The sequence below is a fragment of the Aythya ferina genome, assembly GCF_964211825.1.
Source record: "Aythya ferina genome assembly, chromosome: 2".
NCBI lineage: Eukaryota > Metazoa > Chordata > Aves > Anseriformes > Anatidae > Aythya > Aythya ferina.
In genome coordinates, this window is record NC_140297.1 from 118,288,259 (window position 1) to 118,432,437 (window position 144,179).

Here is a 144,179-nt window from a genome sequence, read left to right on the forward strand (position 1 = left end):
ATATTCAGATTTTAATTTATTGAGACTATTTTAGTAGAAGGGTCAAAATATTGGAAAAAAAAAAAAAAAAAAAAAGTCCAGTGGTTGAAATTTTCAGGGAATTATGGTTTTGTAGATTGAGTCATTTACTAGAAATATTATTGGTTTCACTTGACTTCATTTTTATGATAGAGACAGCGTAAGTGGTAGAAAATAAAACTAGATGCTTTATTATTTTTTGTCTCCAAAAAATCAGTTTGGCCACTCCTGTTGCTGTTTGAGAGAAAACTTTCATTGTTATCACTGTAGAGTGACTTCACTGTGCTTTGTTCAGAGCTAGTGTATAATGAATATATGTTCAGCATGGTGAACAAAAAGAGTATGTACAGTGAAACAAGGTTAATTTTTCATATATATTGCAAAAGCCAACGCAATATTACTCTTTTAACTCAGGCAGTGATATTCCCTAAGCATTTCATTGTTAATATGTATAAAAATCAGTGGCTCTGACGTGTTTTTATTTTGCAACACTCACAATTTGTTATGACTATAAAATGTATAGTCAACAAATATTGTTAAAAAATAAATAAATAACTTCAGTTGAAGAGTTAAAAAACAGTAGATTTACAGTTGCTTAGGCAACTTTAATTTTGCTTCCTTCCAAGTCTGTCAGTGAATTGAATGTAGTGGGGAATCCTTTTGAAAAGGTAGGAGAAATTGGTCCCCTCTATTTTGGAGACAGTCTGCAGGGCATATAGTGAAAACTACTGTACATGCACTGCAACATGCATACCAGCCAATGGCAGGTGGAAATGGGATTATTGCAATGGGTGCTGGTTACGCATGCTGCATTCAGGTGAAACCTGTAAAAAAAACTCTTCCTTTCCCATTCCCTAGGGAACCTGGAGTGTTCTGCCTTGGACATTAGGAAAGAAAAACAAAACAAAACAAAACAAAAACAAAGCAAAAACAAACAAACAAACAAACAAACAAAAACATAAAAATTAAGTAAAGAGGCTCAGAATTCCTTGTAATGATAGAGACCAGTGCTGCTTCTGCTCCGTGTTGCCTGCTCCAGACAGAGGTATGGGCAATAGAAGCCTTGTTTTGGTTTCAGGAGATGAGCAACTCGAGGTTCAACTTATCTAACAGTTGCCGGGTGATTACTGCATAGTGATAGATGCCACATCAGCGTTAGTGTAAACACACAATATTTATGTGTTTCTTTATTCTTCTGACATGCAGTCAAAACGTGAAGAATAAAAATGTATATATATTTTAAGATGATGGATGTCTTTGCAAATTCAAAATCATTTTTTTTTTTCAGGCACCAGAATTCAATTCCTGTGTGTCACTCTTTGTCATGAGGAGCCGATCAAAGTCATAGAGTTCAGAGAGCCTTTTGAGGAACAGTTGCGTCTGGAGACCTAAAGAAAGATCATACCCTAAATGTGTTGTATCCTGTAAATAAACATTGCAAGTTATAGTTCACCTACTATGGACTGAAGAAACACGGTGGAGAAAAACTAATATTATTATCCTCATGCAAACTTAGAGAGTTGAAATACAGGTAATGACTGAATGTCTTGCCTCAAGTCACAGCAGAGCTAGAAATTAAGCTTCAGTGTCCTCAGTCTCCTTTCTGTCTCTTAAATATCCTGTCTTGCAGCAACATCATCCACTTACTTCTGCAGTAGTGATCAAAATTGACACACAGGGCCTGACAGGTCTACCTTCCTGAGGACTGATATTGTGCTGGTATACACAGGAGGAAAGATGGAACAGGTCGCTGACGTTCTGGGTGCTGAGAAAAGAGCTCAGTTTGAAAGCTTCAAAGGGGCTGTGAGGTGAAGAAAAACAGGAAAGTTTATACTCAGTAGCAGGAAGGGGGAGGAAACTTGGTTGATAAATACAAATTTAAGACATATTTAGAAGCTGGGTATGCAAGCTGAACTTTCCCTGGGGCTAATTGCCGTAATGGCATGTTAAATAAATCCTTTCTAAACTTGGCTGTAGCACAGGAATGTTGTTTAATAATGAAGTACTCATGGACAAATTCTCCAAAGTATTAGGCAGAAGCAGGCTTTTATTTAACATGAATTGTACTATATGCTTTTTTTCCTATCTACTTAGTGTGGCCATCACAAATCAGATCATTTTTTTTCTGTTAATCTCAGAGCTGCCTTCTCCTTATGCTGTCTTGGTTAACCATAAATATAACACCTGTTTTTTGTTTTGTTTTGTTTTGTTTTTGTATAGCTCCCTGACAGATACAGAAATGTTCTTTGTTTTTTTTTTTTTGTTTTTTTTTTTTTTTTTACTGAGCAGTTGGTAACTTGGGCCTTTCCTTTTCCATTATGCATGTGCTCGAGACAAGGCAAAGCTGCTGGGAAATGGAAAATATTTATGAAAGAGTAGTCTCTGTGGACAAGCCTCTTGAACAAGGGTATTCAGCTGATGAGTTAGAACAGCCTGTTCTAACGCTTAAATAGGAACGATAGCATTTCATACTGAGTAAATTTGAAAAAGGAAAAGAAAAAGAGAAGAAAAAGGAAAAGGAAAAGGAAAAGGAAAAGGAAAAGGAAAAGGAAAAGGAAAAGGAAAAGGAAAAGGAAAAGGAAAAGGAAAAGGAAAAGGAAAAGGAAAAGGAAAAGAATACATGTACAATACAACAACAATACAACAACAGAGGAGTAAAGTGTATTTCTAAAATTTAAAATGTTTAAGCCTGAGAGTTTCTCTCAGTCTATGTATATAGAAATAGCTAAATACAGTCATAGATTTCCTGTCACGCTTAGCATATGGGCAAGTGACTCTGAGAAGTAGTCCAAAGGTTCAAATGGTTGACTGCACTTGGAAAAATATTCCAGAATGTCAGCGAGGGGGTTAACACTTCAAGGAAAGGGATTTTCCCACTCTTCTCTGTGCTAATGTGGCCTCACCTTGAGTCCTGTGTGTAGTTTTGGGCACCACAACATAAGAAGGACATAAAACCATCCAAAGATGGTGAAGAGTCTGGAGGGGAAGAGCAGCTGAGGTCCCTTGGTTTGTCCAGCCCACACAGAGCAGCCTGAGGGGAGACCTCATGGTGGCCTGCAGCTCCCTCACGAGGGGAGTGGTTGGGCAGGTGCTGAGCTCTGCTCTCTGGGGACTGTGACAGGACCCTGGGACCCGAGGGAAAGGCATTGGAGCTGGGACAAGGAAGGGTCAGGCTGGGGGTTAGGGAAAGGTTCTGCACCAAGAGGGTGGTTGGTCACTGTAGCAGGCTGCCCAGGGCAGTGGTCATGGCACCGAGCCTGCCGGAGTTCAAGAAATATTTAGAAAATGCTCTCAGACACATGGCCTGATTTTTGGGTGGTCCTGTGAGGAACCAGGAGCTGCACTCAATGATCTTTGTGGGTCCCTTCCTACTCAGGATATTCTATGGTTCTTTGATTCTATGATTGACAGTTTCTGCACCAAGATAGGCTGGAAACATGTCAGTGTCATTCTTCTGGGGTATTTGGGGCATTTCTGCTTCTCATCCCATTAACAGGGACAAATAGATGACTGGAAGAATAGTAATAAAATTCTGGAATCTTTGAAAATGTTTCAGTTTTGAAGGAAATTAAAGGATTGATTGACTTAATGAGAAATCCATAGGTATGAGTTACAAAAACACTGTAGTGAAAGGAGGTTCTTCATACCCGATTAATCCCTATTCCCCATCTCTACTATAGCAAGTGTGCTGGTGTAAATTAATGGAGTCACTGTTTTGAATGGGTAGCACCTTTGTAGACTTTATAGGATTTAAGAAGGAAATCTGCTTTTGAAATGTAGCTTCACAACTACACATGATGTAATCACAGTGGCATAACCTTGCAAACCCATGTCTTTTTGTGTTCAGAGACTCCTTTTCTTCAAGTAAATATAAAGTAAAATTAGGAACATATATGTCCACTATCTGAAAAGATGTTTTATGTGTTTGATAGCTTTTCCCAAAAAGCATACACACCATTTTATTTTATTTTATTTTATTTTATTTTATTTTATTTTATTTTATTTTATTTTATTTTATTTTATTATTTTGATGAAACATTTCCTTCAAGTGTTTTCAAGAGAGAACAGAAATAAAAGTATATGATTCTTCTACGTCTTAGAATAATGTGCTTACATATTAGGGAATCTATTTGGTAGAAATCAATATCTTTTCATTTCATCTGGGGAAGAATAATATTAGACACTTGTTGGTTCTTGGCATTCTTAACACTCTGTTTGCAAAGGGAAACAAAAAATTTTACAGCTGCTTCCAAGAGAGCATATTATTAGATCTTAGTACTTAACTGCATTTCCTCACAAACATTGATTTGCTGTTGTTATTGTTATGACTGCATCCAGGTGGTCATATAGTTTGAAAGAAATATGCAATTAAATTGATATCACAAAATTATACTTGCTTTATTTATATCTGTCTAGGTCCTGGACTCAGTAGTAAGTCATTTGATTTTTCTTCAGAAATGGAAAACTCAATTTCCTCTTATGAACTCCTCTACTGTTAGAAACCATTGAGAGTGACAAAGCCTGAAACTTCTTCTAACCTAACGTCTTCACAGAGGGTGGCTCTTCTGGGTTTTCATCAGCTGCCCACAGCATGGGAGACATCCTATATTAAATTCCCTTGCATATCCCAGAAAAGTGCCGTAATCACCAGGCTTCGTTCGGAGTGGATTGGAGGACAAGAAGGAAGCACAAAGCACTGTCCCAGTCTAAATGTTCCTGTCAAACTGATTCACAATATAGCCCAGGAGTCTGGGCACCCCTCTGTGAGCTGGAGCCTTGGGTCCCTTGATGAGATGAGGTACAGCGAGGACTTAAGTCTTCCTACTCCCTGCCAGCAGGGGTTGTAGACAGGGGATAATTGTTTGTACATGTATTCTGACCAGAAATTCTTTCCACATTGAAACTGTATATACACTATTTTTGAGGGCTTTCTTTCACAAACTGATTTTTCTATTTTAAAAATGAATCCCTTTAAACATTCCCGGCCAGCTCCACAGTGTATCTGCTGAAGACATGACTACATACACATTTTTACTTCAATATTATTGTCTTTTTGTTGTTGTTGTTCTGTTGATGTTTTTTCTGTCTGATCCAATGTCACAATTAAAAAGACCATGTGATGCGAGTATTACAGTGTCTTACCTCATACATATATAGAGTGTGATTTTCAGAACATCACGTCCATGGTTTCACAGCTTCAGGCATGTGCAGAATTTTTGTTGTCCAGTTGAGTTTTTGTACAATTAGTCACTCCATACTTTTTTTACAGCTGTTACAGCAAGGGCATGAATCTTACTTTTCTCTAAATAATATCATGGATTTTAATTCAACAGTGGCAAGAATGTGACATTCCTTCTGCAAAATTTGTTCTTGCACATTAAAACTGATCACAGTCAGCAGAAAATAAGTCTGTTTTTCCAAGAAATAATCATTTAAGCCAGGTCTTAGCTATGTCATATTGGAATGACAACAGCCTACTCAGGTATATGTTTACTGCATGTTGTCTTGCCTGCTAATACAGGACATCTCCATTAACACTGAGGGGCAGTGGAAGCCCTTGCAGAATGAAACTCTATGTGAACTTATTTATTTCGTTCTTGCTGTGGGGATATCGCCTACTGATTGACTGTACCCTGTAGTGCCATGGCTGGACACCTGTCCATGAGTAGGGATAGGTTATACAGAACAGCTGGATTGGTCAAATCTTCAACCAGATGGGCAGTAAGTTTGATCACTGCTGCTTACTGGTCTGGGATCAAACTTGCAGGTAGCTGGAGTATGTCATGCTGCCTGGCAGGGCTTTAACTTGCAGATTTAACTTTACTCAGGAGAAAACTATGCCAGATTCTGGCCTTTGAAGATTTCGGTAAACTTCTTTTTCAGGAAAAAAAAAAAAAAAAAAAAAAAAAGGTTTCCAACTGGGATTTTTCATGAGTTGTCTGCTTTTCAAAGATCTTTATGAAAGGGGCTTAGTTAAGGGCATTGCTGGGGGAAACTAATTATAATTTTCAAATATGTTAGACTTAAATAAACATTTAATTAAAGTGAGACCAGCTCTTTCAGCCATTGCCTGTCTTCTCGTTTTTGTAGAGTTGAGGAGTTCTGGGGAATTCCTGATACTACATTTTTTTGACAGTGTCAGCAAATTCTTCAAACTAACCTTCAGTACTTCCTTTCTTTTCTCTTCCCTCCCTCCCAACTCCTTTTCTCAGAGACTTTAGCCTACTTTTTGTATCTTAATTTTCCATTTTTCCTCTAATTCTTGCAACCTCCAGTCTCCTTCTGACCTTTCCCTCCTTGCCCATTACTCCCTGATCCTTTCCCTACGCTTTTCTTTCCTAGTCTCTCTTTCCCCAGACCATCTGAAACTCACCCACAAGCAGGGTTATATCCCCAGTAGCCTCTCCCTAGAGAATGCCCTGAAACATTAGCTCTCAGCAGCTGGGAGCATATTCTTTCATCTCCTCCTTAATTTGCATCATCCTTCTCTAAATGTCTATCTGCTCTTGGTGGCAACAGACACTGTATCTGGGCTGGCAAGAAGCAGAATGAACAAGGAAGATGATTTTGTCACTTGTTGAACAGCTCTACATGGCTGTCAGGCAGCCAAAGGACATGGGGTAATAGAGGACCAGACCAGGCCCTTGGTTGGGGGGGTACCTCCTATGTGATGTGAAGCATAGAAAGATGTGTTCCTACTAAGATATCATAATGCTGTTTTTATGGAATTATCAGCATTATAACCATGATGAACCATGCAAGACTAGATGCTGAGTGTGAGTCTTTCAGTTATTAAAAAGTATATGTATCTTCAATAAAAACAAAGAGAAAATAGTCACACAAGGTTTTTCTTTCAAAAATCATCCAACTGATCCTAGTTTGCCCCAGGTTTAAAGTTCCCTCACCCTCCAATATAATTTAATTTCACATTGCCTTGCTTTTTCTTTGCCTTTTTTTTTTTTTTTTTTTTCCTCAAGGACTTCCAATGCTTAAGTGTGCTTTCTTGGTAAGACATGATTAAGGAGTATGATACTGCACTGAGATAAAATAAATGTAAACAGTATTTTCATCCCCATTTTGCAAAGGAACAAAGAAGGTATTGTGCAGTAGCCTGTGACACTGGCTGATATTGAACATGCATTAATACACTAAATTGTCACTATTTATGTATTTTTTATGTCTGCAACAATACAAGCAAACATAGCTGAGCAGATGTGTGCAGCAACTACACACACTTGCTAACTACAAACAAATAAACAAGGCATAACTTTAGCCATTCCTGTAGTTTTGTTAGAGTTATAGAATTACTGACAAAATAAAAAAATAATAATTAATAATTAAATAATAATTAAATCTGTGTAAAAAGCTCCAATTCTGTTCAAAAGACTGTGACCAAATTCTTATACACAACTCCCATGCAGGCTTTTGTTCAGACTTGTTCTTTTTCTCCATGATAAACATAAAACATGATTTCTCTTTTCTACTTTAAAATATAGGTGTTGACAATAAACTATTGTAAACTTTGCCTATCAACCTTAACTTTCTAACCTTTAAATATTGGATCTCATAAATGTAGTTTACCATTAATCTCAACATTCTCTGTTCTTTTACTGTAATCAAAGTCTTGGAGATACTTTGCTTTCAATCTGCAGGTGTTTTGTGAAGACCTATCACTTTGTCCACCTGTTGATTCATTCTCAAAAGCAGAAGGTCTTTTTAAATTTTCATAATGTAGAAAAGTTACTCCAGGAAGATTCAGCAGTCTGAGGATTCAGTGACAGTCTAAATTAATTTGGATCAAGCAAGGAAGTGTTTTCTGAGCACATCATGATAGCCAGCCTGCTTATAAATTCTGTTTCAGCTGGGAGCAGATTTTTAGTCTAGAGGCATTTCAACAGAAAAACAAAAAATAGATCCCACTGAAGGTAAACAATTTCTAGGCTTTAAGAAAAAAATGTAAAAACACATTCAAAGTAACAAGTTCCTCTATAGGTTACAGTTCTTGAACAGAACTGGAAAGATAAGCCCTGGTGAGATTACATTCAATGTCTTTTATGAAATGGATTTGATAACAATGCTCTGAATTTTGAAAAGTAAAGAGTTGCTTGATTGGAGGGTTGGCCACAAGCACCTTCATCTTCATTTCCATACAGGCACAAAGACTCTTTAAAAAATGATTTGGTGATAATATTTTAGCATATATATGATTATCTATAATAAAGAAAAACAAAACATAATACTCTTCATGAATCTTCTTCACATCATGAGACAACTATCACCTTGTATCACTCCTGTCCCTCAGATGAAGATTAAATTCTGCCATCTGTTAAAATACAAAATGTAATGTGGTTTAAAAAAACTCTTAAAGAACAAGGCATGGAGCTTAATTCGTGTTTTTCAGTTTCAAAGGTAAATTGATCTATAATCAATGTGGGGCTTTTAGTCACATTCACAGCTTGTCAATTGAATGAAAGCAATCATTTCAATTTTCTCTGCTATCTAGACATCATTATAACACAGATTCAGTGTTCTGTAAATGGAATCAAATCATTTATTATACCTATTAATAGACATATGATTTACCTTGAATTGCACATATTGGTTATTATGTAGTATAAATGAATCACTAAATATATAGTATATTGTATTACTTTTCCACTGATAGAAAATAACCTAATACCTGACATTTACCAAACTACAGAAATATGACAGAGTAAGCATGTGTGGAAGCATCTCCCCTGTCTGATCAAATCACTAAATTAAGGATGCAATCATGTAAAACATCTTCTAGTTAAAATTTTCATCATATTCTAATAGATATTTTATATGCCTTGACCATCATTTAGAGAGGATAATTTCCATCCAGGCCATGAAAAATAAATAAATAAATAAATAAACATATGTCCTGTATTTAGTAATAGAGGTCTTTATCTCACATAATCTACTTCTTGCTATTAGGAATTCATGCATATGAGTACAGAGTAGCAACCTTAAAGTATTTTTAAACTCTAAATGTCTTCCCCAAAGTAAGGAATTAATAACTAATGGGATTTGCTATATCTTAAAATATGAATATAGATGCAGGGCTTTTTCTGTGGAATTAGATCTTGTAAGCCATGTGTTTCTCTGATTTTTATATCTTTCATTTTTGTCATAAAAGTTCAGAGAATATTATACCTACCTCTGAGGACGTTTTGTTTAGTTCTTAAATGTCTATATTCATATTTCACTTGTAGAGCTTTTGAAAAATATTGCCTTCAGCTATCTGAAAGCTGAAGTTTTCTTTGCAGCTGCAGCAGAGTGGTGGCAACAACAGCAGTAATGGAACTTTGCTTTGACTACTCCACAACTGCATTTCAGTCAGCCGTCAGGAAATATCATGCGCCACAGCCCCCATCCCACATCTCAATGTTGATTTGTCTTGCAAAGCTGTTAATGACACTATTATTTGTGAGAAGGAGGTTTTAGACTGTGAACACAGTGTGTTTTTACAAACAATTTTTATCTAATAACACCTTCAGTAGCTGACAATCTGCACTAAATTTGCCCTGGGTTCTGATGGCTGGCAGCAAAGAATCAGAGGCTCAGATTCATGTGACTCTAAGATTTTCTACTTAGAAGAAAAGGTAATGTCTAAGTTTTGTCTTAGGGATGCGTGGCAGTGGCAGATGTTCTTGGCAATTGTTAAATGGGCTCCAGATGGCAGCTTAGAAGTTTGACCTTAAACATTTTCTAACCTTCAGCAGTAATTTTTATATGAAGAGATGTGTAGATGCATGGCTTGTTCAGTTTTTCTCGTGAATTCAGACTGAAGATAAGATACTGAGAGGTTCATCAAGAAGACGGATGATGATATTATCTTGTCTTGAATTCATTGCATGTGAAGTTTGAAGGAATCCTATTTTCACCACTATCTAAAAAAAGAAAAAAAAAAAAAAAAAAAAAGACAAAAAGAATTTAAGAGGAAAGAAATAGTCCAGTAATTTTTTTTTTTTCACGTAGAAACTCAAGTAAAGCAAGTTTCTGTTTGAATCTTTTATTCATAGTCTGATAAAATTTCATCTATTTATGCAGATTGTTCTCTTTTAGGCAGAGTAAACCCTATCTTGATGTGTTTATCCTAACAGTGAACAAAGCACTCAGCTTTCAGGTTTAAATAACTCTTTTAATTTGATTTCTCCTTCAAAAGATGATGTATATATATTTAGATCATTTACTACTCTCAGCAGAATAATCACAAGCCAGTTTGCCAGAGACTGCAAGGAAATTTGTCTCTATGGAAAGCTTTATAATTTAAAAAACAACATCTAAAATCACCTAACTTTCTTGTCTACTGGAACTGTTCTCTGGAAATGCAAAGATAAAGGAGGATAACTCATGGTTCATTTCCTCTTTAGAAAAGAAAACCTGTTGTTGCAGCAAAACCTGCATGCCACTTTCAGAATGGATATATGTATTAAGCAGATGGTTTTAAATGTAGAAGGTACAGGTACCTTCTTGGGGTGGGCCATGTGCCTTTGCATCACGGTTCAAGGACAGAGCAGTGGGAGCACATCACAGCTGGGTTCTGCACCCCCTGGTTCCCTTGCATGGAAATGATGATGTTGGGAGAGGACAGGACCATGGTTGTGTCTCACCCTGACAAGGGCTTGAAACACAGGAGAGACGTATCCCTTAACAGGCTACTACTGTGTCCAGTAATTTAGAAATAGTCATAATAATAAAAGCATCAGATATGACCTGGACCTGTAGAAACTCTGTCACTTCAATCAAATTTAGCACCAGAACTGCTGCACTCAAAATATCAAATTTTAGAGGGAAGAAAATGAAGCCTAAAGAAGGCCTGTATGTTCTAAAACACTTGTAAGCCCTTTCGAATGAAAAGATCTTTGAAAATATTGACATGGAAATATTTAAAATCTGCCATTGATCATATCTTTGATCTATAGGTAATTCAAGAAAATAAGGCCTGATAACATATCTTATAAAAGCTGATGAACATAATCAGCAGCTTTCAGCCTGACTGGATATTGAATGCTCCTTTATATAGCAATAACTCAAAAGAGTAGGAAGCCATTGCCCAAAATAAATGGAAATAAAACCATGAGGCCAAACAGGATTCCCTAAAGCTAATTGTAAGCTAGTCAGGCTTCGGCATTGATTTATGCAAATGCATATGTTTGTATGAGGGAGAAAGGAAGACAAATATTTGTGAGAGCAACCCTGGGAACAGGCAGAGAGGCTCAACAACAGCCTTGGGTTTTCACATAGGGCATCACAGCTGTGTAAAGTATCACTGGAAATGAACTGTCTGCTTGTTGGTGAGGTATTTTGCTCCATTTTGGTGGTTTACATAGCCAGCACCAATATGACTTGCCTATCCTTGGCATGTATTACATGGAGAGGGCAGATGCAGGATTTTCTTGACTTTGGTATAATACACAGAAGTGATTGAATTTTTGTTTTAAAATACTAACTTGGGTAATGGATTTTATCACAGCTGGCTACAGACATGCTCATCATGGGGTTTAAATGAACAAAATCAACTGTACTTTTCTGCCTGTCCTCCACAGAGATGCCATGAAGTGGAGCCCAAGGCCAGCTGCTGCTCTGAGTGAGTGCAATATGAACTGAGGGCAAGCACAGCTTGTGCAGTAGAAACGAAAAACAATTTCTATCTATTTCAAGATGCTGTAGGATGGAAGTTTTTATATCGATAGTCATGATGGATTCATTAAATGTAATTTGAAACCAGCCTGGTACAAAATTGTCCAGAAGTCTGTTAAAATCAATGTAATTATGGAGTGAGTAATTAGAATTCAATCAGCAGGGAAAGCTGCTGATTCCTAAAAGAGAGAAATCAATATATAGTTTGGCAGAAATCATAAATTGTAATGGCTACATTCTGTAAAATTAGAAGGCAACTTGTTTTATTCCTTTAAGATTATCAATTAATTACATCTTTCATTCACACTCCCTCTTTGGGTCTCTACCCAGCACACACAGCTCTTTAATTGTGTTTTTTACATGAATCATGGAAATTTAGCTCATGATAAGCAATTTTTATGTTCTGATCAATTTTGGGAAAATGTCAGTTTAAAACAAAGATGCAGAGATAGAGACAGATTTCTTCATGCAAAGTGAAAATTCACTCAGGCAGATTGCTCTAATACTTATATTAATCATTAAGGTAAATACAAAGATTTAGTCATCTCACAAAACTTGTTCTGTTGGTATTTCAGGAACTTGGAGCCTGGTCTACACTAAAACTTCATAAGGTGATATAATGGGCATAGTGGTGTGGAGTACCTAAAATGGTTAGCACCTCATGGTAGAAACTTCAGTGTTTTGAAAGAAAAAGATTAGTATGTAAGTACGAAGTATGCAACTTCCAAAACTGTTAAAATGGCCTTCTGAGATTTCAGGGAGAACAAGTTGAGAACCAGATGTCACTGTGCAGATCTGACACAAAATTTTTGTCCTTTTTTTTAAAAAAAAAAATACAAATTCCCATTAAAAGCAGCAGAAAAATGTGAAATTATGTGCAAGCATATTGTACTACCTGCCTTGAGCCACTTCTTCAAAGATGAGTATTAACAATTGTAATAAAAACACAGGAAAAGAAAATCATATGGAAAAAAATTGTGCTACATATCTTTAGCCATCTCATCAAAGATGTAAAGATGTGCATTAATAATTTTAGGAGGCTTTCTTAGCAAGCCCCACCAATTTGAGTTGCTGAAATTCAGCTCTGGAGCATGAGAGAAAAGCAAGCAAACAACTTTCTGGAAAAAAAAAAAAAAAAAAAAAAAAGCAGGAAAGAGAGGAGAGTGATCTAAAAAATTATAAATAATAGATTTTATTTCTGTGATCTGTAGGTGATCCTCAGTTCATCTGCACGCAGTCTTGGTTACAGCGCAAAATATCAATTTCTCAGTCCTGCAAACTGAGCTTAGCAGCTAGTCCATCTGTTGAGCTATAGTAACAGGCAGAGGCTGTACTGTACTGCTGGGTGTTACTTGTATCCTGGGTACAGTGTAAGGTTATAATTGCAAGCAGTGACCTCCTTTTCAGCTGCCTGCATGGGGATTTGTAGCAGGCATATCCTAACACAAAGTGAGACATTTTGTAGCTGGGGACTGCCATCATTCATTTGCTCCCTAGGGACAGGGGAAAACAAGCAGTGGGTTACAAGTGGGCCCTGTGTTTCTGTCCTGGGCTGGTCTCTCCTGCTTTTCTTTAGGCTAGAGTATTGACCATCACTTCTTTGCAGCTCATCAGGCTCCAATTCAGGTCAGCTGCGTGCCTAGATGCTGGTCTGTGGAATCATGGGAAGGTATTGCTGATCCCAGGATACCCTGATTTGGCATTAAGAGTAAAGCATTTTAATAATCTAGTGTGAATCTCAGACTTGTGCATGTCTTCAGCTTCATCCTGCAGAGAAGCTCTTTAAGTCCTTATGAGTCTCTGCCATTTAATATTATGCTAGATAGGCTCAGGTTGCAAAAAGGAAGGTACATTGGCACCAGACTCTCTTTTTTTATCACTGCTAAATATCAGGCTGACAAGACTGATAATCTTCCCTGATTACTTCCTTCATGTTTTATTAGAACATGTTCCTGCATTCATTCAAATATTTAATTTCGCTATTGATGGCTGCTTCCTAAAACATAAACAATTCTGTCCTGGTTTGAAAAAAAGGTTTATATGATATCCAATAATTGCCTTAAGTGACAGCAACCACTGTTACTAGCTCAATGCATTCTCCAAGGTTACTGGACTCAAGAGCATTTTAAACTACTAATTGTTTTTCTGCATGCTTCTTTGTTTTTCCCCTGGTCTGATAATTAATTTCTTCATTCCTTCCTCAGGTTTTCATGTTCGCACACTAATTTTCTTCCTCAAGCTCCTGAAATGCTTTTGTGTTCCTTGGCCTTTTGATAGAACCACCATCCTCCTGAGCATACACCAGTTTCTTAGGCGGGACTCTGCTAAGTACGGTGACCCTATAGCTGCCCCATCAGCTTTAGCAGAGTCCCTGCAGATATATGCAAGCGTGGCTAGATGTGGGGTTGGCCCCCTAGCTATTTACAAATAAAATACCCTTTCCCTTGCAGTTCCTCCAACTATGTAGTACTCGACTGGGGTCAGCTAATGTGTAATGGGAGGCTCTAGATTCTTTACTCTGGCTTCCTGGTCAGGTACTGTTCCTTAGAGAGAGGCTTTTTGCTGCTCGATCAAGGGACTGACAACATCTGGAGGGTATTTCTAAATAATCATAGCATCACCAGGACTTATACTTTCCCTGAGAAACAGTCATGGAAGAAATAGATAAAGATCTAGACAGGCCTGAAGTGGAGAAAGCAGTGGCTGTCAGACTCTGTGGAAATAATGTGACTCAGCCTCTATGAATATGGACGAGGGTGTTGGCTGGGATAGTGAGAGTGAGCCACAGCCACCAATACCTTCATGACTCTCAATCCAAAGTTTTTGGCAGCATTAACATGAGAGTTGCTCACACTAATGCAGGAGAGCCTATACATGCCAGAACAAAGTACATTACCAGTGCCCATTAGCAGCTGTTAGTTGGTAAGAGGATTTCACTCTCCCATGACATGTGTTCCCTATGTTTTGCAGTAGCTGTATACTTGCAAATATTTACACTGATTTACAATGGAAATCAGAAATGTGAAATTTGTTGACCCACTCTGGTATGTGATTAACATCTCAAATTCAAATGTGCATATCGGTTTTCCTGGAATACAGTTTATTACCTATCTCATTTAGAGGAAAATTTCACATTATGAAGCATCAGTCTTTGTTGGCCTGTTGACTAGCAGAAAGCAATCCTGCCTGAATACCCATACACCCAGAGGTACTGTACATGAAAAGGATGGAGAACTCATTTTATCTGTACACTTCAAGATATTAAATTGCCTGTAGTTGTTGCAGCTTTTCCTGTCAAATTATCCCATCTTTTGGTGGTGGTGATGGTAGAAGTAATGGTGGCAATTCTGGGTTTCTAATGCTAAGATTGGGAAAAAGAAAAAAGGAAAAAAAAAAAGAAAGAAAGAAAGAAAGAAAGAAAGAAAGGAAGGAAGGAAGGAAGGAAGGAAGGAAGGAAGGAAGGAAGGAAGGAAGGAAGGAAGGAAGGAAGGAAGGAAGGAAGGAAGGAAGGAAGGAAGGAAGGAAGGAAGGAAGGAAGGAAGGAAGGAAGGAAGGAAGGAAGGAAGGAAGGAAGAAAGAAGAAACACCAAAAAAACAGAAGCAGAAAGTGTGATTGTAACAATGCAGAAATGAAAAAGGATGCTCAGGGGCAAGTGTAATACCTGAAAGGTGTTGTAACTCATTTATTGAAAATGACCAGGTTTCATACTACCATCATCTTCGTAAAAGATTGCATTCAGCCCTCTTTGACAGCTTAGAGGTCTCTTTTTTTATATAACGTAATCTTTACAGGCAGCTGCCAGAGAATGCCCCGTAATGAAGGCAGGAGCTGAATACAAGATACGTTTATGTCATAAGGTGAATTTCATACATGTTTTTGAAGTTGATCCATCCATTGCAAACCACAATCTGATATAGCTAAATGAGAGGCCCCATTTTGCTGGTAGCATGGCATAAAGGAAACTTAATCTGTAGCTTGCAACCCCAGAATAGCATTGCTGCACAGCACATATGCTTGCTGGGGACAAGACCTCCAACCTTCTATAGGAGATATCTTACCTTATAGTCAAAAAGCATATACTAAAAGTATATTTGTAGGCTGTCAGAAAGAAAAGATGATCTGAAGACAAACTGCCCCGTCTCATTTACTAACAATCACTTAATTCCTTTAACAAAGTATCTGTCCCTTACCACCACCACCCACACAAACTGGGAGTTGGTGCTAGTGAGGCTGGTGATTCAGTGGGAGTCTGAACCGTTCTCTCTTGTTAGTTCCTGGTGATGGTTTTGGGGGAATCCTCTGTTGTTTTACAGCTGGCAGCTAGCAGCGGGCTAGTTGTCCCACCTGGAAGAAAAAATGTGGCAGTAATTTTCCACAAGTCCTAAGCTGCGAGAGGAGTAGTCACAGGTGCAAACTCTAGAGTGGTCCAGGCTGCAGACACAATAGGAGCCAAGTTCCATGTTGTGGAGTTGTGGACTATCAGATTAATAAATACAAACTACAAAACAGAACGTATTTGGCTCTGTGTAGTGCATGGACACTCTGACAACAAGGTACCAATGGGATTTGCTAATAATGGTTTTGTTTTGTTTTTCATTTTTTTCTGTGATCTACCAATCATATGGGATTTTTTTTTTTTAACAGCTGACATTATGAAAATCCTAACTATTTCCATTTGTTTGTTTTTGAACACTCAGCTTGGCAGTCAGTCCTATTACATTGACACAAACAACAGGTGAGTACCTAACATGAATCTGATGACAGTGAAACAGATTAAAGAAAATAAACAAAAATTCCTGATACTTTAATTCACTCCTGGAAGTTTAAATTGGTGTTGTAATCTCAGTTCCTTTGGGTTGACCTGCAAATTCAAAACAAATGAACAAATACAAATAAGTCAAAAGAGTATACAACAGCATGTATGTGTGTGGACAAACATGTTGGTCTTAATATATACGACAAAAATAGATTTAAGATGGATGTAGTTGGAAAATGTGGCCAATACTGACCCAAATATTCAGTTGAGGATCCTAAGTGTGTACAGTGACCACATTTCTTGTGGTTTCTTCTCATCTAACATGCAAGTCAAAAATCTTCAATCTCTGCTGACCAAGAACTTTGCAGTTTATAAACAATACAATAAATAATGGTATCTGTGTTCTAGTTCTACAAGTACTGTCAAATAGTTGCCACAATGGTTGTAAAGGTTTCCTAAACAGTATATTTTGTACCTAAGCATTTAGCTTTAAAGGGATAATTATGATGCAGAACATTTATTTGTAAAACACATAGAATAACCTGTTTTGTTTATTCTTTAGCTGTTTCCTCATAGTAATTATTATAATCCTGAAAATTACAAAACAACAAAAACATTTAAGCTCTTCCATTTCCAAAATCAAGAAAGTTCCCAAGCACATTTAAATTAATAATAATAAAGCCAAGCTAAAATAAATAAAAACAATCTTTCAATTTCAGATCTGGTGTGTACTAGGAAAGTCACCCAAGAATATGCTATAGTTCCAATGATAGTTAGCAAGTGTTTAATTGTGCACATGGGTATTTCTCCAATATGAAGATGAATGCTAAAATTGTTTTAGATTCTCTCATGAATGGGATATTAGATCATATTTCCCTTTCCAGACAAGGAATAGTCTAGCAAAAGAAACACTGCATGAGTGCACTTGTGGAAGGTTATAATTTGTCCCAAGTTAATTATCATGTATTCTTAAATTTAATTCCAAGGATGGCGAGATGGAAAACTGTGATACTGTCTGGAAAAGTTCAGCAGTCAAAATTCTGAAGAAAGAACTGACAAGGGGAGTGGGTCATTAAATTTTCTTTGAGGAAACCACATTTGTTCTATAGGTAATAGTGAGGTAAAGAAAGAACATTGCTTACACTGGAATCACGAATAAGAGAAACTCATTGAAGAATTCAAAGTTTAATTCAAAGTTTCCTTAGTAGGAAGCAATGTTTCACCATATAATAGGTTACCATAAAGAAGGTAGGGAGTTATTCTGTGTCCTTTCTGGGGAAGAAAAGGGCATGAAATCAGTAAGGGGAAAATTCAGACTTGGTTGCAAGAAGTTTCCTAAAAATAAAGAAAAACCTTTCTGAGGAACCTAATTAGTAGAGAGAAAATAAGCTAAATCCTGGAGAGCATGATTTATTGAACTGAGCTGAGCCAAGGGAAATTACCAGGAAACCTGTGAGATTTGCTAAGACTTTATGATCCTGGGGCATCACCGTGGTGTTCACTTGCGCTTTTTCTGCAGCATTTTGCAATAGTGGAGCCTGAAGGCAGGAAATATGGCTGTGTGTGTGTGACAGGATGGAAATCCCTTAGGTTAGAAAACTCTCTGCAATCACTCATGCTTCCAGAATAGCTCCAAGCTTAGTTCCCAGTCTGAGCTGAAACAGCTCTTTCCAAATCTCTGCTTCAAATACTCCAAGATTAGAGGCACATTTAGTTTTCCTTGGCTACTGTTCTTTTTAGTACATAAAGTAATGGAAGTCTTGATTAAACTGTTATGAAGATACAGAGTTTAATTGTCCATGCATGCTGTTGACCCTCCTATCCATCCAGTCTCCCAGTCCTGAGGTTTTAATATGTGAGGGTGTTCACAGAACCAGGAGCACACATAATTCTAAACAATGATCTCGCTAGGAGGAGGGATAAGAGCATGAGACATGCAGCTTTATTCAGCACCACATGATGGTCAATTCCATCAAATATTGCCAACAGAACTAGCAACATTAGCATAGTAATTAGTCTAAAAGTTTATAGCTAAAAGAAGATGGCCCACCAGAGCAATCACCATTGTTTCAGTGTAATATCTCCATCTAAAAACCCAGCTGTGAGAATATTTCTTTGGCAGAATTCAGGCAATAATAGGCCCCTCTTGGTTATGCCCCCTCAAAACCATTTTTTTTCTTTGTTTTATATATATCCCAACTTCTAGCTAAAGGGAAGTGTGTGATAAGTAATGAAATTGCTTCCAAATCTTAGGCTAACTAGCATCCATCCTACATCCAGTATGGTGTACTTGCCTTAGTTTTGCTTAGATAATTTCCTCTGTAATAATACCTTGAGGAGGTGCAAAGGCATAGTACGGTACTGACACTTGGCCACATATGAATCATTACACAATGACCAAACATTTCAGACTAATATCACATTAGATTAAAATAAATAAATACATACATACATAAATAATGTAGTTTGCTTTTGATCTCTCTCCTATACAGTGTCTGGATGTCGATCTGCCTAGTCTTTATTTTATTTTCCACCCTCCTTTGCCCTAAAATTACTCAGTGACTTTTTTTCCTGACATATATGAATACTGTAATGTCATAGTTTGCTCAGTGTTTGAATCCAGGCTGTCAGAATGGGTTCAAATTCCATTGGTCCTAATAAGAAATGCAAACATTCAACATGTAGTACAGTGCTGACTCTGGTAAATATAACTGTGTAGTGTTTCATTTCATTCAATTGTCCTTTATCTGTGCTTCAGCTGCCAGATTGTCATGTCACCATATTTCTGCTCTTTATTTCAGGTATTTTAGGATGGAAGAGGAACCATAACACCGGAATGACATATTTAATGTTATGGTGTCTTGTTTCAACAGATTGTGAATCACTTTGGAGGCACACTCAGTTGCATGTATCAGTTTGTTTCTCTGTCGATTTATATAGACAGCTTGTCAACAGATGTTGAATCAGTGCAGAACTTTCTTCTATCAAAACAGCTGTTGTGAGAAAGGGGATTTTGTTTGTATCACATTTAGGGGATGTGTAGTGACCAAAGCATAATAGTCAGATTTTTCTTCTCTGACTTTAAGTAATTATATAAAAGAAAATAAAATTGCTCTATGACATTTTTAAAAACTGTATAACGTCTAAGAGCAATCAGTTGTAGCTGAGAAATACAGATTTTATAGTGAAGATAATGACTATTTGTTAATGTTCTATCAGTAAAAGGAAAAATAATAAAAAAGATTAAAACAAAACAAAACATAGAATACATCCTTTAAGATGTTTAAAAAGGCATTAAAATCAAACAGTTATGAAATTCCCAATTAATTTTTTGTGAACACCACAATACCCATAACTGAAACACCAAAGAGACTGTCTCCCAGTTAGGCACTCTAACAATAAGCTATTATTCTCTAGGAGGTACCATAATCAAGCATTATTTCAGAGAACAAAGATAAACACCCCCTTTTTTCTAGAAGTAGGCAGAATAGAAATTATCAAGCTACATAGCTTTTACAGTCCCTGTTCAAAAGCCCTGGAAAAACAATTCTTTCTTGGAATTTTCTCATGAAAATGATGAAGGCTTCCAGAGGAATGTCCTTCTTTCACAAACCTCATTTCAATAGAAAACCAGTCTTCTGATGCTTGGTAAGGACCTCATTCATTCATTGATTGATTCTGTGATTCAGGACTAGGTTAGCAATCATCAGAGTGAGAGAACTAATATTTGGTGAAACTGTGACCTCCAGGTTTTCAGATGGTCTGTCCAGGAAGACTGCACTCAAGTAGGATGGTAGTACAGGAGGCCTGTAATCCAACCTCCAGCACAAGGCTATGGGATCAGGCCATGTTGCTCAGGGTTTTATTTAGTCTTGTGTTGAAAACCTCCAAGGATGGAGACTACAAAACCGATATGTTTGATCTAAATTGTTGTGGTGGTTTTACCATGCTAGGCAGCTAAACACCACAACCTCTCTCTCACTTTTGTACACAATTGTCTCACAATTGTACATGTATCATATAATGATACATGAGAATATAGAAAATACCATGCTCACCAGTGCTAGCACAAGGGGATTAAAAGAACAGGAGATACTCTTAACCTTCCTGGACACACCTGTGTCTGGAAGACTTCGCCATTCTTTTAAATACAGAATGGATTCCCCTTTTTCAAAAAAATCAATTTTCAGGACATCCTGAGGCATTTTCCAGCAGTGCAGTTGACATGATAGTAGCTGCCATTTGAAGAACATTTTAGAAATAGGGTAAGATAACACACTAGCCTTCAGTAAAAAGATGGCAACTACTGTTCTCTTTTGGCCTTCCTTTGAGACCGGAGCCCATTAAATAGCTTCCCAGTTAACCCACTGAAGTATTTAAGTCAAGTTGTGGACTTCTTGTTTTGTTTTGTTTTCTTTTCTTTTCTTTTTAAGATACTTCTTAAAAAACAAAACTTTTTAATAGCCGAAGAACAGGCAATTTGAATTGCCTAATATTTTTGAATGAGCACACAACTTGCTTTGAAAGGCTTTGTTAATTACCCCAGCATAGCAGTTACTGAGCAAATGAATTTTATACCAAGCTTGTGCAGGCTTTTTTTTTTTTTTCTCTTCATTTTAAATAAACAAGCAAATGCCCCATAGCAATGCTTACTAGAGGCAAATTTTAGCCTCCGAACTGAGAAAAGGAGAATGTTGTAGGTGGTGTATTTCTAGCTAATTAGCTGAAAATTAAAAAAGCTCAAGGAATTAAAATAGAACTACTTGCTGAATGGTTTATGCCCTCGAGTAAAAGACACCTTCATTATGATAAAATGCTTTTAATCACCAAAGGCTTCTATAATCGGATCTCTATCAATATACAGCACACACCACTGAAACATGCAATAGTGGTGTGGCCCATGCTGAAATTTAGTGAGGTAAATGATAGTGGCACTTGGAATGAATTTGCCTAAACTAGAAATATCTGAAGGTCTAATCCTTCCCCTTTGGAAAATGATCAGGCCAAACGCACAGCTTTTTCACATCTGATACCTGAGTCATGCATTTTATATTAAAGTTTTCTTAAAAATAAAAATCTGTGACTTCTGATTCTTTAAAATTTGTATACATGTGTAGATGGCTGAGCTAGCCTTGCTAAAAACTGAAAAATGTCAGCTGGAAACTTGACATTTGAGCTGCATGGAAAGTTAAGTTAGAGCAAGGGATTTCCTGGCAGTTCACAACAATGGCACACATGGTTTCTGTCTCACATCTTATGGGGAAATGATCTGAACACCCACGGGGGATATAGGGGGCTAACACAGTGTGCACCAGCAGCTTACAGAGAACTAGCGAATGTGGGTAACTCCGACCTGATCCCACACCAAACTTTCCTCCATGGCTGTCACTATTGAGCACTATGTTTTCTATGAAAACATAGAAGACGGTTTAAGCCCTCAAGTAAAAGACACCTTTGTTATGATAAAATGCTAATCACCTTCATTATGATAAAATGCTTATTTTTTTGAAAACATAGAAAACATGCTTAAAGAGTCTACTTGGTTTTACTGTAAGGTTGTATTTATTTCAACAACATGAACTGTAATTTTGGGCAGGTTTCATTTTCAGTTCACAACCTGTTATCTTTCTTCTGTAACTGCAATGACTACACATATTACTGTGAGTAGCATCACCACCATCACCACTATCCCACTCCCATTAGATGATTATTTCGTTACTTTAACCATTGAGCTGCTGTCTGCAGGAAACACATATAGAAGAAACATGCAGAAACCTGAGTAGTATAGGTTTTCTGAAGCAGTCACTAGCTCTGTAGCAGTCCAGCTGACTCAGACAGACTGACGCCACCCTTTTGTAATTCATTTCTTTTTTTCTATGTGTCAGGCTTCAGAAGGTGCTGATTACATTTATGCAGTTAATAAGCTTCCTAATTCAGTGTCTAATTTCACCTGCATGTTGCATTTCTAATCTTGTAAAGGTTCTTAAATACATCGTTGGAATATGTCCTCTGCACTGGAAGAACCTGTAGTGGAACAAGTATTATATAAACTAAAAGTACTTCTTTTTTTATTGAATTGTAAAATGAGACTTGGATTTATCCCAAAGCAGTTAATTTATTCCTTTAACTGAACAAAAAAAATCAAGACATCTGATCTTTTCAGTGTTATATATAACTTTAATCAGTTGATGGGTACAGCCCGTGAGTAGATCAATCTGAAGAAATACGCTTGCAGCATGCACTTATTGAGTGAAATTAAATCTACAATACTCCTAAGGTTAATCTGTATTGCCTTATTAGAAGCTTCAATGACCTTCATTACAATTTTCAGAGCATAATACCTCAGGAAAATAAAATTCAGGAGACATGTTTTTCTCTAAAATCGCACTGGCCATGAGTGACTAACAGGTATAGAATTTAAAAGTGAGGATGCATTTTTTGTTAGGGCAGATGGTTATCATAACGTTGTACACCTGTCAGGTTGCCTAAAAGGGGAAACATGCTCAACTCTTGTGAAGTAGCAAAAAATTGGCATATTCTGCTATTAAACCAATTTCCATCCCTCCTCCCCCTGTTTATTTGTACCAGGGAGCCAGACAAGCTGCACGTGTGGAAGTGCAAGGGACTGCTTTTACTTACCAGAACTTTAAAAGTGGATCGATGGCTGGCTTTAGAGAATAAGAATGAAACATCTTTGCTCTCTGGATTTGCTCTCAGCTGCTAGCCTCTATAATGATCTGTGACTAGGGAGGTCCTTGAGTGAGATAAGAGATAAAATTTACAGTACTGTGGGTGAGGCAATATGTACTCACACAACTCAGACTAAGCAGGAGCAGACTGGCTTAATGCCTGGTTTGGAAACCCATAAGGAACAACACTGTGCACAGGTCTTGGCTGCCTTTGGTTGCTTCAGACCCTGAAGCACTTTTCTGTGAATGTGTGTTATGCCCAGTGTCTAAGCTCTGGTTGGGGTAATTACACTTTGCTTAGTTAACCCCCCGCTGAAATCAGAGCAGCACACAGCTCTTTATTACCAGCTCTGAACCACTGTCTTGATCTGGTTGGTGATGTTCATCTTCATGTCAAAGTTGGTTGTGCTTGGTTGATTGGAGAAGTGATCCCTGTGTGCTAGCTGTAACAGTGCACAAGATGGTTTGATAGCTTTTAAAATAAAAGATGTGCAAAAATGTGAAGATATGTTACTGTTATATCAAGAAAGGGCTTGTGCTGTAAGTGAGCAATGGGTCTGTAATACAGGGAGTAATTCTAGGAACATGCAGTCTAGCAATGAAGTGAAATGCCTAAAGGAGAGAGAGCTGTATAAAAGTGGCTTGAGAATATCTCTAGAAAATCAGAGCTCCTCTGTGTTTACCCCATTACAAGCAGGAACTAGAGCATGTCCTTGAAAAAAAACATAAGTGAAGCAACATGCCAGTTAAAGAGAGACAATATCATTTGTCTGCACTGCTGGACTGTCATCACAATAAGCTGATAATGTTTGCAAAGCACATCTGAAATGTTAAGAAACACTAGTTAAATATTTTTATCTATCACAGTGTCTCCCACAGATGACAAAGTTTTTACTTTAGAATACTACCTGTTTCGGTAGCTAACTCCAGCTATAACTTGTCTCTACCTGGCAGCTTAGACGCATTTATTTGCTGGCTTTGGGAGAACCTACCTCTGGATATGTAACAGCAAACAAAACCTGTTAGCAAAGCGCTTAATCTCAGGGGCGTTCTGAGGCAGGAACGGCGAGAAGCTCTTTGTCTAATGACACAGGTTTTGCAGACACACAGGCGGAGGAGAGGGCAAGCGGGTGAGCAAACACGGCATTTACCTGCCCTCACAGAGATTCACCCCCCAAGGCGCCGGCGGGGTTCCCCCCTTCAGGCGGGGGCCCCACCCCAGCCTCCTCATCCTCAAAGTTTTGCGGTGAAACTTTGTGCCTCCCTACCGCTACGGGCACGCCTCCCGCCCGGTGGTAGGAGCGCGGCGCTCCGAAGCGGGCAGGTAAAAGGGGTGGCGCGGGGGCGGCCGGGCCGGGCGGGGCGCACCGGGGCGGGGCGCGGAGGCCGCCTCCGCCCCGGTCGGCGAGGCGGGTGGGCTTGTTTGGGGGGTTGCTTCCTGACCCTGCAAGCAGCCTGTTTCTTAACGCGGCGCTCCGCTGCCGCCCAGCCCTGGGGTGCCGGGTGTTTTACTAGCGGGAGGAGGCAGCAGACGGATCGTGGCCGCCTCGGTATGTTTTCACCCTGGGGGATGGGGGTGGCCCGGGGCGAGAGCTTGCTTCGTCTGCTGCGGGTCTACCGGGGCGCTTCGCCTTCCCGGGGCCGCCGTGGTGGTAAGGGGCTCTCGCTCACGGGACCGGCTGCCGAGGGATGGCTCCCTACGGAGATGGAGGGTTGTGGGTTCTTTCAGGAGCTGGGCGCTCTGGAGCGTCCCCCAGAAGTTCAGTGGAAACCTAGTACTCCCCTGCCGCGGTACTGTGCGAGGGAGCGCTCCGCAAAAGAAGCAACTTTTCTGCTGACTACTCTTCCTCCATTTCCCCCCCTCCCTTCACAGTCATCACACGAGAAATCGGGAATTCAGGGCATATCTATTAAATTAAAAAAAATAAATAAATAAAGAGTAGTATTGTCTGTGCGTTTTCAAGCAGTAACATGAGTGATTAGGGCAACCAGACTGCAAGACTGGCGTGCTGAAAACACTTTGTTTCACTGCGGTCAATAAACAAGGTCTTACCATTTAATTACATGAAAGAAGAAAAAAAAGAAAGAAAGAAAAAAGACTGTTGACGCCTTTTTTTTTTTTTTTTTTTTATTTTTTATTCCCCAGTCTTAAGTGGGGAAATGGGGGAGTCCATCTCCAACCTTGCCTATAAGATTCAGAGACATCAAGTTGCTGTCTCGCAAGCTGTTTCTGTATAACTTTCCATAATCCATGTGACTTTCACAGGACTGCTCACTGTCCTTCAGGCAGGTGAGAGCTAAGCATGCCAAACACGTCTTTGTGTGCTCAGGTACAGTAGGTGCAGTCCTGACTGGGAGCTATTATGGAAAATGATAAAGCCTTTATTCTTTTTGAAGTGAGGATGTGTCCTGGTCTGTAGAATGAAACCATTGGTATTGAATATTTTGATAAACTGGTAAAGTTCCAAACCTATAATTTTCACTGCTACGGGAGTGTTTTTGTGTTCTTTAAGCAAGCAGAACTTATCACAAAGCTGATACATTAACCTACACACTCATGTATAGGACAGCTCTGCATTTATCTGTTGTTAACATGAGCACAGCTGCTTTCTATTTCATTTCTATGAGAACTGCAGCTTTCTATTAACTACAAGCTAATTAACTGGACAGTTACTGTGTGGATTAAACTAATATCATCTGAAGCTCAAGAGGATTTAAGGTTGACAGGTAGGACCAGGTTAGTGTCCATAATTCTACATGATCTCAGAAGTAACGTGGCTACTATGGGCTGGTTTCAGTCACCTGATACAATTCTTATGGGAATTTTTAATGGCATCAGAAAACAATACATGCTCTGTTAGTAAAATGAGTCTTATTTTTATGTATTACTTCATTAAGAGTTTTTTCTTTGGAAAAATATTGAAGGGGTAATAAGAAGCAGGCTTTAATATATTAAAGTGGCCAAATCGAAAGCAAAACATATTTACTGTGCCACATTATTCATTTTGTATAACATATTGTATGCTATAAAGTGCATTAATATGCACTTAATATGCATTAATAACAAAACATAATTTCTTTAGCAGCATTGAGGTTTTATATGTAACAAGGGAGAGTAAAGTAGAAAAATGCTAAATATGTGCAACTTGACTGGTGGGAAGTTGCTCTGGTGATGTTGATGTTTGGAATTTTCTGATTATTCTTGAAACTTTAATTTTAAGATTTTTTTTTTCTTTTTGAAGCGGCTTTATTGTTTCAGGATTTTCAGTGGGCAAGGGAAGGATGCTTACTTTAAGCAGTTTTCTTCTCAAAGAAATCTACGTATTTTCATACAGAAGATTCCATTTTATATAAATATATATGTATTTCAGATATGTATTTCATGCAGCAGGTTTCATTGTTTTTCTTACAGAACTCTAACAAAATTCTCTTAACCTGATTTGCGAGGCTGGTAAGTAGTAATCTGTTATTGCCAGTGGAAAAAGTTGTGCAGGCCAGATGGTGTCTTCAGTTACACTTATAAGAAGGCTGTGTCCGAGTGTCTCTGGAGGTTGAGAAGTTGCTGAGGTATGGAGGCAAGGCTGATGTATCAGTGGCCTGACTGTTAGATCATAAAGGGAGACACTGGTTATGTGCCTTCAAGCCACCAGGTACTGATATACTGGCTGTCATGAGATGGGAGAGAAACTCATCGCTGCGCTGCCCTCTGCTTAGCCCTTGTAGTGAAGTCTGGCAGAGTTCTAACCTTTTAGACCCTCAAGTAGATTCCTATGGATTGAAAGGGCAACATTATGAAACTTTTTTTTTTTTTTTTTTTTTTTTTCCCTCACTCTTGTGAATTTGCTCAGCAGGACTGTTTGGTTATCTTGATTCGATTATGCATTTAATTCAAATTTCTCTAAAACTTTGACTTCACCCAACCATAATTCTCTGCATAACTTGCCAGAGAGAGAAAAGAGCAAATACTGTGTATTTATTCCTAGCAACTATTGGGATAAACCAGAACAAAGAATAGCACTGCCTTATAAGAAGAACTTTGCAAGCATTGTTAAGAGCTAGGGCTGTACCTCATGTTGTTGTGAAGCCAGAGAGTTGAGGTGTGGAGAGTGGAAAGGTGATCCCAGAGGATACGCATGAAGTAGGACACAAGCTAACAGATGAGAAGTGAGGGAGGAGGGGGAGCGGTGAAGTGAGAAGATACTCTTGTATCCTTTCGCTGACTGTGCTGAAAGTAGCCTGGGCGGGTGTCCAGCAGGACATTCCTTGGCGCAAAATTATCCTGCCATGATACTCCTGTAGAGGCATCAGGAAATGTGTTGCTTCTTGGGGGTAAAAAGAAAAGAAGGAAGGAAAAAATGATGTGTGGGCTGTGAAGGGTTGCAGTAGCTTAGTGTGCTATTTCTCATTTTCCTTTATTAACTCAGGTATGTCTTCGGAGATGCTGAGTGAGTGGGAATTTGTGGTAACCCACAGTAACACGAATGCTTTGACCATTATAAGGAGCATCTATTTATTCACTGCTGGCTAACCACTAATTATGATCATCCTTTTTCAGGTGGAGGAAAAAGTATGGAGGGGAATTAAAAAGAGGAATAATACATTGCCTCCAACTACTTAGAAACCCTTCTGTATTTGATTTTAGAGCTAGGTGATGGCAAAGGGAATAGTCTCAAGGAAATATTAAGTTAGCCAAATGTACTACAACCAAGAACCACTGGTTTTGTGTGGTCTAGAATAACAGGAAGCCAGGAATGGTATTTGAGTGCTAGAGATGCATCTCCTCAGCTGCAGGTGTATTTGCTTGCCAGGTAGAGAAGGGTGGATGATGTACTGAAATAAAGAAGCACGCCAAAAGCAGGATATGAACTCTTACTCATTTTGGGGGTGGCTGTGCTATTTCATTTGCTTGTGTTGGCCCTGTGTAGGAATTTGCACCTTTGAACAGAACCCAAAACACAAACGGGAAAAATGCAGGGGTTTTGCATTAGTGGAATGTGGATTCCTGAAACTCTTAAATTTGACAATGGAGTTAAGCAATTTAGCCTCAGAAGTGAATAACTATAAACTTGTCAAGTTTCTAATTTTTGCTGCAAAGAGCTTTGTGTTGCCAACACAACATTGTGTTGCATGTACTGTTTTTGTCTGCTGTTCTCTCTCCATACATAATAGGAACAGTATGTAGCAACCTCTCACAAAAAGTTGAAAGGACTTGAAATTTTAGGGTGCAAGCATCCCTAACATGTTCCCTTTGCAACCTTGAGTTGGAATGGCACATTAGGGTACATACCTCCAAAGAGATGAGGAGAGGTTAAGCTAAAGAAAAACTTGATTTCATCATAGCTGAGAGAGTCATAGCAGTTAGGTTGTATTAGTTTTCCTGAAGTAACCATCCTATCCAGTATGTCAAACTACTGCCCAGTAGAGCAATTTGGACCAGGACAGAGGGCAAAGAAAGATCTACAGCTTAACTGGGATGCTAGGCTTCCACGTGGATAGGACTGATCTCCTCTGAAAACACTCAGGTTGAAAGCAATTGATTATTTGCTCTTCCCTTGCAGCCACAAAGGAGCATTCATCTTGATTAAAGAATATTTGCAGATATGTTCACTTTGCCAGGATGCTGGGAGTGTTTTCCACGACCGTTGCATTTTAATGCTGAAAGAGCAAATTTGTCAGTGTTGCATGGCCATTTTTCAACTTCTACTAGAAGACTACTGGACTCAGACTTTTTTTAATGCAACTATCACTTTTTCTGTATGTGGGTTACAAATCACTGTATTAAATAAATTAAACTACTTATTCAAGCTGAAAAGCCTTTAAAAATATTATAAGGTAGCAGAATAGGTTTACATTCTAGATGGGTTTGATCTATTTAGAGTCTAACCAATGCTGAAGTAGGTATTCTTATTTAAAGCTAATCTTAAAATGTAGCCAACACATAAGTAATACAGTTTCATGTAAATAAAATTAAACTAATTGCAAGAAACCTGAAAACTTGATACAAAGATAAATGTAACGACTGATGGTGGAGTAGGATTTTTTTTTCTTGGTGTTCTTTTGTAGTTTAAAGAGGTATTAAAACACTTTTTTTAAAAACAAACTTCTATCCCCTCAAAACGAAAACTATCCTAGTAGAAAAACCTTTTTTTTTTTTTTTTTTTTTTTTTTTTTTCATATTAACAGACTAAATTGCTTGCTACTGCTCCTGGTTTTTACTGTGCATCCAAAAGATGATAATGCAGGGCTTGCAGGTGGTGCTGCCTGCAGTCATGATGGTGCTTGGGCAAGGTCAGCTCTATATCCTGTGCCAGCATGTGTCACAGATGCATATAATGGGTGGTACTGCTAACAGAAAAACTGTAGGCACCTGGTTAGGGCTGTAGTTTGATTAAACCGGTGTTTTCCCACTTCATTTGTCAGAAAAGTTCCCATTCCATTGTTTTGTGGAGTAGCTTTTAGTTGGATCAAGTTTCTGAATGTTTCTGTGTGGATGCGTAAGCCCTGCTGCTGGCAGAAGGGGCAGGGCAGTCAGGGTTGATGAGAGCAAGTGGCTGGCAAGAGCTGCAGTGCCAGCCTACACATGTTGGGAATGTCTATGGAGCTGTGTGAGATGTTGAAAGTAGAAAAAAAAAAAAAAGTTCTGAAAAGTTTCAGATGCTTCTTTGTTGGTCTTGAAATCTTTTGCTTCTTAGAAAACATAGTTACTCTGTTCATTCAGCAGCTATTTTTAATGGGATTCCCTCCTAAGCCTTATGTGTATGTGTATTTTTAGAAATTCAGCATGTATAGATATGACAGTGCTGAGCTACTTAAAAATACGAACTTTTCTTGTGGAACGTGCCATACTCTCAGTTTTCAGAATACATGTAACTGGTAAGTGTCTGCATTTTAGTTTTCCATTTATTTGAATGCACTTGAACTTCTGTTCTGTTCTTTTAATGTTTTTCTCTTTCAAATATTTTTTTTTTCAATGTACTGTCTTCCTTTAAAAGCTTGACTTGTTCTTTGCTGTAGTTTATGAGACACTTCTATCAGGTACTCACTTACAGGAGTGTTCCATTTTGTTGAATTTCAATGTGCTTTTTTTATCCTCTTACTGTTCAGGCTAGCTTTAACAGCTGCTCTTCAGTTTCTAGTAAACTGCTTTCAAACCAAATGTGTCCTGATTCAGGTTAACAATTTGGCTTTTTTTATGCTCTGCAGTGTCTTCTGTATGCTGTTATAAACTGAGTTTTATGGCCTGTTTATGTCAGGTGTAGGGTGTTAACTAAATTACTTCCTTCTTCTAGGCCCTCTGCTCTTCAAAATAGTAGTCATTTTTGCAAGATCACATTTCCAATGAAGTTAACATCAAGAATCAGGTTCTTGACAAATCTTTCCCATGTCACAACATAGCTCGGTAAAATGCTGATCAACTAATTCCCCAAGCATCTTATCTGGGGGCATTAACCATTATGGCAGTGGGTGATGTCCAGTGGTGTGGAGGTGGACTGGTATCTGTAGCCACTTGAAGAGATTTGCTTAATTCTCATCCAAGGGATTTGCTTAAATCCTGTCTTGACATCGTCAAAATTGTGAACAGCAATCTCAGCATTGGAAAATAATAGTTTGTGAGAGATACAGCTTGCATTCAATACACTGGATACAGATTCTTTGGTGGAGTATAAGAATGTAGCATAAGAACTAGCTGCATCTGTTATTATTCCAGGTCAGAGTCTCAGGGGAAGAAGTTCACATACTGAAGAAGATGCAGATGCACTGAAGATTTCATAAAAATGAGCCATGCATTATTCTGAAAGCTGAGAAGTAGCCCTCTGATAGGGTCATGAACCTAAGACAAGTCTTTGTGTCGCTACTGATGTTTGGAGTAGCTGGTCTACTCCTCTTCATGTATCTGCAAGCCTGGATTGAAGGACAGCATACAGGTACAGTAGGTTTTTGGTTTTCTTGTGTGTGTGTGTGTGTGTGTGTTTTGGAGGGGAGGGTGGGGAGGGGCAGGGTCAACTACTTTTTTTGTCCTGGTTAAAGTAATTGCATCCATGACTTAAATGGTTGTCAGACTTGTTTAATATCTATACTTCATACATGCATTAAGAAATAACTTGAATCTCAGGAAAAGATGACCCCAGGTGCCTAATTGTGCTATCAGCTTCGTTTGCGAAAATAAGCGTTGCAAATACGTACTGTGTCCAAGTCCACTTCTGATATAATTCTAGATGCTGATTTTTTTCCTCTGCTTTTTTTTACATATTTTAGGTTGTGTGGCAAAGTAATTCTTGAAGAATTATTGTAATGTTTTGTAGACAAAAGTGGGCTTCTAGGTAGCAACACTCATACTGAATCATTCTAACCCAGTCTCGTGGTGGTGGTGTTGCTGTTAAAGCTGGTTAGATACTGGATTTACAAACTTTTTTTTATGTGTAGCATCAGAGGCACATTGCAATTTCAGGTAAGTATTTATTAGCATTGAATAAGGGTTACACTTCTGAGCAAAGTTACTGTTGTGGCAATTTACCATGCTTTAGTTTGCCCCACAGGATGACCTAGATCCCTTTTTGAATTAAACAAGAACATATGCTTCACATCAGGCCCTGCTGGATGCTCAGTTCACTGGACCAGTCCATAGTTAGTCTCGTGTAAACCCCTATGAAATGTGTGTTGGGTGAATATCCATAATATCTTCAACACCCACTGTTTTGCTCTGCAGATCTACTTCTGTTGTGCCACCCTATTTGATGGCCTATTCTTGGTTATAGTTCTGTACTTGTTTTGCAGTCCTTCTTCAACCCCCTACTCTCTCCCTCTACCCACACTCCACCCAAAATATGGAATGATCCCAGTTTGTTAAGAAGTAATGATTTTTATGTCCTCTTGTCTCTATTGCTCAACTTCTATTACCTCTGTAAAACTCTAACTTCATAATATACTGATGCCACTGTGAAGAAATACATTTATAAAACCACATTAGTCTTTTGGTTTTATTGATCTGTGTTTTTATTCTGCATGAGCTGCTAGGCTCTATTTTAGAGCAGAGAAGGGTGGTTGTGGTGAGGTTCTAGTGTATTATTCCTGCAATTATTTGATGCTGATCTTAACTTTTTTTTTTTTTTTTTTTTTTTTTTTTTTTTTTTTTAATTAAGTGCAGTGCTCAGTGTTCATGTCAGCTTGTTAATGTTTCTCGGCTGATCATACAACCATGCAATATCTTGAGTTGGAAGGGATCCATGAGGATCATTGAGTACAGCTCCTGGTTCCACACAGGACCACCCAAAAAGCAGACTGTGTGTCTAAGAGCATTGTCCAAATGCTTCTTGAACTCTGACAGGCTTAGTGCTGTGACCACTTTCCTGGGGAGCCTGTTCCAGTGCCCAACCACCCTCTGGGTGAAGAACTCTTTCCTAATACCCAGTCTTACCCTCCCCTGTCCCAGCTCTATACAGTTCCCTCGGGTTTACATCTCTGCTGTCATCAGAGAGCAGAGATCATAGAATCATTGAGGCTGGAGAAGACTGCCGAGGTCATCTGGCCCAACCATCCTAGTACCATCAGTGACCCACCACTTAGCCATGTTGAACCCCATCCCAATGGCCTCTGCCCATCAACCCATCCTGTTCAGGTCCCTCTGCAAGGCCTTCCTAACCTTCCAGCAGATTGACACTTTCCCCCCAACTTGGTGTTGTCTGCAACTTACTGAGGCTATGCTCCATTCCCTCATCCAAGTCGTCAATAAAGATATTAAAGAGGTTAGTCACAGACATCAGCCTCTGGAGAACATCACTGGTGACCTGTCGCCAGCTGGATTTCACTCTGTTCACCACTACTGTCTGGGCCTGGCCATCCAGACAGCTTTAACCCAGCAAAGAGTGTACCTGTCCAAGCTGTGGGCTGTCAGCTTCTCCAGGAGAATACTGTGGGAGACCCATGTCAAAGGCTTTGCTGAAGTCTAGGTAGACTACATCAACAGCTTTTCTCTAATCTACCAGGCAGATCACCCAGTCGTAGAAGGAGATGAGGTTGGTCAGGCAGGACTTACCTTTCATGAAGCCATGTTGGCTGCGCTTGATCCCTGGTTGTCTTGCATATGCTGTGTGAATGCACTCAAGATGATCTTTTCCATAAACTTCCCTAGGTCAAGGTAAACCAAAGTCAGGCTGACAGGACTGTAGTTCTCCAGATTCTCCTTACCACTGTTCTTATAGATGGGCATAAGATTAGCAAATCTCCAGTCATCTGGGACCTCTCCAAATGACCATGAGTGCTGATAGATGACAGAAAGCAACCCAGCAATCACATCCAACAGTTCCTTCAGCACCCTTGGGTGAATCCCATCTGGCCCCATAGACTTGTGACAGCCCAGGTGAGGCTGCAGGTCTCTAACTCTTTCCACCTGAACTATGGGGGGTTTCCTCTGCTCCTCATCCCAGATTTCCAGGTCAGGAGGCTGAGTACCTTGAGGATAAGTGGTCTGACTAGTAAAGATGGATGTAAAGACATTAAGAACCTCAGCCTTTCCCATATCCTCAGTAGTCATGTTCCCACTGCATCCAGTAAAGTATGGAGATCAGCGTCTGCCCCTCTGCTCTGCTCATGAGGGAACTGCCAGCCACTATGAGGCCTGCCCTCAGTCTCCTCTTCTCTTCGCTGAACAAATCAAGTGACCTCAGCCAATCCTCATACGTCTTGCCCTCTAGACCCTTCACCATCTTTGTAGCCTTCCTTTGGATACTCTCTAATAGTTTTATGTCCTTCTTATATTGTGGTGCCTCAAACTGCACACAGTACTCAAGGTGAGGCTGCACCAGCACAGAGCAGAGCTGGACAATCCCTTCCCTCGACAGCTAGCCATGTCGTGCCTGATGCACCCCAGGGTACTGTTGGCCCTTTTGGCTGCCAGGGTACACTCCACTTAATGTTAACCAGGTCCCTTTCCACAGGACTGCTTTCCAGCCTCTTGTCCCCCAGTTTGTATGTAAAGCCAGGGTTGGAATCCCAGGTGTGGAATCCAGCACTTGCTGTTTTTGAACTTCATGCAGCAGTTGATGATTGCCTAACCCTCTAATTTGACAAGATCTCTCTGCAAGGCTTCTCTACCCTTAAGGGAGTTGATAGCTTCCCCCAATTTAGTGTGGTCTGCAAACTTAATATACCTTCAAGTCCTGCATCCCAGTCATTTATGAAAACTCTGAAGAGAACTGGCCCCAAAATGGAGCCCTGTTGCAAGTAATAGTGTATTTACAAGCTTATATTAAACAAAACTGTTAAAAGAGTTAAATTGACCGGCATTGGAATGGTTCCCATGTAATCAAGTGTTGACAGGAGGTTGTTTACAGAAACAGAGCTTGCAGTGGAAGTCTGCCTTGAAAAATCTCTACTGTTGTTGGGTATGTTAAGGGCAGATATCCTTGCTTTCAAGGTAGTTCAGGAATGTAGATGATGACTGTAGATTATTGATTTATTTACTTGCTGACATTCTTTACATTCCTTGCATCTTTTGTCCTGTAATTAACCTTTTCTTTCATGCAGTGCTCCTTGTTACCATTTCTCACTGTTCCCCTCCTTCCTTCCCTTTCACTCTCCATTTTCATTTTCTCTGTATGTGTGTACTATTAAAAAGAAACGGTGAAAAACAAAAAGAGAAGATATGTTCTTTTAGGCAATCAGATGCTTTCTTTGGGGGGTTCTCTTTGATGTATTGCCATAATCTTCATCAGGAGAGAGGTTTTCCTGATGAAAACATCATTTCCATGTGAAAATATTTCCATAACAAAATAGAAACTAACGGAGAATAACAGAAAGGGTTAGCGAGCTTAAAATGTGATTTCAGTTTTGAGTGCCCTTTTATCTCGCTGGACTGCTGTTTTGACAGCACTTCAGCAGGATTCAAAAAATGAATTTTGGCACTCTTGGCAGTGACTAGGTCATATACATCAGAATGAACATGGAGAAAAATCATTCTTTGGTGTCTGCTGTTGCATGCATGTCTTCCAATTTAAAATGTAGAAAGACATTCTTTTTTTTTTTTTTTTTTTTTTTTTTATTTCAAATACCTGTATCTCTTCTAAATATTCTGCAGCTCAATTCTTTCATGATTTTTATCCCCCTTTCCTGGTTGCTGCCTTAAGAGTTTCTATAAAATAAAGCACATTTGCATATTCACAATATACCTTAGTTTGTGGGTACTCTCCTTTTCTGCAGTGTTTTTCATATTTCTGTGTGTTGTACACTATAGCTTTTTTGAGGATGAACTGTGTCTGGAGAATCCCAAATTTATGAGCATCTTTATAAGAATTTTATGTCCTCTTCTGTGAGTTGCTAGTTGCACAGCTGTAAGACAGTTTTAGTCTACAAGTGGCTGAGTGTGTGATTTGATGTTCTGCTAAGAAATGGAAAGTGTTCCTTGTGTTTCTCAACTGCTATGCCACAAGACAATAGAGACAAGTCTTCATTGTAAGCATGACTATTTTTATCTTCCATACTCAAGACCAACAACAATCTTGTTTGCATTTGGTTGTTGAAGCATGGAAAGCTGGCTACCTTTGAGTTTAGGAACATAATGTATGTATTTTGCACCAGAGGGTTGCTGTTGATTACCACATATTCCTATGAATGTCTGACTTTATAAATCAAAATCATTGAAAGAGATGCTAGATTTAATTGATTACTGTTTATAATGTTCATACTTATTTCTCAGATTCTCATAGTTTTGATATAATTCCCAGTCAGATATAGATTTTGTGGGGAATTAGAAAATTGTATAGTAATATGCTGTTCCTCATTAGTGTTCTTACTATTGTATTAATCAATTTACTTTCACACTCACTGTTTGTGTTACCACATTTTGTCTTTCTAGCTGTTCATAATTTTTCACACTGGACCTAATGCCACTATTGTTGTATAGTTTAACTTCTTTTTCTCCTTTTGGCCATCTTCTTTCAACTAGCTGTTCACATCTCTAAGACCTCTGCTATGATTTGATTCCACTTCTTGTCTTATATCCTTGTTGATCTGGTCTTCTCTAAGTAAGTGTGTTGTTTTTCTGTTTGTTTGTTTTCCCCAATTTACTTCTGCAAACTTCCCTTCTCACTTACTTTTACCTAACCTATGAATCTGCCATCCTGTCCACCTACTTCAGGTGTACCTGTAGGCTCAGCACAGCCATGTCTCCTTCCTACTGTGCTTGGGCTCTTCAGGTTAATTCTGGTCACAGTCACCATCTCTATTTTTTTTTGTATTTTATTAAAAAAATAAAATAAAATAAAAAATACCATATCTTACATTTGTAGATGCCTAAGAAGCACCTCTTAATTATATGGTGGTTGGCTTTCTGATGGCTTTTTACAGAGATTAGCAAACTGAAAGAAAAGGCGAGTTCCTTGGTTTGGTACAGTGCATAGAGCGTTTAAAGACAGGATGATATAACCTTACTTGGATGTTGCAACATTCTTCTGCTGGGCGTCTTCAGTTCACCTCAATGGAGTAATAGGAAACAGACTTCTTGAGCAGTTTGAGACATGTCTTTAAATACATACAGACTTTATTTGATTGAAAACTTCACTGACATCAACAATGATCATGTAACATACATTTATGTTCTGACTACAGCATATATGTAAATATATTCATTTATATATGTTCAAATATAAAAATGAAATTGGTATAAATTCAATTTAATCTTACAGCTTTACTGGACAGTTTCCCGTACTGTCTTACATTGCTCACTGAGAGTATTAAGCACTGTGGTATTGATGAAAAGTCAATTGCCATTTATTGCGTGTTTAATAATTTCCAGAAGTATTAATCTCATACAGGAGGCAAATTTAAGGGTCTTCCATAGTTGAAGTTGAGTTTTATATCATGAATCACTTGAATTAAGGTGTGAGTGTGCAAAGCACACTTGCATTTTGACCCTTCTACGTTAGAGATGTGAATTAGACTTTAAGTTAGGCATTCAGATGTACTTCAAAACTTTTTTTTGGCGGCTGATGTGATTTGCCATGGCTGATTACTAAAAAATATTCACAAAAATATTCTGTGATTAGACCTGTGTGCTGGGGGTTATGGTTTTCTTCTTTTCTCCTCTTAGTAAATTTCATCTAATTCATTGTTGTGAAGTGTGCGTATTAACTCCATGATTACCAGGAACTCCTTCAGTGTTTCATGAAGTGCAGTATGACTGATAATTCATCTGAAGCAAGGCTGCATTGCCCCTATCGTCCCATAGATTTCTAGTTCCCAAGTGTGGGAAAGTCTGTCTCTTCTTTTTCCCAGCAGCTGTGTTTCACCTTAGGGATACTAGCTTTCTTGTGCATGCTTTCTGCTCCCTTTGCAGGCTGCAAGCGTGGTTGTTTTGATTTTGCCCAGGGTCTTTGCAGCACTCTATGGGTGCCCAAACAGCTTTCTGCACCTTGTGTGCTTTACTGATGCAGGCTTTGAGCTCCCGAATAGCTTCATGGAGACCCCATTCTGGTTCCTTAGGCCACGTATTTCATTTCTGTGAAGAATCTGAACAGAGTTCACTCAAATTGTCTTTAACAATCCCATTTTAAGAAAAATTTGACATTCCATAAAATGACATGAGCTTTCTCAGTTCAGTCTGCTCTTGGTAGCTATCCAAGCTGTATCTGTACGATTTGGCATAAGAGGGTGTGCTTTCTTTCCTGCTTTCCTAGACTTGGTAATTCAAGTGATCTCTTGGGTCATTTGGTTAACTCAGTGAGATACTTTGAGTCTGTGGAGCTTCTTCCTTATCTTGACACTCAAAGTAGCAAATGAATGCATGCAACATATGGTAATATTTAGTCTTTGCTGTTTGTGTGGATTTATACCTATCTATCTATCTATATGTATGTATATATATAAATTTAAATCTTGCCTAAATGGAGCAACATTGATGTGGCTTACAGGGTAATTCATATGTAATGAATTGCAGAGGCAACTGTTTACTCGAAGTAGTAGTTTTGCCAGAGGGTCCTCAGTAAATGCAATATACTAAAAATGGTTGTAAATGAAAGAAAAGGAGCCTGATCAATAAAGGATATTAATCATGATTAATCTAGTTGTTTTAGTAACTGAAATATTTCTGTTACAGAAGTCTTGGGTAGTTTGCCTGAGGCTTGCTAACAGTTGAAGAATGCCACCAGTATGGGAAAGCAATTCTTCCTGGTTTACAATGCCTAACTATCAGTGAGGCTGTTCTAATAAGGCTGTGTGTTCAGGCTTTACTCTTCTCATCAAGATACATAGTTTTCTCTGTGTGTTTCACCTCCCCTTCCCCCCCCACCCCCCCGCCATTACTGGCTTGAAGCACAAAAGAAAGATGCTTCTTGGTGAGTGGTTTTATTGTTCTCGAAGTCCCAGAAATACAAAATTTTAGTAGGTGAATTTTCACTGTATAGCTTAAGAGTTGTCATTGTTCCCCACCTCCTTAAATGGGTTTAAACTATATAGAGAAAACAGTTCTCTTTTGTGGAGGAACTGATACTTCGTTGTACCATTGTGATCTAAATATACAAGTAAAAGCTAAATATCAGAAATTATGGTTTTCAGAGTTAGTGATTATGACATCTCACCCTATCTTCAGTAGCAGCAAAACAGAAATTTTAAGAAAAATAAATTAGAATTTCACATTGCAGCATATGACATTTAAGACCATGTTTATCTTTTTGTGAGGATGTGCTTCCTAAGTGTGGCTCTTTAGTAGCCCTCAGCCTTGTGGGTCAGTTCTTTTTACATTTATCATTCCTATAGCTAAGTACCTTCTCATTTTATACATCATGCTTCCTTAAAAGAAATTCCTGCTGTGATTTTTTTTTTTTTTATTTTTTCTTGAGGGTGTCATGAAATAACATTTTTGAGTTGGTGGTAAGTTTTAATCCTTTAGTATTTAGCTTTCTTGTTTCAGTGGTGTGAATGAAACTAAACAGGATGAGTTTTTTGGGCCTCCTGTCAGCTGTATGTTCAATAATGTGGTTGAGCAGAAGCTGATGACATTTTACTTACTGTTTATAAACTTTTGACAACCCACCCATACTCATTAGTACCTAGACCACAGAAGTCTACTTCTAACAATATGTGGCTAGTATCTTAATTGTACTGTGGACACCTTGAAGTATTCTTTTTTGCCTGTTCTCAAGCACTTCTGTGTTGAGAGCTTTGTGTAATCATCTTCTTTTTGTAGGTATGTAATTGAACTCACTTCAGAATTTGTGCTATAACCACTGCTGAGGGGCTTGGGGGTTTGAGATTGGAATGCATATAAAGTAGGGCATCCCCTTTCATAGGAAGGCTGAATATGCTGTTTTCAAAATGCTCTTTTGAATTGGATCTGAAAAACGTAGGTGGTCTTCACACTGTTATTCAAATCCTTGGAACAAAATAACTAGATGTGTTTTTTCATGGAGTCCTTAGCAGTCATTCTTTTTTGTTAGGTAACTATGCTGTGGTGTTTTTTTTTTTTTTTGTTTGTTTGTTTTTTTACACATTATTCAATTTCTATGTAGTTGTCTAACAAATTTGCTGTCACTGACTGAATTTTTTAGTTACAGTTGTGGCTGTTTATAATAACTTTTGTCTCCAGAAAGCCCTTTTCTTAAAACCTGACTATTCAGGTAATGAAGCATTGGAGTCTTGTCTCTGTAGTGCACTGATTGTATGATGCAATACAATTCAAGATACACTTAAAACCTTACAAATCAAGAAGGCTGGAGAGAGAATTTTTACGTGGCAAATCATAATTTAGAAGAAACAGTAGTAAAAGTTTGAGAGAAGTTTTTCCATTCCTGACCTTTCTGTTCTTCTGAAGTGTGCTGCACACTTTCATAATAGTAAGTGGTTTGCACACTTTCATAATAGTAAGTGGTTGCCATCAGTACATCTAAGGCTCCTTTATCTCTGATGTTGAACAGCTTTGATTTCTCTCTTGATTACAAACAGCCCTGTTAGAGCATGTGATGTGGTCTCTGCAAAATTGCAAGGGAAACCTTTGGATTCTTAACAAAAAAATTAGAAATTCTGATATTTTTAAGTATGTGTATATGTATGTTTGTATATTTACTTTCAGTATGCTCTTTGTTTCCCTTATTTGTGTGCGAGTAGAGACTGTTGGCAGGAGACGTAATTTAGACAAAAACCTATCTTCTCAGCATAGTCAGATATTTGGGATGCACAGGGATCAGAACTGTTTTGAAGTTCAGTCTCAAGAGCCCTTGTTTCTGTCTTTTTGCTTCAATTTTATTTATGGTGCTACTGTAAACAGGTTATTTCTATAAATTAGGGGTAATTGTTTATAACCTAGCAGCATCTGTGAGAAATAAACATTTTAAATATCAGGGAGCCATTTCGTTGTACAAGGGATTAATGTCCTACTTATCATATGTATGATCTAGCTGGAAAATATGATGCATGTCTTGAGCAAAAAGTTCAGTGAAGAAAAAAAATCCCTCCCCCTCCCTTTTTCTTTTAAGAAAATGAAAAAAAAAAAAAAAAGGTTTTATTTTTGGTCCTTTTGTATTTTTAAGGGCAATCATCGTGGCAAGGCAGCATGGTGATCAACTAGGCTTTCAGGTTTGGGTCCCTGCTGCCTCAGACAACTGTCTCACATATTTTTTGTATTTTTACTGCATTTATGTTAATGGCATTTTCAAGGAAATATTTCTAAATTTCTACAGTATTTCTATGGAAGGCGTTTTATAACTGTCAGTTTGAAACCTGGAAGATTCATGTTACATCAGCATATAGTGTTTTTCTTCTCAACTTCTCCAACCTTGAGCCTTATGGCTATGTCTGTGGGACCAAATGCTGCTGTCTTTAGGCACAAAGAAGAATGAGTGAAATACTACCAAATGGTATGTTTAAAACAACCACCACTAACAACAAAAAGTAACAAACTGCACCTACAAAAACTCCAAAGCTTGTTATTTTCTATTCAAAATAAGTGTCAGGAAGCAAATCAGCTTAAAGGCTCTCTTTGTAAAATTGTAAATATTTGTTAATTAAGGGGACTGCAAAATATGCAGTATTTTAAATGTTACACTGTATACAGATGAAGATGTTCTCAGGCGCTCATCAGCTTCAAGCCTCACTTAACGGGGAGAACAATCTCAGGCACTTCCACTTGGTCTGGACTTTGACTGGTTTGGTCCTGGTTTAGTGAAGAGGTGCAGCAGCATCCTGTACTGCCTGGAAAGCCTTTGCTCACCACAAGCGGCAACAGTATTTTGCAACTATGAAAATGTTATCTGTTACAGTAGGTCTTTAGGAACTCCCACTCCTTCCAGTCCAATTTATACCCAGCAAAACTGATTCTTCCTTACCATGCACACTCTGAGCCTCCCTATGACAACAAAATCCAAGTGTGTCATTGACCTCTAGCAAACCTGTGTAATACCTGCTAACAAATGCAATTTGTCCCTCACTGCTTTGTTGTTTCAGATGATTTTGTGATATTGATATTGACTGTAAAGCTTTCCATCACATGATCCTGGCTGAAATTCACAGTGCACAGCTTTAACAAAATCAGGCAGAATAGGCACATTTTTTTCTTAATCCTTCAGCTTCATATAAGCCTATTCAGGACCATGTAAGGGACAATGACATAACAGCTATCAACATTTCTGAGGGGTGGTAGAGATCTTGAAGTTTGTGAGATTGTTAAGGATGCTAAGCAAAATACATCCAAGATTTCACATCTATTTAATAATAATTTTCCTGTTTAAAGCTCTGTATTCTTTTAAGAGAATAAAGCCCTGACAGGTGGTCAAAGCTTGACATTTACAAGCTAATAATAGTGGAAAGTGATTTAGAGACAAATGATTTAAACTTACTGCATCACACTCCCTCTAATTTATTTATTTTGGCCCAGGGATGCTGCAGATTTAGAAGCTTATATCTATGACATGGGATATGGGGTCAATGGAGGCTATGGTTGTACAGAGTTTAGTTTGTGCGCACAAAACCTACAGTGAGCTCAGTAAACAGGGTGGTAGGGTGGGGAGGGGAGAGGGCACCAAAAACCTACTGTCCTCTATTTCTCTGTTAAAAGTGCACTCGTTTATATTGATAGGTATGACTTTATATGGATAGGTATGACTTTGTGCCTTATCTGTTGATGATGTTTCACCTAATGGCACACAAGGTTAACCTTTCACTCCTCCAGGAAGATCTCAATTCTGACCTGTCTTGTTCCAGCAAGTGTTGTCATTCCATGCCCAGGCATTGCCCACAAAAGCTATGAACCAGTGAGGTTGATTCTTCTGACTTCCCCTAGATCAATTGGATGTAAGTGGTGACAGGTACAGTTCCATCAGCACGCTTAAGAAAAATCCAGAAGGGTCTCTGGACCCTAGCTGCTGGATTAAACATTCCATCAATGTTTTTTCTTTTTTTCTTTTCAAGGTTTGATGTTGTAACTGTGTCATTTGCTTGTGGTGTGTCCTGTGACCTGTATTCCACTCTCCCCCCCTCCACCCTTCTCCCCCGCAAAGTAACAGTCAAACATCAGGTCTAGCACATCAACAGACTGGAGACTGATTTGTTTATGTCTCACTTTACCCAGTCTTCCTTTGGTGTCCTAGAGTGGTGCAACTGAACTTGGCCATCAAAGGTGATTTGAAAGTTTGTTGTAGGAATTTTGTCTTCACTTTGTGTGCTTGATAACAAAATTAAAATATTTCTGCTTTTTGCACATGGTTTCTGATGCCTTAGTTAGTAAGTGTTTTAATTTTTATGTATATATGTCCAAGAAATTCACAGGCTTAGGATATTTGAGTTTCTTCATGAGAAATGGAGATAGTAAGGAAATACTTGTCTCCTGGCAAAGGCATTCATTGCCCTAGAATGTAATGGATGATGGCCTAATAGCCACGAAATTTGACATGTACCTCAGGGGACTGTTTCTGCATGTCATAGACACTGGGAAATATGCAGAAATGTATCTAAAGATCAGCAGCCTAAGGTTAACAATAATCAGAATAAATATTAATTTTTACTGTGAGAAAATGCTAGGTGAAAGAAGAGGAGGTGTTAATTGATTTTATACTTAATGTGATTGGAAGGGACCAGGTCATTTCAGTACCACTTAGAATCTAGCAACAAAAGAACTTGTCCAGCTCTATATGTGTAAGGGCATAGATGAAAAAGTTGTTAAGGGTTTGTAATACTTTCCACTATAGATATATTATACTCTCAGTGCTTAGAAACAGCTCAGGTGAACTGGTATTATCTGGAGTCACATAGCTGTGCCCTAGGTTTGTGCCTGTTGCCTCTTGGTAAATTTGCAATAGAAAAGATTGTTGGGGGTTCTTGTTTTTGATTATGAGCAGCCAGAGAGATGTGGTGTGTGAGCTCTGTTAGCTGCAGCTGGAAACACTCATTTGTATTAAGTAGAAACAGGGAAATATCAGTCCCTGATACGTTACCATTAATTGACAAAATACCTCTGTTAAGGAAAGAAAATTCATTTAATATGAAATAATACATATAGTAAGCAGTGTGCACAAAGAGAGTTTTGTCTTTGAATTTAGTTGTATTTGATATTCTTGTTTAAACTTTTAAAAGGTGCAGACAGACACGCAGTTGTTCCTGAATGTTTTTTCTGTTGCCAAAACCTCATAGTTTCTCTATCATTTCCATCATTCCTGCTCTCACACAGCTGCTGATTGTTCCCAAATGCAATTGTGTTTGAGCTAGCAAGCCTTAATGTGAACAAGCATTTCACTTTCTTGGGTTAGGATAGGAATCTCACCTCTCCTGGTACAGAGACCTGCTTGCTGTGGCATGTGAATGGTGTTTTCTCTGCATAATTGTGAGTCATGGTGCAATTCCCAGCATCCTGGTTCACTTGGGAAGCCGGCTATTCTTGGCAGCCTTTCAGTAAGGCTGAAAATAGAGCAGTGTGTGCACGATGCAAGCTGTGTGGGAGGGTCAGCTACTCCACTGGAAGGGGCACAGCATCAGGTCCAGTCTCTTGAAGGGCACGCAGAGTCAGCTGAGTGCCAAGCAGTTGTTGTTGATGGGCATTGGCTGGGGAAAGGCAACCCTCTTTGTAGAGGGCTTTGGAGCCAGCAGAGTAAGAAAAATTGTAGCTCTTTTGTTAAAGGATGGCTACTTGGTGGAAGAAAGTAAAAGCTTCCACCACTAATATCCTTTAGCCCTGTTACTTAGCAAATTTATTCTTCTCAATCTTGACCTCACAATGGCAGCAGATGAAGGAGAGGCTTTACAGAAATGGAGTCAATAGAATTTCACTCTTCTTGCTACACTAATATAAACAAAATTATTTCCTTATTCCTGAAAAAAAAAAAAAAAAAAAAACTTTTAGTCACCAAACAGTGCAGGGTAAACTGTGTTGCAAAAATATTACTATAGTCTCAGTACCTACTGCAGTCTATTAAAGAATTAGAGTACACTTTTGAAATGAAGCATGGTAAGGTACATGAAGGAAGTGCACATTCACGCATTAGTTTTGTTTTTGTTTTTCTTCGTTTGTATATTTCTCGCTAACCCTCCAGATTCATTGATGCATTGTATGCCTTGTCCACTACTGAGATCTAATGGTTTACAAACTGTTGACACTTGTCATAGCACTTGAATTATGTGTAAAATGTAGCCTGTTACTTTAAACATATTATGTACATAATTCATTAAATGTCATTGTTTTAAGATGATTATGCAATTGTGGTCAAGAATTATGGTACATTTTCCAGGAAGCTCTGCTACTCTGTTCTTGATGTAGGGCCAAAGAACCAAGACTTTCCATAAACTTCTGCTTGATTTATTAGCCACTTAGACATGCTCAGGCGGAGTAGTTCTGCAAAACAGTTATTAATGAAAGCAACAGAGATTTGTTTTCCTCAGAAACTAAACTCTGAATAGAAGTATAAGATCCTCAAGATATCTAACCTTCTCTGCCTCCTACCAGTCCCCTAAGAGTATGTAAAATGCTGACAGTGGGAAAGCAACAAATCTGTATCATGTTCTGCAATGGGAGGGAAGGAAACAGGGCAGGGTAGTTGAGAGAGGTACTGGAATTTACTTGTGTGCTTCCTTTATTTATTTATTTTTTTACTATTGCTGTGGTAGCTGCTGAATTATTGATGCAATAATAAAGTCCATTTGATATGAATAGAGTCCTAAACACTATAGAAATTACTTGCAGGAGCAAAATCATTAGGGTGAGAGTTGGCTGACAGGCCTCTGATTAACTGATATCCAGTCAAGCAATAAAATGTAAAACAGATGTTTTTGTATGAGAATTTTGATGTTTTCTTTTCTCTTTGATCTCATGTCAGAGTTTTTCTTACTTGAGAGTGGTGGCAGAGAGAAGAAGGTCATAAATGTCTCAAAACAAACAAACAAAAAAAGCCAACAAAAAATGTTCTTGCCCCTGACTTTCACATTAGTGTCATTACAGGAGGGAGGGAGGGAAAGGCCCCAAAGTGTATGTGAAATATAAGAAATAATAAGGAGAATATGATTTACATTTTGGATTTTTAATTTATTTTGGTCTTACAGATCTTCTGTTCTCATTTTACACTTCAGTGTGCCTATTTTGAAGATAAACAGGCAGATGAGACTGAGTTTATGTAGTCTGAGGTAGTTGCAGTGACGTATAAATATTTCATGGTTTATTTAACCTTTGAGCTGAAATTCCTTTCTGGTAGAATTAATCTGCAAGTAGCTGAGGTGTGCTACCTCTTAAGTTATGATTGATCATGCGGTATAATGAAACTCTACTGGCATCAGGTTTAGGACTGATGTACATATAAATATAGCACAGATAAAGTTGCCAGATGCTGCGACTGATGGGTGGGTTCAAGGGTCTCCAGGCAAGTCGAGTCAGCCTTGTCTCTCTGGGTACCAAACTACACATACTGTGTGGCTGGCATTAATAGGTTGTAAAGGAAACTTAATTTAGATCAGTTAGGAGTCACTTTAAGCAAAACTCTTGAAAGTTAGTGGTTAATCTTGGTATTTTAAGTGGGGTAATCCTCATAGGCAGTAGCCACATAAGACGTTCCTATTAATTAATGGGGCAGTCATCTGTTTGTTTTGGAAACTTTTGCTATCCTTTCAGCATTCTTTTGTTCCTGAAGATCAAGTGTTTTCTCTGGGTACTGGTACTGCCAGAATATCTAACACCAGAGCTGAAAGCACAGTACTTTCACTCTGACCTCTTCTGTTTTCTTTCAAGAACAATCATTGACTCCCTATCTTCTGCTGTCATTGAGTGCCCCAAGAAGGAAGAATTAAAAAAACAAGGACCAAAGATCCAAGTAAGGATCAGCAAGACTAGTTCATCCTGTTCAATAAGTTACTTTAATTTGACATTCACTATCAAGTGTGTTTTAATACTTTTTACTGTCCATGTTAAATGAGAAAAACAGGAATACAGGAATTGGGGGGGGGAAAAAAAGGCAATATACAATTGGAAAAATGAAGGAAACTCCAAAAATGGCAGTGAAAAGTGAATGGTGTTTACTGTTCAATGATAGGAATGAATGTAAGCCATATAAAAGTTGATTTATTCTAAATTCAGTTGCAACTTTTATCATAAGAAATACGCTAAACTTGTTTTAAACCCTTACATATTCATTGTATGTGTTAATGTTTTTCATGATTATATATTACTTTGGTCCAACTATTTCGTGGCATCTTCTATCACTAAGATATTTTTGGCCTTGATTATGTTGTTTCTCATGCATCAATCATTGTTTAATTCTCTATTATTAAATCATACTTCAGTGACTTCATTAAAAAAGGCTGTCATCACACAGGCATAATGAGGGGTGGGAAATGCAGAATTGATATTTCAGGTGCCTTATGAATAACCTGGTCAAAACCATGTATTTACCCTGAGAAAACTTCTGACTTGCAGTTTTTTCAGCTTTTTCCTGCCTTCCAAATACATGGAAGAAACTAATGTGGCTGCAGTTTATGAAGGCATACAGTGAAGAATTTGTAGGAGTATAATATTTTTTATGGTGAGAACTAATGTTTTCCTCATGTTAATATTGCACTGTGCCAGAAAGGTCTGTGCTTCAGAGAATGGTGCTACTTATTAAATATTAAACGGTGCTACTTATACTGATAATTTGTATGATCAGGAAAATCAACAAATTTTTGGTAAAAGCAATGCTGAAGTTTGACCAATTATAAGTGCTAAAGTGTCTGCTCCTGCAAAGTCCCTAGCTTGCATTCTAAATAGTCTTTTTTCTTTGGCTTTTGTTGCTTTCTTCTGATGTGATAATACATGTGTACCAAGTGTTTGTGGCATTGAGTCGATGTTTTGGGTTAGTTATATTGCTATGTAAAAGTCACATTTTGCTATATTGCTATATTCACATATTTGCTAGCACATACTGCTAGTCATATAACAATACTAGCGCACATTGCTAATCACATTGCCATATGACGGTCACATTTTGTTCTTAAATAAATAACAGTAAAACAGACAAATAGACATGTTTGTATTTAATCTAATGCCAAATATTCTATGGAATCTGAAATGTTCATTTGAAACTGCAGCATCAAGGATTTTTTTCCAGCTACTTACAAAATATTTGTTGTGGGGGATGGAGGCCTAATCTAATACTGAAATATCTAATAGAAATGAGCAGTGCCTCCATGCATAAACCTTTACTGTTAGTATTGGTACTGTGAGCTGGGGAAAGAGGAAAGGTGAAAGGGAGGGAAAGCATGGCCTGAAAAGGTACAATTGGTTTGGTGGTGTGTCACTCAGTACTTGGGGAAAAATGCCAGAGACTGACAAACTACACAGGTCAAAGACAGGCAAAAAAAGCCCAAATTTGATTCCCATAGATTTTGTTTTCAGAACAGAACAGTTTAGTCAAAGGGTTATCTTGTAAGTTATCTTTTAAATGAGAAATGTTTGTGGGGCACCATGACTTGGTCTTAAAATATTGTGCAGTTATGAATACCAGGGATACTGTGGGGAAACATTTAGAGCTTCTGGGCTTGCAGCAGCCTGAATTTCAAAGAGAAATGTTACTTGAGCTAAGAGGGTGGCAGAGTAGCAAGGTGATCATCCTCCACCATGTCAGGCATGCCAGGTCACCTGTAGCTACAAGTACGTCAAGTAGGAACTTGATATAAACCAATTTTATTTGGCAGATAAGAAGAAAACCTAAACTAGCTGAGGCCCAGAGGTCTGTGTTAGCGTATTATCTCTGCTACAGTGCCTAGAGCAGACTATATAAATAAGACAAGTTTATAATGATAATTCAGAGAATTTTCTTTGCCATTTCTGATGTATTACTTGGAGATTTCCTGGATTGGAGACGTTTTAAGTAGCCCTGGATTATTCTTTCTTCCATGAATTTGTAAAGTGCTGTCTTGATGATGCCTTTCCCCTGTGATTCCTGTGCTGAAGAGTGCCCAGCTTGAATGCGTTGGGAATTCTTAGTAGCATTTTTTACATGACGGTGATTAATCCTATGGAAATATTTATCAGAGCATGATATTATTGGATTACTAAAAGATTTTCCACCCCATATAAATGTGGTTTACTAATCTTCAAATGTTAAAGTGACTCACGGGTGACTGGCTCAGCAAAACATTCTGGCTACTTTTTCAGTTCCTTGTTAATTTTCAATGTTTTTCTCTAGCAGAAGCAGTGAGTCAGGAATGGTTGGCCGTTTCATGTTGGATTTGTACCTATCAAAGAATTAACAATAATTTGTAGAATGTTGTTTTCTATTTAAGAAAAAAAAAGGGAAGGAGGGTAGAGGGGGAGGGAAAACATCTAATTAAGTGTACTTCTGGCTGCTCTGGAATTTAGTTCACACGAGTAAATAAGCTGTTTTTTAGAGACATATAAGAACAAGTCATGGAATCACAGAATGGTTGATGTTGGAAGGGACCTCTTGAGATCATCCAGTCCAATCCCCTCACCAAGCAGGGTCACCTTGGAGCGTGTTGCACAGGGCAGAGATCTGATAGACGTTTGGTTGGAGAGGGGAGGGGAGCTGAGTGTAAAACACTTCTTCCATAAGGTGATGATTAGCATTTCTTAAATATGAATGATAGATAGTACAGTACTTCTCTGCCAGTAGGATCAGTAACTCAAATAATGATTAGTTTTTAATTGGATATTTTTTCCATGCTTTTAACAAAACATATTTTAGTGCCTAAGATTGAGAGGGAGAGGAACATGTGAGGATTTTTTTTTTTTTTAATATAAAGTATTCTAAATGCCACATTTGTTTAATGTTGCTCATACAGCAATTAGAAACAGAGATGACAGTCCAAGTTAGGCAAAACATTTGCTGGGTCTGGATAACGAATAGAATAGTAGCAGAGCTTGTTTTACTTTTTTTGTCACCATCTAAAATGAAATAGTAGAGTATCAATCAGATGTAACACCTTTGGAAACAGAATAATGATTAAACTGTTTGTGGAGCTACTGCCACCACCTTTTCCACTGCTTGGAGGAACTGACCTGCTGCCATTTCATCTCAGAAAAGCTGTCTGTCATTAGTGGGTATAGGTATGCCAGTTCACTTCTTCATCTTAAAGAAACTGAGCATCTGACAGCAGCTAGAGTGTTTTAGGATGAAACTGCTGCCTTAAACCTAAACTGTAACAGATGAAAATTGAATTTTCCTGTCTTATCTGACAATTAATGAGGAAGATGGCAGTAGTGTCAAATGGTGTCCGAATGAACTTTTGAGACATGAAGAAGCATGAATGGAAAAATGACTTTAATTTGAAGCAATGATACCACTGATAACAAATTTTTGGAGGGAAAAAAAAAAAAAAAAAAAAAAAAACTGGATGGGACAAAGAAAGGCTCTAAGAGAGTATGCTAAACACTGAATAGATTCAAGGAACTGATTTTCATAGAAGTTTTCACTTATTTTTCCACATCAAATTTTTAGAGTAATTAACTACTTAGATTACAGACTTTTTTTCTTTTTTCTTAGAGTTTAAGCATATGTTTTTTGTTGCATCCCAGAAGAATAATGAGTAAATTAAGGTTAAGGTTGCCTGAAAATCTTTCAGAATACTTTTTGCTGTAAAATATCATTTTATCAAAGTAGGAACTAAATATAAATAAAAAATATACATTCTTTCATGTCTTACTTCAAAGAAAAATGTAATTAAATAATTCAATTTGTATTTTTACCTCTGGGTTTGCCTTTTAAGAAACCTTTTGATTGAGAACAAGATATGATGTATAGATAAACTTCCATGTCCTGTTAAAGATGAAATAACTACAGTGTCGAAGTTTCCTTCAAAACACTAATTGAGGTTTTTACACAAACACCTTTTGTAACAAAATCCCTAAAATGCATTTGGGTATATGGGATATGGGAGATACTGTATCATTTGAATTTAAGAGTGAGAAGGCAACCAATAATACATCACTGGATTTCTTTGACAAATGAACTTTTTTTTTTTTTAACTAGCTAGAGTACTTCAGAGACTATTAGCAAATGTTTTGCTGTTTGCTGTGGCAAGGTCTCCTTACAGTAAGTCATACTTTAGAGGACAATCTATTAGGTTTTCATTTAAGATGAAGAGACCACAGAATTTCATGAGTAAAATCTGTCTGTACAATTTGAGACATGAGGGCAGATCTGGTTTATCTGATAGATAATCCTTTTGATCATCCTTAAGCTTGTGTTGTTGTTTTTTAATTTTAATTCTACAAAGTTACATTTTCTGTTAGAAATTCTACAGTGTATACTGTTGGAACTGTTAGATAAAAGTTGCATTACTTTTAAAATCAGTTCCTGAAAGTAAGAAGGTAACATTCAGTCACAGATGAAATAATCTCCAATGCAGAGCTGATCAAATATTTTGAAGCTTTCAGAAAGTAATATAAGCCTTCTTTTTCATTTATGCAATTTTGGTTTGAAGAAACCTTATACTTATAACAAAATATATCCTTCTTCAAGAATTAATTTTCTTTTGGAAGAAGTCCTTGAAGTCACTTTTTTAGTAACTGTCTGATTAAGAGATGCAAGAATATGCATTGATTGTTGAATCTCTGCTGAAGAAGCTCAAGCAGTTTGTTTAGTGTAAAAATATATATGTGTGTAAAAACCTAGCTTTCCTCAGAGCACTAGGCAACTGTTTTGAGGATCACTTCTAACCTGATAGGCTGTCTGATAGAAACTATCTAGTGGATAATATACTGAAATAGTAATGGCTCACCACTGAATATAAAATAGCATTTCAGAAGACACGGAACATCATGTCTTCTCTCATGTGTAATGCAAATGGATAGGAGAAAGTGACACTTGCAGTTGCTTTCTATTGATACAGTGACAAGCAATAGATAGAACTGCAGGTTTATGCATACTTCATACTTTTTTTGCCTGACAGTAGAAATGCCAGTATAAATTTGACTCCTCTATCCTTTAAATTGCAAAATGTCAGTCAGTAGTAGCAGTGGTTTATGGAAATGAGGGTAATGTCAGCTTATTTCAGTGTTATGCTTTTCATGCTTTAAGCAAGTAAGACCACTTTCATTGCTTATTTGTGGTCTGAAAAGTTTGAGGTGTTTTGGATTTGAGCAGTGAAGTATTGTAGCACATTTCCCATGTGGTACTGAGCATGAAATGGCTGTTGCCACTAAGACACCTGAATGCTCCCAGCCCTTAATCGTAGAATCCCAAAATGCGCACCTCTGGGTGCCTTTGGGTGTAAATAGTCCTGTAATAAATGATGCTGTATCTGGTCAGGTAGGTGCTGATCTTCTTATATGTCCTAAAACATAAAAAGGGAGACTTTCTTTAGCTTTTTAGCTGGGATATCAGTAGCCCATGGCTGGAGTCATTTGACCCTGGTTTAGTTGGAGAAGATCAAAATAAGATTTGCTGTACTCTGTTTAAAAAATAAAAACAAAAATACATAGTGGTGACTCCTAAATAAAGGAGAAGTGTTTTTTTTTTTTTTTTTTTTTTTTTTTTTTTTTTTTTTATGAGACTACGGGGTCTTAGGGAAGGTGGTGCTGTAAATTAATTACAGAGCTTAATTAAGAAAGATGTAAAGAGGTTTCAAATCATGACTTGCATGTTACGTGTAGTCACATCTGTCATGACATATAGGAGAAAGCAGGAGATAAGATGTGTAGGAGAACATTTCTAAAAGAAACATCAGGGTCGTCAGGGTAGTTTTGCTGACTGCTGTGATTGGTGGAGAGAAATATGCTTCCTTTTGCCCTGCAAGATAATTTGGGGTTTGGGTTCAGCAGTGAATTACCAGTGAGGTTGATGTCACATAGTAGTTTGGACCAAGGCTGTGCCAGAGAGTTGGTAGCACTAGTTGTTTGCAGCATGAGCAAACTGGGAGGATCAGGGAAAGTCCTCTGGGTAAGGCTGAAAATGGGCTGAGAGCAGGCAGATACAGAGGCAGGTGAGTTACTAGCTTAAAGGTTCAAAATAACATTGTGTGATGGTTTTGTTGTTTTTGTTTTGTTTTGTTTTTTTTCTGTTGGATTGCTACTTGCAATTACAAATCCAGCTTAATTATCATTTTCTGAATATCTCCTTTGGAGCCACTGTCTTTCCAATGGCTTTAGAGAGAATCTAGAAAGAGACTGGTTTCTTCTGCCTAAAATTAGCCTTGTGAATACCCCCCAGAGATACTAGAGTTTGTGTGTTCTCTATATAAACATTTTAAACAGGGTGTGCAAAGGAAATCTAGCCAAGAATAGAAAGGAGGTTTCATGTTGCTTGGTTATATAAAACTGCAAAGGTTTGCCAGGTTCTTCTGTGGTTACACAGCTTATTTAACCCTTTGTATGGTCTGTAGTTCAAGTTTATGTTTTTTAAGATCATTTTCAAATGCCAGCTCAAGAACTGAGAGGAAAAAACAAAAGCAAATAGTGGGGGAAAAATAATGCAAATTATATCTGATACATGAAATACTGTGAGAGGGAATATGGAGTATGCTGCATCCTCTTTCAGCCATTAAGCGCTCAGGAAGTTTATTTGTGTTTTATGAAGGTGTGTGGTTTTCCTCTGATGTGCAGTGAGCTTACCTGGTGAACAGTAAATCAAGAGATTTACAACACCTTTACCTCTCCTCATTGTGCAAGGAAGGGGGACATCTTAACTGAGGACTTTAATGAGGTGGGTGATAATGCATTCTGTCTGAACTTAGCCTAGATTTCCTAAAAAACCTTCAACAATAGAAAAATCTTCTATGCCCACAATTCACAGTCTACAAAGTGGGATCGACACCAGTTCCAACTTTACAGGATTCCTATGGTATTTGGATCTCATACTAACTGGGACATACCATCTTAGGTTCAAGGGAGGTTTCTTTGTTGTTTGCGACCCTTGCTTACAAAGAGAACTTCTTCACAGATTAATTATATTTCCTTTATCCCATTTCCTTTTGGTAACTATGAAAATGAATGAAATCCAAAGATATGATATTTTGCTGTTCTTCGGGGTTTATGCTCTGCTTTCATTGTTTACAAAATTCTGTAAACAATTCATTTATCTTATCAAAATGTCTAGTCAGATAAAAATGATTTCTTGTAAATTATAATGGCCAGCGTACAGTAGATCTGGTTGTGAAGCTGACAGGTGGTCCATAAAATGTAACATGTATACATATTCTCTTACTTATTCTAGTTTAAGAACTGCCAGTCATTGCTGTGCCAGTACTAATATTTATTTTACTGCATTTAGAAGCCAGTTCTTTGCACCACCTCAAATTTCCTGGTTTGATGTCTTCTTGCATATTTAACTTAATAAAGCCAAATATTAATAATAAAAAAATAAACTTACTTTGCATGATTTTAAAATATTAAACACACACACACACAAAATTAAGTCTAATAACTTTTCAAATAGACTTTCAATAAATATTATGTCAGTATCTGTAAGTCACTTGCCTTTTACTGGAGTATACATGTATTTAAGAACCAAAAGGAAAAAACACAATTTATTGTTTCCCATTTAAGCTGAATCATATACAAAGCTTATAGTCTTGTATTCTAGCATCATCTGCCTCTGAAAGACCGGTAGTGGAAGATGTTTCAATGCTGTTTATGTTAAAGGCATTAATGCTAATCACAGTGGTCTAACAGAGTTGTTTCATAAGCCTTAAATACTATTTACATGTCATAGACATATATTGTATGTTTACATTTTTTGGGGGAAGAGTGGTGTGATATTAATATTTAAGCACTTTGGATCAGGTAGATTGTCCTAATAGTGTCTGGATACTTTTGCATATAGCAAGTTTTTACCCTTTTCCATTTCCCTTTTTGTTTCTCAAAAGCAAAGTAGATACATTTTTGATGATTTTGAGCCTAATAGAGAAAAATACATGGTCTTGTTTGTGTCTTCTACACATTTTATATGTAAACTCGTAACTGGATTGAAGGATTGTTCTAAAGAGGCAAAGAGCAGAGCAAAGATTGTGGAAAACCTTGCAGTGGTATAGATGATCATTTGTATTGTTTAACAGCACAATTGGATAATTGCTGTGGATGCTTCTTAGTATCAAGAATATATCTTCCCAAGACAAAGCTCTTAAATTCTATATGCAATATCCAAAGTACCATCCATAATTCTTTAAGTATTATTTTTATCTGTTTGACAGCTTTCACTGTTTCTTTTCATTCTCCCATTCCTCTTCAATTCCTGAGGCAGAATGTTATTTTTTATAATTTTCATTTTGACAGCTATGTATAATAAGATATTTTAAAGTAGGAGAAGAAAAATATTCAGAACCAACAGACACTAATTAATAAAGAAGAGTGAGTTAACTTAAGTGTGTTCACTTCCTCTGCTTTTCTTATCTGCACCCAAGAGCCTCAAATTATCTTCTACTTTTATGTAAGTGTGTTAATGCTACTAGGATATTATTTTATACCAAAATTCATTAAAAGAAAATGTTGACAATGCAAGCTAAAGTGAAAAAGGAGTCCTGTTATACCAATAATTAAAGTAGGGAAAAAAAAAAAAAAAAGACATTCTTACTATTAATCAGAAATACAAAGCATGGCTATTTGTATGTGTCCTCTTGTACTGCCCTGAAAGGGCATAAATACTGTAGTTAGAATTGCCATACTTCCCACAGCAGCAATTCAGTTTGAACAGAAAAATTAATTCTGAGTTTAAATTAAAAATAAATGGTATTTTGCCTCTGGAGGCATTTTCCTGTTTGTGACTTCAGTTGCTAGTTCTGGTATCTGGCTTAGTCTTTTAAGGCTTTTGGTTTCTTGGTAGTTGGAACTACAGATTTTAACGCCCTCTGTCCATGGACACTGAAGTTTCTGAGAAGTCTACCTAGAAACCATTATTAAGATAAATTTACTTACGAAGTTACAGAACATAGAATCAGAAATGGTGCAGAGGATTTGCATACACAGATCTTGATTAGGAGTAATATTCTACCTTGAATGTTTTTCTACTTTCTTTCTAATGCCAGCCATTTCATGCATGGCTTAAGAGATGTGCAACTATTTTATATTTTTTAAGGTCTGCATTGTCCTTCCAAGTGGGCAGCAGTACAGAAGGACACTAGGAGCCTAGAAAATGACTCTATCTCATGTAGACAAAGTGGAGAAGCCATTCCTACAAACCCAGTTCTTTTGCTTGTTCAAGAGGAACTAAATAGCTCTGTAGTTTCTGCAGAGAAACTACACCTCACAATGCGGAAATAAATGTAGTGAGAGATGGATAGGCTGCACATACTGAGTCCCCAATACAAAGCAGAAGGAAAATTAACTGGCGTAACTCAAAATGGGCAAATTGCAACAGCATTTATTTTTGGCAAGGAGATTCCATTAACTGAAACAGCTGGGCTATATTTCACTGCTCTGTTGTTTGGTATCAAGACATATAGATGGATATAGATACACATGTGAATACTATTTTATGCATAGTTTCTTGTCCCTTTAAACCTATAAATGCAGTAGGATCTTGGAACACTGGGAAGAGAACAGAGCTGGTTAGTGAGCCTACTGGGGTTGCCCCATTATACCTGCTGTTCATGAACAGAGAAGGACTGGTGGGAGATGTGGTTGGGAGCTGTCTTGGGCAGAGTAACCATGCAATCGTAGAGTTCTCTATTCATGGCAAAGTCAGGAGAGGGGTCAGTAAAACTGCTGCCTTGGACTTCCAGAGGGCAGACTGAATTGTTCAGGGCACTGGTAGGGAGGGTCCTTTGGGAGTTAGTCCTGGAGGGCAGAGGAGTCCGGGAAGACTGGACACTCCTCAAGAAGGAAGTCTTCAAGGCACAGGAGCAGGCTGTCCCTGCATGCTGTAAGATGAGCTGGCAGGGAAGAAGACTAGCTTGGCTGAATGGGGAATTTTTTCTGAGTCTCCAGGAGAAAAAGAGAGTTTAGGTCCAGTGGAAGAAGGGGCAGGCAACTTAGGGAAAGTAAAAAGAAGATGCTAGTATATACAAGGAAAAAATCAGAAAGGTTAAAGTCCAGCTTTAACCTGAAAAAGTGGGTGAGGGAAAGGCTGTTGTGTTGATGTAGTCTACCTAGACTTCAGCAAAGCCTTTGACATGGGTCTCCCACAGTATTCTCCTGTAGAAGCTGGCAGCCCGTGGCTTGGACAGGTACACTTTGTTGGGTTAAAAACTGGCTGGATGGCTGGGCCAGAGGATGGACCAGCATAAGTTTAATTAATTTCAAACTTCTGCTTGTTTGGTGGTTGTTTGGCTGATTAAAAAAAAAAAAAAAAAAAAAAAAAAAAAAAAAAGTACTCTTTGCTTATAGGTGCTACAGAAATAATGAATTTTAAAGTGCTTTTGTTACTCCTACTCCTTACAAAACCAGACAGAAAAAAAAAAAAAAAAAAAAAAAGGAGAAGCATTTAATCATCATTATTTTGTTATATTACATTTTTTATGGGTTACTGAGCTTCTCTGTAAAGTCATAGGAGCATGAGGGTATATAGAAACAAAGCAGTTAAAATGCTATTCTTGTTCCTTTTGGGTCTCTAAACATAAGTAGTTTATGCATTTAATATTTTGGGATCTTAAAAATACATAATTTGGATAAAACAACTTAGCAGTAATTCAAGCTTTCCATAAGGGCTTTCTAAATCAGTTTAAAAATTATCCCGTTGTTTAAAAGAAACCTGAGAGGCAAAATCCAACCAAGTTCATGTTTTCTTATACATGGAATGTAAAATTGTAAGTTTTCTAGTTTCCTCACTGGATGTTGGAACCTTGGATTACAAGTGGGATTTTAAGCCTCCCCTTCCCTTTCCCTTAGAAAGAAGATGGTGGTATATTCCTTTCCCTTTTGAGGAAACATCTAAGCCAAAGGATAAAATGTCTTTGTTGATGTTCAGTTAATGTTTCCCTTCCCCGCATCTTAGTGGTGTGACTTTGCTAGTATGTAGGGGACTAACCATATTGAAAAGTTTGATTCTGATTTTTATGATCTTGTAGTTGTCTCTTTTTTTCTTCAGTATTTTATTCTTCAGCGTTGTTTGTTCCTTTTGTTTTCATGAGCAGCAGTAAAAACTCTTGGCTTGGAAAAAACTGCAGGACATTATGGGAGTTTGATAGCATCTTCCTACACTTGGCATCTTTGACTTTCAGCAATTTCAAACATTAGCTTAAGGCAGGTATTAGCAGCATGGATGTTGATTCTTAAAATTTGCTTTAAAAGGTACTGGTAATCAGGCTGGGTCCTATTCTGATGTTTTCCATTTAGTAGGTATGGTGATGGTTGTATGTTATGATGGTACTTCCTAGAAAAAAATGACAGCCTTTGTTCTTTTTACCTTGTTATTTCTGTGAATGAATTATAGAATTGCTACAGAGGGGGGAAAAAGTACTGTGAATCTGAAATGCTATAGAGAGGGAGGGTAGTGGGAGAAAAATAGCACTGCAGATATGACTAATTAAATTAGCGATCTGTGCTACTTTAATAAAAATTTTGAAGATGTATAGACCATACTATGACCTTCATGTTTGCAATTAACAATAACTGAATCTAAAGTGTGATTCAAAGTATACCCTAAGATTTGTATGCGATAGAGGTAAATAAAAATTACAATAAAAATAAAACTTTTTGCATTTATTTTACTATGTGGCACAGTTCTGTTAGAGTCTTTTGCCTTTTGATATCAAATATATTTGTAGCTTAAATTATGATTGCCAGCTCAGACTGCAGTTATTCTCATATGAACAGGTCATGACAATCAGAGCCTAAATACAGTATATTGAGGCCAGATCTCTGGAGCCAGTGGAACAGGGGGTTCTTTGGACAGAAAGTACAGAGGGATGCTGTCAGGTGGAACCGGAGTGAAGTTCAGACAGAGTGTTTTCCAAATGAGGAGACATATTTTGTGAGGCATGAAGGTAACAAAGGCTGAGAAGGACAAACTAACTATCTGAGAGAAATCCTTTTCAATTAAAGTAGAAGACAAGCTCAACTTTCCAAACTCAGAGTATGCCAAGAATTCTGGGTTTTGCTGTTAACAGGGCATGGACTGTAGCTCTGGAAAATATGCTGGTAGTTTTACCTAAAATCTTGCTCTTGTTGCAGAAAACTGGTAATTCTTGGGAGTTGTGTGCAGAGCCAGTGAGGTGTAGACACTTGAAGGCCCCTCTGTATGTCCAAGCAAATAGTGAAAGGAATGAACTTGAAGTGTGCAATAGCAGAAACAGGAATCTCATAGGAAAAATGTATGCACAAAGAAAAGACTTCACTGTACCCGTTGTTACAGGAAACTGATTTTGTTTGATTTGTTAAATGAGGAGTGTAAAGAGCAATGAAGTCAGACATACCTTGGTAATGTCTGTGAAACAAAAGCTCTTCTTGCCCCTTAGAAAAGGGCAACAGAGTTTCAGCTGACTGGCAGATAATTGAGTGTAAGTTGTAAGGCGAGAAGCGTAATGAAAAAAAGGCATTGTTACTTATGTGGAGAACCTTAGTGCATTAGGTATCACCACAAAATTCAGTATGTGCAGGTAGGATGTTAAATTGTAGAAGAGAGCACTAAACCTGCATGTTCAGTATGGTATGAGGAGTTTCATACCACATAGCTGACTCTGTGGAAATTCAAGTCAAGTCTGGTCATTCAAAATAAAAGCAACATGGGTATTATTCCCTGTTATGGTTTTGCCCTGCAGGGTGGCTAATTCCACTATAACCACTCTCACACTCCCCCTCCTCCTTTGTATTTTCTTCCCCTCCTATAAGGAGGGGGATGGATGGACCCCGTGGTATGGAGTCATGTGGGCTCCCCTATAAGGAGGGGGAGAAAACAAAATGGAAAGGGCTCAAGGGTTGAGATAAAGACAGGGAGAACACTCAACAGTTATCACCACAGCCAAAATTATCAGATTCAGCATAGGAAGATCAATGTAATCTTTTGCCTTTTACTAACAAACTAGAGCAGTGAGAAACTACAAGAAAATTAGGAACATCTTCCCCCCATCCACCCTATTCCACCTCCTCCCCTCGAGCGGCACAGGGGAACCAGGGAATGGGGCATGTGGTCAGTCCCTAACACTTCATCTCCACTGCTCCTTCATGGTCACTCTCTGCCCTCCCACGGGATGCCATCCTTCCTGAACTGAGCCTGCGGGGGTTGCCCACAGGCAGCAGCTCTTCAAGCACTGCTCCCATATGGCTCCATACCACGGGGTCCATCCATCCCCCAAGAGCAAACTGCTCCAGCATGGGTACCCCACGTGTGGGCGGCAGCTCTCCCCAGAACCCCTGCTCCTGCGTGGGCTCCTCTCCATGGGCTGCAGCTCCAGCCCGGGGCCTCCTCCAGGCCACATCCACCTGCTCCACTGGGGGCTCCTCCACGGGCTGCAGTGTGGAGATCTGCTCCATGTGAGACCCATGGGCTGCAGGGGGACAGCCTGCTCCACCAGGGGCCTCTCCACAGGCCACAGGGGAACTGCTGCTGTGTGCCCGGAGCACCTCCTGTTCTCCTGCTGCACTGACCTTGGGGACTGCAGGGCTGCTTCTCACTCCTCTCTCCTAGCTGCTGTTGTGCAGCAGGTTTTTCCCTTTCTTAAATTATGGAGGCCCTACTACCAGTGTCTCTCACTTGCTCAGCTCTGACCAGCAGCAGGTTCCTTTTGGAGCCAGCTTGAGCTGGCTCTGATCTGACATGGCGCAGCTGCTGGGCTCTGCTCACAGAGGCCACCCCTGCCTGCTACATAAATCCAATACATTCACTAATCAGCATAGCTGACTCATCTCATTTGGTGAATTAGTAGGTGAGTTTTATTTAGGTTTTTGAAGAACTGAAACTCCTCAGGAGAGAAATTATATTTGTTAGCTTTAAATTACTTTTGCAGACATCATTGTAGGATACTTTTTTGAGGTGTTGTTGCCTATAAGTGGAGCAGTTTGGGGGGAGGGGGGGCAGTACAAATTACTGTAATGTTCATGGGGTGCGGAAAGATCTGTCTAACTGCATACAGCAGCATTTTACTGGTTTGGTCCCCATGGCAGGGACTGTGGTATTTAAAGAAGTTATCTTCTGGCTGGGGAGGAAAGGATCTACTCTTTTCTCTCTATTTTACTGGGGGATTCGGAGGCTGGAGCAAATGTATTCTTTACTGAATGTGCCCTGCATCCTTTAGTTGTTCCTTATAACAGGGTGCAACTTTAAAATACTGCCACAGTTACAAATGCTGTCATGTAAATAATAGGAGAGGAAGAAAAAAAAAAAAGAGAGAGAGGGGAAAAAAAAAAAAAAAAGATAATTATTTTGGACCTTTTTAAGCTATTGGGACCCTTAGAAACAAGAGAGATTTATTCTGTTGTAAGCCTGTGAAGAATCCCCAGCTGTGAGATAAAACAGCAAATTTCCACAGAACTGGCTAAAGGTAATAGAACAGCTAAAAGAAATTAGGTAAGAATACTGGAGTGAGATAGCCTTGCATATCAGCAGGATTAGTGACTGAGCAGGAAAAAGAAAGAATTAGTACAAAACAGCAGTGTATTAGCAGAGAGGTATAGTGATTTGAGAACTGGTCTTAATATTTACAAAATAACTCTTTTGTGGCAGACAACTGAAGTGTTGACTTTAGTACTAAAGACACACTGAGACTTGTATGTTAGAGCAGGAAATACAGGAACACACTGATTAAGAAAATTACATCAAATCTCTAAATAAAAATTTAAGTTTGAAAATAATTTCATTTTATGACAATTATGGTTCTGTTGGGCGATAGCAAAACTTGTATCACTCTTTTGTGTGTTTTGTGTTCTCTGTCTAAAATAACAGAAAGCGTATAAGGAAGGAGATAAAACTTGCAATACAGAGAACCTTCCTCCAATACCCTGAAAACAACCTGGGACAAGGTTAAGTAATTCTTCAAAAATGAATTGTGTTATTCCATCTTCTAGGACAATGTTCTCTTTATACCACGGTGTGGAAGGTGGTGTCTGCACAACCTATCACTGTATTGACAAAACAGGATTCAGGTCTCTTGTTTGCTCAGATGCTTTCCCCATTTGCCTGTTGACAAACTATTGCTTCTTGGGAAAACACTTTGGGTATATCACCACACCTCCTCTTTGAAGTCTTCTCAGTTTCTACCACTCTGTTTTATTGGTGAGACAGCTAAAAACAGCTATACACGAGTATGATAGCAGGAAAATAGTATTTTAGTGAATGAGTTAAAGATAAAGAATCTGTATGGAAAGTATAAGGTTGTCTTTCTGTGAAGAAGTAAGCCCTTCCCAGTAAAAGCTGTGTTTCACTCTTCCCACACATTAAGCGCAGTGCTACTCTGCTTGAGTAGCCACTAACAGCATTTTAAAACTTTGCAACATTTTAGCCTGGATATCGGCTAATTGTCCACTGTACTGGCAAGGAGACTTAATGGTTTAATGGTTCTTTTGTCTTTTTAAGGCTCAGGTGACCTATCCAGCACAATCTGGTGGGCTCAGCTGATCTATCTGGTACAATCTGGTGGGATCAATGGGTGAGGTAACTCAGGAAGGGAAGGAGAGGGTAAAAAGAGGGGTGAACTATCAAGTATTCTTTGCTAAGGACAAAGTAGGACTGGAAACCTGTGATGAGAATGTGAAATGAAATAGATTATCTGTACTCTAAGGGTTTCTCTGTGTTGTACAGAAACATGCAATACTTGCTTCTGTTAAATGCTACTAGAACAGGTGTGGGATGTCTTAGTTCTCATATTTCATTGTGGTAGTCTAAAATGAAAATATATTTTATTTTGCCTGGATAATGTCAGGCAATATTAGTCCACTATTGCATTATTATATGCCTTTCTTACCCTAGAACATCAATGCTGCTTTTGTCATGCTGTAGCATAGTATTTATTTATGCTCTTGATTAAGGCACTAGGACATGTGGAGAGTATATTTCACGTGATAAGGGTGGCAGATACGTTTGTTGTTGTTTTTTTTTTTCCTACTTCTCATGAGGTGTAATTACCAGAATGCATTTACTACTGGATTCAAAACTAAAACTATTTTTTGCATTAATTGCAAAATTCTTTTTAACTTTCTTTTTAACTCTCAGTATCTCAGTAGACAGGTAATTTGGTATGGTTTTCCTGTATTAAAACTGACTGTTAGGAGTTAAAGATGAAAGCTGTTATCTTTCTGTATCTCATCTGAAGAATGATGGTCTTTTTATTCTCTCCAACCCACCTGAAATCTAAAGTATAAGGGAAAAATAACTTGGACTTCAACATGGAGTTAGTACTGCTACAAAATTATTAATATTAAAGCAGAATTACCAAACTGGAAAGCACTATCCTGTAAACTTAAAGGAGCACCATGTTTGATCTATTTTTTTTTTCTTTCTGCAGAAATGTTTGATCTTCTAAATGAAACTGAATCTCTTCTTCCTTAAATTAATTTCAAACAAACATTGTAATGTCATTACAATATATTTGCAAGATTTCAAACCAAATATTTCTTCATTGATGGAATAGCCATCTGGTACACCTAAGTTATCCAGAGACCAATGCTAGGGATACAGGTCATCATCAAATATGACTTTTAATACAGTATCAGGGATTACATATGTAAAATTTTTTTATTAATAAAGCATTTTAAAGTTAGCGATTTCTAGCCTTAAAAACATTGAACTTATTAATTATTATTATTATTAATAAACTTTAATTAGTGATACCTTGATATACTAGTATATAAAACAGCTTTTATTTGGGGCAAGTCACTTGTTTGATTATGTATACACTTAAGTACCTTCAGGCTGCAAAACTTTTTTAAATACAAATGAAGGGTGCAAAGCAGCAACAAGGTTGTTTAGACCTAGATACTTGGCAACTACAGTGTGCTCTAAATTGTATCCACAAATAGTGACTTCACTGTGTTGGAGGCGCCCTGGGCTAACTTCAAGCTAGGTAATTTGTGTATAAGTAGTAGGCTTGCTGCAGCCTCATTATTTCATAGTAATTTAGGGCTCATGATGTATGCTACTTCCCAGATCATGTGGTAGACATAATTCAGTTCTCTTGTAATCTTTCAGTCCTTTGAAATTGCTACTCCATCTCTGTGTTTATCAAACACAAGGATTTTTGAGCAGCCAGAATTTTTTTCCCCAGTTCAAGACAACCAATGTGTCATAAGCTACTAAAACTATATTGCATCCTCTTCATCTTCCCTTAATAAAATAAATAAAACCAATGAACCAAAATTTTACAGGGCATCATTTGGTCTTCTCCACTAAACAGTCATGGCTTCGTTCCTTCTGGTCATTTCTGCAGCGTGGAAGTTATGGAGCCTGGGAGGAAAAGCTTTTCTGCACTGTGTGTATCAGGCAGCCAGCCAGCTTTGTGCAGACCTTGAATGTTTTCACTCAATCCTTCTAATGTCAGTATCCAAAGTAAAAAGTACAGTCTCTTTCTGTGTTTTACATGCTATTTGTGTACGAGAATTTGATGATGAAATGAGGTGAATGTTGCTTCAACTGTAGGCACCAAACATAGCCTAAGTCAAGATGAGGTGCTGTGAACAAGACTCCAACTTCTTGCTTTTGATGCTGAGTTTGGGTGCCTATAAGTTACCTGTAGTTTCTGAAGCTTCTAAGAGTTCTTATGCTGTCATGTTCAGGACATGTCCCTGCATATTCTGCAGTCACACCTTGGACCTCCTCAAATACAAGTGGGAGAATGCTTCTGTTATGGTGAGTTCTCAGTTAATGCACTTAAAGGCATGAAGTCATTATTGCTTGATCAAGCAAACAAAATTCTCTTGATGACATTGCTGGCACTAGCTTAGTCCCCAGCATTGCCTATTTGGCTTCATCTCAGCCTTCTCACAGGAAACCATGACTTTACTAAGGAATCTTAGACCAGAACTGGTGCCAGAAACATGCTGACAGGCTGTTACTTTTGCTTTGGGCAACATTTTCTTGGCACTTTGTAATAAGAATAAATAGAGCTGAACATTGATAGAAACAAGCTATACTTTTTTTTTCAGTCTAGCTGGTGGACACTTCAAAACCCCAGTATCACATATAGCCCACTTTTTAAAAAAATCTCTGCTTCATCATTCAAGAATTCAGTGGTTAGCACTTCTGAAAATGCTGAATGCAAGCTTCTCTACCCCTCTAAGTGTATATACAGTAATGTCTTCCAGAAGTATTCAGCATCCATTTTTTCACATAAAGAATTGAGAAGGGCTTGAACGTGTAATCTGGAGGGCACCAAAGCAGTAGTGAGGAAGTGTCACTGTTGGTCTCTGAAGGCCCTTCCTCCCTATGAAGACTACTTCTTTATGGTATTGATGGTATTTGCATCCATGTGTGTTCCCTGTGATTATGATTATACTAGTATCTAAGCCAGAAATTTGCACTGAAAATTCCATAGCACTGGTTACTGTCACTTTGTCAAATTTCTGTGTTCGTTTTTAGGCCAAAACTTCACAGGCAAAGGCTTATTTGCATTAGAAACAGAGAAGATTTGCAGGTCTATTCTGACATTCAGAATTTTCTCATTTCAGCAGAATGCATGAAATATAATGTTTGGAGTTCCCAGTGTTGTGTGTGTACTGCTGCTTCTTGCATGATTTAAGGGCTACAACCTAAATTTCCAGATGCATATATACTGATACTGATTCTCTCCAAACTGATCATTCTGTCTTCATGGATGCAAAAGGGTCCTACAGGGGTGGAATTTATTCTCATCCAGTTGAATTACAGGGAGTATCAGCACTCCAGAATTCTTGGGAATTTATTCAGGTAGCTCTTTACTTTAAGCCAGTCACAATCACAGAACAGTTGAGGTTAGAAGGGACCTCTGGAGATCATCTGGTCCAATTCCCTGCTCAAGCAGGGGCACCTAGAGCACATTGCACAGGATCACCTCCAGATGAGTTTTGAATATCTCCAGAGAAGGAGACTCTACAACCCGTCTGAGCAACCTGAGTCAACCTCACAGTAGAGAAGTTTCTCCTCATAATCAGATGGAATCCTCATATTCCAATGGAAAGTCCACACAGCAAGAGTGCTGTATTTCATCTATGTATATCAGCTTCACAGCAGAAGTTAAAATTGCTGTTAATTCTCTGTAGGCAAGCAGAGACAGAGTGGAGGGAAAAACGTCTTTCTTCATGTTAGCTAACACTACTTAAGCTGCTGCATAGTTGAGACTTATTGCATTTTTTTTAGATGAGGCAGCAGGTCCTGTTTATACCGTAAGAAAATTGGAGAATTTCATCCTGCTGTCTTGGACCAAAATAATGATGTATAGCCTTGTTTGTGCTAGGGCTGTTTCGTGTTTTCCAGTTCAGCTGAACTGGTAATACTCATTAGGTAAAAAGAGCCGTTTAAGTTACATTCCACTAATGGGGCTCCTTCACCTCTTTTGTTACATAGGACTTTGTAATATGTAACTTAAACCCCCTTCAAGCCATTGATAAATCTCCATAGATGTGACAGAGTAGGATGACCATGGAAATGAGTGGCTTCATTTACATGATAACCCTCAATGGGTGAATGTGAAGTGGGCAGGTGGGTGTGAGTTAGTTGGTTTGTTTGATGAAGTGTTTGTGAAATTAGTATCTTGTGGTATGATCTAGAAAAGGCATAGGAGTATGAATTTTTATATGGAAGTGTAAATCTTCACATAAGCTTATACCAATAAGCATAAACAGTATGCTGATTCACTTAGGCATATAAAATATTTTTTTTCAAATTTTATATAATAAATACATTTTTGTTCGTTTATCTGAATATTAGCTAATGCTTCCATAGCTGAACTATTCCTAATGAAGACAATTGGTGTCTTAATAACTATTTCAGTAGCTATGAGGCTGAACATTTAACCTTGATTTTAATTCCTATTGCACAATTCTATTATCCAAAAGATTCATGTTCCAAATGAAGCTATACTGTGCAAACCATAGACTGTGCTGGTTTTGCTTATTTTTTTCTAGCTTATCCATATTCCGTTACAGGAGTCTTGTGGTTTTGTTATGTTTTGTTTTGTTTCGTTTTTTTTAATGCAGCTATTGCAAGCTAGTTTTCTTGTCTTAAGTCTCTGTGTTCCTCATGGCACTTTTTAACAAAGAGAAACATTAAGCTTAAATGAACATCTCCAGGTAGCCTAGCAACAGGATATGATTAATAATACCTTTCACCTAACTATATGCAGATAAATGTCTGAAAGTGAAAGCAAATTCAGAATTGGTTGGCCAGACCCTGGTAGTGCCGTGAGAGAGAAAAGGTAAAATGTGATAATATTGTGTGATCTTTGTTAAAAATACAAGGAGAGAAAATAATAGATATATTTAATGGGTTGGATCTGCCTTAAGGAGCAAAATACAGAGCAAAACAGCTTTTTATTTTTTTCTTTCTAACACTTAAAAGGTACACTAAGAGAAAGTCTGAATGCCCTTGCTTCTCATTACTGGTTATCATCACTAATTTACCAGCCATGTTTTTCATATGTGCGATCAGAAACAATCAGTAGTAATTACTAGGTCATCACAGCTAAAATGAAATGTAGTATAAATGAAATGTAGTATAATTTAATATACAGTTAATGGCTTTATAGTATCATGCCAGTGCTTGTAGACCTGGAATGGTTATTAGTGCTTGGTGCTGTACTTTAAAATGTATGTTTACTTATATGTACAGACACAAAACTTTGGATGTAGCATTAAGTTTATAATGAAAAATTTATAGCAGAGGAAAGGAGGAAGAGTTGCTATGGCCATTGTGTTAAATGGCAGTGCATTATTTAGCTTTCCATATTTTTTTAACAAAAAAGACCAATTCCTTCTTTTGTATGTGTGTATACACACACACACATAATGTAAAATTAGAAATAGTTTTCATGTGCTCAGAATGTGTCAGCATCCGAGTTGGCCACATGCAATTCATTCCCATTTTATATTCATTCTGTATAAGGAAGGGACACTGTGGGAGTATGGTGAATATGAATTCATTTAAAGCTCATTTTGTAATAGTGGGAAATTGCTATTTGTATAGGAGTAAAATGGAGTAATACATTTATTTATATGCTGAATATAGAAGATCTAGTTATCTTGAGACAATCCCATGGACTGGCATAAAATCATAAACATTTGCCTTTAGAGAAGAAATAATGTATTACAATGCGGAAGCACAAATTTTTGTCCTGCACTACAAAACCTGCATAACCTGCTTTTTCTATTTTCAAATTACTTAATTATACCGATCGTGCACTATCTTCTGTGTGAAATCAGGAGAGCTGTTCTTTCCAGTTCATAGGATGGTATGTATTTGTATTTGCTGTTCAATGACACGGTGAACCTTTCCATCTGTTACAGAAGTTTTAGGGGAAATATTATGGAAAGTTAACTACTGATAGTACTCCTTGCAACTGTCTTGATGTATTTTTCATGGGCTAACATCCATCTGTAATCATTTCAGTCTTCACTTATTTTTTTCTTTACAAAGCTAAATTCTTTACTGTCTGGCAGGATTTTTTTTATTTTTATTTTTATTTTTTTTTTTACTGAAACAGGAGGAGAAGCTTTCCTGCATTTAATTGGGAATTTCCTTTTTTGTTCGTATTTGGTAGCCTACTGTAAAAGCATGATCATCCTTTTGAATTAGGAAGCAGGTCTATTTATGAATTTCTGACTCTCAAAGATGTCGGTGTAGGTGTGTTGTGGTGTTTGAGAGATGTAGCAGAGGATCTCTGCCTCGTACCTCAGAGGGTTGCCCTAACTATTGTGAGCTGAAATGCCCTCCTACAACATGCCAGGACCCAGTATTTGTTATCTGCTAGAGCCAATAGTGTCCTCCACTGGAAAACTTTACTACTGTAAGGATTTCCCCCCAGAACCAGCTATGGTCTTACATAGTACTCTGTCCTCGATTAACCAGTGTTTCTTCTTTCACCTTTCAGTCTTCACCTGATTCATTCTGGGCCTCAGCCGATGCCAACATCTGTAGCCTGTCCTGCACCACTTGCTGCATTTCCTCCTCCCCCCTCTTGTGAACATGTCACTTGGCGGCTCTGCATCCATCACAGACAGGGCGTGATGGGACTGTTGTGGAAGAGTAGGTCTAATCACCTTGGGCTTGTCACCATCAGGGTTGCAGCTGATAACTGTCAATTTACATGACAGGACTAAATTACGGGACAAAAGGCTATTAAATGCTGCATTGTATCACTCCTTGTGTTTACTTGAATATGAAACTGAAAACCATTGATCCTTTCATCAGTTATCTACAGCTACCTATCACATAGTAGGCATTCATTTTCTTGCCTGATAGTCAGTGTAGCGCACTGTGGGCTGGCAGCACGCTGATCATGCAGACATAAAGTCAAATCCTGTGTTTTGCTTTCTTCATTTAAACAACACCCGAACCTGTCATTCTGAGGGGTTCTCTAGCATGTCTCTCTAGTATTAGTGGAAAGAATTCCTGATCAAGAAAAAAATATCATCCTTAATCTTCAAGTCTGAGACTCCTCTTTTTGAAATTACTGTAAGCTGTGGCACTAATTAACCTGAGATAAGATGATGACCTAATTTCTCTAGTTCTGTTGTATGAAATCTCTTTGGAAATCTGCTTGTAACCTAGCCTAACTGCGGTTATGCAAATGGCTTCTGTTACTTCTCTGAAATAGCATTCAACAAAGGCTGTCCACAGAACTAGTTTGACTTGTATCTCAGCTGATTATTTATTCTCAGAGAATTACAGCTTCTGCTTGTTGAAAGCTATTCATGTAGCTGTTTCCCAGCTATATTTACCTTCTAGATTGAGTTAGCTGTCTTTGCTTGGGTCTTCTGTCCTTAATTACACTTGTAGGATTTTGGTTGAAAACCACAAAACAAGAAAAGAGAGAAACTACAGTTCCCTTTTTGGACTGTATGTGTAGAGTCACTTTTTAAGGTCATGGAAGAGAGACATTTATATGGGGTATGTAAACTTAGATGAGATCAGAAGTGATTGTTTTCAGACAAACTTCATTTTCCAACCAGTCAATTTTAAAATGGAGTATTAGTAACAAAACAGCTGTATGCTACAATTTTACAAATGCATGAGATTTTGTTGTATAATTCAGTTCTGGAATATAATATGGTTATGCAGGAAAAACAATTTTGAAGTGAGAAATGACCATTGTTGGGGGGAAGAGGGAAGGGAATAAAGCTTCACATCAAATAAAGCCAGATATGAAAATCTTCCCATGCAGTACTTTTCTGTGGCTCATAGTATTTGAAGAGGTGGATGCAATAGTTCTCAATGAAATAGTAATAAGGTTCTGTGTCCCCAGAGTAAATAGTAATGAAAGAGTAAGTGCATGTTTTTTTTTTTTTTTTTTTTTTTTTTGCATGTTACCTGTCTAAATTTTCAAATGTCATTTGTGACCTGTCTCAGTCCATCTTTTGTAACTCAGCTGAAACCCTGTATACGAACCTCTTTCTGAAAGTACTGTAAATCTTCCCTGAATTTGAGGCAAAAAGGTAAGTGTGTAATGCTGAATCTTCTTCTGGCTTTAATGTGAAGCATTGTTGTGGGTCTTGTTTCTTTCAGAATTCCAGGGGTTGAGGAAATCAGCTTCTCTGAAAAATGTAGAGGAAATGAGTATTTTTTTTTTTTTTCATTTCCAGAGTGTGTGTCTTTTGCCCCCTCTGCTCTCTACTTCAGCTGCCAAAATGCTTTAGCATCCATCTCTGACTTGCACTGAAGTGCTTCATGCTTCCATCAGTAAAACAGGTGTCCCTGTGTTCCAGTTGTAAGTTTGACCGTTGTGGTACAGAACACCCTCAGGATCTTATGTTGTTGAGAATCTATTGCATCAGCTAGGAGATCCACTTTCTAAATCGCTTGTTACTGGGTAGCATGACTCCCACGTTCCTTGTGTCTCAAGTAGCAGGAGACAGAATTAGAGCAGCTTACCTCCTTAGTATCTCTCCAAGGGTCCCCTGTTTGGTAGTGTAACACTTACAATGCAATCATTAATCTTAATATTTTCATTGTTGTGGAGATCAGTGACATTCACACAAGTCTGAGCAAATCCATTTTATTCATTGAACCCCATTCAGCATATACATAGTGTTACTGTATGGCCTTGCAGAATTTTCAGTTTCCTAGGTGTCTGAAATGTTAAATATTTATTTCTTTTTCCTTGGACTAAGTAAAAGTGGCTTATTTAATAAAAGAAAGGGGGGAAAAAAAGGAGAGAAAGAGGAGGTAAATAGAGCGATTCGGATTGCTTCTGTGTGCAGTTCAGGCAGAACACCATTGTTTCTCTTTTTTCACATCAGCATTTGCTTAGTATTCCTTGATTTCAGCTGCAGCATGCTCCCTTTTTTTGTGTGTGTATTTTTCTCTAGATCAGCCTGTCTTTATTAGAATCGTTTTTATTATGATTTTTTTATGTCTTAATATTGAGAGTCAGATCTCTTCTGACTTCATCTCTTCAGTCTTTCTTCTGTTCTCTCCTCAGCAGTGGTCATACATTTCTTTTGCTGAACACTTACAATCATTTGTTCTTGGTGCTGACAATCCATCTCTTGTTCAGACAATGTAACTGGCATATGACAACATCATCCTTCTGCTGCCAACTGAAGCTTTTTAAGTAGTTTCACATGTAGCTGAATTGGCAGATAAAAAATAATTATCTTTATTGTTCCTTGGCTGTTTGAGAAGCAGTAGCATGTTACCAAAGTATGATAATGGGGGGTTGGTGTTGTCCTGGGCTATTGGGTTGGGTGATATGGAGTTTTTAACAATGTGGGTTTGGTTTGGTTTGTGTGTGTGTGTTTGTTTGTTTTGAGTGGTTGTTTTTTTGCTGAGGAAAGTTATTTTGACTCAAGGAGAATATGCTTAAGGAAAAAATGTGCTAGCTGTACTCAGTAAGTCTCATAGTCTAGTAGGACTTTCAAAATGACATAAAAATACAGTTCTCAGCTATCAGTCTTATTTGAGAGAGTAAAGATTGAGTGGACAAAGCTCACATGTCTATTTAAAACAAACAGAGACCCCCATTTTTTCTGCTTTTGATCTTTTTTGGTGACTGAAGAACCTCTACTTGGTCTGCAATATATAACTTCTCAAATCATTTCTGATGTTTGCAGGTGCAGGGCAGGGGTTATGTGCTTATAAGCTTAGTAGTCAGGGAAGAGTATAAAAGGGAGGTCACACAAGAGGTCATCCTCCCAGGGAATGGCAAAACCAAATCTAAAGAACTCAACAACAAATGATAAAGAGAATAAGGGATATGAATGGGTTCTGGTCAAGAGGTATAACAGAAAAAGGCATGAGAAGAACTGGCTTGTGCAGAGTCAGGCATGGACCTCAGAGCTCAGTGTCAGCAGTGTTCTTGCCTCCTCCATCTGCAGGAGGTAGGACCTCAGAGCTAACAAATGAGGTTTGTGAATTGTTGTAGTTGATTTTTTCCTTCTATGAAACTTGTGCTTAGCTTGTGACACTTCAGTAGACCCTGAAGTCAAGAGGGACTTTTCATGTGATTAAAGTTAAAGGGAGTGCTGAAGTGCTCTGGTTGGTTGATTTGTGCTCCTTGCTGCAGAATTGAGTTTTAGCACATGCAATATAGTAAGGTCGGAAGAGGCAGATTTAAGAAGAAAATTTGCTACACCCTGTCTTCCGTTTCTGGGCTTCTTTCCATGAACCTTATCCCCATGGTGCAGACATTTCTTTTCCCATAGCAGGGTCCATTTTTTGAGAGTGTTCTGTGACAAACTGCAAGAGTTAGTGAAATTGGAACCATAAAAAGACACCAAATGGTAGATGCACAGAGAAGTGGAGTAGAAGATTATTTTCCTCAGACTTAATAATGGAACCATAAGCAATAAGGCAAACAGGCTTAGAAAGGATAGATCTAGCCAGATTGCTTTTTTACTTTTTTGATAAGATTATGAAATAAGCAGATGAAAGGCAAGTGATATTATATGTGCATTTTAGTAAACCTTTTGATACCATCTCAGCAAAATATATATGAATAACTAATACATGTTAGCTTGGATAGAAACATGGGCATATGGACTTGAGAATAGTTGGAGGACCGCAAATAATGAGCGATGATGAATTGAGTCGGGATGAATTGTACTAATGAGACTCTGCAGGAGTCAGGATTTAAGCCCAAGTTTTAATCTTTAACATCTTTATTACAGCATCTCATCAGCATGCTGTATATACCCCCTCACCCTTGTCAAAAATGCCAGCAAGGCAGAGAAGTAAAATGTTGGCACCTACTGGGATTAGTCCTAGGCAGAGCACAAATTCAAGGATATATTGGAAGTACTCAGACCTCAGAAGTAAGAAGGCTAAATAACACTTCTTTTTTTTTTCCCCCAATTTATTTTAAGAAGAGAGAATGAACTTGCTATTAATGTTTATCGCCACAGAAAGCTGTAGTGAATAGTGGATTAAACAACTGAATGACAGAGGAGTAGCAGCAGCAGCGTTCAGCTGGGTGCCAGGAATACTTAAATTGAAGGGAGTTCAGTTTTTTGTCAGAGATGTGTAGCATGTTATTGAACACCTTCCTAAAGAAAGTTACTTAACGCCTTGCTGCCGGAGACATCCCTTGTTGCAGTGGAAAAAAGCAACACAATGTGCCGAGTGATGGAAAGTAGTCTGCATTACTTCTGTCCCTGTAGTCTTCGCCTACAGACCTAGCCCCTAGACACATGGCTAACAGTATCCTATATAGCAAGTGCTACACAGCCCATACAGCCCTATCCTCCCTATCAGCTCTGATGCCAGTAGGTATGCCTGCCAGTAAGCACAGCACTGCCAGATGTTTGGTGGTCTTCTTGTGTCCACACCTACTTCCCTGAGGACTTGCAATTAAAGGGGGAAATGTTAGCATGCACTTAGCATTTTATACACATTGTCTGCAACACAGCAAAAGTGCTCAGCAGTGTTATTAGGAATGACCAGGAAAGAGTTTAGGCTGAATAACTAGTACCGGAGCGCTGTTGCTCAGAGATGTTAACATTAATGAAGCGGAATGTTTATGATGATCCTATCCTAAATGCTATCAAAGCAAGCAGGGATGAATTAGGCCTGTTCATTTATTTATTTTTTTTTCAGGATATTTTCAGCAAAATGTTTTTTTCTTGTTAAAATCAGCACTCCTGGAAGAACTTTTTTTTTCATTGACACGTTGTCACTGAGTATTGAAATAATTATTTCAATTTTTCTCGAACTTGTTTGTATCTTCAAAATATTATTAGGTAAATGCTAATAATTCACTTACAAATCACGTAGCGAGTGCATAACACGAGGTGAATGCATACTAGTGTGTTACAAGTGATTTAGAAAAAAAATAATACTGTGTAAATCTGTCAATGATACAATAATTAACATAGTGCTGATTTTTTTTTTTCCCTACATAAATCTGCCCCTCTTGGATTGTAACAGAAGATTATCACTTGCACATAAATAAATGTGTACAACTGTAATTGATTTGTGAGGAAATAATGGAAAAGTGAAGTTAGCAATAAAATTTTTCTTAACATTTTCATAGAGGATATTGTGAAAAAAATTTTGACTTCTCAAATTTCAGTGCCTAGAAATGAGCTTATTTAAAGTTTCCTCTGTAAATGAAATGATTTATTTATCAACCAGCCCTGAAATGACTGTTTTAGTTAAGTGGGCATATAGAATATCTTGTCTATGCATTGGGAAATAAAAAAAAAAAAAAAGACATAAAAGGAAATGGCAATAGCAATATTTTATCTTGAATTAAAGACAAAAAAAAAATCGTGAGCCATTGTGGCAGAAATCTAAATTCCCTAAGCATCTTGAGAAAATTCTAGATATATTATTACAAAATTCATCAAACTAATTTTGCTATTCATTTCTTGTGGCAGTTGTAATATACATATCAGCCTAAATAGAAAATACTGTATACAGGCAGTAAGCAATTAATAGCATTTCAATACTGAAAGTTTGGCAAACATGGTTAATAATTTTTCTTCAGTGAGGAAATGTTGCAGGTTCTTTCTGCCACTTCTTGTAATTAGGACTGTATGAGATGTAATTAAGCCCTATTATATATGTCTCACACTGCTGCTGCTTGTCTTCTTAAATCTAAATCTAAGCCAAAAGAAAAACAAACTGTTTTCTTGCATATCTTCTAGGTTGAGCTGGTTAATCATTTAAAACAAATGATTATGAAATTAATCAGATGTGAAAATACAGCTTTAGTTTTGTGTGTAGCTTGAATTTGGGGGGGGGGGGGGGGGGGGGGGGAGGAAGAAAATACAATTAGAATAGTAAAAGATGGGAATTGCATATAGATTATGCATCACTGTAATGCCACAAAGAAAATAAATCATTAGTTTGAAAGACTGGCAGACTGTGACAGCTATTTTGTATTCGGAGTATATGTGGTAGTACTATACACATCTACAATTTCAGTTGTGAAACACGATTTGTTTGTGATAATTTACATTGGCATCATTAGAAGCTGTCGTTTGATAACTTTGTGATGCAAACAAAGTGATGTCTAATGCAGTAAATTAGCATGAACATTTAGTTTTATTTTTCACAGATATTAAGCCGGTTATCATCTACTGTTACACCAGCAGTAGTATAACTGATATGGTCCTGTTCTGTATCCAACCCTTGCATCTGTCTGAATTCGGTAGGAAATGACTACCGTGTCTTCTGAATTTGGTACTGCGTTGTGTTGCTTATGATGCCATTCAGCAAACAAAGCTCTGCCTTTCTGGTTTTTGAAGGGACTGAAGTATATATTAATGCATAGACTAGTTCTTCACCTCTCTAAGGCTGGAGAGGCTTCTGAATGAAATGCTATTCAAGATCAGCTGGAGTTCTAGCATACAACCACTGATGATCAGTGTTGACTGCCTGTCTTGAAGGTGCTTTGGAAAAAAATCTTCCATTTCAGTGTTAAGTAAAAAGAACTGGCTGGGTTTATTTTGGTCATGGCTATTAAGGTCAAAACATCCCAGAGAACAGTCCTCTTCGTTGAAATGTGAGCATATGCAATAACGTTTTACGTTAGTGCAGAGCTGAGCCTAGCTAAGGGCCACAGTCCTGAAAAGTATCATGGCCCATGTACATCTTTGCCCTGATCATCCTTTGGTCATCTGGAAGGTGCTTTTTTCCCTGGACACCCTTCTAGTAGCTCCTTCCTCATACAGAGACAGCATTGCCAACTCAACCCTACAAACTGCGCTCTCCCAGCTAACTAGGTGTCTCCGTGACTTGGATTGTGTGGTGATAACCAAGTCATTTGTCTGTCTTGCCCCATTTTCCCCAATACTAAATTGGCTTTGGAAATGATTGGTTTACCTGGCAGCCAGTTGACTTCCCTAAAGCAAGAGATTTTATTCATAAAAGAAACTTTCAACAGAAATCATGTAAATAAGATACACATACAAGAGCCAGTCACCTGCCTTTCACAGGAAAATTAATTAACACATTAAATAATGCATGTCCTCATTGTAGACATCTCTGTTGGCTATGACAGAAAATCTGCCTTTGCTGGTGTCAGTATCCCCAGCCTCCACTGATCACTTGTTTCTGCGGTAACTGATCTCCTCCAACCATTTAGGCAGCAACACAGTCGCTAGCAAGCCCATGCAGCTGCATGTAACACTTCTTATGAAATTAATGCAGTAATCTTCAAATGTTCAGTGATTCCATTGCATCTGTCACATAGTGCCCCTAGCCACGCTGTATTGTAAGGGCTTAAAAATAATATTTAAAATGTGTATGTCAGAAAGCCACTAGATGTACAGACTTAGCATAATTCATTCCAAGCAATGAAATGAGGATATAGAATAGATCACGCAGTAAAATGGGAATAATCAGATCAGATTAGACCCTTGATACATAAAAGCATGAAGCTAAAAAACAAAACAAAACACAACAACAACAACAAAAAACACATCAACTAAGTATGATACTGAAAGATTATTTGAGGGTAATACTAAATACTGTTTTGTACATTCATATATAGTGAATATTTGCTTTAGCAATGGGCAAGCAGTTAAGATCATACAGATGAGCAAATACTTTAGATTATAATTAAGCTTCCATTGCAATCAGTTCACTTTTCTATTTTGTGCATTGTCTTTTTAAATGCCCATTAGTTAAAGAAATTGAAGAAAAGAAAGGAAGAGGTAAGATACAGTATTTTTTTCTAACCTGTAAGCGCTTTATCTTTTTCATGTCAGTGGTTTTTGTTTTGTTTTGTTTTCCTTGAATCCTGTAGGGGCATCCATCCTCAGCTCAACAGCCTTACCTCTGTCTGCAGTTTAGCCATTCTTATCTGGAACGGCTTTAGCCTGCATGCTTTTTCACATCCCCTTCTCACAACTCAGTGGTTTTCTCAGAAGTTTGAGCCAAGGTAACACAGATGTGTGGTTTCAGCTCTGGGCCTGGGATCATAGGCAGTTGGACCCCAAGGAAGAGGGTTACAGTTCTTATGGTAGGAAAAAACATCTTCTCAGGCTTCAATTCTCCTGTTGCTAAAATACAAGTAAACGCAGAGCCCTAGAGCAAGTCTGACAGAAATCTTTCTGACAGAATATTCTCCTTTGGAAAGAAATGCTGATCCAGTGTAACTGTAAAACTGCGTGTGGGAAACAAGGTTTCAAATGAATTTTCTATTTAAATTCATTTCTTTGGAGAACTGTGTTGACATTACTATTTTGACATCTTCTGAATAAAAGAATCCTTTTTTAGTTATTTTGAATTTGTTAGAGTCCACAGCCTAAGAAAAAGGCTAAAATGTTTTGAAATTATTTGAAAAAGTGCTCTTTAGTTATAAATCACTGTAATCTTAATCTCTTCCTGATTTGGAGGAGAACAGTTTGAAAAACCCAAAATATTTTCCCCCAATATGAAAAGTGTTTTCTACTCAGCTCTCAAGGCAACTGAAAAGTAGGAAGACTCTTGATAATATGTATTTGAAATACATGAAGAGGTCTAATCTGGATTTTTGTCTAGCAGGTGAGCGAAGATTTTGAGACAAAATTTTCTCCTTCCTCAAACAAGAAGGAGGAATCTATGTCTTGTATATGCAAACGCCAGGGCAAAGAGGCTCAGAAAGTGAGGTGTCTTTCTATTTCTTATGTTCTGTCCACCATCTTGTTTATTTGTTTTTGTTTTGTTTTTGTTTTGTTTTGTTTGTTTGTTTGTTTTTAAATGGTTTGGGGTATTTATTCTGTTTTTACAAATTTAATTATGCTTTTGGGCTTAGTTATATAAGGAAGAAGAAGAGAAAACTGGGTCACCATGAGTCTGTTTATCATACAAACACTAAATTTTTGGAAGAGGGAAATGGGCAGAAAGGATTGGCAGAGAGCTTAGGGATATGGTTTAGTGGGGACTGTTAGTGTTAGGTCAGAGGTTGTACTTGATGATCTTGAGGTCTCTTCTAACCTAGAAATTCTGTGATTCTGTGATTTGGACCTGGAGTCATGTCCTGCATTTCCCAGCCAGGTATTTGGGGTTGTCTGTGCTTTTCTGTGCTGTATGACTCAGCAAGGCCCATGGCCATAGGGGTCCATGATGGTATTTGCAAAAGGAACTGGATTGTCTATGGTAGGGCTCCTGATATGCAGGTGAAATCACTTAGCACAAGTCTAAATCTGCCATTCTTTCAGGCAAGAAGCAAAGCGTGTTTTGTTGAAACGGTCCTGTCATATTACCTTTCCCAGATAAACCCATATGGGTTATTGTTCCAGACATCAAAATCAATTAATTACATTTTTAGTCTCCAAAAGCTGAGAAGGTGTATACCTTTGGTGGACAAATACACTCATTTGACTTCTCCCAGAAGTGTTGCCAACCCAGCTAGAATCTAGGCAAGTTTGAAAACTGGTCTTGAAGGCCATCCTCATATTTTTGTAATCCATGTGCATTCATGGAGTCTACCTCTTAAGATGGAGATATTTTTCTGCTAATGCAATTTACTTTTTAACTATAGTTCAAGGAGTTTTGGTTGTGGTGTAATAAGAATATTTTACTGGAAAATTTTGCATTAAAGGTCAAGTGCTAGATAGAGTCAGTCTGAAAGAAACTGAGACCATTTGCATTAGCATCAAGACAGTTTTTTACAGTAGCTTCTATGATCTTTGCACCATTTTTGAGGACAATTACTTGGAAAAGGCATTCAGTCCTGATATTAAGACATCAAATTTCTGATACTATTTCTACTCATGGCCCCAAAGTTATGCCTCAAGAAATGATGTGCTCAGAGAACGCTGGTCAGAGTTTTGGTCCCATGCCACAAGGAGTCCCATGACTCTTTTGTGGTTGCTGCTCTATTAATAGAGTTCAGGAGGACACAGGCTGACCTGATGGTGGGAAGGGGCAGACCTATGGGCCCACACATCTCTTCATATGGTCTTGGCAGTTCAAACAGTCGTGCTTACCTGAACAGTCCCTCGGCCACAAAAGGCTCCACGTTTGACTAGATCAAAACCCTTACTGGGAAGCTCTAGGCAGGTCATATAGCCTCTCGTGTCTCAGTTGTGGTTTGTCAAGGATGGGTGCCACCCTGTGTCCTGCATCTTTTCCCTTAGACAAAACCAAGAAACCATTCAAACCAGGCCTGGATTTGACCCCATCAACATTCACTTATAAACTCTGTTACAAAATTGCTGAGACCATCTGATTTTTTGTTTTGTTTAGTGTTTTTTGTTTGTTTGTTTGTTTTTTGGAGGGGTGATGATTTAATATTTCCATTTCTTCTCACTAGAAGGAAGGAAAATTTTCTGTTGTTTTATTGTAATAGCTGTAATCCGGGCTTATAAAATACTGATCTCTGCCTCTAATGGCTAAAACGCACAATAGTTTATACACGTACTATAAGGTAACAAAGCTGAATATTTTTGTTAAAAACATGGCTCTGGAATATCAGATCTTGCAATGGATACCCCCTTGCTGATGTATTGCCCCTGGTATCACATTGGAGAAGGACCATCCTAAAACTCTTAACATTTGATGAATAATTTTTTTTTTATCAGACTAATAAGAATGACAGAATTTTCCCCCCTCATCAAATTGACCTCTTTCTACTTTCTACTGCATCTAAATATAACTCCTCTTGCTTTTCTGAGTTAAATTATGCACAATTACAGCAAAACTGTTCAGAGTTTTGTCATGCATAGTAATTTCATGATTAGTACCTAAGATGCCTTCACACTTGGGTGTTTACAAGTTGATTAAATACTTTGGTTACCTACTTGGGTAGCAGTTTTTATAAACTTACAGGATTTGTGGGGGAGCGGGGTTCATGTTTCTTTCTAATAATCTCACAGTGCTGTAGGAAAGGTAAGAACATGGGAACCTTGGCTGCAATGATGAACCAGGGAACCAATGCAACCAGCAGCTTTTCTTCTCAGCTTTGAATATCTGATGCAGTATATCCCCCCTCGGTACCTGAAGTACTGTGCTCTGCAGTGGCTGGACTATAGCTGTGTTGGGCAATTCTGCTGCTCAGAGGTATCTATACCTTCTATGTATATAGAAGGTATAGGATTGAAAAGGAAGAGTGATACAGCAAAGAGGAAGCATCAGTGTTCGCTCATCTCCTGTTGCTGTGGGAGCTCTGGGGAGGCCATGGCTCTTCTTTTGTACCAAAGCATGGGAAGGTCTGTGTTGGCAGGTAGGAGAGTTTAAAAGACCAGTGTGCTGGCACTTCTGAAATGTACTGCTTTATGAAAGTGCCATTTCTCTTAACTACAAAATCCAGAAGTGAAAGCCTGTTTTTAAAACTCCATCTTTTGCTTTCCTTAACAATGGCTACAATTCAGGCTTGAGAACTTCTTAGTCCTCCTGCCTACTGGTCCCAGCAGTTCCACGTGTTTGCTTTCTTAGGAAATTAGTGTCTCTCCTTCCCATGGAAATACGTAGTCATCACTGTTTAAAAAGGGAAAATACGTAAGAAATAAGTTGGTTTTGTTTGTTTGTTTGTTTGTTTGTTTGTTTTGGGGGGAGGGGGAGGAGTGGTGTGTAAATTGGGCTGATCTCAGCCTGTATGTGTGCTTCCATTTTCTTTTCAAAAACAAATAGCCTTTAAAGACTGAGGTTTTTTAAATTTCTCTTTCTTTCCGTAGAACAAATGTCCTTTCCAGTGCCTATGCAGGGCAGCATCAATATTCTGTACATTATTTCGTTTATGGATAGTTTACTATTACAGAGGGAAGTTCTCAAAGTGTTACTACTCCCCTTGCTGGTGTATGGTAGTAATGGCACTTCAATATTTGGCTTTCCAGCGGTAAACTGCTTGCTAGTTGAATAGATGAGAATGATTTTATGGAGATATAGAACAACATTTAAGAATAAAAGTTCCTGTCTCTTTTCTTATACCATGTGACTAATAAGTGAATAGAATGAATTTCACTTGTTTTGGGTTTTATGCACTCATGGACCTCAGGCATGTGTAAACTTGTCGGCATATTTTTCTTGTAGCTGAAACTATTTAAACAATGGCATGATAACTATTTTAGCTGGTTTGTTTTGCAGAACAATTTGTTCTTCTGAATGAAAAATTGAAAAGGTCTGTAGAAATCTTGGTAAATATTTACTGATATTGCTGTGTTAAGGGATAATAATAGTAATTAGTTTTCCAATACTTTAAAGAGGTTTTTATTTATTTATTTATTTTAACATAGTACCAGTTTTTTCCTGGCCCCATTTGACTGATGTGGATTAACTATTACCATGACCTCACTTTAAGGTAAACTCAATTTTATGACATGCAAATAGAAATGTCTATATGGTTGTTTTGCCTAGCTATGCAAACCATGAAAATAATAGTTTACAGAGGAGAGGTGGTATAATAGTTAGACTAGGTGTTTAGGGAAATGGATTTCATCAGGAACTTATTTATTTATTCATTTGAAATAACTTGCATAAAGGTAACAGAAACAGAGCAGCACTATGTTTCAGAAATTCATCTGCTACAGCCCAGAATAATGTTCTAGTCTTGGGTCTGGTGTTGTGCTGGAATAACTTGCATGTGATTTTATATAAGCAGGATGTAATTTGGTTGCTTGTTTGTCCAACAATAAAAGGCCATATGGGGTCAGACAGAAAATCTGCTGAGTAGAGTTATCTGGTCTCCAGCAGCTATTCAAAAGCAGGTTGCAAGGGAAGAATAGGGGAAAAAAAAAAAAAAAAAAAAAAAAAAAAAGAAAGGTTGGGGGGGGGGCTTGTGGTCTTTTCCTCCAGTTCTTTCACATATATTGGAGGGCAAAAATGAGGAGCCCCTAAAGCAGGGCTATAGGAAAGGTGTGGATGGCTGTGCATATAACGCACACATTCTCTAGACAGCCGTATACCCCATACAGTGAATTGGCCCCTATACCATAGAACTTGGTCTTGCAGGGTGCTCATGTGTTTCCAAGGGGATCTTGTTTGTATTGGTTTGATTATTTCATTTCAAGGGGTGGATGTGTGTCAGGAGTAGAGCCCCAGTGAGTCACTGAAACAAGCCAGGAACAGGGAAATGCATTTTGTCCATGCTCATTTCTGCAAATAAAATCAATTCAAATGAAAACTGGAGTAATGGGGGACCTAGGTCAGGGACCTGTAATGACACTCTGACTTGTGAACACAGAGCCTGAGATGTAAGATCTGAATCTCAGCCCTTTCGTTTACGATATAATGATATAATCGATTTCCTTCAGGGTGCTTTGTCACCTTCAACATGGACTGTCCAAAGGCTGAGAGGTGTTCTAGCCACATAATGACTGTGGAGGTGCCTGGCAGGGAGCTTTAGTGGGTAAGAACAGATGAAGGTTTTTCAGATAACTTGCATTTGCCCAGTGTGAATGGGGTGGGGGGCGTGTCTGTCACCCCTTCCTTCCACCCCAGCTGTCTGCCCTGTAAAGTGCACTGCTCTTGCTATGCTTCTTGCTTCAAGCAGTAGATTTCCCTCTGAGGACCATGCTGAAGCCCATTAGAGGGGGAGTCTGTTCTTTATGCCTGTTTAACAGCAGGAAGTACATTTTCAAGGCATACGGTTAAAATACAAGTTGAGACATTTTTATTGTTTGTTTTTTTTTTTTTTTTTTCCTTTTGTTTTTCCTTCTGTATGGCATACTGGAAAAAATATTTAGGATATCTGTGTCTGCAAATATTTCTGTTTGAATGGGCAATGTTGCCTCTTCTTTTAAAAAAGAATAACAAAAAAATAAACTTTTTTTTTTATAATTAAACCCCCCAAGGCTAAATATGTGTAGTTGAAGGCACTATGGGATTGTAATCCAGAAACACAGAACTAATTTTCTTGTTTTACTTTTAAATTAGTTTTTTTTTCTGTTAACTAAAATTGAAATGTTTCAATTATGAATAATGCCAGGAAGAACTAGCACACTTGAGTGGGTTTAATGAATTGCGTGTGTTCTTGCTGCTTTGTGAGCGTGTGCATGGCAGTGGAGTTTCTGAGACCTGTCACTTAATATATACTGAAAAGCATGTTTTATTTATGATGTATTAATTTTAACTATCCCAGCTTTTTTGTTTTATGAGCAGGGTTTCTGTAGAGACCTAAGATCATTTTAATATGTTCAGAAGAAATTTCCACAGCCGCTGAATTGGAGAGCTTTATGTCTCATGAAAGTGTAAGAGTAGCATGTTTCTTGTCTGCTTTTATTAGCTTTAAGAAGGCACTGGATTTTTCTGGCATGATTGAAAAAATACTAAAGAGTGTTTTATTCCTTTCTCTGAATAGGCAGCTAGTCTGCATTTATAGTCCATGGTATTATATGTCTACACTATCCATATTAGGCAGTGTCAAATATGAACAAATAACAATGTAAGCACTCTGAGAATAAAAGAAATAAAACTTGAGAATAGGTACTAACGATAAAAACATTCTCTTTTTTTTTTGATGGAAATGTAAAAGGTTAAATTGTAATTTGGATCATCGTAGAACTGGTTTCTGTTGTTTTTAAGTAATCAAAATTTCCTCAGGAGTTTTGAACTTGCTTCAGTACATTTCTATGTTGTCTGCATTTGAAAAATCTGTCTCTTTTGCCATGTCTTTTTTGCTTTATGGGCTGTTCTTTATATTCTGTAAAAAATGCTTACTAAAAGGCTGTATTTTAAGACTGCAATTTAATGTTCCAGAGGAAAATAGGAGTATTTTTTGACTAAAACCCCAATATTACAGTAACTTGTGAGCACACAGAACTGCTTTTGTAGCTAACATCATTGATTATGAATGCAAAGACAGTGAGTGCAGCAAACCAAATTAATGTGGTAAGGTTATTACTTCATTAGAAAAAAACAAACAAACAAAAGAAAAACAACAAACAAACAAAAACAGAAAAATGTATTTCATGTTCATTAAGTGTGAAGGGGGAAAAAAACTGCTTTCACAGAAGTTACATCCTCTTAAAAATTAAAAAATAAAAAAGCATACTAGAAAACAGTATTACGTAAAGTAGTTTTGTTGGTGATCTGTTCAAAAATTGCCCAGAGCTGTTTTACAAAGTGAAGTGTAATTGTTGCTGTGAGATTCTTCACATAAATAAATAAAAATAAAAATAAAAAGCCACCAAAGGCTACATTTGATAAAATGTGAGAATTCCTATTTACAAAACAGCAATGAATAGCTTTGAAGCAGCATCTCCAGATCTGGTCACCTGTGCATATGGAGTGTGCATGCTGTGTGTATATGTGTGTGTGCACCCAGTTTTAATTCTGTATTAGGAACAGTTTGTGAACCTTCAGCTTTCACCTTAATGGGTAACAGTACAAAATAAAGCCAATGGTGTGCACACCTTGCAGACATCTTTACTCCACATGTGAGTGGCTGTTACAGGGAAACTTTCCCTCAGGGGTCTGTCGTGGGACCAGTGCTGTTTAATATCCTTATCAATGATGTAGACAATGGGATTGAGCGCACCCTTAGCAAGTTTGCAGACGACACCAAGCTGAGTGGTGCAGTTGATGCAACAAAAGGAAAGATGTCATCCAAAGGGACCTGGACAAGCTTGAGAAGTGGGCCCATGTGAACCACATGAGGTTCAATGAATCCAAGTGCAATGTGTGAAACCTAGGTTGGGGCAATCTCAGGCATGAGCACAGACTGGGAGAAGAACTCATCAAGAGCAGCCCTGCAGAGAATGGAAAGCTTGGTAGATGGAAAGCTTGACGTGAGCCAGCAGTGTGTGCTTGCAGCCCAGAAGGCCAACTGCATCCTGGGCTGCATCAACAGACGGGTGGCCAGCAGGGTGAGGGAGGTGATTGTCCCCCTCAACTCTTCCCTTGTGAGGCCCCACCTGGACTGCTGCGTCCAGCTCTGGGGCCCCCAGCACAAGAAGGACGTGGGGCTGTTAGAGCAGGTCCAGAGGAGGGCTGCAAAGCTGATCGGAGGACTGGAGCACCTCTCCTGTGAAGAAAGGCTGAGAGAGCCTGGGATGTTCAGCCTGGAGAAGAGAAGGCTCCAGGAAGACCTCATTGCAGCTTTTCAATACTGAAAGGGAGCTTATAAAAAAGATGCAGAACAATTTTTTTGCTTGGGACTTTGAGCAACCTTGTCTAGTGGGTGGCATCCCTGCCCATGGCAGGGGGTAGGACCTGTGTGATCTTTAAGGTCCCTTTCAACCCAAGGCATTCTATGATTCTGTGATTCTATGACTGGTCTGAGGTGGGCTTGACCATTTGGTGTGATATTTTTTGAGAGGAACACATTGCAGGGCTAGCTCAGAGTTAATTCTTCTTTCTACTTATGCAGAATCACCACGCAGTGACAGACAGCTCTTAGAAGTGTATCCGGTCATTGGCTATTGTAATTTAACTCACCACTTTTTTGAGTAATAGGAATACATTGAGTTACAGGAATTACATTGGCTTTGATGCTACCTGTGCAAGAAAAGACTAATTGAAGCATTTGGAATTATGTTTTGAATGAATAAGTCTGCTTTTAAGCTAACAATTTTGTTTGTTTATTTATTTATGAGATAGTGTATGCTTGACTGTTTTGCTTCGTTTTCTTTAAAAAGCAATGTTTGAGATACTGATTATCGGAACTATGCAAGGCTTGGAAGTGTCTGTGAAGTTATTTGTAATTGGACATTGTCACTAGGGGGCAGTTAGTCACACAAAATTAGCTGTAGGTGTTTGGTTTTGCTTTTGTTTTGTAAAAGTTTCTTCAAAATATCTTTTAAAAAAATCTGTTGATTTTTGTACCGATTGAAGAGTACGAACATATAAATACCTGCTAACACAGAAAAGTTTCAGGACAGTGATCTGCAGTTAAATGTTTCCTCTGGGATTGGGGATAAAGGGTAAGGCAAAGGAGAGGCTACAGTGTGCAGGATTTAGCACGTAATACACTCAGGCTAAAAATATACTAAAAGGCTGCTCAATTAGTATTAATTTAATTAATAAAAACGAAGTGGAGCAAATGATCGTATTTAGCAGCAGGAGAGAAAATAATCACAAACACAGTTACATTTCTTTTGAGTACTAAAATCTCTCTGCTATAGTTTTAAAAAGGCAAAACCTCCTTTTGTTGAAAACAAACAAAAAAATACACAGAGCCTCTACTCACACATACCCATCAGGAAACACCTAGGACGCCCACTGGAGTGCATGAGGGCTTAAAATCCTTGGTGCTTCGTGGTATGTCACATCTAGATTCACTGTGTGTTGGTGGTTTGTGTTGTTGGACCCCACTCTACCCCAGTCGGCTTCTGATGGGATGGTTAATATGCACTGGAGGCACATTGGCAGCTCCCTGTATACAAGTAAGTTGGCTTTGTGCCAATAAATACTATGTTTTGCCTACCAGCTGCATGCCATGCCTGTGAGAATTTGCCACAGGACTTCTTTTCTCTGTACCCCTCTGATGGATAAACAATCACAGAGGGCTGGAAAAGTGCTCCAAGGAGTGTCCCAAGCCTGTGGCTTTGCTGTAGTCTCTCCTGGCTGTTACTGCCAATCACAGAGAATGAAGAAGGCACTCAGGGACCCTATCTGCCAGGCCAATGTAATGCTAAGGCGTGCAGAATGCAAGTATTAGCTTACACATGCTTTCAACGGGCACGGCATGCAGTCGTGTTGCTGTGCTTCTGTGTTGTAGGGCTTGTTTGTCAGTGTTGTGCTCAGCTCCTCGCCAAAGCTTGCTATAGAAGGCCTTGGTCTGGTGTTACCTGTTTTTATTTTAGGTGCTGTTGGCAGTCTGACAAGTTAAGTTGTCAAATGTGTCTGCTGTAGTGAGAGAGGTGTCAGGGGTGAATGAATATGCCATATATGTGAACCTGAATGAGACCAGGAGCAGGAGGGGACAGTAATGCCAGACCACTAGTGACAGAGCTCTGGGAAGGGGGAGAAGCAGTGACAAGGACCTACCATGCTGGCAGCATGATTTATTTATGTATTTTAAGCTGCATTGCCTCAAATGAAGTCTTTAGAAACATCTTTACAACAAAGCTTTGAAATTCAGATGGTTTCAGAAATAGGTAGCTAAATGTCTATGTGGGCAATTATATTTCCTGTATGTCCTGTATTCTTTGAGGGAATGCTACTGTATTACATTGTGGAAGACCTGCAGGTGGGATATTAATGTTCCATCAGATAGGAAAGATGCAGGGAATCATGACAATGTATTTTAGAACCATTGCTTATGATTAAGGGACATGCATACCCAAAGCTACTGCATTGCCTTTGCATCTGTGGACTTGTGATCGGGTCTTTCAGCAGGGGTTTTGTCCCTCCACAATTAGACATGCTCACACTTTCTATTCTGTAGTTCAGAGGGAAGCAGCATGAGAATCCAGAGGTTAGTGCATATAATAATAAAAAGTGAGAAAATAAATATGCTGTGGATTCTTTATAGCTAAGGAAATTCAAACAATTTATCTTTAGCACAATTTGGAATTAAAAATGCAAATCAGACATGATAACTGTGGATTATTGTAATATTGCTTAGGCTGGGTGATAAGTCAAGGCTACTGAGGCAAACTTTTCCTGGAACTCCATTCATGGTGCTGGCTATCTACTCATTAAAACTTTGTCTTTTATGGTTCAGTCTTATCTGTGCAGGCATCAGGATCTGCCCATCTGTAGTATGTGCCGGGTGCTTGGATGGCCCACGTAAGTGTTTCCGTGCTGGGATTGTATTACAGGACCAGGATTTATGGGCTGAAATTCCTTTTTCTCTGTGTGTCATGATGAACTTCACTGCAGCATACCTCCTGCTGCATTTCCTGGAAAGATAAGGTGGACACCTGAATTCACAGTTCCAATGATTGAATGTTATTAAGGGAAGCTGAAAATTAGGTTTCGTAAAATATCTGCACCACTTGTAATGGCATTCCCTTGTGTAGCTTGCAGCCTAGAAGGGAATAGCACTTCTGATTCCAGTAATTTACAAAATAGATTATGACCAGCTTAATTGTGAGGCTGAGAGAATTTCAAAAAATTAGAAAGTGAAGTTCTGTGTGCTTTTTTACTTCTCATGCATTTTAAGCAAAGCAGGTAGAGGGCACTAGGTGCTAACATTCGGGCTATCTGTTCCATTGTACTGGTTGTGGGCAAATCACTTTGCTGGTCTTCAGCTGTGATTGTAGGTAGCCAGATTTTTACATTGGAGTAACCTGGGAGCACTCACACAATCTATTAAAACAACTCAGCAGTTGGAGTTGTAACATCTTAAACTACTAAAAGTAGGCCTCCTGCTAGGACTTAGAGGCAGTGTGAGAATACTACAGACATTGATTCAGGGGTTGTCCGTGCAGGTGAAGTTTAGAACTGACACCTGGCTTTGACAGCTGAGACATGTATTGTTTTGTGTGGATTTTGTTTTTCATTTTGAAAATAAATGAAGAGAGAGGCATTATTTGCCATGAAAATGAAACTCTAGAGGAAGAGAGAATTCATCCTGTAGAAGGAGGAAAGCCATAGGAGCTGTACTGTATGAACAAAGCTTAATTAAAATATTAATTAAATTAATAAATTAAAAATATATAGTATTTAATCAATGCAGTATAATTAGAGGCAGTGTTTAAGAGTTGTTATGATGACTGTGGGGCTATTTGTATTCTTTAAATGGATGTCTGTTTTATGAACAAAAATCTGAACAGCTCAGTTTGTTTTTTTTTTTTTTTAAAAAAAAAGTCTCATGTTTTTCCCTAGTGATTTTTGTTGAGTTCCAGGGGAGCAGAACCCCAAAAGCCAACAAATTGACAGGTGGTAAATATATATATATATTCATATATATATATATATATATATATATTCATTCATATACACATTCTTGTAATGCCTCCTAAACACATGATGTTGCCAGTGTGTGACCTAGGAGAATGGTCTGGTGTTAGCAAGTGGCTAAGGGTGCTGCAGTTCAACCCCCTGCTCTCAATACACTTTCTGTGTAACTCTGGAAGTCTGTTTATTGCTAAGCTTTGCACACAGAGCATAATACTTTTAATATTCAGTTAGTCTTTCTTTCCTTTTCCTTGGAAATTCATTTAAACACACAGCTCAGTGAGAGAGGTCAACACCACCCTATGTGAGGAGAGCCTGGTGGTAGGGCATTCCCACATAGCAGGAGGCCATCACTGTGCCCCTTCCAAAAAGGAAGGATTTTCATGCTCTTCCATGTTTAAGGTCTCCCATGTGTGCTTTAATAACAAAACTGTAGGATAAAAAAAGGGCCTTGTGCTGAGATCTTGGTACCTGAAAGCAGAACAAGTAGAGAAGGAATATTTTGTTTGTGGCACCTAGAGGAACTTTGGTATTTCCAGGCTGCTTCACTGCTCAGCACTGCCAGAGTTTAGGCATAGTCAATGGGCTTTACCTGCCCAGGGATCAAGAACTGAGAGTGATTTCACTTGTTGTCTGGTGCACCCCACTATTGAGAGCTGTATGAGATACGAACCTGACTTCACTTGTGTCTTGCCTGCCTGCCACCACCTGGGCATGTCACTAAGATGTGTTGGACTTGCCAGCTGAAGGTCTCCAAATGCTGAAGTAGTTGAAACTGGTGCCTTTTTTTTTTTTTTTTTTTTTTGTATTATTTGATTTTTTGTCTTGTGTTGTTGCACATAAAAACAGCAATACTAGGTCAGACCTGGTCTCTGTCTTGCTCAATATCCTGACAGCAGTGAAACCTCCTCACATTACTTTCCCAAACTCCAGCAGTTTGTGTTTCAGGGACTTCCTGTGCCAGAGGTGGTTTCTGTTTGCTTATCAGCCCCCAAAGGATTTCCCGTCTCTCAGCTTGTTCAGTTGTCCCCTGAATCCATGTAAAGTTTTAGCAGCCGTAACATCCCCTGACGAAGAGTTCCCAAGTTTCCTTTCCCAGTTGCGTGGAGAGCTGCTTCCTCATGTTTGTTTTGAACCTGCCATCTGCCTGCTTCATCCGATGCCCCTGGCCTTGTGTTAGAAGAGGCAGCGAACAGTCAGTTCTGATTCACCCCTTCCATGTCACTTATGATTTTGTAGATCTCTATCATATCTCCTCTGGATCATTGCTTTTCCAGGTTTCATAGTGTTGCTCCTTGTAAGCCACTCTATGCTTTCAGTCCACCATCTTACCCCCTTTCATTCTATGCCATTCCTGTCTCATCATTCACACGAGTTGAAGGATCAGAATTGCATGTAATATTTAAGACATGGGTATGTGTATACAGTAACACAACAGTTCCTTTGTTTTTCCAGTAGTCTTCAATTTGCTTTCTCTAGCTTGTGAGCACATAGCTGGCATTTGTGTAGTTTAGCCACCCCAGTATCTCTATCCTAAGTAGCAAAGAGTCCTGAACTCAGTTCATCATCCATCACTCTTTAAAGTAAAAATGTTTTTCTCTGCTTTGCATCAATTTGCAGAAATTGCACTTCACATGTCACTGGATTAGTTACTTACTCTTGTCCAAAGTTCTTTAGCCTCTGTCATTTCTACACCTTGCTCAGGTGTAAAAATAGTATCAGCAACAGCTGTGGTCATCTCCCTGTGCAGTCCCTTTCTTGTGTGATTTTTAAGAACATACTGAACATCTCTGGTCCTTTCTCAGCCTCCTGCCGGATTCTGCTTCTGACTTTCTTCCACAGTGAGAAATGACCATTAATTCCTATGCTTTGTTTGCTATCTTTTAAATATTTTCCAAATTCATGCAAAGATATTCTCTCTAATTCTGTGCCTGTTAGGTTACCTTAAAAAGTCTTGTGTGAGAGATTATCAAATACCTTTTGGAAATCCAAATAGACAGTGTGTCTGAGTAGAGGAGGAAAAAAAAAAAAAAAAAGAGTCCCATACAATGCAAGCCCTGAAGGAAAATAACAGGCAGACAAGAGACTTGTTATTGTTGCTCATCTGAACTGTTCAGTCATTTGTGACAAATATTGGTATTCTGGTGCTGATGGTTCAGTAGCAGCTGAACAGATGAGGGCTCTGAGGATTTGGATTTACAGCAGGTTTATGCGGATCCACATGTGAGCTTCCTCAGAAGGGGACTTCTCCTTGCCCCCTCTGTCATCCCCAGCCATGCGTCTCCATCCATACAGCCCATGTGGCTTTTCTGAGCTGAGGTGATCAAAAATCAGCCTATTAAGTAAGATGAGGATTTTTAGCTGATTTGGGTCTGTGATATGTCTTGACCACACAATGCAAGGCCACTAGTACTGTCGTAACGGAGGAGGAAAAGCACGTCACTGTGGCAAAAGTGCTCTCCATTTTTGCCAGGCTTGAAGCAGTTTAGACCAGTCATGAAACCAAACACTAAGAAAAGTTGTGGGTCTGTAGTTTGTCTCAAGGGGTAATTTTACTAAGATAATTTGTATATTGAATATTAGGAGATGGTTGTGTGATGCTGTTTGGTTTTCCTTTTCCAGCAAAGAACTTGGCATTAATGGAATTTATCCCAGTTTCCATTATTGCAGTGACAGACTGTTGTAATTTTTACTGTATTGGACTTGACTTTCAGGCTATGTAGTAGGAACCGTAGGTGTCTGTATTTTTTTCTGTGATTCTGGGAGATGATTGTCTGTAACCAAGGGGGCAAAAAATGTGGACTGTTGAAAGTACAGACATTACTGATATGTTTGTATGAACAGAAGAAATCTGAAACTCTGAGTTGTTTGCAGCTCTGCTGTTTCAGAGTCTCCACCTATATACCTAATTAACTATCTATTTAAAAATGCTGCTCACTCCTTTCACTCCCTACCAGCAACATAAGGACACAAAATTAATTTTTCTGAAGATTTGTTCCTCATTATACCTACAATACTTGCACCTAGCCTTTATACTGTAAACAATCCAAAGTATACAAATCACTTTAATTATAGCAGAAGGTCAATATGTTTGTGACGCCCAAAAGTTGTTGGGGTGTGTGTGGAATGCTCAGTTATCACATTTTCTTTTTTAAATCCCTTACAAGGCATGAAATATAGTCCTATAAAATTGGATATTTTACTATTCACAAACTATTTAAGTAATATCAATTGGAGTGGCTTTAGTCCAATATACTTTCTGATCTGAAGAGAATTTTTCCATGTTGCCATTGTATTTCTATTCACATTATTTAATTAGATTTTATATTAAAAAAAAACAGTTATTAAAAAAAAAAAAAAAGTAATAATAGGCTAAATAGAAATATGCCTTTTTTCCTTAATCTGTGGAAATACAGGAAGACCTTTCCCCTGCAGTTAGCAGTAAGCCAATAGTATGTTAAGTTTTGTTGATAATCAGACACAATATTGACTGAGTTCCCCTGCCAGAAGGAAAGAGAAATGTCTCATCCTGAGTGCTCAGTTCAGTAGAAAGTAGTAATTTACATGTGAATAATGGTACCATATTATGAATATGTCACTTAGCACTTGCTGAAGCTTCTTTGGTCAGTAATTCACATTGCTGATTCATGTCAGGCACACAGGAATTTTTTTTTAAATGCCTGGAAAAGAATACAGTTCACTGGGGAGATGTGAAATATGTAAAAGTGGTGAGCTTTTTCATTCATAAAAATATATTTTAATTTAATTACTTAGGAATTCTGAAAGAGTTCTTTACACTTTCTTGCCCTTGCAGAAGATGCATTAATCTTGCCCTCAGTTTGGGGTACTGTCACTGCTGTCAGTAATAATGTATACCCATGGTCTGCAAACCAGAACTGCGTAGACTTGTCTCTTAAATTAGTCCGTCAGCCATTGTGATTTTAGTTGTAAAATTCTACTTCCCCTTATTATGCACGTTACATCCTACAGTGACAAATGGGAAGATTACTTAATTTGTTTTCTGAGAGCTGCTATGTAAATAGTATGCTGTATGGTCATGTTCTTCTCGTAGGTCTCCATAAAACTGCACCTGCGCATTTTATAGTTGCAAATTGTACCACGGTATTAGCTTTTGTGTGCGTACATATGGTCCTTTGCAAGCAGCAGAGGACAGAGAAATATTTTGGGGGGACAGAGAATACATGTGTGTGCAAAAGCTGCAGATGTGGTTTTAAAGCCCACCTGAGAGTTTACCTTCTGTGTGTGAAAAAGGTGCACTCTACCTAAGAACAACTCCTTAGCCTCTGCCTGAGTGATCAAATTGATACACTGCATCATTTAGGCTGTCGCCGTTGGGGTACCTCACAGTTTCTGGGCACTGGATGCTACCTTACTGCTGTTATTTTTAGTCTCTGTTTAATTAAAAGAAAACATCTAACCATGTTTTCGGTGGCATATGTGAGATCAGTTTTCATAATTATTTCTCCACCTGAACTCGATTCATCACCCCTGCCTCTTCCCACTTTTGAGCACTGCCAATACCAGAGTTGGCACAGCAAGGATGGTATCTAGAGGGAGTAACAGTGGAGATTTCTAAAGTAAGCAAAAGCCTCCTGCCAAAGCAGAGTATGGTGCTGTTTGTAAGGCTTGGAGCATCAGGGTGTTTCACCTGCAGGAAAGGAGGTGGTTGCAATTAGTGTACATGCAATATACGCTCAGTTGCTACTTGGCTGGAGAAAGTTAGTGGTTGGGCATATTACAAGCTCGAGCTGCAGGTTTGTCTTTAAAGATATTAAGCATACAAGGTTTTGGTTTGTTTGTTTTTCAAAAGCCAAATTATGGCTTAATGTAGCAGTATTATATTCTTTGCAGACTGGGCATCAGAGTTGATTTTGGATTATTCATCTCATAAGATTCTGATTAAATAGCTCTCTCATGTGAATTTTCTTTGACTTCTATGCATAGATTATTATATAACTTTTTTTCCTAGTCCACTCTCATTCCAATATGGAGGATACAGTTTGAATTGTCATGTTTGAAGAACATATTCAAAGAACATGGCTGAAATGTTTTTTATATGTCTGAGGAGATTTTCCTGTTAAGGTTTGCTTGTACATCAATATGGGCTCTTCTTTCAAGGAACTCCTTAAAATATTACCCGTTCACTATCTTTAAAAATAAAAATAAAATAATAATAATAATAATAATAAAAAAAAAACCCTAAAGCTATCTATGAAGAAAGACAGCTATAGCTGTTTAATTTAGCTCTGAACTCTAATGTGAACCTGAGAATCTTCTTTCTAGCAATAATAACTGAGCTTGCATGATCTTTTCAAAGGATGGAGAAACTGTGGGACGAGGAGGTTTTACAGTGCTCTAGTCACCAAGAGTTGACTCAAATTACAATAAGAAAATAAGTAGTCTTACTTGGTAATATAACTTTATTTGGTAACATTTCAGTAATGTAGTCACAAATGGCAAGCGTTAGAACTGTGTATTCTCATAATAGTTCACATATCAGAAATCAACTACTTTGATTAAGCAGTGTTGTCAAACTATCCAAATCCATTTGAGAACCAAATCTGCAGCAGCGGTTGAGCTTCCCACCCTCCTCTCTCCCCAGCTTCTTATGACTAGCACAAACCTGAACCTGTGTGCATCTTGGATTCATATTATATTCTCAGTCATAGGTGACCTTTAACAAATGGCTTCCTATAACTATAGCTGAATTCAAGCTCTAGAGTTGGTCGTGAAAGGTCATATTATAGTTATACAAAACGTAGATAAATTTGTACTCATTGCAGCTCACTGATTGCTGCAGGTTTTTGTTTTGAATCTGACCAATCTAAATGCAGAGCTGTGTATAAGGAAAGGTTATATTTGAGCTTTGTTTCTTTTCTCTTTTCTCCTCCTAATTTTCTCTCACTATACAATTATCCTGTAGATAATATTTTAGTTTTCCAGTTGTTAAGGTTCTGTTTCGAAGGGCTATTTCACCTTTTCCTCCATCCCCACCCCTCTCTTTCTTCAGTCATGGATTAATTGCAAATTCTCATGCATGTAACCTTCCTTACAAATGTGAGCACTGTCTTTCTGTAAGTGTTGCATTCTCATTGGGGAATATTTTGCTTTGAAATTGAATAATTTCAGTGAAGTTATTTGAGGCCAATGTGCTAAGAGCGTGCCTTAGAGTGGCATATTTAGACCTTAAACAAAGAAACATGGCAGATTCAAAGTACAGTTTGTTTATGTTGGCATAACTCAGAATGAGTAGTAAATTGAAAGAATATTTGCTCTCATCACCACTGGTCACTTCCTGGCCTTATGTTGTATAGACAATTCATCTTTTTTATTTCTGAAATACAGAAACTGTAGACTAAAGCTTCCCATGGAGACTTTGCTGTGGGACTCTACTTTGTAATTAGTGCCAAGAAGCTGGATTTTTCCACCCCTGTTTGGGCTTGCTGCATGCTTGTCTTTCATGCCACTGCTTCTGATTCAGACCAGAGAAGCTTTGTAGCTCTGATGTTTGTGGTGCAATGATCCTAGCAGGTGAGTCAAAAAAAAAAAAAAAAAAAAAAAAAGAAAAGAAAAGAAGAAAAAAAAGAGGCTCTGTGTGCATAACTATGTCGAACTTTGTGTGCTGCTTGCCTTTGGTACTGGTGCCTTCATCTTCATATACGATTTCCAGACCATTCTAATTAAGATTGGATGGGCATGGTATGCTTCACAGCTGGACTTTCACTCATTTTCACTACAAGTGAAAGACCAGCAGCTGACCTTCTCTAATGTATGCCACACTGAACGTCATGAGTCCATATGGCTTTGCCTCAAAATAGTTAATTTGACTAAAATTTTCAACTGTGGTCACATTCCTTGTCTGGGTGGGGACAACCATATGTTCTTAATGTGAACAGAAACCAAGCAGGAACCAAAACCAAATCCAAACTCCTGCAATGTTTTAGCCCTACTGTCAGTGCAATGCAAAGCTTCAACTGCCTAAGGCTATACCAGGATATGTTAAAGATGCAGCAGTATGTCCATGGCTCTATTTCTGCATGGGGTCCATGAGTATGTACACGCATGCACTAGTTACTCTTCATGGTCATGGTCTTTTCCTTCATGACAGCTCTTAGATTGGTTCTGGCATAGTAAATGCCAGATAGTTTCCCTTCAGTGGAAAGAAGTCAAGGGCAACTATCTCTCATTTAGCACACACAAAAAAAAAAGAGCCTTAACATAGGAAGCTGCAGTGGACCAGCTGACGGGTGGAAACAGATTGTTTTGTGTCAAAGCCCAGAAACCCACTTAGTGGAAGATGATCGCATAAGCAATTGAGCTCAACAGTGGAGTGTAGTTAGAGAGACATTTTAACAGATGGTGATCTATGCTTTAAATGATCACTATATAAAGCACTATACATACCTAGCAATATGAAAGTGGAGGCTGGTGGTCCATCTGATTGAAAAAGCAATGAAAATGAAAAAGCGATGGCCCGTGCAGTGTGAGAACTGAGGCAGTTTCTACCTGTCATTTGGAACACTCTGTGATGGAGTTTGAGGAAATGCATCTGCTAAGCCATAAATAACTGATTTTGTCTGCCTAATTGCAGATGAGTAAGATTCCGTAGTTTGCTCCATTTGGTTCCTTAGGAGAACAGGAATCGGAAAACCTTGTGAAGTAGTTAGATAAAAAAGAAAGCACTTCAAAGCAGTTGCATAATGAGCTGTAAAACAAAATTGAAACAAACTATTCTTGTTGCTGGATACAGGATGAATGCCAAATAGGCATTCAAAATAAATATACTACATTGAGCTGGAAACCGTCCAAAGCATGATATCAATATCATGTTGATCTTAAAACCAAATACATCGTCTGGCATGTTTCCATTATCTCAAATCTTCCATCCTTAAAGGAACAAGGTGACAAACCTTTACTTTCCATTTTCCCAGAAATACAAAGCAACAAATTAGGAGAAAACTGCTAGACAGGCCTGCCTACTAATTATTTTAGTGGAAGTACTGGCAATTCGTTATTATTTGAAAATATTTGTCAGTGCTGATGAGGTAAAACGCCAGATTTTTAACTTATTTTCTGATGTTTCCTTGCCATAAGTACAGATATACAGTGTTTGTCAGTGCAGAATCAGGCCCAAGAATATATTTATATTGCACACTTCCATCTTTTCTTATGCACAGAATTAATGAATGAAGGTCCTCAATCCTATTAAAATTAATGTTTCTTTATCATACCAGGAACTTTTTTTTTTTTTGGGGGGGGGGGGTTCTCTTTGTTTTGAATTTGTTAGGTGGAAACTGAACGGTGTATTTTAATCAACACAAGACTTTTGACTACTGGAACTTGCATAAATGTTTAGTTTCCCAGGGTCCTTTGAACCTCCAAGAGAACAGTTCTGCATCCTTATTAGAGACTGACAATTAAAGGTCTGTTTTTGTATCAAAAGTAATCATGAAAAATTAACTGGGGAGACCTTGGAATGCTGTGAGAATTTCAGTGTTTTGAGATGGCCAACTTTCCTTCATTTGCTTCAATCAGTATCAACTTGAGCTTCTTTTTATGTTTCCTACTGCCAGGGCAACTTATGAGTTGGCATTGTGACAGCTGAGGATTATGCAATACCATGAAGATGTGATTAATACATTTTAGGCCACCGTAATCATATTCAGTTGCATAATTATCACAGAGGTGCAAAAATAATCAAAAGTAGGTTTTGAAGGCAATGCTGTAAGTTTTAGTTTTCCAAATTCCATATTAGGAGGAAAATATTATGTGTATCTGAAGGAGCTGTGTGGCTTACAAGTCCTGGAGATTCTGCAGCTAATTTATAGGAAATGTATGTTTTTGTCCTAAATATTTAAATCATCCTGCCAAATTGAAGGCTCTGTCAGAAGATAATCTGTTAGTGCCACACCTCCTCAGTTAAAAGTCAGAAAACTAAATCTGAGTGTTTCTTCTTCAGGCTCTGGCGCCATTAGAAATTGCTGCAAAAATTTGTCAGAAATAAGTGGCTTGGTTTCCTTTCACTGTTCCAGTAGGATAGGAAACCAGTAATGAAAGGGGCATGGATCATAACAAAATAGGTTGCATATGTGTTTATTTAGGTCTATAAAAATAAAGTAAAATCCAAAGCTGTTAGTGTTTCTGTCACGAACTGGAAAAACAAAATTAAATTGATATTAGAATATCAAATTCTCTCTTCAAAACTGATTTCCTTGTAGTGCTGTTCCCCACATAGCTATGTGAATATGGCTGTTTCAGATTATGAATATGATTGTTTCAAGGCAAGGCTGAGGGTCCCCCTCTTGTTTAAAGAATAAATTAGGATTTGATTTTGGGGAAGAAAAAAAAAAATAAATCCTTTGTTGCTAGGACTTGTAGCAGTCACGTCACATAAATTGTCAGATCTGTGTATTTAAGGAGTTTTACACTCTAATTAAATGCAGTAGTAGTCTTTTGCCTTTTTAAATGAAACTTTTTTTTCTTTTGCTATATACTTAGGGAACAAACATGCTGTCATAATTCCTCATGTATCCAACTATTTGAACATAAGAAACAGCATCAAGCTGTTATTTGTTCTGTTGGAGTGTGCTCATATTTCTAATCAATCTTTTGTACCCGGTGATGTTAATTATATTTGAGCTGGAAGTAGTTTAACATTAAAAGGAATTACAGCAGATTAATCTGTAAACCTGCACAAATATCACATTCCTTTGTATGGAGGTAAGCAGGGCACAGTGTGCATAATTACGCACTGTTCTCTGAGTAGGTTGGGAGCGTAAGGCTGAGGAGTTGGTGTTGCAGTTCCTTGTGACAGCATCAATTATGACATGCTCTTGTGTCTTACAGTGGTCAGTTACATTGGAAAATGTACTCTGTTCCTTTCAGTAAGGTAATCTTCCATATTGCAAGAACAAATAAGCAAAACATTGAAAAATCCACCTTGCTCTGGAAGCAGGAATCAGTGTACTAATTAGTGGATGGAAATACAGATAAATCTTTTAAAGAATGTTTGCTGTAAGGTTGTTTTTTTTTGTTTGTTTGTTTGTTTTTTGTTTTTTTTTTTTTTTGTTTGTTTGTTTTTTGTAAAATGACACAGCTTGAGGACAACACAAGAAAGCCATTTATGTAAATCATCTAAAACCACATAAGGGTAGTGCTTCACACTTTTTGTGATTGGAGAGACCAAAAAAGAAAAAGAAAAAAGTATCACTAAAAATTATTCTGGGGAGGTTTATTTCTCCAGTTCTGGGTTTCAACAAATGATTTGTCTCATTTGTACCAGTTTAGCTTCAGTTAGAGTGGCAGGAGAGCAGAGCCTCAGCAAGTCCTCAGAATTCCAGTTTGTACTGGTAAATACATGTCTTCTGACTCAAAATATCAGTGGAGTGTAGTTGTCTATGATGGAGACTGTTTGATATGCTTGTGTTGTCAAGATAGCTGGTCAAATAGCACTCCTGAGCTGAGTTAGGAACAGTTTGTCTGATGACATGTAGGAAGAAAAAAAAAAAATTCAGGAGAAGCACAGGATAAGAACAACCCATTCACATTGCAGAAGACATGTCTCTTGGACTACACTGACTACCAGCTGAGCAACTTCCTTATAAATTTCCAGATGGCAGTAAATTCCCCAATTAATTTGATGTTCATGCATCCATTCATCTTGTACGAGCTGCTGTCTCACTGCAGTGGCTCAGGAAAAGCTGTTGTAAATTTTGAATTTAGTGTTGAAGGTCTATGGGTAATGAAACATCTGGCAGATCTCAAGAATTATATGAATGTCATGAGCCTAATGCAGGTGTTACCTCTGGGACTGCCTGGCCTGTTCTGCCAGTTCTGGTTTAATTGGTGTCCCATTGCCTCGTGTCCTTTGGATTTGGACCTTTCTCTCTAACGGAGCCAGAGAATGATGACAGTAACCACAAGTGATAACAAAGCACCTAAACAGAAACATCCCTCTCAAAGTTAAGGGTAAGTTAGGTAAAACACAGATTAGTGACTAGTCATACTAAAAGTCATTTTAAAATAAAAATAAAATAAAAAGCAGGACAGACAAAAGTTGGTTATTTCAATGACAAAGCCTTCTACTGCCCTACTTTGACAGCTGAAAGCTTGAACACCTTTCAGTGTTGTAGGTGTTACTAGGTTGTGCCTTTAAAAAATAAAATTAAATTAAAAAATACATATGTAAAAATATTTTTAAGCTGAATTCTGGAGGGACATTTTTATTTAGTAGTTGCTGTTTTTGAAAGAATGTCCATTTTAAACTTAATTATGATCTATTACAGTGAGGAAGGGGGAAATAAAAGACTATTCATGCTAAGGAAAATGAAGGTGTTGTTTCATGTGTTCATGATGTTTTTTTCCACTTTTTTTGTAGCTCTTCACCTTAAAACAAAAGTACAGGACACATCAGGACTTTGCAGACTTCCTGAAATAATGGTGCCAATTTATTTCCACCCTAATTTGCAGCATCTCTGTTTTTATGGATCTTGGCCTCTTCTGAGCGTAACTGCTGACTATGCCAAATTCATGTAGTTGTTTCATGATGAGGACAAGGATCATCTAGTGAATAAATGGAGAACACAGTATTCAATTTGCTGTTGACCTTGAATTTGATCTCCCTCCTGTCCTTAACAGCCTAGTCAATGTCTGTCCTATTTAACCCATGTCATCATTGCTGGTATATCGTGCAGACACTTAAGCAACTGCCTTCTCCTTGATACTGTTGTATTTAAATTGGAAAAAAAAAAAATACACAAATTCATCTTCACTTTTTCCTTAACTATGTCAAAAGTGGCCAGGCAGGTCTTTCCCAGTCTTTGTGTCCATTTTTATATTTGCTTGAGGTAGAAACCACAAGTTTGATTGATAATGCAATTTGCATCTTGAGGCATCACTGGCAATACAATGGCATGAAAGGCTACTCTCACGGAGCACACTTTTCCCTCTGGGCTGACTTTAGAAACTCATTGATGTCACTTCCTTCCTCAGTCAGCAAGTGAATTTTCACTAATTCTCAAGACCAGCTGTCCATGCTGTCAACAGAAAGTTATTAAAATTCCTTTAAAGTGAATCAAAATAGCCTAAAAACAAATGTACTGGGAAACAGGAAAGCATCAGTATTCAAAGTCCACAAACCTTTGAGCAAAATAGTGTTGATCTAACCAGAGATTTCAAATGCTGTGCTTTCCTAGCAACTTGTATATCATTACAGAATGCTAAAAACACATATTCCTTTAATCTTCTATTACCAACAATCTATTTGGTTAAAAATTAGTTACATGATAAAATTCCATTAATTCCAAAGATGATCTCAGTGAACAAGGGAATACATTTTGGAAATTCTCCCCTACATTATAAATTATGTGGGCTTTTTGTGATCTTTTTTTTTCTTTTTGAGGAAAAAAAAGTTTTTATTTATTTATTAGCAAACAAAAACACAACAGAAGCAGGCAGGAAATAATTATCATAAGAGACAATCTTATAATATAGCCTGAAGTAATTTTCTTTATCTAAATTGTCTATAATGCTTTCCTTGAAAATTGAAGAATTCTCAGCAACCAGTAGGGAAGAACATTTTCCTTTAATTATTAGTGTGTTCTAACATTTGAAATATTTTCTTTTCCTTTTAAAACTCCTATCTTGTGCCACAGACATCAATGCAAAGAAACTCCATTGAAATGGTGTATCATTTCCAGTGCTGAAAGAGGCAACCATCCGTGCTAAGCAGAAACAGGCTCCCCTGACAGTTAATAGTGATACTGACAGGTTATAAACGGTGTCCTATCATTATTACTTAAAAAACACTGTGAGTACATGTAGCCTAGCTGGATAGGTCAGTGCGAAATTCCTGATTTTCCCAGATATGTGTGGATAGTCTCCAGTAGCAAAGGGAGGGTAATTGATACCAGCTGCCCTTTTGACAGATAGTGCATGGGAATGGTAAATGAGGCAAAATTACTGTCCTGTTTGATCTAAAAGGAAAGAGAAGCTTTGAGATGTCATTACTACTAGCGTCCCAGATGGCTCTAGGAAAGCGATGTTCTTTCTAGGCTTTGATCATGTCTTCAGGAGTACGCTGAAGGACGCTACAGAAGAAGGCCAGGATGAGGGAGCGAGACCGTAACCCAACTCACCACTTTGGGGATATTATCAGGATAGAATTTCTCCCTTGAGCCAGCTGGCGCCTAACCTCAGTCATGACACCGGCACGTAATTTTATCTCAGGTTAACAGCAGAAGCTGCTTTTCTTCTCTGATGCTCAAATCCTGAGCTGGATGCTACCAGTCTTTCAGGCACATAATACGTGCAGTAGTACATCTCACAACATTAATTAAGAGCTTCATAGAATGTATTTGAAATTTGTCGCCTTTGTTTTGTATGTTGCAATTCCTTGTGGGGTACCAGATTAACAAGATTGGATACCTATCTCAATCTTACTTTTATGGCAGTTTCCTTAAGAGGAGCTTGTTTTTTTTTTTTTCTTTAACTTTAGAGTTCTGTTTATAAGTTTAAAATCATTTGTTCATGTTAAACACTATTTCTTAATTACAATGTTTGATTTTTTTTTGTTCTTGACTTTACAGTGTTTGTTGTGTGTGTACATTATCATATTCATTAAAATATGTGCAAACTAATTATTTTCTTTCTCTTTCAGCATCTGGAGAAAAATTGCAACAACAGATAACTAATCAGGTATTTTGACACTTCAGTTTTTTGTAACTTAATTTTTCATGTAGAGGAACTGTAGAAATTACAAAGAGGAGAAATTCACAGGACAGGCTAATATTAACTATACTGGTATGAAGGACAACAGATCAGACAATTTCATGGCACTGCAGATATGTCTAATTCACATGAATATCCATCCTTTCGGGTTAAACCTCAGATTTGCCATTTTTAAGCAATTCAGTGCATCTGCTTAGCAATGTGTTGACTGTGAGGACAGAGTCTGTCAATACTTCAATACTTTGTCCACTGGTATCAAACTTTGTAGTACAGAATTATGTTATGATTTTTTTTTCCCAAATGAGTGATACTTCTCTTGTTAGCTAGTATTCCTTAAAAAAAAAAAAAAAAAAAAAAAAAAAAAAACTGGTATGAAATATGTAACATGTAAATGGTGTCTTTCAGTGTTGTTTAGGTTTTCATTTCTGCTTTGAATTTTCATGAGGCTTCACTAAACTGGGAAAGTGCTCATGGAGGAGTTTTCTATCCTGTCTATTACTGCGTCACTTTGAAGTAATTATTTAGAAAATAGCCTTTATACATTCCTATGCAGTATCTCAGCATCTGGAAAAGTAAATAGGGAATATGCTAAAATAAAATTTCCCTTGACAAGATAGAGAGGAGGAAAGGCATAGTTTGCTTTCCTAAAGAATCCGTCCCTAAAGAATTCCTAAAGAAAGCTCTCCCTGAATGGAAAGACTGGGCTTGTACAGCAGTGGTGTGTTACTCCTCACAGGGTCCTCACACTGAATGCTGTTATCTGGATGGCACATAAATGGGTGTTTGTATGGTTTGTGAGATTTATTTCTAAGTCACTTAAAAAGCAGTCATCATTAGAATGTTTATATTTCAAAAATTTCCCTCCATTAACTAGTCTTCCTTCCAAGCCTTAAGTTGATGCGTGGTGTCATACCTCGCCATTATCTGTGAACTGACCACCTAAATGGGGACTGGCTACCTAAGGCAACTGTGCACAGTCTGAGTCCAACAGCATTCCCCTGTGATGGCACAGCACTGCATGGATGTCACTGTCAGTGATTTTCAGTGCCTTGAGCTGGCACCACTCCTGACCAAGTCAGGCTCTGAAGGTCTGGAAGGTCACAGGAAGCCTGGTCCTGAGATACCAAATAATAACCATTGCTTCGTTCCATCAGAGCTGTTCCTGTTACCTCAAGTAATTGATGAGTAAACATGTTTAGCCCAGAATTTAGCATTTCATTGAGCAAAGAAAAATATTTTTTTCTTTTTTCTTTATAAATAAATGTAAAAATATTCTGAAACTTATTGGAAGTTTTGAGCTTTGGCTGAAAGTTTGTATCCTAAAACAAGCCTAATTAACTTCTATAGACTAAATTACATTTGAAAATTAGCCTGAAATGTCTTGCAAAAACACTTTCGGGATTCCTTGTTGGCCAGAAGGGGGGGCAGTTGTATTTTTAAAACAGCTTGAGGCTACATTGACAGGGATGGCTGACTGGAGATATAATTCTGCACGTTTTCTCTGTGACAGAGACAGCTCAGTGGAGGGTATTGCCCTTCACTAAGGAATGGTGTACTGTGATAAAAACGACATTTGTCATAGTTGCAAAAGGTGGATTTGGTACCATGCTCGGTGTATCTGGTCTGGCTCTTTTCCTGCATGCCATTGCCTTCTCCTCGAACTGCTGACAAGCTCTGTCTCTCTGCTGTTAGCTTAAGAACATGTTTTTCAGTAAAATTTCATTGCTTTCATATGTGGAGGGCATACCCAAATAAAGCTGTGAAAAGCTGATTTGAGGATGAATGGTAGACACTCATTTTAAAATGGATACTAGTGAAGCTGATGATGCCCAATTCTGAACTAGCTTCCTTTGAACCTCCAGAAAATGGAAGACTGTTTTAAATTAGAAATGAATTTTATTTTCAAGTTCACAACTTAGGATGCCATTGCAGAGGCACTGCATGTATGATCTAAAGTAACACTGTTTCAATAAAAAGATTTAAACTGAAGTTGATCCTAATGGAGAACCTCCCCTGGAAGGATTCTGTTTATTCCCAATACTGAACCAGAAATTACCCCTGTAAAACCTGGTAGTCTTCTTTAAGTCAGTGCAACAGCTCTAAGTTAAACTGTCTGCCAGAATTTCAGTGAGGGAAAAGTGGTTCTGCAGAAGATGGATGATGTTACAACTTGACAGGAGCAGGAGTGTGAAGGGGCAAATAGCAGGAAACATCTTGTTGAGAGGTGACTGAAACAGGGAAGGGATGCTTCTTGTCCTACTGATCTTCTGCTAGGTAAACCCCCTACTGTTGGTTGGTGGGGATGTGGGACCTCTGGCATCATAAAGACTGCTGCTTCTTTGCGGTTCTTAGCTCCTTCTAAAATCTAAACAAAGTTTTGTGAAATATAACATAGATATATTACCACAGTAGTACATGCTTCCAAAATCCCTAGTCTACAATTACCACTTTTACCTTCTCTTTTTTGCTTTGATCATGAAGCATTTGCTGGTTTTCCTTGAGCACCCTTTTGTGGTTTGTGTATATGAGTATGCATGTTTGTTTAACAGCAGCGGTCAGCTACCACTCTGCCTGAACAGGGTCATCCAGGCTTTTCAATACCTGTTTTTAGCTACCTTTGCAACTTCAGGGTAAATCCTGGCACTGATCTACAGCCTGATTAGCTGTAGCATAACTACTGCTAAGGGAAATGCAAGGAAACGAGAACAGACCTTGTGCTTCTGTGTAACTGTCTTGGCTAACAAAACATTACAGACTGCCAGTCAAAATGTGTCTGAAGGCAATCCTTTATGTTTCATCCTTGCCACTCAGATGGATCTGTGTTGTGGTCTTAATGCTTACTCCTACATGCGGTTTTGTCCAGTGCTTCCCAGAAGCTTTGAAGGACTATCAAGAATATGCATACTTGCATTTTGAATCTGAATGTCTTTACATGGTCATGAGTTAAAATCCCACCTGTTTGTCTCTTTTTCAGTGAAGTTGCTGACTGGGTCAGGACTCTGGTGGGAATGCTCTGCAATATGTCCCATTGCTTTCGTCCCTGAGGAGCTCTCTCAAAGCAAGCTCTCTTGCAGTGGCATCTCCTTCTCTTAGTCTTTGAGCGTCTCTCTCAGGGAGGATTTCCCTTTCTGCACATGGGGATGGGGAGACACAGTAACACAGAAAGGGCTTTAATGAAGCCCTGCTAGAGCTAGGCTTGAACCACAAGTAACTGTACATTTGCTGAAGTAAAAAAGTGAAAGGAAGTCAAACAAGCCTCTGTTAAATGACAGTGTAATGACCTTTGCTTCCTTCAAGTATCCATGTGGTGTAATAAACTTAAGCCAAGATGAGCAAAAAACTCCACAGTTCAGTTCAAATTCCTTTATTTTCCTTGTGCAGTGCTGTGATCTACGTCAATATGCTCCCCTACCCCTTTCATCTTCTTATACAACCTAGCTATCAAAAGTTCAGTCTGTGTATGCCAGCTTCCAAGTGCTGGTATTTTGAGGTTATCTAATAGGTATGTCCCTTGCCCCCATTTTCCCAGTTTGGGGTCATATTCCTCATATCATTCCCAAAAATAAAAAGTTTGAAAATCTTCAAGAAAACTGATGCCTTTAGCCCACCAAACAAATGTAACGCTTTAATATGCTTCACAAAATCACATAATAGTTGAGATTGGAAGGCACCTCTGGAGATCATCTAGTCCAACTCCCATAATTCAAAGCAGGATCAGCAACAGCAGGTTGCCCAGGACCATGTCCAGTTGGGTTTTGAGTGCCTCTAAGAACGCAGACTCCATAGCCTCTCAGGGAACTTCTTTAAGTGTTCAGTAGCCTCAGAGGAAAAGTGTTTTCTTATATTTAAATGCATTTTCCTGTGTTTTGGTCACTGCCTGCTGCCTTGTGTCCTGTCACTACACACAACATAGAGGAGCCTGAATACGTCTTCTTTACTTCTCCTAGCAGGTAATAAGTGATAAGTTATCACACAGCGATAAGATGCCCCTAAACCTTCTCTTCTTCAGACTGCATACTCCAGCTCTCTCAGCCACTCCTTATAGGTCAGATGTTTCAATTCCTTAAATAACTTTGTTGCCCTTTACTGGACTCTTTCCAGTATGTCTCTTTTAAGCTGGGGAGCACAGAGCTGGACACAGCACCCCAGATGTCTCACCAGGGCCAAACAAAGCAAAAGAATCACCTCTCCCAGTCCACTAGTAATGCTCTGCCTAATGCTACCCAGGATGCTGTTGATCTTCTTTGCCATGAAGGCATATCCATCACCAGGACCCCCAGGGTCTTTTCTGAAGCTGCTTCCCAGCTGGCCAGCTCCCAGCTTGAACTGGTGCATGGCATCATGCTTCTTTCCCCAAGAGGTACACTTTTTATTTCCCACTGTTGAATTCCATGAGGTTCTAGATTACCCCCTTCTCAAGTCTGTCGAGGTCCCTCTGAAGAGCAGCACAACCCTCTGGTGATATCTGATAGAAAAATCAGACAGGAAGAGTTGTTCAGGTTTGCCCTGCACATAATGTTTTGTTTCTTCCACGTTGATCACGGTTGCTCCTGATACCATTCTTAGTGCATTCTTAGCAAGGATTAGAGAATGCAAAAGGCTAAGAATAAGGTTGGACACTGAGCACAAGTAATGGAAGAAGTGACATGAGGTTTGAGCAGTGAAACTTAGAAAGGGCTGGGAAGTTCAGTTGCAATCCTGACTGACTCTGAGCTTTTTGTCTGTCCCTTCTCACTCTGTAAAATGGCAAGGTTTTTTAATGTTAACCAGAAATTAGGAATTACAATATTCACATGGGGTAGGCAATTATTATCTTTCCTTGTTTTGCAGACATTGAAAAAATGAAGCATGAAGGTCAAAGGACTTCCTCAAAGCTACAAAATCAAACACTGTGGTTCTGGCCCATGCACCTGCCCTTAACCACAGGACTGTCCTTTCTATTCATTCCTCTGCTTCAGAGAGGGACTGTGGTTAACTAGTTAGCGTTTGGATGGTGCACTTATCATTTGTAACAATAATGGCATGCATACCAAGAGGACTGCTAGACCAAAAAACTTCCACAGAATAAACAGTATTTTCTCTTACCTGTGATAAACAAGAGCTATTCTCCTCCTGTGAAAATAAGATGTTACATTCCACTTAGTATGAAGGAGCCTGCAGCAGATAATTCCATTTGTAAATTCACACCCTATTTATTCCGTGGTAATTCATGAATGTAATCAATTCTCAAGTATAATATTTTTTTGTAAAATTGAACACATAAATTTGTTTAAAAGTATATGAATGTAGGCAAACACAGATTTGAGATATTTGCCGACCTAGAATGCAATGTACATTCATATTTATTTTTTATTTACCAATAAAGTCATCTAATTTGAATGAAATGCTAATTGTGATTGAGGGGAAAATGCTTTGAGACCTCTAGAGATCTTACTGTCTTTTCCAAAGCAATTTGGGGGAAATTGAATTCTTCATGCCTGAATATACATTAATATTCTTCTGAACCTAGTTTCATTTGAAACTTTTCTTACTATTTCTAAAAGAGTTTCTAAAAGAGCAAGATGTCTTGTTTATTCTGGAAGATAAGTGTGTTTATCTGCAGACAAGATGGAAATGGATTCAGTTTACCAGCAAAAAATCCCTATGGATCTTACCACAGCCACTAATGTGAGAAATATTGCCGTGGATGCAAAGGCTCAACATTACATTACAGGCCTCTCTTTTCCAAAGGGATTTTTTTTTATTATTTTTATTTTTAGAGGTGGGCAGGGAGTACATTTATTTATTTGTCTTAATTTTTATGTGTCTGTGGATGTAAATGCTGTTGATTCCCAGGCAAGACCTGTCTAGTCATACTGCCAGGTCATCTCCTTGTCAGTCCTCCTGTGATAATGTTTGAGACCAAGGCCAATTTTAGACAACTTCAACATGGTCACAAAAGGAAATCAGCGGTGTGAAGGTGGACTAGCTAGTCAGAAGGGAAATTTTGACCTTGCTGCGGGAAATGCAGAAGGTCACATCCCAGTTCTGTGTCCATTTCAGGAGAGGGCAAAGGGTTGGCCAGCAAGGAATGCAGGTGGTGAGCCACCACATTCACGTTGACCACTGCCATTGGTTGGATACAGGCAGGAACTGGAAGTGCTGTCCTGGGAGAGGATAGGGAAATACCACTGAAACCCCTACAGAACTAGGCCATCACTTGTCTTGCTGCCTGGAAGAATGGCTTGTTGAACAGCTTGCTTGTATCTTAATTTCTGTAGATGAAGTAATTCCTTTAAGTAATTGGTTGAAAGGATTTGGTACCCTACTCAAATTCCTTTGGGTTTACAATCACGTTGTTTCACAATATAAGCCATTCTCTTTGCCACATTTTTATCCCAGGTATCATAATGGGCATCCAGACTCCACATTTGGCTACTCAGAACAAACATCTAAGCAACCATTTAATAGCTATTATCTTCACTGTAGTTCGTGAGGGCAGGTTAGGAAGGAAACTGAAGTACTGAAATTCAACCCAAGTCCAGGTCCGTGATAGCCTCTGCTCATTTGTCATCTCCCAGTGGAGGCAGCTGAGCCCTGTAGTCTTGTTCCTCTGTGGGTGCAGATGTGTCACAGTATTGGCAAGGCTAAACATACCTTGTCACTTCTTATCTTGGTGTGGTGGGAACCCACAAATGGCCATTTTTCTGGGAAGTCTCATGCCTGCCAGGTTGGGCTGCATAAGGCACAGGTATGCTGAGAGATCTTAAAATGGCATTGGGATATCTGGGAAAACTGAGTCAGTGATTCCCTGAGATAAAGAAGTCCATGGTTTATTTTCTTCTTCTGCCACAGGAGATTCAAGACTACAACTTCTGCTGCCTCTAAGATCTGTGTTGTATCCTGCAGAATTAAACTAGGGAGAGAGGCTCACCCACATCATCATTACAGCACTCCCTGGAGACAGGGTTTCAGTCCAAGCTTGCATATTTGACTGATCTCCAGAGGTAATGCCCAGGAGTTAGATCACTCGCTGGGGGGAATAGATAGTGAATCTCCTCATGGAGATGGTGCCAAGGGAAACCAGGTTTCCCTGGTGCAGGGTGGATACTGGTCAACAAGAACCAGGATATGGTCCCTAATTCCTCTGGATAAGAAGATGTTGGTGTCTAGCCTCTGGTGTCAGCCCTCTTCTTTAGGGAGGAAAATTAGGGAAGAAAATAGATGTTGCTTCAAATATGAAGTGTACTTAAGAATGCCTGTCTGGCTTAAAATAATTATTTATTTTCCTCTTCATAAAATGACTGTGTATATGAATTTCCATGTACTTGGAAATAACGATTTTGAGAATTGCATGTCAACAAAATAAACTGTTTAGATTATTTGATTTGAAACTTCTGTGCTTTAAGTTATGAGAAAGTAGGCACACTGACATTGTTTAATGAACTCAAATAAGAAACAATACGTAATATTTTGAGATTACCTGTCATTTTCAGGTTTAAACTTCCTACATGCAAATAGTAAACCTACCAGTCAGTGGAACACAAGAGTCTTTTGTCTAATGTTCTCCTTCATAAAACAAGTATAATCTTAGTTTGAGTCTGTTGTGCATTTCAGGTTGTTTAAGCTGCTTTACTATGACATTGTTCTGTACAGCTATCAGTGAGTGCTGAGTGAAGATTTCTGATTACTGATTGAAGTGGCTGACATAGGCTCTATTACGAGTCTGCACAGGAGGAGGACTGAGCTCAGAAATAAATACTGATGGAACACACTGGGCTACCTATTCCCGAAATAAGTGTGACTGTACAGGAATGAGGCAGGGCTAAAGATGACCAAGGTTAAATGGTCTGTGATCTGAAATTTGCCTTTAACTAGCAGACCATTTTAGTGAAACATCTAGAGACAAACACGCTGTGCAAACTGGATGCAGTCTCTTTCCAACCACAAGCTGTCCGGGCTGTAATGTCTCTGTGCTTGCTTACAAGTCTGTAAAGTTACACTGGGAAGAACCAGCCCCATGAAATTGTTGCCAGAAAGTCAGAGTAGTAGCATCGACATAGCACGATACAGAAGCCAATTTATCACCACTATTGATCAACCTTGACAGTGGTTTCTTTATTAGTAACAAGGGTGGGTGCTTATTTTTGTCTTCAACACTTGATTGCAGCTGTCTTGGTGAATCTTTAATCTGTCACACAAACTTACATGGCTTTGTTATTTTCTGATAACCATGGCATTTTAATTGGGACTTTTTTGTTTTTATTAACTGTGCCTTGATCTTTATTATCCATCCCATTTTGAGCATGTTTTAGAGAACCCACATGTTTTGACTGTGAGGGTGGAAACAGGAGGGAATTAATTCCAGATTTGAACAAGAATTGGCAAGTAAAATTAGAGATTAATTTCCTTCATCCAAGCTGCTGACCATATGAATCAGCTTGCTGGAGTGGCTGGTGCAGACTGTCTTGCCTCATTACCATGGGTGACTTAGTACTTTCTGTACTTGGAGACATGAGGCACAGAGAGGAGGGGAGCCCAATGCAAAGCCTTCAGTATTGTATCTGTGAGGGTTCTGAGCACAGACAAATGTGTTCCTCCTGTTCCCTTACTAAATGGGGACAGGGCTACTACTATGGTCTTGATAATGTTGCTGTTCATCTTACCCTGTTGGGCCTCTTCGCTTTCCCAATGACCCATGGGTATGAGTTGTTCTCCAAAACCAGCTCTGTACTGGTGCTGTTCTTTAAGATTTTTCCACATCACCTCATTCCTTGACACTGGGCCATGCCACATCAAAAAAAAAAAAAAAAAAAAAAAGAGAGAGAGAGAAGAGGAAAAAAAGTCTTTCCCTCTTCCCTTTTCTTCCTCACTCATTTTGTCTGTGCCCTTGCCACAACTCTGAGTCAGCCTGCAGTGAGATGCCTAACTTTCTGCTAATAGATTCAAGAGGCAATAGTCACCAATTCACAAAACTGTTTTGAAAAGCAGCACCCAAAATGGCTGGTATCTGTTAACAAACTTATTTTCAGTATTTCTTTCTTACTGTGATAAGTTGTTCTTGTTTGTATCTGACTTTGTGTTCACAAGTACCTCCCTTAAACCTAATTGCATTTCAACTACAAAATACAAAGTTTGCTTCTTCGTTAGTCTCTTCAGGAAGCTCTGATCACCTCACGTACTCATTTCTGGTTTCTCCTTTCCCCAAAACTCATTTAGTAATCTTAAAGGTGATTGGTACAAGTACGTATGTTTTAGGGATACACATAACATAGGAAAATGTTCTGTCTATTAAATTTTTGCCTGTCAGGCTTGTGACTGATGACTCCACGTAAGAAATAATCCTAGAACTTAATCCAGATGAAGCATTAAGATTGCTGCTATTTTGTGACCTTTTGAGAACTGCAGGGACAGAAAGAACTATGAAAGTCCAAAGCACAATCGTTTCATTCTTCCTCTTTCCTAATGGAATTGTGTATAAACCACAAAGTGACATTATACATGTCTGACAGAAGGACTTCCACTGAACTTGCAGTGTTCACAACGAATACATATATCACCTGTGGCTCATGAGGAATGCAGCAGTGATGATTTGCCTGGAATAAATTAGATAAGCCATAAATTCATTACTTTGCTGGGAGAGGAGTTACTGGTGCCTGTCTCTGGAGTAGCTGTTCTAAGCACAAGTGATGAATCAAGAGGTTTATCTGTAGTGCACAGAAGGCAAAGCATCTCATCAGCATCTCACGTCACTTGTGGCCAGCCTGTGTAGTTTCTCCAGTGGGAGCTCCTGTAGGGTTTTTCTTCACTCAGCAATGTTAAACTATGTAGTTTCTATGCTATGAGAAAGTTGTGGGCATTTTTACTGGTTAGGTGGGGTAGCACTGCAGTAGAGGAGTCTGGCCATTATGAATTATGCTTTGTAAATGCTCTTTTAACATAAGTTAAGGATATTCCATTCTTTTGGCAGGCTTAAGAAAACTTGCACATTCATGTATAAGTATAGTTCTACAAGTTTTTACACTTAAAGTGAGTTATTAACAGCTGCAGGCTTCACTGGCATGCTGGAGATGGAGTCATGCAAAATTTTCATCATATTTCAACTACATAACAATTCTGAATCATCTACCACAATCATGGACCTCTACTGAAGAAATCCTCTTAACTGTACCCAATTATGTGGAAAACTTGGTATTTTAAGCAATAATATATATATATATTACTTTTTCAAAGACTCACACCTACCTACAATGAGAGTAAGAGGATGTTTCTTTTAAAGTCCTTCAGTATTGAAGCTGCCTGCATCTAAAGACCTAAATTAAGAGACTGATCTCCCTGTGTGAGTCAGAAAATGAATCAAAAAATGAGCCGTGTCTCTCTCTCTGTTTGTTCTCTATGGAGGGATCCTAGAGAAACAATGAAGGGTCTGAAATTAGATGGTCATTATAATACATGTATAATCCCCACATAAGAGGCACCATAAAGACATGTACAGTGAAATAAAATATTTAATGCTCTTAGTCCATGCTGAACTTTGACAGTGCCTGAGCATATCTAGTACCAAAGGACTGTGATGTAAGCAGAGATATGGTATGTACTCCAAGCATGTACTTAATACTCCTCTCATCTCATCTTTGGGGGGGAGGAGGCAGGCTTTGTTTCTCATGGGTAAATTTCTGTGAGTATGTACTGTAGAACCCCTGCCTGGGGTAGATTAGAAAACACAAATGCTCTGTCCTTCTAAACAATTGCTTTTCATAAATTTCATCAGAAAAAAAAAAGCAACTTGTAACCTGCTTTTGTCTTAAGGAATGGAGATTTTATCATCTTGGAATATTTATGTGTTTGCAGAGCACCCATATTAGCTGTGCAGTATAATACTGCCAAGAGAGTCCTGAGGGCACTCAAATCTGCAGCAGCCAAGTGCAAACCACAGTGGAAAGCAAAGTACAGTGTGCTCCCAGGTGATTTGTGCCATTGCTCCTGAGAAGCATCTTAAAGGACTATTTTAGCAAGCATGTGTTAGGACAGAAGAGATATTTACTAGATGTTGAGAACCTATACATTAAGAATGCCCACAACATAGGTATTTAGTAGCACAGAAAAGCACAATAGAATAGACTATTTCATTCCTCCTTTATTCTCTGTCCTAAGTTTTTTATTGGTCTCACTTAATTTTATAATTCCTGTTAGTAAAAATGAAGATCCAGCAGTAAAACGTTTAGGAAACAGCACTGTCTGCACTGTAGGCCATTAGATCTTGGTAAATCTGCTCTGGAATATCATCCTTTACAATACATCTTTTTTTTTTTTTTTTTTTTTTTTTTTTTTTTCGATGGCAGGATGCTGTAATTGCAAACTGTCTAGATGAGATCCCACCAGTGCATTGTAAAACTACCACAAAGCATAATTGGGTGAGTCTTAACCATTCTTAGCAGTAGTCATTCTCTTCTAACCCCATGATTTGCGAAGGTATTAAAGGAAAGGACAGCTTCAACATGCATAAAAGAAGGCATTGGTATTGGCTAGTGATTTTTACAGGAAGAAAGAATTCTTGTGTGGATGGGGGAGGAGCAGGGAATCTCCAGCAATAAAAGTGGCAGAAAAAAATCCATGAACTCATTAATGACCTCAGAAATGCCTTTTGTTTCAGCTGGATTGTCTGCCAGTAGCCAAATGCTAAACTAACACTGTGTTAAATTCCTTTTTTCTTTATATTTAAACTAATTTTTAAATCTCTCTTCTGATCTTGTCTAGCTAAAGGGAGACAGAGGTTATATGCATACTCTACTAAATTAGACTCTTGGCCATTTCTTAACTTTCTTTCAAATGTGTGCATGCAAATGAAGAACAAGGCACTCTGCATAATTACTGGCAAGGGTGCAACACTTCACTGGCTTCTAATTCTTGGATGAAATGTGCACAGCCTGCTACACAGGTTGTCAGCATGTCTCAAGGACAGACTTGCTTCTGTCCAAGGTGACCATCGAGTTTTTCTCCTATGCCAGGCAGCTAGTTCCCAAAACAGCTGCTCCTTAGAAAGACATAGATGGCCATCCCTGTGTTTGGACACTTGTCTGAAAGAGTTTGGTAAGACCATTTGCATGGAAAGGTCTAGATCCAGTAACTGCTACAGGATTATCTGCTTGCTGCCTGTTGTTGGTGTATGTTCAGGCATGTTCCAAAATGATGGGGCTCAGCAGCAGCTCGTGGACTGAACTGTTAAGAATGGAGGTATAATGGCCACATGTTGTTTTTGTTGCTGTTGTTGTTTTTTATTTGGTTTTTAATTGTTATTGGTTTTGCAAGTCTCTAGTCTTCCCATTCCTGATTCAAAAAATATATATATATATATATATAAATAAAACAGTCACTGTATCATGGAGATGTTCAGATCTTTAAGGTGTCATAAAACAGGCACTGAAAAATCATTGGCACCAAGAGGAAGCCAAAGACACCTAGTTTTGAGTAAGGCTAGTATCATAAAATATTAAAGTCCTTTCACAGCATGTGGCTTTCAGCTCTCTCACCCACGTAAGAGCAGTAGCAGTTAAATATGCCAGACTGCTAGGCAATTTTGTTTGAGAAATATGTCACTATTTATTCGACAATTAGTTAAACAGTTAGTTTCTCAAGAAAACTTTCTAGTTAAATGTCTCTCATCAAATACAAAGCCTGATTCATCCCTTCATTATTCTTACCTTCATTAGCTACTAGTGTCATTACGTAGGCAGGTGTATAGGCAGGTTTGGTAATTTTTATTTATCCATTTATTTTAGTTGGAATACTACTGTGGCAATATGACAGCCATTTATGCCTTTGAAAATTATCTCTATCTGTTCCCATTCTTAGAAGGAGCAAGTTACAGCCAGCATTTACTGCAAGCACACTATCCCTTGTGGAGCTTATAATAACATTTATTAGCCATTACTGTTGTATTCACTACGGGATATGTATCTCAATGAGAAGGGGAAGTGGAGAGGGGAAGCAACTAATAGTATTTTACATATTTAGATAATTTTTTTTGTCCTCAGAACTTCCCGTGTCATTGTTTTTCCCCTAGGTCTTTTTTTTTCCCCCTTTCTGTTTGGGGCTTTTTTTTTTTTTTTTTTTTTTTTTTTTTTCTCCCTGATAGATTCTTTCTTCTTTTGCCTCGTCTTGCTTGGAGGGAACCCCTTTCAAGTAACTCCCACTGTGCATATGTTGTTCCTTTAGGGTGTTACCTGAGATTTCTCTGAATAGTTCTGCCCATCCTTTTCTGAAGTCTTTTAATCCCATGAAAAATCCTTCAGTAGTGGTTCCTACAGCTGCAGTCATGGTTTCTGAGACTGAAATGCAGTCCTCTTCTGGTATCTCCTCCAGTTATCCTCTGAGGTTGGTCCTGTATCCCAGGTGAACTGTTTGAAGTGGAATAAAATCAAGACCACACACATTTCAGTCTTTCCTCTTTCATGCTCTCCTGGTGGAACCAAGGCATCTTCCACTGGTTCAGGATGGCAGACTGAATTCAGGAAGTGTATGGCTCTGAAGTGCATGGCTCATTTTTGAAGCTTTAATTACAAATTCAGATAGTTAAGCATCTTTTCCCTGAAATATCTCCTGAAATACATTATTAAATTTAAATTACATACCAGATGAAGTTATGAGGTACTACTGCCCTCTCCTGAATTTTATCTGGATTGGGTACACCATTCCAGCCACATATCTCTAGGAACTGTGTTCTATATTGTAAAATTCCCTAGATCCACATGGGTGAATTTAAGATGTTGGTTACTTGGTTCCTACCTCTGTTAGGAAACTTGTATTGTGTGCTCGATTTCTCTGTATCCCGTATTTTTCGTTTTCAGATTTTAAAGGGCTTCGTTTTAAGGTTCAAACGTTCAATTAATTTGTAAGTCTGTGGTTCTGCAGTAGCATTTGTAAGTTGCCATTACTGTGCTGCTAAAATTCCCATTAGACTCATAGGCATCTCCTGTTTTACTACTAGCACTACCTTCTGTTATTATACACTTACCATTCTTCTGAAGTCTTTCCATCCTAAAGCAGAAGGGATAAACCTCTAGGCACATGTGTTTCTTCTGTTTAAAATAATTAAATATTAGAAAACAAAACTAAAAAATAGATGATATTAGAAAAACAGACCAGGCCAAATTGAAAAATTCAATTATCCTTTTGTAGTTCTCAAAACAGCAACATACACTCTCTCTTAGATATATAAGTCCTGCATGGACTTATAAAAAGGACTTAAAAGTCCTTTTTTATTTGCTTTCACCAGTGCTAAAATGATTTTACTCAGTTCAATAAAAGCAAAGACCTGATAGTCAGTGGTTTTTGGCAGTACTGAATGGCCTGATCACCTGGGTTTGTTTTTGTCACTGGAAATTACTACACAGCAAGATAGGCTAACTTTTCTTGGAACTGCTTGTTTTTCTGTAGGCTTTATTTCAAACTGGAATTGAAGTTGTGTTCTCTGCGTTACCATTTTTTACATTATTCCTCTAAATTGTTAACAGCCTTATTTATTTGAGTCAGCCTATGAACTTTCCCATCATCCCAAATACACACTTAGGGTCTGCCAGTCCACAGATCAACTTTCCAGTAAATGTTTAATCAGTTTATCGCAAAAGAATCTTTTTGTACAGGTTTCCAAAAAAGTTAGATGTAAGATGTACACAGTTCATGTATGGGTGTCCATACACATGTGTACAGCCATGTGTTTGGCTACCACAAGATGTTTAAAAAATGTTTAAAAAACTATTGAGCAGTATCCCCTCTCTGCAGAACTGTAGTAAAAATAGTAGGTATATAAATGTCCCAAGGCTGCAGACTTGCCTGCTGAAAGAACAAAAGCTATACAAGCCTTAGTAGACACAGCAGAATCCACTCAAGAACGCGAGAGCAGAAATAATTAAACTGCAAGAAGATGTTCAGTCAGCTTGCATGATAATTTGGAGAATTTGCCCACAAAACACAGGTCTGAGCTTTGCCATTTCTACAGCTCATGGCCTGCACAGAAACTGGATATTAGAAGAGGTGTTTGAGAGGAAAGTCTCATCTTTTCACATTCTTTGCAGTGTGTCTAGTTAGTTGATGTCATTAATGTTGATGTTTAAATAAGTCAGATGCAATAAGCACTAAAAGCACCTATTTTGCCTTATTGGCTGTGAAAGCAGCTAGCTCAGGTGTAGACAAATTTGTATGGCAAATTATCTTATGTTCATGCAACCCAGTGCATGCCACTTCCATGATCTATCCATACAGGGAAAGGAAGAGGATGTTTTTGGAAGAGGGATTTTGTCTGTCCCTACACCGCACTCAAACCTATCCTCCTCCAACTATTTAGGAGCCCTAGTTTGGTCCTGGGGAGCAAGTGGTCCTGGAGCCACTGGGGCACAGGAAGACTGCTCCAGCACCCAGGATATGTGCCAGCAGCGAGCTCAGGTGTGCCATGCACTTTGGAAAGCTGTTGGCAATGTTAAATTCGACCAGTGCTGTCATGAAGGGAAAATGTAATAGGCAGAGAAAAGCACCTGGCCACCCCTACCTGGACTATCAGTCTCCCTGCGTGAATGTCTTCTGCTTTCGTAAAAGTTTTGGTATAAGCTATTTATTTTTGTAGGAAGACGTACTGTGCACTGTCAGGAAAGCCTCAGAAGCATGTATTTCAGTAATTAGCCCAGCTAGTTGCTAAACTAGCTGTATTGATCAACTGGTTTGAAAGGATTTGTGGTACTGATTGCGATGTGAATGGGCTTGGCTGTACTGTTGCTGCATTGTAAACTCTGTTTCTTTCAATGTTTGCAGGATTTCACACTCCCACCTCCGGGGACACAGAGGAAAGTGGTGCAAAGTGGGCACGTTCCTCCTGGCCGCAGTAGGCAGGAGATGGCCATCTCGGGCAGCAGGCACTGGCAGGGGAAGGCCGACCCTTTTGGTGCAGTAGCTGTCTCCTTGGTGAGCAGACTGTCCGATCAGCAGAAGATCAGCGAACCACCTCTCAGCCAGTTCAGAGAACTGTATTTACCCCTCACACTGCGCCCTCTGAACAAGACTTTGGTCAAGGGCGATGAGTGGAAGGATGTGGGTAGCACCCAGGAAAAGCGCAGGTCCTTCCTGTATGAATTCTGCCAGAAATACAACAGCAGGAAGAAGCTGCGGACACACCTCGTGCACATGGTGTCACGAATTTATGTGGAAGACAGGCACAAGGTCCTGTACTGCGAAGTGCCTAAAGCAGGCTGCTCCAATTGGAAAAGGGTCCTCATGGTGCTCAATGGACTCGCCACTTCCACGCGCAACATTTCCCATGATGATGTGCACTACGGAAAGCATTTAAGGAAACTGGACAGTTATGACTTAAAAGGGATATACACACGTTTGAACACGTACACCAAGACTATATTTGTACGTGATCCTTTGGAAAGACTTGTATCTGCCTTCAGGGATAAGTTTGAACATCCAAACAGCTATTACCATCCCGTATTTGGGAAGGCAATAATTAAGAAGTATAGACATAATGCAGATGAAGAGGCATTGAAAACTGGATCAGGAGTTAAGTTCAAGGAGTTTATCCAGTACCTGTTAGATTACCATCGTCCAGTAGGAATGGACATTCACTGGGAGCAGCTCAGTAAGCTCTGCTATCCCTGCCTCATCAACTATGATTTCATAGGAAAGTTTGAAACCCTGGAAGAAGATGCCAATTACTTTTTGCAGCTGGTAGGTGCTCCAGCTGAGCTAAAATTTCCAAAATTCAAAGATAGGCATTCCTCTGATGAAAGAACAAGTGCAGAGGTAGTGAGGCAGTACTTAAAGGAGTTGTCTAAGGAGGAAAGACAGCTGACCTATGACTTCTATTACTTGGATTACTTAATGTTCAATTATACATCACCGATTGTATAGCACCAGAATAGCTTCAGGCTTCTATTAGATATTTATCATTTTGGGATTCAGAACAACTACTTTGATATTACCTCTAAAAGGAAACAAAGTAACTGCTAAGTGGAGTTGTCTTGACTTACTGGAGGTTTTGTAAACTAGAGTGACATCAATTGACATAAAGTTATAGGAAAATGCACAAAAAAAGACCTGTAAACAGCATAAATTGCACTAAAATGCCTGAAAAAGCTGCTTTTACCATTACAGATTATATTGTGGAAGCGGTAATGCAGCCAGCTGTTGCATTATCCTACCTAATGTTCTTTTAATGGTTTAAGAAAAAAGCATTCAGAATAGCATGATATTTTTGGTGTGTCTGCTTTAGAAATTGTTTTTGAAACTATTTTTTGAAAGTATTTTTACTTTCTGTTGCTTATTAATAAAGAAGCATTGGCTAATTTTCTAAAACGTTTGCAGTGTTCTCAATTGTAAGAGTTGTTTTTTGGATTACCATTAGACTGTAGCTGTTTTTAGACCTGACTGTTTGTTTTACTGAAGGATGGTTTTGAATACAAATGCATAACGCTACAGATAACACAGCAGCTCAACTTTTCAGTACAGTAAGTTTGGGTGAGCCCTCCATCTAAAGACATAGTCCACTATGCCTTTTTGACTGATGTACTGTAAAAAACACACATGAGCCTCCTTTCAGAGAAATGAAATGTACATTAAAATTAACATTTTAATTTTACTCTGGAGTCAACTTCATGATGCATACCCTGGTCCCAGTGTTCAAGATAGTATTCATTTTTAGTGGTGAGGCAAAGTCTTAGGGTGGTGGCTGTGGGACATTATAATATCTGTACCAAGAAGCAACTTCATTGCTGCTGCTGTGACTGCTCTTGGTCTGCCAGCATCCGATCATCTGTCCAAGTCCCAGCAATTTGTTGCACGGAAAGTGCATATGCCTATCACCTACTAGTCCCATGGGCTGCTTTTTGACCCGAGCTTCCTGAAGTCACCATTTTGCTGTTCTTCGTGCCTTGTCAACACCTAGCAAACCCCAGGGGCAGGATGGATGCTGCAGTGTTAAATGGTGGATGTGTACTGGTGGTTAGCTCTAGAGGCAGTTGTGTCCAGCATCCCACAGTCTTGGTTATAAAATGTAATCTTCTCTCTTCCTCCTCTCTCCTCCCTTAAGTGCTGTGTGACCAACACATGTGGTCATTCCTGCAGTCCACAGCTGCATTCAATATGGCCAAGATGTCCCAGGAGGAGGAGGAGGAGGAGAAATCTCCTTCCAAATGGAGAATAAATAAATAAATAAATAAATAAATAAATAAAAGAATAGACACCTATTGTTTGTTTCCTGGAGTGATTTGGAACATTTTGCCCCATCATCTTCATATAGCAAACTGTAGAAGAAAAGGAAGCAGTTTGGCAGGAAACAAGAAGGTGAAATGTCCTTTTCCTCTGTTCCCAAAAACTGTTCATGGTCAGAACTGTTGCTGTCTTTTCCCTCATCTTGTGCAAATGTATGGCTTCAGTCCTTCTGCAGAAGTAACAGTGGGTCCCTGCTGACACACAGGGAGAGAGACCATTTCCTACATAACTCCCACTGCTTGTTTCTGCCTCAATTTCCTTCTCCGAAGAGCAGGAAAGCCACTTACAGCTTACACAGTGCTGGCGCATAGCCCCAGGCTCTTCCCATCTCTCCCTGTGGCAGGATGAGCATGCTCTGAGGAGGGAAGGTAGAAGCAGGCTGGGCAGCCAGAGGCAGAGGTGGTGCTGTATGGGGCTACCAGCATCTGCAGCAAAGCCATCCCATTCCCTGGGGCTGTGGAGCAAACCGTGAGGCTTGGAGAAGTACAGGTGTTCAGCACCAATGAGGAGCTCCATGGGTACCTCAGGTAGGTAAACGTGCACAGTGTTACTTGTGAGAGCTGTTGTGCTCAGATGGACCCACAGATGTTAACACCAGAAGTGTTTTGGACAGGATATCTGACCAAAGGACTGCCCTAATGCATGTCTTTCCTCAGGTGAGTAATGTGTCCCTAAATCTCCCCCTTTACACTCAAGATGGTGTCTTATTCCACCTTCCCCCATAGAAATCCCTCTGGTTTTTCTGTATGGCTGACGGCTCGGCCCAAGGGCCCCATGCTGGAAAGGCAGTTCCTTGCCAGGCTGATATGCTGGGCATCATTATGCTACTGCCCAGGTGCCCTTGCATCACACCAGCCGCTCTTTAAAGAAAAGCCCTTATTGAGTAACACTGACTTCCCATGTATCTTTACTGAGCACAATTGTTTTTTGGTTTAATATTTTGACTGTGCACTTTCATGACTGTTTTGAGCAGGACCATGCATCAAGACATTTAAGAGCAGTTCCTGACAGAATTTTTATTTTGTATCATCCAACCTTCTAACTCATGTGAAAACTGCCTTTAGTTTTCACTTGGATTTGACCTTGGTGTATAAAGCATCTTTTCCACTTAAACAGCAATGCTCTCTAGATCCTCTGCTCTTTGTAAGTATTGATTCCCACCTCAAATCCTAAATGAATCTCTCTTGCCATGTAGGGATTTCTTCCAGGTCATCAGGGATGTTAAATAAAAAATAAATGTACACCAATCTTTTGATACCCTTATATTTGCTTTGTCTTGTCTGTTGCAGATGTTTGTTAATTAATTGTTAATTTACAGACAAAAAAAAAAGGCTTATGCACCAATATATTCCCCAAACTACATGCAAATAAAACAGTTTAGCATCCTAATAAAGAATGGAGATGAATTCATCTATGTTTTGAATGAATTCTTTAATTTGGAGAAATAAATAGTAATAAATTACAAAGTCTCTGAAGAACTTGAGTTTAACCTTGAGCTTGCTTTAGTGACAAACTTCAGCTTATCTGATCAGAGAATGAAATAGATTATGAGGAGGGGAATGTAATTGTACTGAAAAAATTGTACAGTCTCATAAGATTTCCTATACTAACTGGTCTTACATAAAGCCATTGTTTGAGTCAAGGGGGGGTGAAAAAAAGATATTAGCAAATGTTTGGTTTCTGCAAATGAGAGAGAAAATGACATTGATTTGCATGCATCCGTGGACATAGACATCAGGTCCCTGGGTTGTCATCTTGAAAATCTGGTATGGTTTGTATTTGTGATTTAAAAAGGGAGGACACTACTTAAGGCCTTTAAAGTGTGTATGTGCACAGAAGCGTAATTGTTTGAGCCACACTGTTGTTCTATGGCTCTAGTGAAAGTAATTCAACTTCTTTGTATGCTCAACTTCAAATTTCATAGCCCCTAACTGCACTTAAAAATTCATTTTTTGAAAATCTAACCCAGACTTGTGTGAAGAAGAGCCTCTCCACAGTCATCTTCAGTGACCTAGGGGATTCAGATGATCTCAGTAGCAGAATCTAGATTGTACTTTGCCTCATTAACCACATTTTGAAAATCACCAGCCTGCTTTGCCAGGAATTAAGTTACATGATTTAAAATTAACATAAGAGTTTAGCATAATTGAAGTGGGACTGTGATATCTGACTTGTGGGATTATAAGAGATGAAGGCATAATTTGCAGCATAAAAGATAACCTCTATTTTTAAAAGTAAATTTTAAAAGGTCAAAGTGTGAAGTTGAGTTGTAGTTTAGCTTATATTTTGTATGACTGCTAGGCAAAAACAAAAGCTGAAGGTCATCCACTGTAACTTGCATAAAATCCCATCTACACAACGATGCACAGATGTTTGTTTTGCTCAGAAAAAGATATAGAGCATATGCAGAAGAGGAATGAAAACACACTCTACAGCATTCATTCAGTGCAATTGCATATATACTAAAGATCAGCTGCAACATGCAGAGCCTGTTTTACGGGGCTCCATTACAGTAAATGCTTTTTAGTTATGAACATTTCTTCATTTGCAGATCTCTAAGCACTTCTGTAATGCAGGTCAGTTGCCAGGGTAGGTCAGATGTTCCGTAAAGGCGTTACAGCAAGTCTGTGGTAGAGCTGGAGTGGGAGGAGAATGCTCCCTTGGCTGTTTGCTCTGCTCCAAACATCACAGTTGTACTTCCCTTCTGAAACAAAAACTTAATTCTGGGAAAGTAGTATTTTCGTATTTGCCTTTCTTCTTAAACAAATCCATCTTAATTTGAAAACAAAGTAAACTTCACAGATGTGCATTCTCAAATTCTTGGTGTTTTTGCCCACATGAGGCAGCTGCCTCTCTCCACATAGGATTTGGCCCGCAAAGCTGAGACAACCATCACCGCCATCTCGTCTAAAGCTAAGCTGTTGCTCGCTGGCAGTCGGAGGTGTGCAGCCACAGTGCAATCAAATATGACACAGCCTCCTGAAATGTCCTCTGGTGTACCTCCCCCAAAAGGCCAAATTTATTGGAGCTACTCCTGCCTCGGGCTATTCTATCTCAGTGATGGGTCATTGGAGATCACCACTTTAATTTTAAATGTAGTTTAAATTTAAATGAAAATTACAATATGACACTTTTCAGAAGTCTGAGAGGAAAATATTTTAATAGAGCTCTGTATTGTGTATGTAGGTTATATATAAAAGTCTTTGTTGTATGTGCCTTCAGGCTAACCATGCATCAGATAAGTATTTTAAACTGTACTGTTAATACCAGTTTATCAGCCATGTAACCTGCTGTGATGCTTTCAGAACTAAATGAATCTGGCCTTGGAACCTAATGTCTGAAATCAGGCCATAAATTGTTACACTTCATAAAAAAAATAGATGTGCTTGTCCTGTATCAAGAAATTCATTTACAGTTCAGAGGACAGGGCAGGGACACAGAGTACTGGGGGATGGAACTGATTCGGTAAAGGGAATCTGCCCATAGCCCCAGATACTTAGGACTGATTTGCCTTCTGGAAAGTCTATATATGGGTGAGTGGAGGAAACAGTCATATTATTTAGTTTAATGAGAATGTTTTCAGTGAAATTGGGTGTTCATAAAAATATTTATCTGGGGGGAGAACTGCTAAGCTCTTGGTTCTGTAGCTAATTGCAGGGAGTTCTTCAGAGTCCTGAGGTGTAGCTCTGCTTGTGGTTGCAGTATCAGACTTGGACTTCAGACACCTGGATTCTCCTCCAACTTCTGTAGCACCATGGACTTGTTGAGCAACCTGACCTGCTCTCTGCCTCAATTTCCCCACTGGTAAAATGGTCCTGTAAATGGGTGGTAATTATACCATGTGTCTTCTGCTAAAAGTATCGAACTCTGTGCTTTAACAGATGTGTTTTTAAGTAGGGTATTAGCATGGAATTTAACTCATAGGATGTTCATGCCCTTTCTTTACATTTTCTTTCCAGTGGATTGGAAGAAGCCAGGGACTTCCCAGTTTTGTTCCAGCCAAGAAGTGCATCATTCAGCTTTGTTCTTCGCAGTTGGCAGCCTTAAGAATGCAAGCTCTGTTTCAAAACACTGTGCATCTGTCAAGCCTGCCCAGGCACTGCCTCAGCATAAAACCAGTGCCAGGTTGTCTGACCAGAGGAAAGTGCCCCTCCGGTTCCTTTTGTACAGATGAGAGCAGACAGACAGGCTGAGAATCTTGCTTTCTCATTTTATTCTGAGCCCATTTTAAGAGAAGCTATTTTGTTCTGGTGCAATAGCCCTAAACAGCATGATGCTCAACTTAGAGGTTCTGCAGAAGTAGAAGAGAGATGTGAGCACAGTAAGCAACATTAATCATAGAATCATAGAATGGCTTGGGTTGGAAGGGACCTTAAAGGTCATCTAACTCCAACCCCCTGCCATGGGCATGGACACCTCCCACCAGATCAGTTTGCCCAAATCCCCATCCAACCTGGCTTGAACACCTCCAGGGATGGGGCATCCACAGCTTCTCTGGACAGCCTGTGCCACTGCCTCACCACCCTTACAGTGAAGAATGTCCTCCTAATGCCTAGTCTAAATCACCCCTCTTTTAGTTTAAGACCATTCTTCTTTGTCCTATCATTATCTATCTGCGTTAAGAGTCCTTCTCCATCTTTTTTGTAAGCTCCCTTTAAGTATTGAAAGCTCACAATGAGGTCTCCCCAGAGCCTTCTCTTCTCCAGGCTGCATATCCCCAGCTCTCTCAGCCTTTCTTCATGGATCCCACACATGTAAGCAAAATCCTTCCTTCTTGAAAACGCTACTGCTGCATCACCTTGCACCCAGGATCATATTCCACCAGTTCTGGCAAGGTTCTGGCAACCCTTGAGACAGCCTCCAGTTTGCCTGGCTTCTAGAGACTCTCAGGATTAACTCCCACTAGAACAGCCACTTTTCCTATGGCTCAGTGGAGGCTACTAATAACGTGGAGACTGTATTGACACAGAATACATTGCTTTGTCTTTAGAAAGTGATGTGATTCACAAACCTGATAGAGAATAAAGAACCCCCTTTCCTTACAAAATGAAATAGAAAAAGCATAACTATCATCACCTATATATGTGTATATATATGTTTAAATATGTAATTATTCCTGCCTTTCCTCTGCCTTCTCACAGTTTCCTGCCTTCTTAAGTATGTCAGCACAAACGGGTGCAGCGATTGCTGGTTCACTCTCAGCTGTCAAGCACAAGCCAGCTCCAGCCCAGCACATCTATGTTATCGTAGCACTGAGGCTGCACTAATAAGCCTGCCTGAGAGTATGGTACTGTCAGTCACCATCTGTGCGCACATATCTGTCTTGTCCTATTCGCGTAGAAATTCCTCCCATGTATGTCAGATTTTCTCTTCAAATTCGTTCCAGAAAAGAGTTTCCACTGAACCTCCCAGTTCTGCTCATTTTTCAAGATTTGCAAATGAAGTGTCCCATAAAATTAGCATTCAACAACATTCTGGGACGTGACAGGTAGGAGCAGAGCAATTTTATCCAGGCATCACATAGAGCTGTAAATCAGCACTCCGTGGACTGTAAATACATGTCAGTAGGATATTAAATGCTAAAGGTTTAATTTTCCCAAGCTAGTTACTTGGGTGTAAAAACTGGATGTAGGCAGACTAGCATCTGCCTATTGAATTATCTCTTTCTTAATAAAAGCAGGCACTCATGTAGACAGATCTACAGATCTACAGATCAGTTTTAGGAATTAGTTATAATTCATCAGAAAACTGTGTGTGTGTGTGTACAGAGAGCTGAGTTCTCTATCTAAAAGTTTCCTTCCTACTAACTTACGCACATGCATGTATAAATGCATACATATATATTATAAATGCACTTGAACACACAATGTATATATTTATTTGAGAGGCATAACATTTAGCCAAATGTTTTTCAATGATTGTATTGGGAGATACTTAGCTTAAGTTCTGCATTTGACCTTAGAGATCTTAAATCTGTATTAAGAGATACACTCTAAAGAAAAAGAGCTCCCATCTATTGGCTTGGGATGTACTGGCAGAACTCGGATTAACTCTATTCCCATCTCTGACTATAGCAGAGAATGAATGTGGTGGCATTCTAAGTGCAAAAGTATTGCATGATGTATAGGCATGAAGATGTCTTAATAGTGTGTTGTGGAGCCACCAGGTTATTCCAAATGAACCTGAGCTATTCATAGGGACTGCAAGTTTACCTTTTGCACAGGTTTTCTTCTTGCTTCTTTAGCTTGCCCAGAACAGAATGCTGCCAGGTCTGAGGGACTGAAGTTTATGCAGCTCTACCTGGTTCTTATCATGGGTAAGGCTACAGGTTTTGGGGGGAGAGGTCCTTTGGTGGGGAGCTTGGGAGGAGGGGAAGTTGGCAGGAGTATCAGCCTCTCTCTGCTTTCAGGAATGTCCTGGTGGTGTCACCTATAACGTACTCTGAGACATAGACACCAGCTGTCACCTTTTCTGTGACTTCTGCTATTGTTTAAAAAGAGAGAGAAAAAAAGAAAAGGGACAGAGGGAAAACCTCTAATGAGAAGGGGAAATGTTAATTGTGGCTGGAGGTGACAGTGCACAATAAGAAATTTTGCTGCCTTGCTTTTGTATCTCTGATGAAAGTACCCTAAGAGTGCAGCACAGCAAACGCTCAGCTCTGAGGGAGGATGATGTTTCCAGAAATCATCATGATCCCTGAAGGTCCTCCTGAATAGCAGGAAAAACACAAATACAGAACCAAGGTTAGACAAAATTGTTCAGTGTCTCAGCCATGCTGCCAACAGATGCTCTTCTCCCATTTCTCCTTGAACCTTCCCAACTGCCTTCAGACAAGGGGCTACCAGGTAGGGACCAGGTGGGCCCAGGATCCTGCATTGCCTGTGTGTGCAGAGGCTTCAAATGGAAATGTCGCTACCAGGCAAAAATCTGACTCACAACTGGCTTTCTGCCATGCTTAAAAGTGCTGCTAAGACTGAATTTTTCAGGTTAAGCCATTGAACATTAGGCTACTTCATCCGCAAGCCAGCGGTTGGAGGCTGCAGGCAAATCTCTTCAGGTCTGAGCAAGTGTTGCTGCCAGGCAGATCACGAGCAGCTGCAGGTGCCTCCTCAGAGAGGCAGGTGCCCCTAAGGGATCTCCCAAAGTGTGGCTGGAGAACCCACTTCTTAGGTAACCATGCCTAACAGCTGTGGGTAGGGTAGCAAGGTTTAGTATGAAAAAAAAACCCTAAACGGACTTTAACTGGAAGCAGCAGAGGCTACTTTGTCAAACCCATAACTTTCTGAGCAAGCCGTAGAGAAGGAGAGGGAATAATTCAGGACACTTGAGAGATTCTTTTTAGCATTTTCAGTTTTGCTATTTTTTTCTTCCCCTCCTGCAAGCACTAAGGCATTTCTATAATTTATTGCAATTTACCAAAGGAAAACAAGCTCTCCCACTGACATCTTTATAGCTCAAATCTGTTCTCTGTGCTGTCTTGGTTGCAAAACTGGGCACACACTGAATGAGAGAAGTGAGAGAAGCTGGGAACTCGTTATGTAAAATCTACAGTAACCAAGCTTTTCTAGTGCTATTATGCCCTGACCCCTTATTTTGGAGCAGTAACAAAACCACTGAGACTGGACAATTATAGGGTTTCCCAGGCTCTTTTTTTTGTTTTTGTTTTTGTTTTTTTTCTTTTTTTTTCTTTTTCTTTTTCTTTTATTTTCTTTCTGGCCTCATCACAAAACCCAGGCAAATCAATGGTGTGCCCAAACTTTCTGATGTGGTCTAGGTCTTTCAGTATACCTAATGCACAAAGAAATAGTGGGGAAATAGCTCTGTTTTATTTATTATCTGAACAGGACAGTAGCCTGTCTACAAATTCCTTGCTCTGCATCACTGAAGAAATCTCTGACACGTTTTCTAATTGTTTGATATTTGGGCTGCACCATGATCCCTATCGCTTTTATATTCGCTTTGTTTTCTGCATGTGGTTTAAATTCTTGACACTCATGTGTGATTCAAGTAATTATTCTCCTCTCCAAGACTTGATATTTGTTCCATTTCAACATCCTCACTCAAGTAAAAAATAAAGAGCTTTCTTGTCTACAGGCTGCTAGGACTTCATACGCATATTCTGCCTCTTCATGATGTTGGAAACTGAGTCATCTACAATTCCACAGCTATGCTATCAGCACTTTGAGACAATGCATTTGGGATCAGGATGAGCTAAACCTTTTAAGGATGAATTAAGAATTTCTGAAACTGGACAGCAAAAACTACATTGTGAAACTGCATGGAAATGCCTTGCTGTGCCATTCACGCACATATGTTCAGTTCACAAGTCTAAAACCGTTTTCTAAGAGCCAGTTCTGCAAACTCCACCCTGCAGGACTGAGGAACAGCCGGTGTGGTTTTCTGCCCCTTTTTACACCCCGAGGAACGAGCACGCTGGAGTCTCACTGATGACGGTGCTGATGAGGCGTGTAGCTGAAAAGAATCCCTTTCACTGGTGTGTTGGTTCTGCCGCGCTGCTGGGAAGAACAATCTGCTTGTGTCAGTCAAGTACACACTGTGAAACTGAAAATCTAATGGGTTTGGGGGATGTCAAACTTATTCAAAAGGGGATATATGATATCAAAAACCCCTCAGAATTTCCCATTTCTCTGATGCATTCTTAAAATATATATCTTCTCTGTACGCATTCTTACAAAAATAGATAGACTTTTAACAAATATTTTTGTCATATATCCTTGAAGAGTAGGATTAGCCATTTCTACTTCCTTTTTAAACACTAATTTAATACAATACCAGCCTTCACAAAAATAATTCTCTCCACAAAACTTACACAGGACACTGCAAACAGTTTATATCAGGGCTATAAAGGCTAGCCAAAGCACAGGTGCAGGAAAAGAGATGACTGATGATTATGGAGAAGTAAGCCTTGCAGAATGGTGTCAGGCTAATTGTTATGTATTAATGTCTGCAAACAAATCAACACAATATTTATTATCTTCTGGGAAAAAAAAAAAAAAAAAAGTGTTTTGGTGCTGTTTTTAATTATTTACACAGCTCACTGCTTTTTTCCTCAGTTGGCTTGAAAAAGAGCAGCTTATCCTTCTCTAGGAGCCCACAGAAGGCAGTAGTGGAGGTTATACTGGAAAAATATTGCTTAGAAAGGAACATGAGTTTCTTGCAAAGAAATACAAGGAAAGCCCTGTGGCCCACTGCTTGATTTCATCCAGTCTTCGCAAATTGCATCCACCACTCTCCCTCCACCCCCCTGGGGTGCCAGGAAACATGCAAACACTGGACTAGAGCTTTAGGTCTCAAAAGACTGTTTGCTATGGCTGCATGTGCTTCCAGGGCACATTCACAGCAATTCAGCAGCTGAAGACAGAATATTGTTGAGTGACCAGTTTTCATATGTTGGCCAACCAACCATGCACACCCATTCAGAGGCTATAAGCTGGTACCAATAAAGATGAAAGTGGTGGCAAGAAGTATTTATTTCTTTGTATTTTACTTTGCTGGCAATTCAGACAAATGCAAGACTCTTCAGAGCAGTACAGTTTCTGTTATAAAAGAAATTGAATAAATCCAATTTCTCAGTGTAAAAACCTTTTTATTAGTCCACTAAAAATGCAACTGCATCAAAAGTTATTAGTCTTTCCCTAATATTTTTTTGTATTTGTTTTTAAACTGTAAGCATGAGAAACTGACAGAAATGAAACTAATGTTCTACAAAGGATTTAAAAAAAAAACAAACAAACAAACAAAAAAAAACACCATGCTGTCAGATTTTCTTTAGAAGCTTATGGACAAAAGAGCTTGAACTTGTAAATATGCATAGTCAGACCCTGCTCCTCAGTTAGTTCAATGAAAGAAGAACCTTTGCATTGAGGAAAGATCAACATCTTCACTTGTCCTGAGGTGTAGCTTTTAGAAGGTATTACTATTGAGGGGGAAGAAGAAAATAAATAAATAAATAAGAAAAAAATCCATAAAATACATAATATTAAGAAGCCTGTTACTATTGTAATCTGCAAAGACAGCCTGAATGATCTAAAACAAAATTGTCTTGTTCAAAACATGCTGCATAAACCCATTCATGGCATATATTTCCACTAAGTGTATTAAACTGTGAATATGAAGCTATATATGTATTATATGTATTATCATTATATTGTTATAGCAGATGGCTTGGAAAAAGAAGAAATTCCCAGCATTGAGGCACATATCAACCATCCAATGCCATCAAGTCTTGGCATTTTCCTTCACTACCACCATCCCCAAAAATAAGAAAAAAAAAAAAGTTAACAAATCATTTTTAAAATTACAGAGTGGTTGACAGAGGTAGCTGCACTGAGCAGTGTGTTTGTGCATTTCTTGAGGCTTTACCACAATACTGAGTGACATTTGTTTAAAACGTTACCACTGTACATTAGCCATGGAGCATTAAATGGATTCAGACCTGGTTGACAGATCTCTGAAAGTACTTAATGGACCTGTAATGGTAGCTGTTGGCAGGGATCTGAAGGGATTGCTGTAGGGCCTCATGTGCTTCAGGGGGTTCCTCAGTAAGTAAATCTGAAGGTAAATATAGAATCACTGCCAATTTAGTTTGAACATGGATCAGTATGTTTAGAAAAGGATGGACAGAGCAGAGTGGATTATTTTTCTAGTTTGATCCGTGCCAGACAACAAGTCTTCCAATACAAGGAAATTCAAAATTTCATGTCTCAGAGTAAAACAAGCCTTATCTGCAGAATGATGTCTGTGTCCTGAGAAGCACTGAGGGGGCTATGTGGAGGAGTGAGGAAGAACGCTTCCTCAGTGTGATGCTGCAGTGAGAATGGCTCATACAATTCCTAGGTGTGCTACAAGATGTGTTTTTACTTCAGAATAAGCCTGCTGGGAGCCCAATATTTAAAAAATAAAAAATAAAAAATTTAAATAACATGTTGGAAAAGTAGCAAAGGCAAACTCAAGAGCTGAAAAAAAACTGTTAGAGAAATTTCTTTAGAGTGAGAGCTCAGCCTGCTTAGCTTTTCAAAAGGATGATGAAGGGATGACTTGCTCACATTATATAAGTATCCTCATGGGAAAAAAGTAGAAGTACAAGAGGCTTTTTAATCTGGGAGAGATCAGCATAAGAAGAATCACTGTATGGCAAATGAATTCATACAAACTCATTTTAGTGAGAAAGGCCATTTTTGGTGATGTAAATGATTAGTCTGGGGAATGAACTGCCAAGGGAATGGGTAGATTTTCTATCCAGTGAGTTTTCAAATCAAGTAAAGATGCTTTTTGTAAAATAGGTTTAAACGAATGTAAGTTATTGAGCTGTATTACGAGGTGAAAAGTGATGGTCTGTGATATATAACATTAGCTAGAAAATGTATTGCTGTCTAGTCTTAAACTGCATGATTCTTTGACTCTTGTGAACAGAGCCTTTCAGTTGTGGCCACATTAAGTAGAGATGGAAGTAATATAACAACTAAGACAAAATGCACCTTCAAATAAACCACCTTCTGCTGTTAGCAAGCAAAGTTCTCTCCTGGAAACCAGATTCTTGCTTGAGTGTGTTTCTTGTTGCACAGGTAATGGAATTAGGTGTCATAAAATGTCTTTATGATATAGGTCTTTATGATAAAGATTTATGATATAGGTCTTTGTGATAAAGGTCTTCTGGTCAGTTATAACTTTGTGGGTGTGAGGTTTTTATTTATTTATTTATTTTTAAGTAGTACTCTTTGTTTTTAACATTAGGTATAAAAAAAAAATAAAATATGAAATACACAAACAACATCACTTCTACCATGGCTCAACAGCTGATAGGATCAAAAATCATTGAGGATAACAGCTGCACAGGGAAAGAGAGGCAGAGCTGTCATGACCTTCATTTCTGAAGGAAACTAAGAGCCTGGGGTGGTGCTGAGGGAAGAGGCTGACTGTTTGGAGATGAGGAGCTGATAAACAGCAAGACTGTGAAGAATGAGCAGCTCAGATCAGCCAGGAAAGCATGTCTGGATATTAAAGAACGTGCAACAGTGGGGTATACAAACTGTAATACTGTTTTTTCTGTGGCTGATAAAACCTGTGAGAGCTTAACCGAATTTCAGTGTCCCACCTAGAGAAGTTAGACAAATCTCTTTGGCCCCACTGGGTGCAACTACTTGCCCTCAGCACATAGCCCATCAACACTTTGGGCTCTTTTTCCCTCCCAGCACAGGTCATTACCTCCCTCCTTCTCCCACATTTTCAGTCGTCCTTCTGCGACCCTTTCACACACACTGCTGCACCCCCATGAGTGCCCGGGGCTGTTCTTCCCCTCCAGCTCATCAACCCCTTACTGTGTGACTACTCCTACATATTGCTAGCGAAGGGCCTATCCATGCCACATTGTAATTAAACTGTTTCTGAAAACCAAAAGCCTCCAGGTGATTCCTATGCTACCTAGATCACAGTTTTGCTTTTCCAACTGTAACTGCTGCTTATTGAGCTGGGGGGGGGGGAAGAGCAAAGAAAAAGCAGTCAATCCAAATTGTCTCGTCAGGAAGGTAATGGAGCAGGACGAAGGAAGCACAGCAGTCATCCAAGTGCACAGATTCTTGTAAAACCTTTATGAAAAGCCTGAATGAATCCCTCAAGTGAATGGCCATTTTGTCCCTTTCAGTTCTTCTTCTCCAGCATGGGACTCAATGTGCAGCTTGTGGACAGACGGATTCCACAATAAACAGAGAAGGAGAGTAAAACTAAACCCTCTGGAGCCTGGCCAGCAGCAATGTCAAATCTCTTGACTGATTTCCCAGTGAATTCTTGCTCTAAATGTCAGGAGAACATAGCCCTGCAGCCAAATCTGGACCAGACTGATACCAAGGCGTGACAAAATGAATGACCTAAGTAACAAGATTACACCACAGGAAAATTAGAACTTCAGAAATGTGCAAAGATCACATTTCAGTAAGCGGTGCTTTATGTAAGATCCTTTTAGTAGACAAAGCTTAGCCCAAACTTATAAAACATAAAGTGGTGAGGGGAGGAGGGTTCATTAGTGGCGACAGAACAAAATGTTCGGTCCAGCAGTAAAGAAAGTCAGCGTTTCTGCAAGCGTCAATCATTTCTGAAAGGCTTGCAGCCTGCTTTCAAGCGCTCTTGTCAACAGGAGCCAGGAAAGGGTCACAGGAATTTAGTCTCCTAGGAGCCTGTGCCACTGTGAAAATGGCAGCTAAGTCTCTCCATCACTTCAGGCGCTTCTGAAAATCCTTCTCAAGGCTCTCCTGTGAGTGGCAGCAAGTGTCCCTTTCGCTCTGGCTACCTGCTGCCTGCTCGTGCACACAGGGCTGGCAGGAACCTGAGCAGCCTGGAGATCTCTGACCTTCCTTCAGCTGCAGCTGAGATTGGCTTGGGGGCTCAAAACACATTGGAAAGGGCAAAGACACCCAAAGACAGAGAGTGGTAGCATGTTTGGGTAAGCTTCATTCCCTTTGGAAACTGAAAGCCTGAAGTGGAGCTGAGAGAGGAGCTGAGCGAGCTGAGGAGCTTAACGACAGCAGCATAAGGAGAGCAGTCCAGGTCCTCTGGGTACAAGTAGTAAAAGAACCATGGCCACTGAGAAAACACATAGTGCTTCTAAATTATGCTGTTTTACTGTTGTTCTGGATTTTCTTTTCTCTGCTTCAGCTGACAAAAGCCTTGAGGCAGATGTGATGGAGATGCCCAGTATGGATACCTGTGGGACTCGTCATAATAGTGAAGGGACACTGCAATTCAGCAAGGTGCCAGAGTCTACTCCAGGGAGAGTTTCTGTCTCCCTCCCTCGTATTATTTTAGCTGGAAATATCTGTGTGCACATTCCTCTCCAACTTTGGCAGAGTGCCCTCTCCTCCACAACAGACCAATCTGAAATCCCAGATCCAGCATGCTTCAACTGTCTGGGAAGTCCTTGTTCAGAAGGTGGATGTGCCTTACGTGTTGCAGCATCTTCTCGCCATGGCTTACTTTCCTAGGGAGATCTTTTATTCATGATGCCCTAAAAATGACTATGGGAAGTCGGCTGTAATGTTCAGTGAAGGAGAAGCAGAGGCATTGAGAGTTTCTGCCACGTATTTCTCCCCCTTAGACAGGGATTGAAAGTTAGCACAAATTTAAAAATTGTCATGTTCATTTGCAAGTTATTTCCTTAATTGTGTTAAGCACAGCAGCAGGAGGAATGTTGGAATGTTTCATCCTTGGGCAGAGGTCCAAACCAAGTTGAGCCAGGTTTTAAGGCGATGAAAATACATAGGGGAGGGAAAGAAGAAAAAAAAAAAAAAAAAGAGAGAGAGAGAAATCTACATGGTCCCCCAAATCCCAAGAATGGCAAATTTATAACAAATTTATCCCTAGATGAAATGGCACTGCTTTTCTCTGTTTTTCAGTGACACCTCAAGGGATGGCTTCATTGCCCCTGTGTTTTCAACACAACATAGCCTTTTTGTTTGATCAGGGCTGGCACAGTGCAGTTTGCTCCAGGTTTGTGCCCGAAGCATTGCCTTTCTCTGTTTATGTGGTCACAACCTTTGTCTAATTCTCCAGAAGATCTATTGCAGCAAGAATGGTAGCAGTGACAGAAGTTATTAATGTTCTGGCTTCTCTATGTGGTAGGGATCTGCTCTGAGGATCACAAAGAGCAGATACGTGCTGTCTGCAAGAAAAAGAAACGTAATTATTTGTTTTGTTAAGTGAATTTTGTTTGTGAATAAACTAATGGGCCACGAGAGCCCAATCTACAAGGTGCCAAAGAACAAGTGTGTTGTCAGGGCAAAGCTGTGAAAGCAACCTCAGCCCTAGTTGGAAACAGGCAGCTCCAAAACTGGAAAGAAATCTGAGATTTCTGTGTGCACCTTTTGTGGCCTTTGGAACAACAGAGAAAAGTATTTGTTAGAAGTAGCTGTGGTACTAGAGGCTGAAATAATCAAATAATGAGTTCATCAAATACAGGTGGGAAAAGTTATGATGTGTTCAAGCAAGGGAATCCACAGGTGTTTGAAACACAGCACTAAAAATAAGTTTCTTTTTTGTACAGTAATTCCTGTTCAAAAGGCAATAGGGGTGAAAAAAAATATTTATGCAGACGAACATCCTAAATAAAGCGCTTTCACTGTGGGCGGCAACTCCTGCAGCCTTGATGTGAAAGCTTGTCTGTGAGTATATGAAGTATATGACAGGCTTATGTGCCCATATGACACTATTAGGACTTGAAGTTTCTGGAATCATTGTAACAGGCTGTGAAACTGCCTGAGAAAGACTGAGAAACCCAAATGCACCAGAGGAAGGAGCAGAGCTGTGCAGTGATGCCTGCACCCCTTCTTCCATCTTGCACTTCGCTGAGTGCAAGATGGAAGAAAATGAAGCAAAGCTTGAAAACAAGGAAGTCTAACATCCAGCCAGCTGTTTTCCTTTGTCATCAAATTGTGAATGTCTCTTGGTTCCCTTTATGACTCTGCTCTAGAGAAGGGAATTGCAGGCAAACGTGAGAGAAACACCTACATTTGTACTTTATGATCACTTGGTATGTACCATTAACTCTGATCGGTAAGTATTTAACACACGGGCATTAGTTCTTTATTGCACGGTGTTCAAATTTGTTTAGGGCATCCTGAACTGATAGTGTCACACATTAGACTCATTTTTCACCACTGTAACTTGTTGCCTACAATCTCCTAGCAGAAGCTAAGAAAGGATTTCCATGTTTTTCCATGGTTTCCACATCCAAAGTAGTTCTTCAGCTCTTTTCTAATGTGCAGAAAGATTGCCTGGCACAGCAGGTATAGCACAGGCCAGTTTATTATCACATCAGATTTTGATTCTTTCTCTGTTGCCATATGGGTGCAAGGCAATAGATTTAGTTTCTTGGTGCATGCTGTTTTAACCTGGCTTAACCCCTGAACAGCATGTTCTTTAAACCATTTTTTGTGTAACTTATGCACTGATTATTTTACTGCATTCAAAGGTCAAAGCCACCTGAAAGAAAAAGAAAAAGAAAAAGAAAGAAAAAGAAAAAGAAAAAGAAAAAGAAAAAGAAAAAGAAAAAGAAAAAGGAAAAAAAAAAAAAAAAGAAAAAAAAAGAAAAAGAGATTTTATTGATACTTTGTTCCATTTTCACGCCTGCCTTCTTCAAGTGTCAAGTTCTGTGCAGTGTCTAACAAAATAATCCTGCCAGGAAACTTAGGTAACTTTATTGTTTGTCTGTTTTCTTATAGCCTAAAGGGCTGTTTTTTTCATCAGATTGTTCTCATGCTGCGGATGGAATGGGCTCCTCTCAAGGTGAGAACCACCTGAATTGCCTCACCAGCATCACAGACTAGTGTCAAGAGCTCTTTTCAGTGCCTCCCGTTAGCTTTCCACACGAGGAAAAACTTAAAAACTAACCCCTCTGCCCCTCTGGGAGCCAGCATGGTCCCGGTGAGGTACGGGGGTGTTTCAGGCACTCAGACCTCCCCACCTCAGGGCGCCTTGCACTCGATTCCCGTGAATCCAGCGCGCAGCGGGAGAAGAAACCGCAAAATCTCCGACTCCGAGCGATCTTCCAAACTGCGCAGCCCCCCCCCCCCCCCCGCCCCACCCCGCGCTAATTAATTAATCCTATTCCCACGACCGCAAGCGCCCCCTCTCCGGCGGCAGCGCCTCGAGCCCCCCCCGGGCCGTCGGGGAGCAGCAGCAGGTAGGGAGGGCAGAGATTTGGAGCCGCGCCCCCCCCCCGGTCCCCTCCCGGTCCCCTCCCGGTCCCCCCCCGGGCCCCCCCCAGGTCCTCCCCCGGCTCCGGCTCCGGCCCCGGTCCAGGTCCCGGCCCCGGCCCCGGCCCCCGCCCCGAGCCCCGCGCCCCCCCCGGCCGGTGCCGCAGCTCCGCGCGGAGGCATGAGCGACCGGGCGGCCGCTGAGCGCCGCGGGTGAGTGCGCGGCCCTCCGCGGGGTGCGGAGGGGGAAAAATGGAGGGGGGGCAGGGTTGGAGGAGGGGGGGTGGAAATAAAGGTCAACACGGGGGCTGGGGAAAGTTTCGAGGGGGAAAAGGGGAGCCCCGGTGGGGATTCTCCGCGCACCCCCCACCCCCGTCCTGCAGTGCCAAGGTGGGGGGGAAGGAGGGAGGAGGGGGGTTTTGCATCATGGGGGGCTTGCAGGGAGCCGGCCCCTTCCCCGAAGGTGATATCTTTCAGTCGCCCTTGGGGTTTGAGACTGGAGGTGCCGGAGGGCTGCAAGCCGGCGCTGTTCCGCGCCCTACAACTTTTATTCGCTGCTTTTATTCGTGCGCTTGCCCCCATCCCCTGCCGCTCCCTCCCCACAAGCGGGTGCCCGGTGTCCCGGCGGGACACGGCCCGCACACGTCGGGGGGGGGCTCGTTGGTGCCCCCCAAAAAGCCTCGGATGCTGCCCCAAAAGCCACCGCTCACACAGAGCTTGTGCCCCAGGCAGGGTCGCTGCAAGCCCCCCCAGCTGCTGGCCCTGCTCCCCAAAAGCATAGTAGTAAGGGGAGGAAGAATTTGGTAAATGCCGTTTGACATTTGTATGGAAGACAGCATTACTGCTTACACTGCTATGGCTTCAAGCTGTAATCACACCGATGATGTCCTGGACACCAGTGCGTCCTGTCCATAGCCTACGCTCTTTTGGCCTTGATGACAACATGAGCTGTGAAACCCACCCTGCACCCTATCAGACACAGTCTACCATGTAACTGTGTGGTCTAGACTAGAGGATTTCAAGTGTATCCATAGGAATTTAATGTGTGACCAGAACACGAAAGCGTCATTCTGCTTTTCCATTTTTTATTTGTGTAAGGCAACCATGAACAACAACTCCTCCAAAAATTGTTTTGTAACTTCGATGGTAAATCTTAGTGGCTGGAAAGTCACGTTTCAGTTTTAGACCTGGCAGCCATCACCATCTCATCTCAAGGCTTTAAATTAGCTGCATGCAGAAAGAATAGTGGACGTTGGAGGCGGTGTTGATTTCCACGTTGCTTTTGGATTTAAGTGAAAACCTGGGCTCAGGGCTAAAACACAGTATTAAGCTTTTATTAACAGGTGTGCAGCTTGAAAGAAAAAAAAAAATGCTGTGACAGCTGGGTGTTTTGCTGGGTGTTGAAATCAGGGAAAAACAGGCTGCTTCAGAAAAACATTTCTGCATTGAAAATAGGTGTTTAGATCATTAACTATCAAAGTGTGGCTGGCAGTATAGTTCTACCATTTTCATATTTTCCATGCAGTGCGTTATTGGAGAAAAATAGAAACTTTCTTTATGTTGATGAACTAGATTTGTACTTGAGTTATGCTTTTGACTTGTATCCAGCATTTTTGCATTTTCAGGGCTCTAAAAAATGACCAAATTGATTGCACGTGTTCTCACATGTTCTCATAGGGTCTAGCAGTAATAGAGGTCTGAAATCTGACCTCCTTATTTGGTAGCCTAGACAGCAGAAGTTGTGATCTACTGGATCCTCCCTCTGTTACACATGTGCGTGCACCACTGACTCCTGGGACTCCCCCCAACTGGAATGAAGCTAAATACATGGTTTTAATACCAAATACAATCTCTCTTTTCTACAAGATGAGGGGATGTTGCTGATTTGCACATCTTGCTATTCTCTGCATACAGAAAGTGACAGGTTGGGTACTCTTGGACAATGAAGTCAGGAGTCACTATATCCTTACCTCACATTCTCCAGAAACCTATGTTCCCCTAACTCTCTTCGGTGGTAGGAAATTTTTCAAAAGTCTGGGATAAAATACCATGGCTTGTGCTTTGCTTTGCAAAAGCAGGTGCAAGCTAAAGCTCAAGGAAACCCATGTTGCATCCCAACTGAGATGGGTGTGAGAGGGTAGATGAGTGCCACTTTCCTTGTCTGTGCATCCACGTTTCTTTTCCATGGACAGCAGGATGTGCCTCACCCCTATGTGAAATGTTCATCTGGGACATTTCCTGGGACACCAACATCTTTTCAGCGTAGATACAGCTCCCATGTCCTCCTGAGGCCACTAAATTAAGTTAGTGAGGGAGTAGCAAGGTTGTCGAAGGTAAGCTATTGACAGTCTTTAGGTTGCAGTAAGAGTCTGGGCATAGTGTTCAAAGACAAGGATCCCCAAAAAGCTGTGTGCTTTAGCACTGGGGGAGGTAGTGAATTTGGAGCCATTTTGAACAAAAAGCCTGATCTAGGTAGCTGGTCATTAACTGGTTGTTAATATGAGTTACAAGTCCCACTCTTACAAGTCCCACTCAAAATTCAGAGTCTGTCAGATTGCTTCACAAGCACTTTACAGCCATTTTCAGGAAATAATGTAATTCTTGTTCTCATCTGAGAGTCTAGAGAACTGAGATAGAGTACAAATGACCTACCCAAAATACACAGTAAATTAGCATAAGAAATGAGACAAGGAAACAAATTATTTGCTCCAGTCACAGGATTAAATTGCCTTTCCCTAACTCTCAGCAACTGTTAAGAAATTCATGGGCCATTCTTCTTGCAATAACTTGAAAAAGCAAGGCATGCATTTTATGCTTCTTTCTGATGTAAGTGGTATTAAATATGCATTGTAGCTCAGTTACCTTAGATAACTGAGCATAAATTCATCCATCTTCCACTTGAAATTCTGTTCCCAGATGTAACAGCTGAATATTCTTTCTTTTGTTTTCTGTTTTGTTTTGTTTTTGGTTTTGGAGGGGTTGGGTTTTTTGCTTTTGTTTTTAAAAGAAGAATTTTGTTAGCATTCCTTAGAAACTCATTAAAATGCTTCCCTTTTGGCTTATTCTCCTAATTTATTAATACCACAAATAACTTTTCTTTGGTGACCCACTTTCATAGGTATCTGAGCATGTAGCAAAACTGTAACTCATCAGGAAGGCTGTGCAGACTAACACATAGCATTTCCAGACAGGAAAATCAAGACATTTCTTTCTTTATCACACACAGTAGCACACATCAAATGTACAGAAAACATGTTTCTATTCCACTACTTAACTCTGCACCCTTGGCCCCTAAAAAGGACTTAATTGACTGCAGGATTGATTTAAAAATCAGAATTTAGGATTTCATCTATTCTCCTGGCTGAATTCAAATTTTACCCTATGTCCACAGAGAAGAAAGAGCTTTTTGCATAAATTGAAGTATTGGTTTGTGTGAGTGTTCAGACAAATAGACTTTCTCTTTTATAGCTCCCTAAGCAACCTCCCAACACTACACTGTTGTAAAAAAACAGGGTTTGGCTAAGACACTGCTCTTTACTGAACTATTGTACCTACTTTGTGGAAACTACAGATTTGCTTAGAAAAAGAGAATGCCCACTGATCTAATGAGCATGATGTTTAACTGGCCACTGGAAGTGGTAGGGTTTTGCAGACTCTTAGGCAGGCAGAAGTCAGCTAGTGTAGAAGATTACACTTGTTTTCATTCTCATTTATTTCAAAAAATATAAGGAGGTTCTTTGCATGAACTAATAAGCTATAGGGACAGACTTATCACAGGGGATGACTAATTACTCTGTGTATTACACCTGCAGATGCTCAAACACTGGCAGCATTTTAAGGGCAGTCTGCTTTGCCAGTGCACGCATCCATGGTTATCCCAGTCCAAGGATACTCAGCCTTGAAATCTTCCCTCCAAAGCCTGCCAGATAGCAACCCTCTAACAGGAGAACATAGGGCTTATTGCTTGACTTCTGATGAAGACTTGTTTTCCTTTTCAGTAAGTGTGGACGTCTGTGCAAGTGTGAGAGCATCATGGTAGCATTTAAAGGCGTCTGGACTCAGCCCTTCTGGAAAGCTGTTTCAGCAGAATTTTTGGCCATGTTAATTTTTGTCCTCCTCAGCCTTGGTTCCACAATCAACTGGGGTGGATCGGAGAAGCCCCTGCCTGTAGACATGGTTCTTATCTCTCTTTGCTTTGGACTCAGCATCGCAACCATGGTGCAGTGCTTTGGGCACATCAGCGGTGGCCACATTAACCCCGCTGTGACAGTGGCAATGGTCTGCACAAGGAAAATCAGCCTCGCCAAGTCGGTCTTCTACATTCTCGCCCAGTGCCTGGGAGCCATCGTGGGGGCAGGCATCCTTTATCTCATCACACCACCAAGTGTAGTGGGAGGCCTGGGAGTCACTATGGTAATCACTTCTGCTCCAGCTCCTGGAGTAGACTAACTTAGAGCCTAAGAAAATATAATCAGTGTCACACAGAATAAAGAGAGCTCAAGTAGAGATTTTAGGAGCTGGTTGGTTTATTTATAACATCTAGACAGGGTTTAAAGCTCTCCCCGGGATGGCTTTATGCAGCGCAATATCTATAGCTATTCTTTTTATAGAAGTTCTCTTTTCTATAACTTCCCCAAATCTGATGACAGCAGGTAACGTTAATTTACATACAAAATTTAAATAATATATGCATGAAATGCCATTTTCATATGGACTGGGGAGGGGAAATTAATTCTATGCCATTATGATGGGGATTGAAAAAACATCAATTTAAAATGACATACTTTTGAAATAGATTGTGGCTTAGATTTCAGCTTTGTTCTAAACTAATAAGAAATGCCATCAGTTAGCCCTGTTGCAGGACTTATTAAAAATGCACTTGAGCCGCACACTGCTTAATTTTTAATTGAAATTTAAATTAATTAAGTCAGGGCTAATTAATGAATTTATAATTGAATAGTAAATTACAGCGCTCCCAAGAAAAAAAATGGTGAAGGGGAAGTGCAGCATTTGCAAATCCCTGTGTAAAAATAAACTACACTTCTGCAGTCTAACTTTGAAGTTCTTGTTCGATGTTACTGGCAAGCTGTCTGTTGTCAGTCCAGCTGTAATTTTCCATGGCTCTCAATTTAAAAAAAAAATAATGGCACAAGGGGGAGAAGAAGGGTGGGAATTTGTACCTCTAAAAGTTAATTTCACTGTGTAGTATTTAGGAAATCACTGAAAATACAGTTCACTGAAATATAATCAATGTTTGTGGTTGCTTTCTGATTTACAAAATCACTTTTGCTTCATCTCTGGTGTTTCTTTCTCTTCTTCCAGGTACATGGAGATCTTTCCGCTGGCCATGGACTCCTGGTGGAGTTGATAATTACATTCCAGCTGGTTTTTACTATTTTTGCCAGCTGTGATTCAAAACGAAACGATGTCACTGGTTCGGTAGCTTTAGCAATTGGATTTTCTGTTGCAATTGGACATTTATTTGCTGTAAGTTAATGGCTTCTCTCAAAAAAAAAAAAAATAGAGTCTTTGTCCCATTATGTCTACTTCAGAAGTAAATGGAAACTTCTGTAGACTTTATAGCTGCTATAGCTACATAGCTGCTGTAGTCTTTACAGGTCCATGCCAAAAAAAATTTTGAAAGTAGCAGGAGGGTCCACTTGGGCTGATGCATCAGAGATTTCCTGCCTGTTCGCATGATGGCTTTGTTAATTTTGTGATGAGACTCTGGAGAGTGACACTATGCACTGTCAGGATTAGATGTCTTGCAAATCCAGGGTGTCCCATAGTGCAAGGAATAAAAGAAATTAAATGACTATCTTTAAGACTCTAATAACAGGCAATATTTTTTCTCTACTTTAGATCAATTACACCGGTGCCAGTATGAACCCTGCTCGATCATTTGGGCCTGCTGTCATCATGGGGAAATGGGAAAACCAATGGGTAACTCTTCTTTCATGCTTCCTTCACCCTAGCAACAAATAGCTATCAGCATTTTTTCATACATCATTTGCCTTTAGCTGTCTATCCTTGCACATCACATAGAGGCTATTGCTGACAGGTGCTGACCTGCCACGTGCTTTGGTATAATCATTCTCTTCTCCTGGAATTGTAATGTGGTACACAGCACACTAGAATAGCATCTTGCTATTCAGGGGGCATTTTGGGGAGGTAGTAGCTTTGGTAGAAAGGAAATCATACAAAAAGTTCAAAACAATAAAAAGCAATCCAGCAAGATGGAAAGAATCAAACTGTTAGAAAGAAAAAAAATCCTCCAAGGCAGATTGCAACCCCCCCAGTCGTGTCGATGAGAAGTTATGGAAGTAATTCTGTTGGCTTCATGTCTCACCTGGCTATACAGCAAAGTCGGGGGCAGAGATACACATTGAGAGCAGGGACCCTCTGTGATCTGTTTCCAGGGGGAGAACCTGTCTTTGCACATGCCCACGCTGAGAGACGAAGGGGTTGCAGCCTGGTCTTTACAAACTAGACCAGATGTTACCTGCTTTTATTAGAAAGCATCCCCTTAACTGGAAGTACTTGTGCAGGAAACAACTTGATAAACAGATTGTGAGTGACACAGTTATTTTTTATAGCGTCCCACTACTAAACTTATCAAAAAACAGTTAATGTTTTATAGGGAGAGATGGATTGCAGCTCAGCCTCCCCGAATTAAAGATAGGGAAAGCACTTCCAGGGACACTTTCAGTACTAACTGTAAGAGTTGCATATTACAGTGTATACAAGGATTTTCTTGAT

At 39.0% G+C, this 144,179-nt stretch overlaps 2 protein-coding genes and 1 long non-coding RNA gene across 11 annotated transcripts in view; all 3 read left to right on the forward strand.

The window, feature by feature from the left end:
* Positions 1-1,306: 1,306 nt before the first annotated feature.
* On the forward strand, positions 1,307-5,144 carry LOC311430728. The gene is made up of 2 exons (XR_014688990.1): positions 1,307-1,549; positions 4,435-5,144. It is a non-coding gene; the product is annotated as an uncharacterized lncRNA (long non-coding RNA).
* A 19,368-nt stretch (positions 5,145-24,512) lies between these two features.
* Positions 24,513-119,802, forward strand: CHST9 (carbohydrate sulfotransferase 9). 8 transcript variants are annotated; one of them, XM_084511903.1, is made up of 7 exons: positions 29,464-30,004; positions 30,840-31,056; positions 53,104-53,229; positions 61,339-61,415; positions 102,407-102,444; positions 113,799-113,870; positions 118,261-119,802. In XM_084511903.1, the coding sequence occupies exons 3-7, from the start codon at positions 53,225-53,227 to the stop codon at positions 119,356-119,358; spliced, it is 1,290 nt and encodes a 429-aa protein (XP_084368029.1). In that variant the 5' UTR covers positions 29,464-30,004; positions 30,840-31,056; positions 53,104-53,224; the 3' UTR covers positions 119,359-119,802. The 8 variants fall into 8 exon arrangements, with proteins under 8 accessions (XP_084368027.1, XP_084368030.1, XP_084368029.1 ...); XM_084511906.1 differs by lacking the exon at positions 61,339-61,415 and adding an exon at positions 95,095-95,280 and having other exon boundaries at positions 29,465-30,004; XM_084511905.1 differs by lacking the exon at positions 53,104-53,229 and adding an exon at positions 95,095-95,280 and having other exon boundaries at positions 29,465-30,004.
* Positions 119,803-137,320: 17,518 nt separating this feature from the next.
* The window catches only part of AQP4 (aquaporin 4), a 10,159-nt gene continuing 3,300 nt past the window's right edge, over positions 137,321-144,179 (forward strand). Inside the window, exons 1-4 of one of the 2 annotated variants that reach the window (XM_084511910.1) lie at positions 137,321-137,407; positions 141,419-141,833; positions 142,743-142,907; positions 143,283-143,363. In XM_084511910.1, coding sequence (XP_084368036.1) covers positions 141,453-141,833; positions 142,743-142,907; positions 143,283-143,363 — 627 coding nt within the window. In that variant the 5' untranslated portion in view covers positions 137,321-137,407; positions 141,419-141,452. Of the gene's footprint in view, positions 137,408-137,554; positions 137,634-141,418; positions 141,834-142,742; positions 142,908-143,282; positions 143,364-144,179 lie in introns of those variants that run through there. The other variant, XM_084511909.1, reaches the window with a different exon arrangement.

Coding starts and splice junctions, on each gene's coding strand:
- CHST9 (XM_084511901.1), top strand. CDS start 30,957: ATGAACCTAAGACAAGTCTTTGTGTCGCTACTGATGTTTGGAGTAGCT. Junction 31,057..102,406: donor GATTGAAGGACAGCATACAG/GTACAGTAGGTT, acceptor TTTCTCTTTCAG/CATCTGGAGAAAAATTGCAA. Junction 113,871..118,260: donor CTACCACAAAGCATAATTGG/GTGAGTCTTAAC, acceptor CAATGTTTGCAG/GATTTCACACTCCCACCTCC.